Consider the following 106958-nt stretch of genomic DNA (forward strand, 5'->3'; position numbering starts at 1 on the left):
GGCAGCTTCCAGTCTAAGGAAGAAGCAGGTGGCAGGACAGGAAGGGGAAATGGGGGGAGGGGGAGCAGCCTGCAGCACCCCAGGGTGGGGAAAAATTCCTTTGTACACCTCCCCCACCACACAGGAGCCAGGGCAAAAGGACTCCATTTCCCAGAAGGACCCTGTCATGCCATCATGCAAGTTTGGGACTCTCCTATGGAGGACTCCATTTCCCAGAATGCCTCTATCATGCCATCATGCAAGTTTTGGCCTCTCCAGTGGAGGACTGCATTTCCCAGAATGCCTGTTCCCTGACTCCTCCCTAGTCTTGGCTTCTCCCCACTGTGGCAGCCGCGGGGCATGCTGGGAACCTCTTGTGCGGTGGTCTCAGCTCTTGGAAAAGTCTCCAATAATCTTCTTGGACCTTTGCCTGGGTGAGAGGGGGAGAGGAGGGAGTCATTGGCCGCGGGCGGGCCGGGGCTCCCTGCTCTGGCAGCTGAGACTTTCTGCTCGGAACTCTTTGGGGGGGGCAAAGAGATCTGGGGGGGGCGGGGCGCGTGCGCACGTGACAGGAGAGGCTGGAGGTGAGCCCCGGCCCCCTGTAAATGTACGTGGGGGAGGGGCTGCCTCCGGGTCTGTCTGTCATTTTAAAGGACCCCAGAAAAGGGACAAACGCAGAAGTGCCCGACTCAGGCCGGAGCCATGGCGAGGCTTTGTCCCTTCCCCGGAGGAGAGAGAAGGGGTCGCCAGCCCAGAGCCATGAGGCAGCTGGGGGAGGGGTGGTGGTGTACGGACAGGATGGGGGAGGGGCTGGCCCGGGCCCCTCCCCCAGGGGTACATCCTCTTCAGAACCCGCTAATAGGAGAAGCTGCCAACATGAAGCTCAGTGTCCAGCGGAGCTGGGTGGTTCTTGTGCCCACATGCCAGGAAAAGAGCCCGATCCTGGGCACTGAGGAAATGTTAGCACGCTCTCCCTCTCCCCCACCTGATGCCTGTCTCCCCTCCAGCCCTCCCCCCCTTTTCCCAGTAACCCCTCCCCCCAGCAGGCTCCCCCAATGCACCCAGTGCCATTTCTGAGTGGAATGAAGCCAGAGATAGCGGCAGAGGGGGAGGGGAGGCTTCTTCCTGGGCAGGCCAAGGTCCTACCCAGCCTGAGGCTCCCTGTGCCCCGCTGTGGGGGAGAGTCTGCCCTAAGGCCTGGGAGCCCCTCTGACCCTCCCCCTCACTCCTCCCCCCAGGCGCACACAGAGGAAGTCTCTCCCCCTCAGGGCTGCCACCTCCTGAAGGACCCCAAGGTGTCCCCGCAGAGACCCCGCAGCCAGAGGAATGGCCCCCGGGACCCCGAGGCCCCCCTCCCAGGTGAGTGCAGTCCCTCCCCAGGCTAGGCTGGGATCCAGTAGAACTCAGAGCTGGGTCCCTGCCAGGCCTCCAGGGCCCCCCTCACTGCTTGTCCTCAGGGGGAGCTCCAGGGTCCATCCTGGCTCACCCTTTGGAGGTATCAGTTTACAGGGTCGGGTCACAAATCTCAGATAAATACAGGGGAGGATCAGCTTTATGGGAATGACTTGAACCCTGGCCAGCCCTCTTCCAAGGCACAGACAGTGTGGAGGATGTTGGGCTCCACTCAATGGGCAGCAGATGCTGTGGGACAGCAGCAGCCACTCAGGCTGGGCTGAGCAGGGATGCTGTGGCTGTTGGTGGCCCAGAGTAGCCTGCAGAGGTTCTGGCTCAGCACCCTTGATTAGCTTATTGATTAGGCATCAGAGTGATCCTTTGGGGGAGGGTAAAGGGAATGGTAGAGCTCAATAGAGAAATGATTCCGGTGCAGTTTAGGGAGGGATCTTAATCCAAGTTCCAAAGGGGGACTAAAGGGTTTAGAGAGTCATTTAAGTATATAGATATGAGAGGAATGAAGAAAGTTTTTTAGCAGTTTAATAGCCTATTTCCATTAATTGAGTGAACAGAGTAGTTGGATGTAAAAGGTGTTGTTGTGGTAAGGAATTTATGGAGCTCCAGTAAGAGCAGAGTTTAGATCAGAGAAAGGATTTTCCCACTGTTCTGCTGTCCCTTTTAAGAAAGAGAACAGATATCTGGCAGGGGTCACTGTAAGGGGCCTAGGCTAGGAGATAGGCAGCTGGAAGTTGTGGAGGGAGTCTCTCTTACTTTAACTTGAAGACAGCTGGTGGCTGGGTCATTCTCTAACAGAAGGAAGATTTGTTTGTTCTTTGAGATAGTTGACTTTGAGATTAGAGATTCATACTGAGCTGAGAGATAGTGTGTTTCCTGAGGATTTTCCCCTGTGAACCAGAGGGGGAAGGAAGAACAATTGTTAATGGAGTGACAGTTTGACCATTGGAGTGAAGGGACCAGAACCTGTGAGAGGCCTGCTGAAGGGAGAGAGAAACTGCTTCACCTTCTCTTTCAAGATGATTCATGAGAGGGAAGTTAAGTTTTAGTCAGTGAGTGTAGTTGAGTGGAGTGTCTACTTTGGTGGAGAAAGAAGAATCTCCTCGAGGAGCCAGTTTCAGGGTTGTGTTATTTAGACAATTTTAGTTTTAGGGATTTATCGATTTCCTACCTTATTCCCAAGTCCTGTTTCTACCTCCTGTTTTCCTTTTCTACATTTCCTCCATAATAAATTCTGGTTGTACTAGACTGCATCCGGCCTTCAATCTACCACCTGAAACCAGCTTGACCCTGACAGCTTTAGTTTAGTTATAACAGCTTTTAAATAATAGTTTGGTTATTAAAGCACCAGCTATTATTTACCCATAACAGTGTGACTGTTTTAGTGCTCATAAGATCAAACAGTTCTTGTGTTTTGAAGCAATGAAGAGCATCAATATTTGATCTCTGAGGTCAGTATCAAATTAGGTAGGTCCAGTTATACCAGTGAATCCATAAGTTCAAAAAATTTAGAAGCTGAACCCTTTAAAATAATCTTTTGACAAGTATAATTTTATACTTAATATTTATCCAAACTATGATACTTACATGACATGACATTTGAAATTTGTATAATAACAGCAATCCAGACACCATCTTATGAAATCTGATGGACAATTTGCAAATATTGAATTCTGATTTCATATTTAGAATCTGGAAATTGGTTAAGTTCAACATAATTAAGATTTAAGATGTCACATCAAAACAACAAAAACACATTCTAATTTTCCTCATTGATTACTGGTAATATTTTCCCTCTAGAAAACACAGAATGTGTTATCTTCTCAGAAACTCTTCAAGAATATATTCTTACCAGATCAACTCTTGACTCCTTGATGAGGAGGAATTTCAGATCACTTTCTCTTTTTCTCCTCCACAGAATCTCATACTTCACTCAGAGAGCACTTCCCATCTCTCTCATTCTAAGAGGGAAAAGCATTTCAGAGTAACAACACACTTCTCCCAGTTTTACGGTTCACAACATGATTCTCAGTTCAGACTAAAATGCTTTTGTCAATATTCCATTGGACTCTGAATGACTGGTCTGCATTGCTGACTCTGCCAGTCTTCAAGGTTAGCAGTTTAGGTAAATTAAATTCCCTTGTCTGCTTCAGTTTCCTTCAGTGAGTGGATGAGGGTTGTACCGGATGTATTCTGAGCTCTAAATGTTGTGCCTTTTGCTGTTTTAGGGGTCAATAGCATTCAAGGATGTGGTTGTGGACTTCACCCAGGAAGAGTGGTGCCTATTGGATCATTCTCAGAAAGAGCTGTACCTGGAGGTCATGCTGGAGAATGTGCAAAGTCTACTCTCTGTGGGTAAGGACCATTTTCTGTGTTAATCTGAATCTGTCATTAAGAGAATTACTTTATTCTAAGCCAGATATATAGGATTTTGAGCCTTTATCAATGATTAAAAAAGCAAAATTGCTGATCTCTGCCCAGGGTTCTACTTGTGCCTGCTTTTCATTTAAGAAAAAAAAGAAAGAAAAAAAGTTTTAATTATGTGATGGGAAGCTGAGACTTTCCTTTTTTACCCCTAAAATTGTTTCTCCTCTGTTTTGGTTAGCTGCAGGTGAAAACATAAAACCTGTGTTATAGATTTCCATTCCTGAAACTAATCCCTGTGGTCATCTAGTCGAACCCCTAATTAGACTTGAATATGTTGTGCAAATGCTCTGTTTATACCCAAGCAACTTTTTCTCAAAGATGGACATGGAAGGGAACACTCTACCTGCCAAGGCAACCTCTTCCCCTTTGGGCTGGGTCTGGTCTTTAGAAAGGATTTCTTGTTATTAAATATTAGAGAGGTGAAGCCAAGAAGGCAGCATAGCAGAAGCAAAAGCTGGACCTGCCCTGAGAATGGCAAAGCAACCTTAAAATGTGCTTTTTTTAATGACTAGAGTCACAGAACAAACATGGGTAAGAGTGAGGTGACTCTCCTGAGGAAAACAACTTAATAGTCAGAAAGGATGTGTTTTGAGGGATAAGGAGGGAACTGGAAGTAAAACTGCACAGAACAGTGGTATGAACAAGGGGTTGGTCAGCAACACCCTGCTGTTATCTGGGGTCCTACAAGGGTCCTGAGAAGTTCCATTGGGGTAAGGAGGTGGAGAGGGTCATAAGAAGAGCCGCCAAATGTATAAGAAACTACATCAATTGTGCAAAAAATCAAGCCATTCCCAAATTCATAAATGGGCAAGGAATATGAATAGGCAATTTTCAGATAAAGAAATCAAAACTATTAATAACCACATGAAAAGTGTTCTAAACCTCTTATAATTAGAGAAAAGCAAATCAAAACAATTCTGAAGTACCACTTCCCTCCTAGCAGATTGGCTAACATGATAGCAATGGAAAGTAATGATTGCTGAACGGGATGGGTCAAAATTGGGACATTAATAAATTGCTGGTGGAGCCATAGCACTGCTGGGTCTGTACCCCAAAGAGATAATGGACACAAAGACTTGTACAAAAATATTCATAGCTGCGCTCTTTGTGGTGGCCCAAAACTGGAAAACGAGGGGATGCCCATCAATTGGGGAATGGCTGAACAAACTGTGGTATATGTTGGTGATGGAGTACTATTGTGCTAAAAGGAATAATAAAGTGGAGAAGTTCCATGGAGACTGGAACAACCTCCAGGAAGTGATGCAGAGCGAGAGGAGCAGAACCAGGAGAACATTGTACACAGAGACTAATACACTGTGGTATAATCGAACGTAATGGACTTCTCCATTAGTGGCGGTGTAATGTCCCTGAACAACTTACAGGGATCCAGGAGAAAAAAACACCATTCATAAGCAAAGGATAAACTATGGGAGTGGAAACACCGAGAAAAAGCAACTGCCTGAATACAGAGGTTGAGGGGACATGACAGAGGATAGACTCTAAATGAACACTCTAATGCAAATACTATCAACAAAGCAATGGGTTCAAATCAAGAAAACATCTAATGCCCAGTGGACTTACGCGTCGGCTATGGGGGGTGGGGGGAGCGGAAAAGAAAATGATCTATGTCTTTAACGAATAATGCTTGGAAATGATCAAATAAAATATATTAAAAAAAAAAAATAAATTGCTGGTGGAGTTGTGAATGGAACCAGCCATTCTGGATGGCAATTTGGAACTATGTCCAAAGGGCTTTAAAAGACTACCTGCCCTTGATGCAGCCATACCAGTCCTGCGTTTGTATCCCAAAGAAATAATAAGGAAAAAGACATGTACAAGAATATTCATAGCTGCACTCTTTGTGGTGGCCAAAAATTGGGAAATGAGGGGATGCGCTTCAATTGGGGAATGATTGAACAAATTGTGGTATATGTTGGCGATGGAATACTATTGTGCTCAAAGGAATAATAAAGTGGAGAAGTTCCATGGAGACTGGAACAACCTCCAGGAAGTGATGCAGAGCGAGAGGAGCAGAACCAGGAGAACATTGTACACAGAGACTAATACACTGTGGTATAATCGAACGTAATGGACTTCTCCATTAGTGGCGGTGTAATGTCCCTGAACAACTTACAGGGATCCAGGAGAAAAAAACACCATTCATAAGCAAAGGATAAACTATGGGAGTGGAAACACCGAGAAAAAGCAACTGCCTGAATACAGAGGTTGAGGGGACATGACAGAGGATAGACTCTAAATGAACACTCTAATGCAAATACTATCAACAAAGCAATGGGTTCAAATCAAGAAAACATCTAATGCCCAGTGGACTTACGCGTCGGCTATGGGGGGTGGGGGGAGCGGAAAAGAAAATGATCTATGTCTTTAACGAATAATGCTTGGAAATGATCAAATAAAATATATTAAAAAAAAAAAATAAATTGCTGGTGGAGTTGTGAATGGAACCAGCCATTCTGGATGGCAATTTGGAACTATGTCCAAAGGGCTTTAAAAGACTACCTGCCCTTGATGCAGCCATACCAGTCCTGCATTTGTATCCCAAAGAAATAATAAGGAAAAAGACCTGTACAAAAATATTCATAGCTGCACTCTTTGTGGTGGCAAAAAATTAGAAAATGAGGTTTTGTCCCTCCATTAGGGAATGGCTAAACAAATTTTGGTATCTGTTGGTGATGGAATACTATTGTGCTAAAAGGAATAATGAACTGAAGGAATTTTATGGGAACTGGAATGACCTCCAGGAATTGATGCAGAGTGAAAGGTGTGAATTTTAAAAGTCTCCATCTTGGTATAGCACCCAAAAATTGTGCACACCCACACTACACGGGCATGTGCTAGTCAATGACAAATCAGAAATAACTAACTGCCAGCCAAGCTAGAGCCAACCATTGGATTTGTCATTGACTAGCACATGCCCGTGTAGTGTGGGTGTGCACAATTTTTGGGTGCTAGACCAAGATGGAGACTTTTAAAATTCACAATGGAGCAGAACCAGGAGAACTTTATATACAGAGAAAGATACACTGTGGTAGAATCAAATGTAGTGGAATTCTCTACTAGCAGCAATGCAATGATCAGGACAATTCTGAGGGACTTATGAGAAAGAATGCTATCTATATTCAGAGAAAGAACTGGGAGCAGAAACACAGAAGAAATACAATTGCTTGACCACATGGATCAGATCAATAGGGATAAGATTGGGGTTGTAAACTATAAATGATCACCCTAGTGCAAATATGAATAATATGGAAATACTTCTTGACCAAACACATGTAAAACCCAATGGAACTGCTTGTTGGCTTTGGGAGGATGTGGGAGGAGTGAAAGAAAGAACATGAATCATGTAACCATGGGGAAAAAAAAGAAGCGCTACTGAATGAAAAGGATCACTGACAGAGATAGTAACTCATGGCATCAATGGCAATTTTATTGAAGTAGGGCATGATTCTTCTAGGAAACTGAATTGTTACTATATTTAGCAACCAATCATACTGAGTGGTTACCCCAAACATACACATCCATATGGTTATAAGCAATGTTTACATGGCAGCAGATAACCAAGGGTATCCATAAGATACATGAACACAAACTCAAGGTGGTGTCTCTTCTATTAGGGTCTCCAGGACAGTTCTAGGTTCATACCTAGGTCACTCAGGCTTATTCGGTGTATTCCTTTACCTAAGGGTCCAACAACTCAGGGGCTATCAGAGGAGTGCTGACAATCCATCCCCCAACTACTGCTCTAGTTTCTGCACCTGGGCACAAGCTAAAATGGAGACTCTGTTAACTTTCTTTAGTCTACATTATTAGTGCCTCTTATGCCCAACCCTTGGAATACAAAGGCCTGGCACAAGCCCCAAAGTCACTTGAGCAGGTCAAGGCTGTCATAAAGCCTGTTGCCCCAGGGCAAAGTAGGCTCAGGCAGCAAACCAGAACTATAGCTGAGAGGAGCAACAAGGAAAAACTGAAACTTAAGAAAATGTTTATTTGTAACTAATAAAATTGCTCTCCTTATCATAGTGGTTTGAAGAAGTTTAGGTAGACAAGAGGGTGTGGTATTAATGTCTTAAGGAAGATAGGTCAAAAAGAAAATCAAAGTATGAAAAAGAGGATACCATGTAGAGAAAAAAGAAGAGAGAAGTAACATGGGATAAATTATATGAAATAAAGAGGCCTGGGAAGAAAAATTTTTATAGTGGAGAGGACATTGAGAGTGGTGACAGGCAATCAGTAAAACATTCTCATGGGGAATAACAGACTCATTTGTGTATAGAATCTTATCTTACTCTATAGAGCTGAAGAAGGAGTATAAGAAAAGTGGTGGAGGGAGGGGAATAATATAAGGGAGGTGCAATAAGGGGAGTGATTAAAAGGCCCAATAGAGAAGTAGGAGAATATAAAGTGTGGTGGTAGGGAGGGGAAATGGGGGGAGTGATTAAAGGGGAGCCATGTGGACAGACAGTGAAAGGAGAAGATATAGGATCAAAAGAGGAAAACAGAGGGGAATACAGACATGGTCATCATAACTGCAGTTATAAAAGAGATGGACTCACCTATAAACCAGAAGTAGATAGCAGAGTACATTAAAAATATGAATCCTATGAGATTTTTTTTACAAGAAACATATTGGACATACACAAGTAGATATATAGAGAGTAAGATAAGGGGATTCTTTAAAAAAATTTTTTTTAAATATAAAACTAGCCCAGAGCCCCTCATTCTGCCTAGTCTCACGGGTTTATTCTTATTCCTCTTTCATACTTCCCTCAGATTTCAGATGATAGGAACGGAAAGGAAGGGAATAAGCATTTCAAAATACCTGCTCTTTGTCCTCTACTGGGTAAATGAGTTCATAATTATAATTTATTTCACATCTCTGTGAGTTTGATAGTCTTCTTGTCTTGAATTTATAGTTGAGGCAAACTGAGGTAAAATTACTAGCCCTGGGGTACCCATGTACCATATCTTTGAGGCTGGGTTAAATTTGCTTTTCTAACTCCCAAGTTCTGATCACTTACCCCTTCATTTCCAGCTGCCTCTAATTTCTACATAATGGAGGTTGTTAACTCTGCCTTTCCTTCTTTTAGTAGAGGTAAAAGAGGTAAAATAAAGATGGAATTTTCTCATTACAGATGGTATCCAAGTTCTCTGCCCTCCTGCAGATTTCCCAAACAGTGAATATAACAGGAACCATTCTGAAGGCCTTACCCTTTCCTTTAAGAGGACCATATTTTTTATTTTTCTCTCCTGATCCCTTCCTTCATTCTTATGCCCAGGGCTTCCAGTAACCAGAGAACATTTAATCTCCTGTTTTCAGCAAGGGAAAGCACCATGGCTGCTAGAGCAAAAGGGTCCAAGGAGCTCTTCTCCAGGTGAGTGAGTTGAAATCAGGTATATAAGGGCTTTTATCCTAAAGGCATTTTATCTGTTGTGGTGATGGGAGTGTTACACTTTGGGGCCTACATAACAATTCTGAAGCATGCTGTTCATTTCTTGAGAAATGGATGTTAAAATTCAGTATAGAGCATGAGACATAATTTTTGTTAGATTTTAAAATAAGATGAATATTTAGTATGTTTGCACTTGAAGGCATACATTCTTTTTATCTATAGAGAAAAGAAAACTTCTATTCCATTTTGAAAATGGTTGCATGTGAGTTAAAATGAAGTTTTTCTTTTTAGCCTACAAAATTTTCCAAGAATAACCATGTGATAGTGTATCCAAAATGATGAGAACAGAATATCTGGTAGCTAACCTGAGATTCACAAAATTTAAGAATAAGACAGAAATGACTTTTTATAAAAGAAAAGGCAATGGAGAAAAGTTGTCCAATACGTCCAGTGAAGCATGCTCAAACACAGGGATTGAGTTATAGGCTAGCTGCAAGAAAGTTGGTCAGGTCATTCCTCCATTCTTTTCTCATTATATAAATTCCAAAGTATGATGAGAATATTGGACATGCCTGTGTCTTATATCCATTTTGAGTTTTCATTGTTATTGTATGTGAACATCTTTCTAAAATTATCAATCTTGGGGGCAGCTGGGTAGCTCAGTGGATTGAGAACCAGGCCTAGAGATGGAGGTCCTAAGTTAAAATCTGGCCTCAGACACTTCCCAGCTGTTTGACCCTGGGCAAGTCACTTGACCCCCATTGCCTAGCCCTTACCACTCATTTGCCTTGGAGCTAATACACAGTATTGAGTCCAAGATGGAAGGTAAGGGTTTAAAAAAAAAATTATCCATCTTGCATATATGACCAAATGGTGTATCCGAAGACTGGTGCTACTTGTTTCATTTTGAAAACTCCTTTTTGCCTGAGGAAATAGAATAAAAATTAGTTTACTTTCTGCCATCAGAGGAAAGCACTTATATTTCTTTGCGTCTGTGTGTGTGTCCTCCTTCCTTCTGTGTTTATATCATTATTTGTTTTTTTCAGTGGTAGGTTTTGAAGTGAAGGTGAAATGTACAAAGCTAAGCCTTTTTGTGGAAGGATCTGGCCCCCAAAGATGCATGAATGAGGGTCCTCATGACTTCATTTTGAGAGAAATCTGTGATTCTACTATGAAAGTAACTAAAAATCCAAAGAGTCACTGTGAAATTGACAAAACTGCAGAGAAATTCAGCCAATATTCAGTTCTAACTCAGTACATGAAATTGACCTTAGGAAATGAGTGTTGTCAGGATAGCAAATCTAGGAAATGCTTTCCTAAAGAAGTGGGATTTGTTCAGTCACCTGAGAAACCTGAAATTCCCATGTATCAAGGTAACGTAGGAGGAATGGCCTTTGGCTGGAGTTTAGACTCCATTAGACATCCAAAAAATAAACCTTTCAAGATGGTTTCTCTGAATAATAAAAGTGGGAGACCTTTCAGTCAGAAATCCAAGCTTGCTGCATATCAGAGAATCCACACTAGAGAGAAACCGTATCAATGTAAACATTGTGGAAAGACTTTCACACAGAGGGGCTCTCTTGTTCAACATGAGAGAATCCACACTGGAGAGAAACCTTATGAATGTAAACATTGTAGAAAGGCTTTCACACAGAGGGGCCATCTTATTGCACATCAGAGCATCCATACTGGAGGCAAGCCTTATGAATGTAAACACTGTGGAAAGGCTTTTACACAGCGGAGCAGTCTTGATACACACCAGAGAATCCACACTGGAGAGAAACCTTATCAATGTAAACATTGTGGAAAGGCTTTCACACAGAGGAGCAGTCTTGCTACACATCAGAGAATCCACACTGGAGAGAAACCTTATGATTGTCAACACTGTGGAAAGGCTTTTACACAGAGGGACCATCTTATTGCACATCAGAGCATCCACACTGGAGAGAAACCTTATGAATGTCAACACTGTGGAAAGGCTTTTACACAGAGGAGCAGCCTTGCTACACATCAGAGAATCCACACTGGAGAGAAACCTTATGAATGTAAACATTGTGGAAAGGCTTTCACACAGAGGGGCAGCCTTGCTATGCATCAGAGAATCCACACTGGAGAGAAACCTTATGAATGTAAACATTGTGGAAAGTCTTTCACACAGAGGGGCCCTCTTATTGCACATCAGAGCATCCACACTGGTGAGAAACCTTATAAATATTAACACTGTGGTAAGGCTTTTTCACAGAGGTGCAACCTTATTGCACATCAGAGCATCCACACTAGAGAGAAACCTGATGAATGTCAACACTGTGGAAAGACTTTCACCCGGAAGACCTCTCTGACTAAGCATCAGAGCATACACACTGGAGAGAAATCTTATAAACTTTATAAATGTAAGCTGTGGAAAGGATTTTACATGGAGAGGCTATCTTGTTAAACATAAAAGAAACCACTCTGGAGAGAAATTTTATGAATGTAAACACTGTGGAAAAGCTTTTACATGTAGTGGATCTCTTGCTAAGCATCAGAGCATCCACGCTGGAGAGAAACCTTATGAATGTCAAACAGTGTGTAAAGGCTTTCACACTAAGGAACAATTTTGCCGGACATCAGACAATCCACACTAGAGACAAATGTCATAAATGTAAACATAGAAAGACTTTTACATGGAAGGAATCTCTTTCCAGAGATCAGACAATCCAGTCGGGAGAGAAACCTTATTGTATAGAATAAAATCATGCTTCATTCTCCAGTATGTATTAATTAGTATTAGTGATCTTTGATTGGCAACTTCCTATGGAAAAGTTGTGAAAGTCTGGTGACTGTCAGAGGGGAGATACTAAACTCTCGTTATGAAGAGGAGAGAAATTTCCCTTGCCAGCATCTTTTTATCTACATAAATATATACTTTCAATTCACTGTTTTCTTTATGTGGCTAAAACCTTGTCTTTTTAAAAATTCAGATTCAGAATATGTGATGGGCATCATGGAATGAATTGGGTCATGAACATAGAATGGCAGCAGGAAAAAAGCAATAGAGTCAAGAAATCAGGAGACTGGGGGAAGCTGGGTGGCTCAGTGGATTGAGAGTCAGGTCTAGAGATGGGAGGTCCTAGGTTCAAATCTGACCTCAGACACTTCCCAGCTGTGTGACCCCGGGCAAGTCACTTGACCCCTTTTGCCTAGTCCTTACCACTCTTCTTCCTTGGAGGCAATACACAGTATTGACTCCAAGATGGAAGGTAAGGTTTAAAAAAAAATCAGGAGACAGGGGTCAAGGTGGATTTCCCTTGCACTGCCCCCTGGGGTGCCCCTCTGAGAGGCCCAAATGAAATTGAAAGCCACATGTGCCTCCTGATAGTTGATATGTAAGAGTTAATGGGAGGGGGAAAAGTTTGATAAACTGAGGCAAGAGCAGATTTTTCTCTCTTCTCCTATGGTTTTGTTGCTTGCTGGAGTTTCCTGTGAGCATGCCTATGGGTCCCTAATGGCAGAGACAGAATAGCAAGCTAAATGTATCAACCAGGAAAGTGACATATCTCTCCTCTTTTTCTCTTTTTTCTGAGGCCTCAGGACACAAGGGGCAACCATGAAACCACTGCTTGCCTGCCACCCTGGCATCTCCAGTATAGGCTTTTCTCCCCAGTACCACCCCTTTTTTTGGGATAGCCTGCTTCCTTCCTTAGGATCCCACAAGCCAGTGCACCACCACCTGCTGGCTTACAGTAAACATGCAGACAATTTAAAAACAAGGTAAAAATGAAATACTAACACATAATTAAAATAAAAATTCATAAAATTAGATGAAATCTAACAAAATAAAGTAATGGATATGCAAAATTAAGTAATTTGGTACTCTGGTAGTTCATCATTTCAAAATTTATTGCCTTGCATTGATTTCTTATTGAACCTTAACACCAAAGTCTAGCTTTGTTGACTTTTAAAATAAACTTGAAGTTGTGTCTACATTTTTTATTAGTGTTGGAAATGTTTTGGAATTCTTTAATTCTTTGATTTTGTATATTTCACTGCTTTACCCTAGGCAAATAGAGTCCTCCTGTCTGGGCTCCGGGGTTGTGGGGGAGGGGTATAAAGGAATTGTTCCCCACTCTGGGGGGCTGCAGCCTTCTGCCCCTCCCCAAGTCTGCTTTCTTTTCACCTGGGGAAACTGAGGCACACTGAGGGCAGATGACTTGCCCAAAAGGCTGGGTGAGCTCCCCCTTTTCCTCTAGCTTTTGTTTCCTTTTGCTTTCAGTTAAATATTCATAAATAGTATTAAATATAATACTTGGAGTATTGAATATTAATTTTTAAATTCTACAGAAGGGACCTCGTGTCCAGGGGAGCCAAAGGAACCCTGGAGGAGGAGACGGTGCCCAAAGAAAACTGAGCAAGGCCAAGTTCTCTAGCTGGCCTGTGGACATGTGCTGAGGGACATTGGATGGACAATGTAAGAGAGGGAAAGAGGGCACTTGGCCATGTTTGGAGCCTTCTGAGACTTGGTGAAGTCCTTCCCATCTGGCTGCAGAGCATCAGGGTACAGGCTTCTTTTCCGGTAGACTCAATCTCCAGTTGTAGGCGAGCCTGGTCTGGGGGGTGGCTCCCTGGGCAATCAAAGAGAAGTGTAAGAGAATGCCCCCTTTACCTGAAAAGAGAAATAGAAGGCAAAGTAGGGGGGAAAAGTTTGGAAAAATGAGCAAACAGTAAAACAAACATCTACCCAGAGAAAGTGTCTAAGGAACTGTTAACTTGGAAATAACACAGAACTATTAAATAGTCAGAAAACAAAAAACAAAAAACAAGTTTTTAATCAGGAGAGGGATGAGTCCAATTTGGCCCTTTCCTCAGAGTCAGCGCCACAACCTTTTCGGGATGCAAACCCTGGACTCTGGGGATGTTATCCCTGGGAGCACCACAAAGCTAGATGACAACTCTGAGGAAAAAAAGAACTTGGGGAACCTCTATACCCTTTGGGAAAACGAGGGGCAGGGAAAGATGATTGACATCACTATGGCTACAAGGAAAATGGGAGTGTTCAAACTACACTGACAAGATACAATCAAGCTAGAAGCTAGGGTGCAAGAGAAGGGGGATGCTTACAATGGTTACTAAAGGATGGTTCATGCCCAGGTCTGACCTTCCTGAGAAAGGTTTTAATACAATAGGGGAGGCTACCTAAAACAAAGAATGTCCTTAGCATATGCTTATCTCACCCAACCATGGTCATCATGTCCCTTCAGGGTAGATTCTCATGGGAACAGGGAACAAGGATAAGCTTTTGGGGTCTCCAATCTACAAGCTAAATCTAAAATTGGGGTTCATCAGATCCCACTAGGCCACAAGCTTGGGATTCCTAAATTCCATGTTGACAGAGGCAAAGAAGAATGTAATTTAAAAAATACTCTTTTTCCTTTTGAACTTAATAGACTTTAATTGGAGTGAGAAAGAAAAGGGTTTTAGTTGAATTAGCAAAGGAAAAGCCCAGAGCCTCCTGGTCCACCGATCAAAGTCCAATCAAAAGTCCCTCTCTAGTGGGATTGATCCCTTTATAGACCAATCCCACACCAGGATGTAAGGGGGTTGTAACACTGAGAGGTGCAGTGAAGTCCCCCAGCATATATAGTTCATCTGCTAAAGGTGCAGGGAATGCTGGGGGATGTAGTTCCCTGGCATGCAGTTTGTTAAAAACACACAAGAACAAGGCTCAGACTGAGATGGGGATTGGGATACAAAAGCCTCCACATACAAAATTTCAAATAATAATGGGAATTGCTCTCAGGTGCTGGAAGAGTTTAAAAAGGAATTAAAAAATCAAATGAGAGAAGTGAAATGAAAATGGGAAGATAAGTGAACGTAATGCAAAAAGAAAATTGAACCTGAGAAAGGAAAATTGGTCAAGTAGCCAAAGGAGTGCAAAAATCCAATGAAGAAAACAGTTCCAGGAAAAGTAAAATGGGCCAAATGGAAAAACGAGAATCAAAAGGTCATAGAAGTGTAAAATTGAGATTTGAACTCTGGACTCCATTCCCCAGGAGTCCTTGCTAGCTCCCAGAGTGCTTTGTAATCTCACTGAATTCTCAAATGGGCCTAGAGCAAAATGATTATTTAGAGGGTCTCTGCCCACGGTGGGCTGTCTTCTCTTCCTGGCTCTGCTGGCAAACAGATGCGTCTCATGATGTGAGTGAAATTTGGGTGGGCCTCATGGCCCACCTAGCATGTGCTTCTCTTGCTTGTATTTTCTTTAATCCTCAACCTTTAATAAACCTCAAAAAAATATAATACTCCTTGCAGAGAGAAACTAATTTCTACCTGCCTCAGTTTCCCTAAATTTTAATCTTTACAGAAGAAAATTATTCCTTGAAAATTATAATGGGGCATTATAGGAGCTAATGAATTCATGAGCTATTGAGTAACAATGAAACAAAATCAAAAGAATTAAAAAAGAAGAAACTATGAAATATCTGACTGAAAAGCAATTCACCTGGAAAATAGGTCCAGGAAAGATAATCTAAGATTCATTAGACTATATTTAAAAAAGCCTAGATGTCATTACAAGAACTTATTGTAGAAAACTGCCTTGATATTCTTTGAATCCTAGGTTAAAAGAGAAATGGAAAGATTCCACAGATAACCTCTTGCAATAAATCCCTAAATGACAACTTCCAGGAATTCTATAGTCAAATTGAAGCAATGCCATGCTAAGGAGAAAGTACTGCACTATGCCAGAAAGAAACGATTGCTATATCATGGAGACCCAGTGTTGATTAAACATGATTTGGGAGCTTCTACATTAAAGGATCTAAATGTCTAAAATATGATACTCTGGAAGGCAAGGAAAGGGGTTTACAACCAGGAATCATCCACACATCAAGGCTGACTATATTCTTTCAGGGAAAAAACCATGATTTAATAACAAAGGGAATGTTCAAGCATTCCTAATGAAAAGAGCAGAACAAAGCAGAAAAGATATCCCAAACCAAGTTCAAGAGAAGCATAAAAAGGTAAATAAGAAAGAGAAAATCTACAAGACTCAGGAAGCTCAAATTTCTATATGCTTAGTGGAAAGAGGATATTTGTAACTCTTAAAATTGGTCTTCTTTGCACAGTAGTTAGAAGAAGTATACATAGACAGAGGGTGTGGCACTAAACTGTTCAGGAAGATATAAAAAATAAGAAGGTGAAAAACAGTCCAGCACTGAGAGAAAGGGAAGAGAGAAGTAACATGGAGTCAATTAACTCAAATAAAGAGGCCTGGGAAGGAAAACTTACAGTGGAAGGGATGATGAGGGGGGTGACAGGTGTCAACATGGAATCTAGGAATCCCAAACTTGGGGCCTGGTGGGATCTGATGAACCCCAAGTTTCAGGGCTAGCTTGTAGGATGGAGACACCAAAATTTATACGTGCTCCCTGTTCCCCTGGGAATCTACCCTGAAAGGAATCCCAGGCTGGCAGTTTCAGACTAAGTGGGGGACCCTCAGGGGAATAACAATCCAGTCTAAGGAAGAAGCAGCTGGCAGGGCAGGAATAGGATGTGGGGGGAGGGGGAGAAAGCTGCAGCCCCCCAGGGTGGGGAACAATTCCTTTAGACCCCTCCCCCACCACCCAGGAGACCAGTCAGGAGGACTCCATTTCCCAGAATGCCCCTGTCATGCCGTCATGCAAGTTTTGGCCTTCCCTGTGGAGGACTCCATTTCCCAGAATGCCGGTTCCCTGACTTCTCCCTAGTCTTGGCTCCTCCCCACTGTGGCAGCCGCGGGGCATGCTGGGAACCTCATTTACCGTCTCAGCTCTTGGAAAAGTCTCGGGTGATCTTGTTATACCTTTGCTTGGGTCAGAGGGGGAGCGGAGCGAGCCATTGGCCGGGGGTGGGCCGGGGCTCCCTACTCGCCCTGCTCTAGAAGCTGAGACTTTCTGTTCGGAAGTCTTTGGGGGGGGGTGAAGAGACGCGGGGGGGGGGGGGCGGGGCGAGTGCGCACGTGACAGGAGAGGCTGGACGGGAGCCCCGCGCCCTGGGTAAATGCTTGTGCTGGGGGAGGGGCTGCCTTCGCGTCTGTCCGTCATTTTAAAGGACCCCGGAAAAGGGACAAACGCAGAAGTGCCCGACTCAGTCCGGAGCCCGGGCAGGGCTTTGTCCCTCCCTGGGAGGAGAGAGAAGGGGTCGCCAGCCCCGGAGCCTTGAGGCAGCTGGGGGAGGGGTGGCGGTGCAGGTACAGGATGGGGGAGGGGCTGGCCCGGGCCCCTCACCCAGGAGTACGTCCTCCTCCGAACTCGCTGAGGGGAGAAGCTGCCAACATGAAGCTGGTCAGGTGCCAGCGGGGGTCGGTGGTTCCTGCGGCCACATGCCAGGAAAAGAGCCCGATCCTGGGCACTGAGGAAATGCCAGCACGCTCTCCCTCTCCCGCACCTGATGCCCGTCTCCCCTCCAGGCCCCCCCATTCCCCAGTAACCCCTCCCCCAGCACACCCAGTGCCGTTTCTGAGTGGAATGAAGCCAGAGATGGCGGCAGAGGGGGAGGGGAGGCTTCTTCCTGGGCAGTCCAAGGCCCTTCCCAGCCTGAGGCTCCCTGTGCCCCCCTGTGGGGGAGAGGCTGCCGTGAGGCCAAGGAAGGCCTGGGAGCCCCTCTGAGCCCTCCCCCTCTCTCCTCCTCCCCAGGCACACACACAGGAAGTCTCCCCCCCCTCGGGTCTGCCACCCCTGAAGGACCTCAGGGTGGCCCCAGCAAAGAGCCCGAAGCCAGAGGGATGTCCCCCTCCCAGGTGAGTGCAGCCCCTCCCAGGCCAGGGTGGAATCCTCTAGAACTCAGAGCTGTGTCTCTGCCAGGCCTCCAGGGGCACTGTCACTGCTCGTGCCCAGGGGAAGCTCCAGGTTCAGCCCTGGCTGCCCCCCATCCACTGTGTTCTGGGATTTCCTGGCCTCGGTAGCCCCTGCCTGGATGAGCCGCCCAAGTTCCACCAGACAGGCCCAGGCTCTGCCATTCCTTCATCCACCCCCCAGTGCAACATCTCTAGTTATCAGAATGCTCATAAGAGGATATTTTGGGTGCTTTCACTGACTTCAGGAGCCCTCACAGAAGCTGGTTAGGGAGGACAGAAAGCTGCCGGGACAGTGAAAACGTTCACAACAGGAGGCTCCGGGAGGATGAGGAAGCTGCCCTGGGTCGGGTCACAAATATCAGATAAATACAGGAGTATCAGCTTTACGGGAATGAATTGAACCCTGGCCAGCCCTCTTCCAGGGCACAGACAGTGTGGAGGATGTTGGGCTCCCCTCAATGGGCAGCAGATGCTGTGGGACAGCAGCAGCCACTTAGGCTGAGCTGAGCAGGGATGCTGTGGCTGTTGGTGGCCCCGAGTAGCCTGCAGAGGTTCTGGCTCAGCACCCTTGATTAGCTTATTGATTAGGCATCAGAGTGATCCTTTGGGGGGGGTAAAGGGAATGGTAGAGCTCAATAGAGAAATGATTCTGGTGCAGTTTAGGGAGGGATTTTAATCCAGGTTCCAAGGGGGGACTAAAGGATTTAGAGAGTCATTTAAGTATGTAGCTATGAGAGGAGTGAAGAAAGTTTTTTAACAGTTTATAGACTATTTCCATTAATTGAGTAAACAGAGTAGTTGGATGTAAAAGGTGTTCTTGTGATGAGGAATTTATGGAGCTTCTGTAAGAGCAGAGTTTAGATCAGAGAGAGGATTTTCCTACTGTTCTGCTGTCCCCTTTAAGAAAAAGAACAGAGAGGGGGCAGCTGGGTAGCTCAGTGGATTGAGAGCCAGTTCTAGAGATGGGAGGTCCTAGGTTCAAATCTGGCCTCAGACACTTCCCAGCTGTGTGACCCTGGGCAAGTCACTTGACCCCCATTGCCTAGCCCTTACCACTCTTCTGCCTTGGAGCCAATACACAGTATTGACTCCAAGACGGAAGGTAAGGGTTTTTTAAAAAAAAAAAGAAAGAAAGAAAAAGAACAGATATCTGGAAGGGGTCACTGTAAGGGGCCTAGGCTAGGAGATAGGCAGCTGGAAGTTGTGGAGGGAGTCTCTCTTACTTCACTTGAAGACAGCTGGTGGCTGGGTCATTCTCTAACAGAAGGAAGATTTGTTTGTTCTTTGAGATAGTTGACTTTGAGATTTGAGATTCATACTGAGCTGAGAGAAAGTGTGTTTCCTGAGGATTTTTCCCTGTGAACCACAGGGGGAAGGAAGAACAGTTGTTAATGGAGAGACACTTTGACCATTGGAGTGAAGGGAGCAAAACCTGTGAGAGGTCTGCTGAAGGGAGAGAGAAACTGCTTCACCTTCTCTTTCAAGATGATTCATGAGAGGGAAGTTAAGTTTTAGTCAGTGTGTGTAGTTGAGTGGAGTGTCTACTTTGGTGGAGAAAGAAGAATCTCCTTGAGGAGCCAGTTTGGGGGTTGTGTTCTTTAGACAATTTTAGTTTCTATTAATTCAGTCTATTTTTTTCCTTCTTTTTCCATTAGTTTTGGGTAGCTATGTTGAAAACATTTTATTCCACCATCTTCTCAAGCACATGAATCCCCCTCCTTCTGAAACTTTAGTCCTCTTTTGGCTTTTATTACAGCATTCACTTCTTTCTTATTCTGCTACCTATATGAACACTCCACCAACTTTCCTTTACTAGATTATCATACATGTCCCATTTATAATAGTCACATAAAAAATACCCTGTGTGGTCCAGGTCGTCATTTCTGTATATCTTTTTTTCCATTTGAATACGTTTATTTAGTCAATTTAGAACATTATTTCTTGGTTACAGTAATCACATTATTTCTCTCCTTCCCTTCCACCCACTCTTCCTACAGCCAGCACTCAATTTCATTGGGTATTACATGTGTCCTTGATCAGAACCCATTTCCATGTTGTTGTTTACACTAGGATGTTCATTTAGAGTCTACATCCCCAACAATATGCCTTCAACCCATGTATTCAAGCAGTTGTTTTTCTTTGGTGTTTTTACTTCCACATTGTTTCCTCTGGATGTGGATAGTGGTTTTTCTCCTAGGTTCCTCTGAGTTGTTCAGGGTCATTGCATTGCCTCTAATGGAGAAGTCCATTACATTTGATTGTACCACACTGTATCAGTCTTTGTGTACAATGTTCCCATGGAATTCCTCCACTTTATTATTCCTTTGAGCACAATAGTATTCTATCACCAACATATACCACAATTTATTCAGCCATTCCTCAGCAGGACAGTCTATGATAAACCCAAAGATCCCAGTTTTGGGGACCAAAACCCACTTTTTGATAAAAACTGCTGGGAAAATTGGAAAACAGTATGGGAGAGATTAGGTTTGGATCAATATCTCACACCCTACACCAAGATAAACTCAGAATGGGTGAATGACCTGAATATAAAAAAGGAAATTATAAGCAAATTAGGCGAACACAGAATAGTATACTTGTCAGGTCTTTGGGAAAGGAAAGACTTTAAAAGCAAACAAGAGCTTGAAAAAAATCACAAAATTTTGATTACATCAAATAAATAAGTTTTTGTGCAAATAAAACGAATGCATCCAAAATTAGAAGGGAAGCAACAAATTGGGAAACAATCTTCATTACAAAAATGTCTGACAAAGGTCTAATTACTCAAATTTATAAAGAGCTAAACCAATTGTACAAAAAATAAAGCCATTCTCCAATTGAAAAATGGGCAAGGGACATGAATAGGCAATTTTCAGTTGAAGAAATCAAAACTATTAATAAGCACATGAAAAAGTGTTCTAAATCTCTTATAATCAGAGAAATGCAAATCAAAACAACTCTGAGGGATCACCTCACACCTAGCAGATTGGCCAACATGACAGCTATGGAAAGCAGTGAATGCTGGAGGGGATGTGGCAAAATTGGGACACTAATTCATTGCTGGTGGAGTTGTGAATTGATCCAACCATTCTGGAGGGCAATTTGGAACTATGCCCAAAGGGAGCTAAAAGACTGTCTGCCCTTTGATCGAGCCATAGCACTGCTGGGTTTGTACCTCAAAGAGATAATAAGGAAAAAGACTTGTACAAGAATATTCATAGCTGCGCTCTTTGTGGTGGCCAAAAATTGGAAAAGGAGGGGATGCCCATCAAGTGGGGAATGGCTGAACAAATTGTGGTATATGTTGGTGATGGAATACTATTGTGCAAAAAGGAATAATAAAGTGGAGGAATTCCATGGAGACTGGAACGACCTCCAGGAAGTGATGTAGAGTGAAAGGAGCAGAACCAGGAAAACATTGTACACAAAGACTAATACACTGTGGTACAATCGAAAGTAATGGACTTCTCCATTAGTGACAAGTGCAGAGATCCTGAACAACTGAACAACCTGGGGGTTGTTCTATCCAAATCCAAAGGAAACACTGTGGGAGTAAAAACACCAAAGAAAAACAACTGCTTGAATACATAGGTCTAAAGGATATGGTTGGGGAGGTAGACTATAAATAAACATCCTAATGTAAACAACAACATAGAAATAGCTTCCGATCAAGGACACAAGTAATATCCAATGAAATTGGGTATTGGCTGCCCTAAGAGTGGGTGGAGGGGAGGGAGGAAATAATGTGATTTTTGTAACCAAGGAATAATGTTTGAAATTGACTAAATAAACTTAAGCAAGTGGGGGGGGGGGGATGAAGCAATTCTTGTGTTTTGAAGCAATAAATATCAAAATTTGATCTCTGAGGTCAGTATCAAACTAGGTAGCTCCAGTTATACCAGTGAATCCATAAGTTAAAATAATTGGTACCAAAAAAATTTAGAAGCAGAATCCTTTAAAAGAATCATTTAGCCAGTTTAATTTTATACTTAATATTTACCCAAACTACGATCCTTACATGACACGACATTATTGAAACTTGTATAATAACAGCAATACAGAGGGCATCTTATGAAATCTGATGGACAATTTGCAAATATAGAATCCTGATTTGAAATTTAGAATCTGGAAATTTGTTAAGTTTAACATAATTTATATTTAAGATGTTGCTTCAAAACAACAAAATCACATTCTAATTCTCCTCATTGATCACTGGTAATATTTTCCTCCTAGAATACACAGTACATGCTATCTTCTCAGAAACCCTTCAAAAAAATATCCTTACCAGATCAACTCTTGACTCTTGTGATGAGGAGGAGTTTCAGATCACCTTCTCTTTTTCTCCTCCACAGAATCTCATACTGCATTCATAGAGCACTTCCCATCTCTCTCATTCCAAGAGGGAAAAACATTTCAGAGTAACAACACACTTCTCCAGGTTTTACTCTTCATGACATGATTCTCAGTTGGGACACAAAATGCTTTTGTCAATATTCCATTGGGCTCTGAATGACCGGTCTGCAGTTCTGACTGTCAGTCTTGAAGGTTAGAAGTTTAGGTGAATTCCCTTGTGTGCTTCAGTTTCCTTCAGTGAGTGGATGAGGGTTGTACCAGATGAATTCTGAGCTCTAAATCTTGTGCCTTTTACTGGTTTAGGGAACAATAGCATTCAAGGATGTGGCTGTGGACTTCACCCAGGAAGAGTGGTGTCTATTGGACCATTCTCAGAAAGAACTGTACCTGGAGGTCTTGCTGGAGAATGTGCAGAATCTATTCTCTGTGGGTAAGGACCATTTTCTTTGTTAACTCTGAATCTGTCATTAAGAGAATGACTTTATTCTAAGCCAGATGTACAGGATTTCGAGCGTTTATCAATGATTAAAAAAGCAAAAGTGCTGATCTCTGCCCAGGGTTCTACTTGTGCCTGCTTTTCAATTAAAAAAAAGAAAGAAAGAAAGATAAAAAGTCTTTGAATTATTTGATGGGAAGCTCAGACTTTCCTTTCTTACCCCTAAAATTGTTTCTCCTCTGTTTTGGATAGCTTCAGGTGAAAACTGAAACCAGTGTTACATATTTACATTCCTGAAACTAATCTCAGAAGTCATCTAGTCCAGCCCCTAATTAGACTTGAATATTGTGTGTAAATGCTCTGTTTATACGCATGCAGCTTTTTCTCAAAGATGGACATTGAAGGGAACACTCTACCTGCCAAGGCAACCTCTTCCCCTTTGGGCTGGGTCTGGTCTTTAGAAAGGATTTCTTGTAATTAAATATTAGAGAGTTGAAGCCAAATAGGCAGCAGAGCAGAAGCAAAAGCTGGACCTGCCCTGAGAATGGCAAAGCAACCTTAAAATGTGCTTTTTTATCTTTTTAAAAAACCCTTAACTTCTGTCGTGGAATCAATACTATGTATTGGTTCCAAGGCAGAATACTGGTAAAGGCTAGGCAATGGGGGTTAAGTGACTTGCACAGGGTCACACAGCTGGAAAGTGTCTGAGGTCAGATTTGAACCTAGGACCTCCCATCTGTAGACCTGGCTCTCAATCCACTGAGCTACCCAGTTGCCCCCTACAATGTGCTTTTTTAAATGACTTGAGTCACAGAACAAATATGGGTAAGAGTGAGGTGACTGTCCAGAGGAAAACAACTTAAATGTCAGAAAGTGTGAGTATTGAGGGATAAGGAGGGAGATGGAAGTTAAACTGCACACAGAGGAGTGATATGAACAGGGGGTTGGTCAGCAACACCCTGCTGTTATCTGGGGTCCTACAAGGGTGCTTTGAAGTCCCATTGGGGGAAGGAGGTGGAGTGGATCATAAGGAGAACAGCAGAATTTATAAGAAACTAAATTAATTGTACAAAAAATCAAGCCATTCCCAAATTGATAAATGGGCAAGGAATAGGAATAGGCAATTTTCAGATAAAGAAATCAAAACTATTAATAACCACATGAAAAGTGTTCTAAATCTCTATAATTAGAGAAATGCAAATCAAAACAATTCTGATGTACCACTTCACGCCTAGCAGATTGGCTAACATGACAGTATTGGAAAGTAATGAATGCTGAAGGGGGTGTGGCAAAATTGGGACATTAATCCATTGCTGGTGGAGTTGTGAAATGAACCAGCCATTCTGGATGGCAATTTGGAACTATGTCCAAAGGGCTTTAAAAGTCTACCTGCCCTTTGATCCCACAGCTGGGTTTATACCTCAAACAGATAATAAGGAAAAAAGAACTGTACAAAAATATTTATAGCTACGCTCATTGTGGTAGCAAAAATTTAGAAAATGAGGGGGTGTCCCTCGATTAGGGAATGGCTAAACAAATATTGATATCTGTTGGTGATGGAATACTATTGTGCTGAAAGGAATAATGAACTGGAAGAATTCCATGGGAACTGGAATGACCTCCAGGAACTGGTGCAGAGTGAAAGGAGCAGAACCAGGAGAACCTTATATGCAAAGACTCTGTGGTCCAATCAAATGTAATGGGCTTCTCTCCTAGCAGCAATGCAATGATCAGGACAATTCTGAGGGACTTATGAGAAAGAACGATATCCATATCCAGAGAAAGAACTGTGGGAGCAGTAACACAGAATACCCTAGTGCAAATATCAATAATATGGAAATAGGTCTTGATCAAACACATGTAAAACCCAATGGAACTGCTTGTTGGCTATGGGAGGATGTGGGAGGAGGTGAGGGAAAGTACATGAATCATGTAGCCATGGAAAATTTTTCTTAATTAATAAAAAATTTTTAAAAAAGGCCGCTGGATCAAAGGGATCACTGACACAGATAGTAACTCACAGCTTCAATGGCAACTTTTTTGAGGGAGAGCATGATTCTTATAGGAAACTGAGTTGTTACTATATTTAGCAACCAATCATACTGAGTGGTTACCCCAAACATACACATCCATATGGTTATAAGCAATGTTTACATGGCAGCAGATAACCAAGGGTATCCATAAGATACATGAACACAAACTCAAGGTGGTGTCTCTTCTATTAGGGTCTCCAGGGATATGATAGACAAACCTAGATTTTTCAGGGCAAGCTGACCTAGGTTCATACCTAGGTCACTCAGGCTCATTCTATTCCTTTACCTAAGGGTCCAACAAATCAGGGCCCTATCAGAGGAGTGCTGACAATCCATCCCCCAACTACTGCTCTAGTTTCTGCACCTGGGCACAAGCTAACTTTATGTAGTCTATATTATTAGAGCCTCCTATGCCCAACCCTTGGAATACAAAGGCCTGGCACAAGGCTTTGTAAGGCCCCAAAGTCACTTGGCCAGTTCAAGCCTGCATTGAAGCCTACGCCCCAGGGCAAAGTAGGTCCCAGTTCTCTGAGCCCTGCAAGCCATCAGCAGTCTCTTAGAGGTGAATAAATCATTAGCTTTCAGAGTACCTAGCCCACAGGCCATTGTACCACCTTGGAAGAAATGAAAGTGGTTGAAAACCAGAACTACAGCTGAGAGGAGCTGCAAGGAAAAACTGAAGTTTAAGAAAAATTTTTTTGTAATTATTAAAATTGCTCTCCTTATCATAGTAGTTTGAAGAAATATAGATAAACAAGAGGGTGTGGTACTAACGTCTTAAGGAAGATAGGCAAAGAAAAAATGAAATGATGAGGATAAAAAGAGGATAGCATGTAGAGAAAAAAGAAGAGCGAAGTAACATGGGGTAAATTATATGAAATAAGGAGGCCTGGGAAGAAAAACTTTTATAGTGGAGAGGGCATTGAGAGTGGTGACAGGCAATCAGTAAAAGATTCTCTTGGGGAATAACAGACTCATTTGGGTATAGAATCTCATCTTACTCTATAGAGCTGTAGAAGGAGAATAAGAAAGGTTGTGGAGGAAGGAAAATAATACAAGGGAGGTGGAATAGGGGGAGGGATTAAAAGGCCCTATAAAGAAGTAGGAGGAGAATCAAAAGTGTGTTGGTAGGGAGCAGAAATGGGGGGAGTGATTAAGGGGAGCCATGTGGACAGACAGTGAAAGGAGAAAGTGTTGGATCAAAAGAGAAAAACAAGGGGGTATACAGAGATGGTCATCATAACTGCAGTTGTAAAAGAGATGGACTCACCTATAAAACAAGTAGATAGCAGAGTACATAAAAATATGAATCCTATGAGATGTTTTTTACAAGAAACATATTGGACATACACAAGTAGATATGTAGAATGAGATAAGGGGATTCTTGTTTACAAATTTTTTTCATTCTTCCCTCAAATCTCAGACCAGATGATAGGAGTGGAAAGGAAGGGAATAAGTATTTCAAAATGCCTGCTCTACTGGGCAAATGAGTTCATAATTATCATTTATTTCACAACATCCCTGTGAGTTTGATAGTCTTCTTGTGTTGAATTTATAGTTGAGGCAAACTGAGGTAAAATTACTAGCCCAGGGGTACCCATGTACCATATCTTTGAGGCTGGATTAAATTTGCTTTTCTAACTCCCAAGTTCTAATCACTTACCCCTTCATTACCAGCTGCCTTTAATTTCTAGATAATGGAGGTTATGGACTGTGCCTTTCCTTCTTTTACCAGAGGTAAAAGAAGTAAGTTAAAGATGGAATTTTCTGATTACAGATGGTTTCCAAGATCTCTGTCCTCCTACAGATGTCCCAACAGTGAATATAACAGAAACCATTCTGTAGGCCTTACTCTTTCCATTAAGAGGACCATATTTTTTATTTTTCTCTCTTGATTCCTTCCTTCTTTCTTATGCCCAGGGCTTCCGGTAACTAGAGAACAGTTAATCTCCTGTTTTCAGCAAGGGAAAGCACCATGGCTGCTAGAGCAAAAGGGTCCAAGGAGCTCCTCTCTAGGTGAGTGAGTTGAAAGCAGGTGTATAAGAGCTGTTATCCCAAAAGACTTTTATCTGTTGTGGTGATGGGAGTGTTGCACTTTGGGGCCTACACACCAATGCTGAAGCATGCTGTTCATTTCCTGAGAAATGGATGTGAAACTCAGTATAGGGCATGAGACATAATTTATGTTAGATTTTAAAATAAGATGCTCCATGTTTTGGGGGCAGCTGGGTGGCTTAGTGGATTGAGAGCCAGGCCTAGAGATGGGAGGTCCTAGGTTCAAATCTGGCCTCAGACACTTCCCAGCTGTGTGACCTTGGGCAAGTCACTTGACTCCCATTGCCTAGCCCTTACCACTCTTCTGCCTTGGAGGCAATACACAGTATTGACTCCAAGACGGAAGGTAAGAGTTTAAAAAAAAAATAAGATGAATATTTAGTATGTTTGCTCTTGAAGGCATACAATCTTTTTACCTGTAGAGAAAAGAAAACTTCTATTCCATTTTGAAAATCATTGCATGCGCGTTAAAAAGTGAAGTTTTTCTTTTTATCATACAAAATTTACCATGAATGACCATGTAATAGTGTATCCAAAATGATATGATGAGAATGGAATATCTGGAAGCTTACCTGAGATTCACAAAATTATAAGAATAAGACAGAAATGACTTGAGAAGAGAAAAGGCAATGCAGAAAGATTCTCCAATACTTCAGATGAAGCATGCTCAGGCACAGGGTTTGAGTTATGGGCTAGCTGCAAGGAAGTTGGTCAGGTTATTCTTCCATTCTTTGGTCATTATATTATTTCTGAAGTATGATGAGAATATTGGACCTGCCTGTGTCACATATCCATTTTGAGGTTTCATTGTTATTGTATGTGAAAGTCTTTCTAAAATTATCCATCTTGCACATATGACCAAATGGTTTATCCAAAGACTGGTGCTACTTGTTTCACTTTGAAAACTCCTTTTTGTCTGGGGAAATGGAATAAAAATCAGTTTACTTTCTCCCATCAGAGGAAAGCAGTTATATTCCTGTTTGTGTGTGTGTCCTCCTTCCTTCAGTGTTTATATCATCATTTGTTTTTTTCAATGGTAGATTTTGAATTGAAGGTGATGTGTACAAAACTGAGCCTTTTTGTGGAAGGATCTGGCCCCCAAAGATGCATGAATGAGGGTCCTTTTGACTTCATTTTGAGAGAAATCTGTGATTCTACTGTCAAGGTAAATAAAAATCCAAAGAGTGACTGTGAAATTGATGAACCTGCAGCTAAATTCAGCCAATATTCAGTCCTAACTCAGTACATGAAAATGACCTCAGGAAATGACTCTTATCAGGATGGCAAATATAGGAAATGCTTTCCTGGAGAAGTAGGATTTGTTCAGTCACCCAAGAAACCTGTAATGCCCATGGATCAAGATAATGTAGGAGGAATGGCCTTTGGCTGGAGTTTAGACTCCATTACACATCCAAAAAGTAAATCTGTCAAGATGGTTTCTGTGAATAATGAAGGTGGGAGACCTTTCAGTCAGAAATCTAAACTTGCTGCACATCAGAGAATCCATACTAGAGAGAAACCTTCTGAATGTAAACAATATGGAAAAGCTTTTACAGAGAGTGGATCTCTTGCTAAGCATCAAATCATCCACACAGTAGGGAAACCTTATAAATGTCAACATTGTGGAAAGGCTTTCACACAGAGGAGCAATCTTGCTACACATAAGAGAATCCACACTGGAGAGAAACCGTATGAATGTAGACATTGTGGAAAGGCTTTCACACAGAAGGGCAATCTTATTGCACATCAGAGAATACACACTGGAGAGAAACCTTATGAATGTAAACAATGTGGAAAGTCTTTTACTAAGAAGGGATCTCTTGCTACTCATCAGAGTATCCACACTGGAGGGAAACCTTCTGAATGTAAGTACTGTGGAAAGGGTTTTACACTGAGGCACCATCTTGCTACACATCAGAGAATCCATACTGGAGAGAAACCTTATGAATGTAGACATTGTGGAAAGACTTTCACACAGAAGGGCCATCTTATTGCACATCAGAGCATCCACACTGGAGAGAAACCTTATGAATGTCAACACTGTAGAAAGGCTTTCTCACAGAGGCGCTACCTTGTTGCACATCAGCGCATCCACACTGGAGTTAAACCTTTTGAATGTCAACACTGTGGAATGGCTTTCACACAGAGGCGCAGCCTTATTGCACATCAGAGCATCCACACTGGAGTGAAACCGTATGAATGTCAACACTGTGGAAAGACTTTCACCCGGAAGAGCTCTCTGACTACACATCAGAGTGTCCACACTGGAGAGATACCTTATAAACCTTATAAATGTAAACTGTGGAAAGGCTTTTACAGAGTGGAGCTATGTTAAACATGAGAGAAACCACACTGGAGAGAAAATTTATGAATGTAAATACTGTGGAAAGGCTTTTACATGTAGGGGATCTTTTGTTAAGCTCTAGATGATCCAAGCTGAAGAGAAACCTTATGATTGTAAAACAGTGTGTAAAGGCTTTCACACTAAGGAGCAATATTTCCAGACATTAGAGAATTGTTATAATTAAAGTAGTGGTTGAGCATAAACTGTTACGATAAAAAAGAGTGGTTGGCTTAAATTGTGACCGTAGAAATATGGGTTCAAGACCGTGTTTTGATTTTAATCAAAATATAAAGTGGTCGCCAGGGAAAAATTCCCAAATATGAAATATACCCAAGTCAGCTGGGTTTTATAGTATAGTAGTAGTCTCTCGGTAACCGAGGATGACGATTGTCTTTGTGCGTTTTCATCTATGGTGTATAGATGAGTGTGCACAAAGACACTTGTGTGTGAAGGAGATTTAAGTGGAAAAGTCGATGCACAGAGACAGTCCCACTCTCTTGGCATTGGCAGCCTGGGTCCAGTGGCACGAAAAATCGTTACACCTGGAGACTTCCTCAGCTGCATTGGATGGCCATGTTGTCTTTTGTGCTCCAACACGCCCTAAGCACTCCACAGTGCTTTGCTGCGTTGCCCTCTCAGCTGTTGAACCTTCTTATTGGTTTCTTCCGTCTGTTCAGCCAAAGCAGTCTTCACATGCTGGGTGAGCAAAGCCCTGGTTCACCGGGGTTGATGACCCAATGGCTACCCTCACAAGGTTTGGCCAGCCAGTCGAAGCTGTTGCTTGTGGTGTGGCCGCTGCCACATGCTAGCAGCTACTAGGAGCCACAAGTGAGAGCTGGGTGTCAGGTGGGAGTCAGAGGTTGGAGAGCTGCCCTAGGAGGGCAAGACAAGCCCTCCATACCAGAGATACTACCCCTCCTTGAGCACCCCATTAATTAATACAAATGAGGAATTAACGAAAGGGAGAGAGAGAGAGTAAGAGGAAATAATGAGAAAAAATGATAGGCCAGCCTAGGCTTTTAAGCCTTAAGAGAGATCAGTCAGTCTTTCATCCACTCACCACAAGATTTGTCCCAAGCAAGATTCTAGTGTTCAGAGGGACACCAGGTCAGCTTTTGTCAGCCCCATCTTAGCTGAATCTACCAGCTGAATGATCCCAGAGCCCCTTCTGAGCTCCTTTTTAAAGCGAATTTTCTCCTATGTCATCTCCCCTAAGTTCTTACATCTACCAATCACAGTAGATGTTTTCCAAAGGACAGACCATTCTTAATTCACACCTGAGTAGACAAAACTTTTGAGTAATTCACAGCTGAGTAGACAAAAACCTCTGAGTAAGTTCTCATCTCTTTGCCACTTGCAAGTTTACAAGTTGCCTGACCTTTATAGGTACTTAGCACCCTTTTGTATTAGATCTAAAAATAGGCACAGCTTAAAGGTTTTTTGCCTTAATATAAGTATGGGTTAAGTACTTTTCATTGTTCAGCAAGGAGTTTACAACTTTATCTTCCCCTAAGGCATGCTTAAGTATGGGTGAAGTAGAGTTCCCACATTCCTGACTAAGTCCCTTCATTGTTTAAATGGGGAATGGTCTTAACACAACCTTATGAAGTAGGGTCTGAGAATTTTTAAGATTCACAGAATCCACATTGGAGACAAACCTTATAAATGTAAACATGAAAAAATGTTTACATGGAAGGATTCTCTTTCCAGACATCAGACAATCCAGATGGGAGAGAAACCTTATTGTATGGAATAAAATCATGTTTTATTCTCCAGCATGTATTAATTAGTATTAATAATCTTTGATTGGCAACTTCCTATAGAAAAGTTGTAAAAGTCTGGTGACTGTCAGAAGGGAGATACTAATCTCTCCTTATGAAGAGGAGAGAAATACCCCTCCCCAGCATCTTTTTATATACATAAATATATACCTACAATTCACTCTTTTCATGTGGCTAAAACCTCTTTATAAAAATTCAGATTCAGAATATGTGAAGGGTGTCATGTAATGTATTGTGTCATGAGGATAGAATGGTAGCAGGAAAAAAGCAGCAGAGTCAAGAAATCAGGATACAGGAGTCAAGGTGGATGTCCCTTTTACTGCCCTCCGGAATGCCCCTCTGGGCGGCTCAAATGAAATTGAAAGCCACATTTGACTCCTTAGATTTGATGTGTAAGAGTTGGTGGCAGGGGAAAAATCTTGATAAACTGAGGCAAGAGCAGATTTTGGTCTCTTATGGTTTTTTTGCTTGCTGGACTTTCATGTTATCATGCTTATGGGGCCCTAATGGCAGATGCAGAACAGTAAGCTAAATGGAGCAACCAGAAAAGTAACATATATCTCTCCTCTTTTCCCCTTTTTTCTGAGGCCCCAAGACACAACAGGCAGCCATGAGACCACTGCTTGCCTGCCACCCTGGCATCCCCAGTATAGGCTATTCTCCCCTGTACTGCCCCTGTTCCTTGGACGGCCTATTTCCTTCTTTAGGATCCCACAAGCCAGTGCATCACCACCTGCTGGCTTACAGTAAACATGCAGAGAATTTAAAAACAAGCAAGGTAAAAATAAAATACTAAAATTAAACATAATTAAAATAAAAAAAATTTTAAATTAGATAAAATCAAACAAAATAAAGTAATAAATACAGAAAATAAATTTGGTACAACAGTTCAGTAGTTCATCATTTCAGAATTTATTGCCTTGCATTGATTTCTTATTGAATCCTGATACCAAAGTCTAGCTTTATTGACTTTTAAAATAAACTTAAAGGAAGTTGTGTGTACATTTTATATTAGTGTTGGAAATGTTTTGGAATTCTTTAATTATTTGATATCATATATTTCACTGCTTGACCCTATGCACAATACCATATACCTCCTGTAGGGGCCATAGCCTATTTCCCCCTCCCCCTCCTAAGTGAGGATTTCTCTTCCACAGCCCCGGAAGCCATAGCATGACCCCAAACAGAAGAAAGACTTCGGATTTTTTGAAATTTGGGGAACAAAATTAGTAGCTTCTGATCAGATAATCAACTAATAATCCCCCATTATGATGAATATGACTAAAGAAATCCAGTTGAGTCTCCCAGAGTTTGCCATTGTATAAACTACTATTTCATTTGGATGAATCAGGATTTCCCAGGGACCACTGGATGTCAGCAAGAAGGCAGGCTGTATGAAGCCTGGACATGAAGTCTCCTACCTGGCCCCACTTTGGCTCTTTTCACATTAAAATTCTAAAGGAATTGAAACCAGCCATCTGCAGCAAGGATTCCAGAGAATATTCCAGCTTGTTGCTCTGGGCTTATCACCTTGATGCTTCAACCAAACTGATTACTACCAATATCCTTTCTGTTAAATCTGAAAAACAAAACAAAACAAAACACCTGACTCCCTGACTTCTTCCCACCTCACCTCCTATGATGTTACTCCTCTCCATCCAGGCCACCCTGACTCCTTTGGTACCTTCCCCTAACATGCCTCTTTCATTTCTGTGATAGAGACATGAAGAGAGAGAGGTTTTGCAGGATTTGTGGACCAAGATGCAAGAACCAGGGTTCCAATGGAATGTCCCCAGTTGGTGGCAGTTTAAGCTGACAGATGGGAGGGGACTTTGTCTCTGACGGGAAGTCACTTTTTTTCCCTGGAGGTTTGAAGCCAGCTGAAAGGACTCTGGAGGGGCTTGACTTGGCTTTTGGTCTCTGTGTCTCTGACTGGAAGTCACACTCTCTCTCTTTGGAGGTTTGAACCTGGCTGAAAGACCTGTGTGAGGCTGATTTGATTTTGGGGGTTTCTCTGGTTCTGAGCAGTTGAAGTTGACACTGAGAAGCTTTTGAATAGGTGATCTATTTGAGAGTTGAGCTGGCCAGGAGAAAACTTAGAAACTTTGAACTTTGTTTTTCTTTCTGGCTTTAAGCTGAGAGACCTTACTGATTTCTTGTGAAGAAGAAGAAAGAAGATCTTGAAAGGGCTTCTGTCCTCCATCTTCCTAACTGTCTAAGAGTCACACTTATGACTCCCCAAACCCTCAATTTTATCTCATTTTAGATTAGGGAAATCCTTTTCCTTCTTACCTCAGTTTACCATCCTGTTATCCCAATAAACCCTTTGACTGAGAAAGCAACTGTAGTATCTTTATAGTTCACTCAGGAGGGAGGGAAGAAGCAAAGGCTTCAAGAAGATTTGGGAGGTGAGGGAGGCAAAAAGGGAGAGGTTGGTTAAGGGAGGGAGTGAGGGAGGAAGGAGGTTAGGAAATAAATTGATCAATCAGCAATCAGTAGGAAGACCCCCAGACCAAACCCCAGAGCAATCTTTGTGTACCAGTATCCCTGTGTGGCATCTCAGCATTTCTGTTCTATCTCCATTACCAATAAGCAGGTTCAGGTCCCATGAGCAACCCTCTCTAGTCAAAGCCAGAGAACAGCAGCCATTGCAGAAGAAAGTTTCCCCTCAGTTTACCTCTCTATTTCAAAAAGAAATAGTTTCCTTCAGTTACTTATTTTATTACATTTCACAGCCCACCTTTGATACCAACTCCCTGTCTCCCTTCACAGGCTAACTTGTGCCTTGCCCAGATTTTCCCTCCCTATTGCCTAGCCTCCGCCTCTAGCTCCTTCTCCTTCCATCTGCCCCCCCCTTTCTCCTCCTACTCTCCCTCCCTGCCTTTCTTCTTTTCATCCCCATATTTTTTGTCCCTTTCCCTCCCCTGCCCAACCCCTCCTCCCCCTGAAACTCTCTCACTACCTCTCCTCCCCTTTCCTCCACCACACCCCAACATTGCACTCAGTCACCGCTAAAACAATGAGCTAAGCACTAGGAACCACAGACAAGTCCAATACAGTCCTTCCCCCCCACCCCCCAGGGGTGTTCTCGTTTATTATAAATGAGGTCATTAGTCAATACTAGACATCCTACACCTTTTTCTCCACAAGATATTGAGAGATTCATTGAGAAAACTGCCTTTGGTGAGGCTCCTATGGTGGTGATTAAAAAGTTTGAAAGTCTATTCAGCACATATAATACAAATTGGGCAGATGTTACAGAATTGACTCATACTCTTGTTAATGGAGGGGAGAGGAACATGGTCCTTTCCATTGTGAATGGATCCTAATATCTTCCCAATACCATGAATTTTCCCATTTTTGTTCGATTAAAATGTTGACCAACTGAGTTAATTTGACCTAACATCTTGATTTATCTGTTTGTTTTGTTTCAGTACCCTTACCTTCCATGTTAGAATCAATTTAATGTCGTGGTTGCAAGGGAGAAGAATGATGATTAAACAATGGGATTTCAGTACCTTGCCCAGAATAACCCAACTAGGAAGTGTCTGAGGGCATATTTGAACCCAGGACCTCCAACTTGTAAACCTGACTCAAACCCTGAGCCTCTTAACTGCCTTCCTAACATCCTGTTTCCATTCCAAATAAAAGGGGAACTAGTTACCTCAGTACATACTGAAACTTGTATTCAGAATTTCCAGCTATTAAGAACTTTCTATCTCTCTGCCCCAACCTCCCAATGTCTCTATTTCTGGACTTTCTCTTTCTTTCTCTTTTTCCTGCCTCTGACCTTTCTCTTTCTCTGTCTCTTGACTTTTTGTCTGTCTTTGTGTCTCTCCCTCCTCCCTTCCCCAATGGGTTTTAGCTAGAGAGCAAAATATCTTAATTTAATCAGAACTAGGCAGATAAGTACCCCAGAAAAGTCCTACCCACAGCCTTGGCTCCCTGAGACTGCAGTGCTCCCTAGTGTCCACATCTCTGAAGTCACTGGTGCAGGAAAGTCTGAAATACCTGAAATACCAGAGTTGTCTTTTCTATATAAGCTGACAAAGCGTGTCCCGTGCCGACATACTCTATTCAAGGGGGTTGTTCCCCCCAAAACCATCTCTTTATTACGGTAGCTGTACTTAAATTCTGGAACAGAAGCAGACGAGGCAGCATCTTATGGAGATGTTGTCGAGTCTCCTTGCGAGGCTTCCTGTGTCCTCTCCTCATCCTTCTCTTTAGGGTCGATTTCTCGAACTCGGTGGGAGGCAGCCGAACTCTGTCTTTACCTGTGGAGACGCCAACACAGCCTCGGCCTGCAGGACCCCTGGGTGGGGTCCTTGCCTAGATTGATGATCATCTTTCCACATGACAAATTTTTGTTCTGAGGCAGGCAGGGAGCATCGGAGTGGTGGTACCTGAATTTCGTTCATAAGAAAATGCAGAGAAAAATTTTTCAGCTCAGGATACATTATTAGAGTAAAGATCAAATTATTGATAGTATATACAGCTATTGCCAATTGTCAACGTGGGGTGCTTTCTCCCCCTTTTTGTTTAAAAAGAAATGCTTTTAATGTTTGGTTACTGCGCTCAAAAATAGCTTGTCCTTGACAATTGTACGGGATACCTATGAGGTGTTGAATACCCCAAGTTTGACAAAAGAGAAAAAATTGTTTAGAAGCCCAAGTAGGTCCATTATCTGTTTTAAATGTTGGGGGGGGGCAGCTATCTGAAAAGTCATTAAGCAGTGATTAATAGCATGAGAACTTCTCTCTCCTGACAAGCAGGAAGCCCATAAAATCCCTGAATAATCTCATCATTCTGGACATGGAATGTTTGCATTAAGATTCCACAGCTTCAAACAAGCTACTTGGTCAGACAGGGCGGGCAAAGTTTGTTTGTTTGAGCATCTTAAACCTCCATTTCTACAATTAAAATATACTCCTCTTTAAGTTCTCTCACACAGTGGTTGTCACCTCTTTGAGGTCCCCATTTCAGTCCCTAAGTATCAGTGTGGAACAATTATAAGCATTTATTTCTCCTTCCTGTGTGCAAGGAAGGGGTTAATAGCTTCTGAGAAATTTATCCTAAGGCTCCTTGGCTCAATTTATGTTTTATTACTTCACAGCCTTGTCCCATCCTTCTTTAACAAGTGAGCTCACTACAATTTAAAATTCTGAATGCCTCAAACTCCCTTCATAATCATTTACTCTCAGCGGATTTTAGTTTGAACTCCACAACTTCCAAATAACTTTGATTCAGTCCTTTAGCGATGTTTCAGTGTAACCAAACTGAAGTTCAAAGCATTGACCTGCACTCTTCTCAAACCTCTGTCTAAAGTAGAATAAAACCTCCAGGTTAGTTTTCTTTTAGCACAAAATATTGCTACATACCTGATTAATTCCATCAACAGTATTCCAATTTATAATTTGTTGTATCTATTTCACACTAGAATTCAGAGTATCAACTAGTATCTCTATCCATTACTCTAATTTCTTCTGGCTTCTCCTCTTTACCATTATTGTAAGTAGAGGAAAGGTACTGTACTGAATTGTATGTAATCCTCATGACAAGCCTTATTGATTTCAGGACTGCAGTTTGCATATCATATACCCTTAAATTCCTTCCTATACATTATACACATTTTTTTTTTAAACCCTTACCTTCCGTCTTGGACTCAATACTGTGTATTGGCTCAAAGGCAGAAGAGTGGTAAGGGCTAGGCAATGGGGGTCAAGTGACTTGCACAGGGTCACACAGCTGGGAAGTGGCTGAGGCCAGATTTGAACCTAGGACCTCCTGTCTCTAGGCCTGGCTCTCAATCCACTGAGCTACCCAGGTGCCCCTGTACACATTTTAAAAACAATTCACATAACCTTAATTCATATAACACTGTTTAGAAGTTCCCTCTTTTGCAAAATACCAAATTCTTAGTACTTGTATTATTAAATCCCATGCACAGATTAAACACTTTAAAAACTTCTGTGTTATATAATTTCTTGTTACTAGTTCTGACAGCACATGCATTAAAATAAATCTGATTTGAAAAATCTGAAATTTAAACTCTAGAATAAGTTCTTCTCAACAACATGACAACTTTTTCTGGATGACTTTTACATCTATAAAGTAGCCAGTACAAATTGTGTCCTTATAGAATAAAACATTCCCTCTCTGTGTCAGGCTGGCTATCAGTCACATTTAGAGAATTCTCACATTCACTGAAACCATTATGCCGAGCACGATCTAACAAAACAAACTTGTAACCATGAGTGTTGTTGTGCTCAATAAAATCTGGTTAACATTTCACATTTAACTGACAGCTACCACTATACATGAAATTATATTTGTACCATATCAAAATCATTAGCAATCCTCCCAAACTGCATACATCAAACCTTAGTGAAAAGTAGCGTCTAACTGTGGAGTAAAAATCTCCCATTTCTGCTCTGAATTTTTCTCTTTTTCGCTCCTTCGGGGGCCCATCCAAAGGAAGAAAGAGGAAAAAATCATTGAACAGGTATTTGCTTTTGTCCTCTGCTGAGGATTTTTGACAGACAAGGTCAATCTTGCCACTATCCCATTTTATTTTCTTTCTTTTTGTGAGTGTCCAATTTAAGAATACATAGAGACAAGACAATGATAAACAGAAACATACAACATTGTGACAAGCATGCTTTGAAAGGAAAAATTCAGTGTTTTAGGATCCATCCTTAAGAAGAAATATTTGCAGGGAGAAAAAGCATTAAAACAGTTTTAGTGTACTGCCTTTAACTGAAGAAGCTGTGCTGAACTAAGCTACTGAGATTAGCCACCTGAGTGGCTGAGCTGACTTTCTGGTTTCCTAACTTTCCCTGAACTCTGGATGCTGATCTGTCTAAACTGTCTCTCTTTTTTACTATGATTTCTTTTTTTTTAATTTTATCTTTTTAAACCCTTACCTTCCCTCTTGGAGGCAATACTGTGTATTGGCTCCAAGGCAGAAGAGTGGTAAGGGCTGGGCAATGGGGGTCAAGTGACTTGCCCAGGGTCACACAGCTTGGACATGTCTGAGGCTAGATTTGAACCTAGGATCTCCCGTCTCTAAGCCTGGCTCTCAATCCACTGAGCTACCCAGCTGAACCCTTTGACTATGATTTCTAACAAAAGGCTCTTGTAGTATCTAGACAAAACTACCATCTGCTCCCAGTTGGGGTTAGAGGTGAGCTGTTCATGGGGCTGACTGGGTTTCTCAAGGAAGGAACTTTTAAATCCCCTCAAATTCAGATTCTCTCTCCTGCTTGGAAACATGCTGCTGGAGCAGGCATGGCCTCTCCTTCCTAGCCTGCCCAGTTGGAATGTAGGTGGAGGGAGTGGGGAACAGCCACCACAAAAGAAATTCCCCTTTGTGACACTGCATCTTAAACTCTTCCTGCCTCTTCCTTTCTTTAATCTAGCCACACAAAGACTCAACAGAATTTTCTTTTCTGTCTCTTTATCCTCTAAACATAACTCAACAACATTGTGAATTAGCGCAGATTCAGGATGTGGTTCTTCATTGCCCTTAAATTTGGATCCAATCCATTCCCAATCCTCTATAGTGACTCTATTTTGGTCCGGGAACCACGAGGCTAATCTCCGGACATATCGGACAAAATCTTTCAACTGCTTCCCTTTGACTTTAACTCCATGTAATCCTAGGACTGTTCTGAGTAGCTTTCCTGCAATGTGATCTTCATCTGCAATGAATACCGGAATATTACCCATCTCGTTTTATACCAAACAAATGCAATTATCAGGGGGGAAATAGGAAGAACAAAAAAATAATACTAGCAAAAGACCAAGACCTCCTGCAACTAAAAGACAAATTAAAAGAATTGATATTCCCTCTCACATTTAGAGTATCCCATATACTCGTCACCAAGGGGATCTCCGTAGTGTTGGAACTCTGCATGACCAGCACACAGGTTCGGGGGCTCACAGAAGAACGGGACAAGTTGGGGGTTCTCCAAAAAGAACTGAGGGGCTTTACCAAAAAGAACCAAGGGGGGTTCATGGAAGAACTGGGGGTTCCAATAAAAGAACCCGAGGGGGTCCCTGTTCTGGGCACCACTTGCCAGGACATCTATGAAGTTGCAAGAATTAAAGAGTGGAACATTATCAAAGCAGGGATAATGAACTTCTATTGTATGCAGATACACAAGAGTTAAAGCTCTCCACCAGAGAAACAACCTACCCTCCCCAGGTATGTGAACAGGGGAGTTGCCCAGTTCTAAGGAGTTTGGGGGAATTTTGGTTTCTGCACATTTGATATCATTGAGGGAATTTCCACAAAGTATAAACTTTCAGTAAACTCGGTTGTATTCAAAGGATGGTGGTGGATTTAAGAATTTCCTACTTTTCTTTACAAGGATATCTAATTTATTTGTTCAGTATCAAACTGCCAAAAGAATTCCTTCACATATGTAGGAAAACAATAATTAAATGGACCTGGAAAAAATGTTAACAATCTCAAGGGAAATTATGAAAATAATTAGGAATGGCAGGTCTCTAACTTTGGTATAGAGTAGTAATCACTGAAACTATTTGGTATTGTCTAAGAAACACAGGTTAGTTGATGGAACAGATGAGCCATCCAATATATTGAAGCAAATGAATCACAGTATCCTAAGTCTGATAAACCCCAGCTACTAGAGGTAAGAACTTCCTATTAATAAAGCTTCCAGGAAAACTGGAAAATCGTCTTGTACATTCAAGGTATAGGACAAAATTTTATATGAAAAGCTAATAAAATCTAAAAATAAGTATAGATATTTGAGTAGCAATGTAATGATAAAATGTGGTTGCCAAAACTGTGAATGCTAAAAATCGTATATGCCAAAATGTAAAGGGTTAGGTCAAAACTGTAAAGATAATTTTTAGAGTTTTGACTTAAAAATCTAAAATAAGTGGTCACCATGGGAAATTCCCAAATATGAAAATACCCAGAGAGAGAGAGAGAGAGAGAGAGAGAGAAAGAGAGAGAGAGAGAGAGAGAAAGAGAGAGAAGAGAGAGAGAAAGAGAGAGAGAAGAGAGAGAGAAAGAGAAAGAAGAGAGAAAGAGAGAGAAGAGAGAGAGAGAAGAGAGAGAGAAAGAGAGAGAGAGAAAGAGAAAGAAGAGAGAAAGAGAGAGAAGAGAGAAAGAGAGAGAGAAGAGAGAGAAAGAGAGAGAAGAGAGAGAGAGAAAGAGAGAGGAGAGAGAGAAGAGAGAGAGAAAGAGAGAGAGAAAGAGAGAGAGAGAGAGAAAGAGAGAGAAGAGAGAGAGAGAAGAGAGAAGAAAGAGAGAGAAAGAGAAAGAAGAGAGAGAGAGAAGAGAGAAAGAGAGAGAGAGAAGAGAGAGAGAAAGAGAGAGAAAGAGAAGAGAGAGAAAGAGAGAGAAAGAGAGAGGAGAGAGAGAAGAGAGAGAAAGAGAGAGAGAGAGAAAGAGAGAAGAGAGAGAGAGAAGAGAGAGAAAGAGAGAGAGAGAAGAGAGAGAGAAAGAGAGAGAGAGAAGAGAGAGAGAGAGAGAAGAGAGAGAGAAAGAGAGAGAAGAGAGAGAGAGAGAGAAAGAGAGAGAGAATAGCTAAACAGTAGAAAAGGGCCTAGGCCAAAATGGCCTAGGCCTGAGCTTAAGGGAGAGTGAGTCAGTCTTTATCACTCACCACAAGGTCTTCTCCAAGCAAGCTCCAGGCCTCACTTCAACTCTGAACTCTAACTATCCCCAAACTGACTTCCAATCCAAAAAACCGGAATTACCTGAACTGATTTTTCCTTTTAAAGAAATTTTCTCCTATGTCACCTCCCCTAAATTTTCACATCTTCCAATCACAATAGATGCTTTTTCCCAGGACTGCACATTCTTAGTACTCATCTTCTTTTGTTCTCACCTTCTCTGCTTAGATAAAATCTACTGAGTACATCACACCTCTTTTGTTAAGCTTGCCTTTTGTAAGTTGCTTGACCTTTTAGGTACTAATTTAACCTTTATTGGTACTTAGCACCCTTTTGTATTAGATCTAAAAATAGACCTAGCTTAAGGTTCTCTGTTTCCCCCCAGACCCTCTCTGGACCACCTACCCCACAGTCACTGGCTCAGGCTCTTATTCTCTTGATTCCACAGTGGGGAAACTGAGGCAAAGGCTGGAGAAGGGCCGTGGCTAGGCTCCCCCATCTGGTCAGTATCTGAGGCTATGTTTGAGCCCAGATCTTGGGGTTCCAGGCAGGAGGGAAGCCCCCATGTCACCTGATTCCTCCACCTGGGGAGAAGGTTGGCCCCTCCTTTGGGGAGCCTCTGGAGTCCCCCCAAAGCAGGAGCAGCAGGATGTTCAGAGAGAGCCCTGGAGGAGGGGAACCTGGGAAGGGGGGCCTGGGCTGTCAGCTGCTGACCTCTGCCTTAGTTTCCTTTTGTGTCAGAAGGGGGATCCCAGTGCCACCTCCACAGGCCCTGAGGAGCAGAGATCCCTGGACTGCTCAGTCAGTCAGTCAGTCAGTCAGGTCAATAGACACCTATTAGGCACCTGCTCTGTGCCAAGCCCCATCCTGAAGCAGCTTCCAGACTAAGGAAGAAGCAGCTGGCAGGGCAGGAAGGGGAAATGGGGAGAGGGGGAGCAGCGGGCAGCCCTCCAGGGCGGGAACAATTCCTTTGTACCCCTCCCCCACCACCCAGGAGGCCAGGCAGGAGGACTCCCTTTCCCAGAAGAACCTAGTCATGCCATCATGCAAGTTTGGGCCTCCCCTGTGGAGGACTCCATTTCCCAGAATGCCGGTTCCCTGACTTCTCCCAAGTCTTGGCTCCTCCCCACCGTGGTAGCCGCGGGGCATGCTGGGAACCTCATGTGCGGCAGTCTCAGCTCTTGGAAAAGTCGCTGGTGATTTTCTTGGAACTTTGCCTGGGTGAGAGGGGGAGCGGAGGGAGTCATTGGCCGGAGGCGGGCCGGGGTTCCCTCCTCAACCTGCTCTGGCAGCTGAGACTTTCTGCTCCGAACTCCTGGGGGTGGGGTGGGGTGAAGAGACCTGGGGGGCGGGGCGTGTGCGCACGTGACCGGAGAGGTTGGAAGGGAGCCCGGGTCCAGTGTAAATGCTTGCGGTGGGGGAGGGGCTGCCTCCGCGTCTGTCCGTCATTTTAAAGGACCCCAGAAAAGGGACAAACGCAGAAGTGCCCGACTCAGGCCGGAGCCCGGGAGGGGCTTTGTCCCTCTTCCGGAAGAGAGAGAAAGGGTCGCCAGCCCAGAGCCAAGAGGCAGCTGGGGGAGGGGTGGTGGTGCAGGAACACGATGCAGTTTCTGAATGGAATGAAGGCAATGATGGCGGCAGAGGGGGAGGGGAGGCTTCTTCCTGTCCAGCACAAGGCCCTTCCCAGCCTGAGGCTCCCTGTGCTCCCCTGTGGGGGAGAGTTTGCTGTGAGGATGGGGAAGGGCCTGGGAGCCCCTCTGACCCCCCCCCCTCTCTCCTCCCCCCAGGTGCACACAGAGGAAGTCTCCCCCCCTCGGGGCTGCCACCCCCTGAAGGACCCCAGGGTGGCCCCGCAGAGAGCCGGCAGCCAGAGGAATGGCCCCCGGGACCCCGAGGCCCCCCTCCCAGGTGAGTGCAGCCCCTCCCCCGGCCAGGCTGGAATCCAGCAGAACTCAGAGCTGTGTCTCTGCCAGGCCTCCAGGACCCCCTCACTGCTTGCTCAGGGGGAGCTCCAGGGTCCGCCCTGGCTCACCCTTTGAAGGTATCAGTTTACAGGGTCGGATCACAAATCTCAGATAAATACAGCTGATGATCAGCTTTACAGGAATGAATTGAACCCTGGCCAACCCTCTTCCAGGGCACAGCCAGTGTGGAGGATGTTGGGCTCCCCTCAATGGGCAGCAGATGCTGTGGGACAGCAGCAGCCACTTAGGCTGATATGAGCGGGGATGCTGTGGCTGTTGGTGGCCCAGAGTAGCCTGCAGAGGTTCTGGCTCAGCACCCTTGATTAGCTTATTGATTAGGCACTATAGTGATCCTTTGAGGGAGGGTAAAGGGAATGGTAGAGCTCAAAAGAGAAATGATTCAGGTGCAGTTTAGGGAGGGATCTTAATCCGAGTTCCAAAGGGGGACTAAAGGGTTTAGAGAATCATTTAAGTATGTAGATATGAGAGGAGTGAAGAAAGTTTTTTAACAGTTTATAGACTATTTCCAGTAATTGAGTAAACAGAGTAGTTGGATGTAAAAGGTGTTGTTGTGATGAGGAATTTATGGAGCTTCTGTAAGAGCAGAGTTTAGATCAGAGAAAGGATTTTCCCACTGTTCTGCTGTCCCTTTTAAGAAAGAGAACAGATATCTGGTAGGGGTCACTGTAAGGGGCCTTGGCTAGGAGATAGGCAGCTGGAAGTTGTGGAGGGAGTCTCTCTTACTTCACTTGAAGACAGCTGGTGGCTGGGTCATTCTCAAACAGAAGGAAGATTCGTTTGTTCTTTGAGATAGTTGACTTTGAGATTTGAGATTCATACTGAGCTGAGAGATAGTGTGTTTCCTTAGGATTTTCCCTGTGAACCACAGGGGAAAGGAAGAACAGTTTTGTTAATGGAGAGACACTTTGACCATTGGAGTGATGGGACCAGAACCTGTGAGAGGCCTGCTGAAGGGAGAGAGAAACTGCTTCACCTTCTCTCTCAAGATGATTCATGTTACTTTATGAGTTTATCATCTGTATACAGTTCATCATTGTAGCATCACTTACTGAGAGGGAAGTTAAGTTTTAGTCAGTGTGTGTAGTTGAGTGGAGTGTCTACTTTGGTGGAGAAAGAAGAATCTCCTCGAGGAGCCAGTTTCAGGGTTGTGTTATTTTGACAATTTTAGTTTTAGGGATTTATCGATTTCCTACCTTATTCCTAAGTCCTGTTTCTACCTCCTGTTTTCCTTTTCTACTTCTCCTCCATAATAAATTCTGTGTGTACTAGACTGCATCCTGACTTCACCTGAAACTAGCTTGGCCCTGATAGCTTTAGTTTAGTTATAACAGCTTTTAAATAATAGTTTGGTTATTAAAGCACCAGCTATTATTTACCCATAACAGAGTGAATGTTTTAGTGCTCATAAGATCAAACAATTCTTGTGTTTTGAAGCAATGAAGAGCATCAATATTTGATCTCTGAGGTCAGTATCAAATTAGGTAGGTCCAGTTATACCAGTGAATCCTTAACTTAAAATAATTTGTACCAAAAAATTTGGAAGCCGAACCTTTTAAAAGACTCATTTGACAAGTATAATTTTATACTTAATATTTACCCAAACTATAATCAGTATGTGACATGACTGAAACTTGTATACTAACAGCAATACAGAGGGCATCTTATGAAATCTGATGGACAATTTGCAAATATAGAATCCTGATTTGAAATTTAGAATCTGGAAATTTGTTAAGTTTAACATGATTTAGATTTAAGATGTTACTTCAAAACAACAAAATCACATTCTAATTCTCATTGATCACTGGTAATACTTTCCTCCTAGAATACACAGTACATGCTATCTTCTCAGAAATTCTTCAAAAAAATATTCTTACCAGATCAACTCTTGTGATGAGGAGGAGTTTCAGATCACCTTCTCTTTTTCTCCTCCACAGAATCTCATACTTCACTCAGAGAGCACTTCCCATCTCTCTCATTCCAAGAGGGTAAAGCATTTCAGAGTAACAACACACTTCTCCAGGTTTTACTCTTCACAACATGATTCTCACTTCAGACACAAAATGCTTTTGTCAGTATTCCATTGGGCTCTGAATGACCAGTGTGCAGTGCTGACTGCCAGTCTTCAAGGTTAGCAGTTTAGGTAAATTAAATTCCCTTGTCTGCTTCAGTTTCCTTCAGTGAGTGGATGAGGGTTGTACCGGATGTATTCTGAGCTCTAAATGTTGTGCCTTTTACTGGTTTAGGGGTCAATAGCATTCAAGGATGTGGCTGTGGACTTCACCCAAGAAGAGTGGTGCCTATTGGACCATTCTCAGAAAGAGTTGTACCTGGAGGTCATGTTGGAGAATGTGCAAAATCTACTCTCTGTGGGTAAGGACCATTTTCTTTGTTAACTCTGAATCTGTCATTAAGAGAATGTGTTTATTCTAAGCCAGATGTATAGGATTTTGAGCCTTTATCGATGATTAAAAAAGCAAAAGTGCTGATCTCTGCCCAGGGTTCTACTTGTGCCTGCTTTTCATTAAAAAAAAAGAGAGAGAAAAAATAGTCTTTGAAATATGTGATGGGAAGCTCAGACTTTCCTTTCTTAACCCTTAAATTGTTTCTCCTCTGTTTTGGATACCTTCAGGTGAAAACTGAAACCAGTGTTACAGCTTTACATTCCTGAAACTAATTTCAGAAGTCATCTAGTCCAGCCCCAAATTAGACTTGAATATAGTGTGTAAATGCTCTGTTTATACCCAAGCAGCTTTTTCTCAAAGATGGACATTGAAGGGAACACTCTACCTGCCAAGGCAACCTCTTCCCCTTTGGGCTGGGTCTGGTCTTTAGAAAGGATTTCTTGTTATTAAATATTAGAGAGGTGAAGCCAAGAAGGCAGCATAGCAGAAGCAAAAGCTGGACCTGCCCTGAGAATGGCAAAGCAACATTAAAATGTGCTTTTTTTAATGACTAGAGTCACAGAACAAACCTGGGTAAGAGTGAGGTGACTCTCCTGAGGAAAACAACTTAATAGTCAGAAAGGGTGTGTTTTGAGGGATAAGGAGGGAACTGGAAGTAAAACTACACAGAACAGTGGTATGAACGAGGGGTTGGTCAGCAACACCCTGCTGTTATCTGGGGTCCTACAATGGTCCTGAGAAGTTTCATTGGGGTAAGGAGGTGGAGAGGGTCATAAGAAGAGCCGCCAAATGTATAAGAAACTACATCAATTTTAGAAAAAAATCAAGCCATTCCCAAATCGATAAATGGGCAAAGAAATCAAAACTATTAATAACCACATGGAATGTGTTCTAAATATTTTATCATTAGAGAATTGCAAATCAAAACAATTCAGAACTACCAGTTCACACCTAGCAGATTGTGTAACGTGACAGCAATGTAAAGTAATGAATGCTGGAGGGGATGTGGCAAAATTGGGTCATTAATTCATTGCTGGCGGAGTTGTGAATTGAACCAGTTATTCTGGATGGCAATTTGGAACTATGTCCAAAGGACTTTAAAACACTACCTGCCCATTAATCCAGCCATACCACTGCTGGGTTTATACCTAAAAGAGATAATAAGGAAAAAAGACCTGTACAAAAATATTTATAGCCATGCTCTTTGTGGTAGCAAAAAATTTAGAAAATGAGGGGGTGTCCCTTGATTGGGGAATGGCTAAACAAATTTGGTATCTGTTGGTGATGGGATACTATTGTGCTAAAAGGAATAATGAACTGGAGGAATTCCATGGGAACTGGAATGACCTCTAGGAATTGATGCAGAGTGAAAGGAGCAGAACCAGGAGAACCTTATATACAGAGACAGTGGTCCAATCAAATGTAATGGACTTCTCTACTAGCAGCAATGCAATGATCAGGACAATTCTGAGGGACTTATGAGAAAGAACACTATCCACATCCAGGGAAAGAACTGTGGGAAGAGAAACACAGAAGAGAAACAACTGCTTGACCACATGGATTGGATCGATGGGGATAAGATTGGGGTTGAAGACTATATAAACAATCACCCTAGTGCAAATATCAATATCAGGTGCCTATCTGAGTAGTGCTGACAATCCATCCCCCAACTACTGCTCTAGGTTCTGCACTTGGGCACAAGCTAAAAGGGAGACTCTGTTAACTTTCTTTAGTCTAAGTTATTAGAGCCTCCTATGCCCAACCCTTGGAATACAAAGGCCTGCCACAAGGCTATAGTAAGGCCCCAAAGTCACTTGGCCAGTTCAAGCCTGTTATAAAGCCTGTAGCCCCTGGGAAATGTAGGTCCCAGTTCTCTGAGCCCTTCAAGCCATCAGCAGTCTCTCAGAGGTGAAGAAATCAGCAGCTTTCAAGTGCCTAGCCCACTGGCCATGGTACCACCTTGGAAGAAATGAAAGTAGCAAAAAACCAGAACTATAGCTAAGAGGAGCAGCTCAGAGAAACTGATGTTTAAGAAAATGTTTATTTGAAAGTACTAAAATTGTTCTACTTATCATAGTAGTTTGAAGAAGTTTAGGTACACAAGAGGGGGTGGTACTAAAGTATTAAGGAAGATAGGCAAAAAAAAATCAAAGGATGAAAAAGGATAGCATGTAGAGAAAAATGAAGAGAGAAGTAACACGGTGTAAATTATATCTACAAAAGAGGCCTGGGAAGAAAAACTTTTGTATTGGAGAGGACATTGAGTGTGGTGACAGGCAATCAGTAAAAGATTCTCATGGGGAATAACAGACTCATTTGGGTATAGAATCTCATCTTACTCTATAGAGCTGTAGAAGGAGAATAAGAAAGGTTGTGGAGGAAGGGAAATAATACAAGGGAGGTGGAATAGGGGGAGTGATTAAAAGGCTCTATAGAGAAGTAGGAGGAGAATAAAAGGATGGTGGTAGAGAGGGGAAATGGGGGAGTGATTAAAGGGGAGCCATGTGGACAGACTGTGAAAGGAGAAAGCATGGCATCAAAAGAGGAAAACAAAGGGCAATACAGAGATGGTCATCATAACTGCAGTCATAAAAGAGATGGACCCATGTATAAAAGAAATAGATAGCAGAGTATATTAAAAATATGAATCCTATGAGATGTTTTTTTACAAGAAATATTTTGGACATAAATGAGTAGATATAGAGTAAGATAAGGCGATTCTTGTTTAAATTTTTTTTAAAAATATGAAACTAACTCAGAGCCCCTCATTCTGCCTAGTCTCATGGGTTTATTCTTATTCTTTCATTCTTCCCTCAAATCTCAGACCAGATTTTAGGAATGGAAAGGAAGGGAATAAGTATTTCAAAATATCTGCTCTTTGTCCTCTACTGTGTAAATGAGTTCATAATTATCATTTATTTCACAATATCCCTGTGAGCTTGATAGTCTTCTTGTCTTGAATTTATAGTTGAGGCAAACTGAGGTAAAATTACTAGCCCAGGGGCACCCATGTACCTTATCTTTGAGGCTGGATTAAATTTGCTTTTCTAACTCCCTAGTTCTGATCACTTACCCCTTCATTACCAGCTGCCTTTAATTTCTAGAAAATGGAGATTGTGGACTGTGATTAAAGATGGAATTTTCTTATTACAGATGGTTTCCAAGATCTCTGCCCTCCTGCAGATATCCTAACACTGAATATAACAGAAACTATTCTGTAGGCCTTACCCTTTCCTTTAAGAGGACCATATTTTTTATTTTTCTCTCCTGATACCGTCCTTGTTTCTTATTCCCAGGGCTTCCCGTAACTAGAGAACATTTAATCTCCTGTTTTCAGCAAGGGAAAGCACCATGGCTGCTAGAGCAAAAAGACCCAAGGAGCTCCTCTCCAGGTGAGTGAGTTGAAAGCCGGTATATAAGGACTATTATCCCCAAAGACTTTTATCTGTTGTGGTGATGGGAGTGTTACACTTTGGGGCCTACACACCAATGCTGAAGCATGCTGTTCATTTCCTGAGAAATGGATGTTAAACTCAGTATAGGGCATGAGACATAATTTATGTTAGATTGTAAAATAAGATGAATATGTAGTATGTTTGCACTTGAAGGCATACAATCTTTTCATCTGTAGAGAAAAGAAAACTTCTATTCCATTTTGAAAATGATTACATGTGAGTTACAAAGTGAAGTTTTTCTTTTTAGCATATAAAATTTACCAAGAATGACCACGTGATAGTGTATCCAAAATGATGAGAACAGAATATCTGGAAGCTTCCATGAGATTCACAAAATTATAAGAATAATGCACAAATGGCTTTTTAGAAAAGAAAAGACAATGGAGAAAGACTATCTAATACTTCAGACCAAGCATTCTCAGGCACAGGGTTTGAGTTATAGGCTATCTGCAAGAAAATTGGTTAGGTCATTCCTCCATCCTTTACTCATTATATGAAGTATGAAGTATGATGAGAATATTGGACCTGCCTGTGTCATATATCCATTTTGAGGTTTCATTGTTATTGTATGTGAATGTGTTCCTAAAATTATCAATCCTGGGGGAAGCTGGGTAGCTCAGTGGATTGAGAACTAGGCCTAGAGACAGGCCGTCCTAGGATTAAATCTGGCCTTAGACACTTCCCAGCTGTGTGACCCTGGGCAAGTCACTTGACGTGCATTGGCTAGCCCTTCCCACTCTTTTTGCCTTGGAGCCAGTAGACAGTATTGACTCTAAGATGGAAGATAAGGGTTTAAAAAAAAAGTTATCCATCTTGCACATATGACCAAATGGTGTATCCAAAGACTGGTGCTACTTGTTTCACTTTGAAAACTCCTTTTTGCCTGGGGAAATAGAATAAAAATCAGTTTACTTTGTGCCATCAGAGGAAAGCACTTATATTTCTGTGTGTCTGTGTGTGTGTCCTCCTTCCTTCTGTGTTTATATCATTATTTATTTTTTTCGGTGGTAGATTTTGAAGTGAAGGTGATGTGTACAAAGCTGAGCCTTTTTGTGGAAGGATCTGGCCCCCAAAGATGCATGAATGAGGGTCCTCATGACTTCATTTTGAGAGAAATCTGTGATTCAACTATCAAAATAAAGAAAAATCTAAAGAGTGACTGTGAAATTGATGAAATTGCAGAGAAATTCAACCAATATTCAGTCCTAACTCAGTACATGACAATGACTTCAGAAAATGACTGTTGTCAGGATAGCAAATATAGGAAATGCTTTTTTGAAGATGTAGGATTTGTTCAGTCACCTGAGAAACCTGAAATGCCCATGTATCAAGGTATGATAGGAGGAATGTCCATTGGCTGGGGTTTAGATTCCATTAGACATCCAAAAAGTAACCCTTTCAAGATATTTTCTGTGAATAATAAAGTTGGGAGACCTTTCAGTCAGAAACCTAAGCTTCATGCACATCAGAGAATCCACACTAGAGAGAAACCTCATGAATGTAAACATTGTGGAAAGGCTTTCACAAATAGAGCCTCTGTTGTTCACCATGAGAGAATTCACACAGGAGAGAAACCTTATGAATGTCAACACTGTGGAAAGGCTTTCACACAGAGGAGTAATCTTGCTACACATCAGAGCATCCACACTGGAGAGAAACCTTATGAATGTCAACACTGTGGAAAGGCTTTCAGACAGAGGAGCAGTCTTGCTACACATCAGAGAATCCACACTGGAGAGAAATCCTATGCATGTAAACATTTTGGAAAGACTTTCATAAAGAGGGGCCATCTTATTGCAAATCTGAGCATCCACACTGGAGAGAAACCTTATAAATGTCAACAGTGTGGAAAGGCTTTCACACAGAGGCACAGTCTTGTTGTACATCAGATCATCCACACTGGAGAGAAACCTTATGAATGTCAACACTGTGGAAAGGCTTTCACACAGACGAGTAATCTTGCTAAGCATCAGATCATCCACACTGGAGAGAAACCTTATGAATGTCAACAGTGTGGAAAGGCTTTCACACAGAGGCACAGTCTTATTGCACATCAGAGAATCCACACTGGAGAGAAACCTTATGAATGTCAACAATGTGGAAAGGCTTTCACAAAGAGGCACAGTCTTATTGAACATCAGAGCATCCACACTGGAGAGAAACCTTATAAATGTCAACAGTGTGGAAAGGCTTTCACACGGAGGCACAGTCTTATTGTACATCAGAGCATCCACAGTGGAGAGAAACCTTATGAATGTCAACAATGTGGAAAACCTTTCGCACAGAAGGGCAATCTTATTGCACATCAGAGAATCCACACTGGAGAGAGACCTTATGAATGTCAACAATGTGGAAAGGCTTTCACAAATAGTGGCCATCTTATTGCACATCAGAGCATCCACACTGGAGAGAAACCCTATGAATGTCAACACTGTGGAAAGACTTTTACGGAGAAGGGATCTCTTGTTAAGCATCAGATCATCCACACTGGAGAGAAACCTTATGAATGTCAACACTGTGGAAAACCTTTCACACAGAAGGGCAGTCTTATTGCACATCAGAGAATCCACACAGGAGAGAAACCTTATGAATGTCAACAATGTGGAAAGGCTTTCACACAGCGGGGCAATCTTATTGCACATGAGAGAATCCACACTGGAGAGAAACCTTATGAATGTCAACAATGTGGAAAGGCTTTTACAGAGAAGGGATCCCTTGCTAAGCATCAGATCATCCACACAGGAGGGAAATCTCATAAATGTAAACATTGTGGAAAGACCTTCACAAATGGTAGCAGACTTATTGCCCATCAGAGAATCCACACTGGAGAGAAACCTTATGAATGAAAAACTGTGTAAAGGCTTTTACACTAAGGAGCAATTTTGCCAGACATCAGAAAATCCCCACTGGAGCCAATCCTTATAAATGTAAACATGGAAAGACTTTTACATGGAAGGAATCTCTTTCCAGACATAAGACGATTCAGATGGGAGAGAAACCTTATTGTATGGAATAAAATCATGTTTTATTCTTCAGCATGTATTAATTAGTATTAATAATCTTTCATTGGCAACTCCCTATAGATGAGTTGTGAAAGTCTGGTGACTGTCAGAAGGGAGATACATAAATATATACCTTCAATTCATTCTATTCTTTTGTGGTTAAAAACTTTTTAAAAATTCATATTCAGGGGGGCAGCGGATTGAGAGCTAGGCCTAGAGATTGGAGGTCCTAGGTTCAAATCTGGCCTCAGACACTTCACAGCTGTGTGACCCTGGGCAAGTCACTTGACCCCCGTTGCCTAGCCCTTGCCACTCTTCTGCCTTGGAGCCAATAGACAATATTGACTCCAAGATGGAAGGCAAGGGTTTAAAAAATAATTCAGATTCAGAATATATGATGGGCATCATTGAATGGATTGGGGCATGAGGATAGGCAGCAGGATAAAAGCAACAGTCAAGAAATCAGAAGGCAGGGGTCAAGGTGGATGTCCCTTGCACTGCTCCCTGGACTGACCCTCTGGGAGGTCCAAATGAAGTTGAAAGCCACACTTGGCTCCTGTACTTGATGTGTAAGAGGTAGTGGGAGGGGAAAAAGTTTGATAAACTGAGGCAAGAGCAAGTTTTGATCATGGTTTTGTTGCTACCTGGACTTTCCTGTAAGCATGCCTATGGAGCCCTAATGGCAGAGACAGAAGAGCAAGCTAAATGGAGGGCCTCCTAAGGCTGCTAGCTTTGCAGCAGCATCTGCTCTGTCATTTCCCTTAGGTACAGGGCCAGTGCCACCTGTATAGGCAGGGCAATGAACTACAACTAGGGCTTCAGGCAGCTGGAGAGCAGAACTTCATTAATAATTTCTGTATTATCTATGGAATTTCCAGCTGAGGTTAAAAATTCTTTCTGGTGTTATAGCATCCCACCTGAGTGACAAATGCCAAAATCATATCTGGAATCCATATAAATTGTTGCCCTTTTACCCTTGGCAATTATATAGGCATGTTTCATAGCTATGGGTTCTGCCCCTTGAGTGCTAATGTTAGGGGGCAGTGAAGCTGACCACTCAGTGGCAAATTCTGTGACTACAGCAGCTCTGCTGTATTGTATGCCATCCCTCATAAAAGAAGAGCCATTAGTAAATAAGATCAGGTTTGAGTTTTTAAAGGGAGTTTCCAAGAGATCATCCCGAGGCTTTTCTGCCATGGACACTAATGTTTCACAACTGTGTCATGGTTCTCCTGAAGTTGATAAATCTGGAAGCAAGGTGGCAGGGTTAAGGGTTGTACAGCATTTTAGAGTAATATTTTCATTGTTTAACAAGGTTATTTCATACCTTGTAATTTGCTGAACAGAAAATTCCTGTGTTCTCTGTCTTAGCAACAATGCTTCTATGTCATATGGGCACAATTGTTAATGGGCATCCTAATACTAGATCAACAGTTTTTGTCACTAATAAAGCTGTAGCAGTCAGGCCTCTAAGACATGGTGGTGCTTCTGAAGCCATTGGGTCCAGATGGGCTGAATAATAAGCAACTGGGCACTGAGAAGGCCCCAAAGAGTGAGTTAAAACACCTGAAGCTATTCATCGCTCATGTACATACAAAGTAAATGGCTTGTTGTTATCTGGAATGTCTAGAGCAGGGGCAGACAGGATAGACTGTTTTAGGTCTGACAGAGCTGACAGGTGTTCTGGCTGTAGTCTAAGTGTTTCAGGGACTGAATCTCTTGTAAGTGCTATACGGGGCTTGGTAGTTTCCCCATAGCAAAAGATCCATTGTCTGCAAAACCCTGTTGCTCCCCGAATTGCTCTTAACTGGTTGTTAAGAGCACTCAATTTTTGAATATTTTCAATTTGCTTGGGAGAAATAGAATGGGCACCAGCTGTCAGAATGGACCCCAAATATTCTACTTTAGGGAGACACCACTGAACTTTATCCTTCTAGATCTTATGCCTTCTTTTGTGCAATTCCAAAAGAAGGTGTTTACTATCTTCCTGACATGCTTCTGCTTCTGTGGAAGCCAAGAGTAGATCATCTACATATTTTATTAATTTGCTGTTTTTAAATTTTATATTATCTGTATCTTGGCTCAAAATTTGTGCAAATAAGCTCAAGGTTTCTATATAACCTTGTGGCAAATGACTCCACGAATATTTGGAGCCCTTCCAGGTGAAAGCAAAAATATGGCAGGAATTCTCATGTATGGGTATGAAAAAAAAGGTCGAGTCCACTACTGTAAAGTATGCAGCTGTGCTAGGAATAGAGGAAATAACAGTATCGATGTTGGAAACTACAGAGTGTCTCTATAATGTGATTGTTCACAGCCCTCAAGTCCTGTACGAATCTATAGAGGTGCTTGCCATCGGGCTCCCTTTTTGGTTTTCTAATGGGCAGGATGGGCGTGTTGTATTCAGATTTACAAGGCATTATTATTCCCTGGTCAATTAATGAGTTTATTATTGGGGTAATGCCCTCTGTTGCCTCCTTTGAGAGAGGATCTTGAGAAATGGAAGGAGGTGGGCTGGGTTTAGTTTTTATTTGCACAGGAACAGCTGATTTAAGTAAGCCTACATCAGTAGAAGATGTGCTCCAAAGAGACTCCGGTATATCTGTAGGTATTTCAAAGGTGGGAGGCTCTTTTGCCTCCTGGCTCTCTTTGAGAAGTACAGGGAGTAAATTTAATGATTCCTCAGGCACTTTTAAGGAGAGAGAGCCATCTGGGGGGGACATTATTGTGACTTGTAATTTGCATAGTAAATCTCTCCACAGCAAGTTTGTGGGAGGTCCAGGCATTAAAAGAAAAGAATGTTCAACAGTTAGGGATCTCAGTCATACCATGCAAGGAGAAAGTTTTGGGTGTTTAATGGTGTTCTTGATACACCTGCTATATTTAGGGAGCCAGTTGAGTCATATTTTCCATCTGGTTTGCTTAGCAAAACTAACCTAGATGCTCCAGTGTCAAAAAGACAATCATAATATGAATTTCCCACCTTTAAAGTGACATGAGGTTCCTTAACTATTTTGGGGGAATGTATAGGGATTATTGGCATTTAAATATCAGGGTCTGGAAAATCAAAGGTTTCATTCTTTGATTCCAAGGCCCTCCCCCTCTACCCCCTTCATGCCTTCATAAAGCTACTTGGGCAGTTTTTTGGTATCCTCCGTGCTTTTGGGGGTATTCACTCTGAGTATAGTGTGGTCAAGCTCCATTTTTTATATATTGTTCTTGGACATTTTGTTGGGTATTATCATTTTCTGCATTTGGAGCACTGTCATTATTTTGATTGGCATTACTGTTCCTATAGTTATTATTCCTAAAGTTATTTCTTTTTTCCCGTAGCCAGCTCCTACAGAACATCATTGCATAGCCTCTTTTCCCACAGAAAGAGCATATTAAAGAGCATGTTAATGATTTGTCTGTGGATTCCTGCAAAGGGGCTAAGGTCTCTCCCTTATTTTTCAATTGTTTCTCTATCCTTTCAATTTCTTTCATTAAGTCATTCACTGACTTGTTGTGAGTCTCAGGTCTTTTTGCATGACCATAGACGTAGGTTGCTACTTTCCTCAGTTCTTTGAGGTCCATAGATTCCCAATTAAGACAGCTAGTTTTAAAGTAGTCCTTTACCACTGTACAACAATTCTTAACAAATTGCCTGCGTATATTTTAATGTCCCTTTCTCTGGTGAAATCAAGGTTCATATATGTATTTCCTAAGTCAATAAGTCTGTCCATAAATTGGGAGGGGGTCTCATCAATTTCCTGTCGGGACAGTTCAAATTTCTCCCATATTTCAGGTTTATCAGAGCAATCTTTCATGGCTTTCAATAATGCTTCTCTGGCCAGGGCTAGTTTTGTGTGATGTTGTGCAACGTTGGGCTTCCAATGTGGATCTACAGTTGGCCAATGGTGTGCTCCTTTACCTTTTTTCTGATTAGCCAGAGAGATGACATTATTTTTTTATGTCTTTGTCAGAAAGTTATCTAACAAATTTTCAACATCCAACTAAGAGGGGTCAAAGGTTCTGAATATATTCTCTAATTTTTCTATAATTAATATTGGTTCTGCCTCAAATGATGGAACATTTTGCTTGAATTTTTCCAAATCGTCAGGTTTAAAAGGTGTATAGTGTCTTACAGACACCAAGTTCCCATCTTTATTAAAGGTTGGTACTTCCCTCAATGGAAATAAACTTCTATATAAATTATCCAGTGTTCCTGTTTCTAGGCTTCTTGCTCCATTTTCAATGGGGTACGTAAGAGAAGGGAAATGGTTGGGGGGGGGGTCTGGGGCTAAAGGGGTGGGATAGGCAGCAGGAATGGTGGGCAGGGCTAGGGTTGAGGGGGAAGGAATGGTGGGCAGGGCTAGGTTTGAGGGGGCAGGGCAGGAGGCATGGGGTGGAGGGCCTGGGGCTAAGGAGGTGGAATAGGCAGCAGGAATGGTGGACGGGCCTAGGGTTGAGGGGGCAGGGCAGGGGCAGGAGCCGGTTGGTTAGGAGTGGGAGCAGAGAGGAAGGAGGGGGGATGGGGGAAGGGTCCAAGGGGAGCTGAGGGAGAAGAGGGTTGGTTAGGAGTGAGGGGTGCTATTTGAGAACTAGGAGCCAAATTTTGTAGGGCAGGGTGGGACAGAGAATCTGATAATGATGGAGAATTGAGAGATAAATCACTCTTATTACGGAATGCCCTTAGGTCTTTTCTAATGCTTTGTATAGAAGGTACCATATTCCCCCATATTTCCTCCATAAGCTCCTTGTGTTCCGCAAAACGTTGATTAATAAAAGAAATAATCACTTGGTTTTTTTGGGAAACCTGGTCTTGAGGGGGAGACTGACATAATCCTATTTGTTTCTCTATCTTATGCATGGCATTTTCCAGGGCTCTCTTAGAGGAAATTAGATATAATATTGCAGCTCCAATCATTACAATCCCAAGGAAGAGGAGTGCAGCTATCAGGTATAGCCAGAAATCCTCTGGGATGAGTCATCTTAGAGAGACAAAGACTAGTAAATTCATAAATTTAGTTATGGAGCTCACAAGCCATTCCTTAAGTATATCACGTATGGGCTGTATCCACATTTTTTTTAATGTCAATCATTAAGTTGCCTGTAACCTTTTCCTCTTGCCAGTAGGTGGCTCTCCTTACTGCCTACTGCCAAGGTTCTTAGAATGCAGACAGACACCTGGGGAACTATCCTTGGTTAACTCAGCCTTCTGTCTCAAAAACTTGTCCTTTTCTCTGAGATAATATTCCTGCCTGACCTCACTCAAGGATGCTAGAGGGGAGGGGAACAAGGCAAAGAGGACTTACCTCTTTGTGTTCTCTACATCTCCCCCTTTTTTAATTTTAAAAGCTCCACACATGGCACTCTGGGAAGAGAGAAGGGAACGTGTCAAAAAAGGGATGATTACCTTTTTGAGTTTTCATTCCCTTCTTTCTTGTGCTGTAAGTCTTGTATATGGCAGGCTATTATAAGGAGGGCTTGGGATACAGAGTGAATCAGAACAGGGAAGCCAACACAGAGAAAGAAGCCCATTACAACTAAAAGACTCAGTCAGGAGGTTTTACATTGCTCCAGGTATCAGTCCACATGCCTGCTGAACCCAATCATTTATATCAGTAGTGTTAGATTTAAAATAGTTTTGAGTGTTAAATAGTTGTAGATAAGAGAGTAGGAGCCATAAAATGTGATAATTAAAATGTTTGGGAGCAAGGGAAATATATAACAATTATGACTGTTGAAATGTTTTCTACTGTGTCTTGGTTTTATATAAATATAAGATGGTCACCAGGGAATATATTCCCAATTTATGAATATGCCCAAGCCAACTGGGTTTTATAGAAAAATTTAATTTATAATACACTGATTAATCAATAGAAAAAGAGAGAAAGTAAGAAAGGAATAAGAATGAAGGGCCTCAAGCCAATAAGGCCTAGACCTCAGTCCTAAGAGATAAATCAGTCAGTTGGTTTTATCACTCACCCAAGATCTCTCTAGGTAAGGCTTCTCATGCCAACCTCAGGCTCCACCTTCAAGAGAGCCTCCTTTTAAGAAATGTTTCCAGAGAATCCTCCTCCTGACTCCTCCTGAGTTCTCCTTCCACAACCTCCTTCAAGACCTCTCCAGGAGCTCTCCCTCCAGGACCTCTCTCCTCTCAGACCTCCTTCAGAGCATCAACCTCCCTGCAGTCCTCAGACCCCGCTATCTTTAAGCAAACAATCTAAGTTCCCTCCCCTCAGTTCTCCCATCTACCAATCACTGTCGATGTCTTCCCTGTGCCAATGGTGGCTCTAGCTTAACCCAGGACTACCCAGAGGTCTGCCCCCTTTGCACATGTCTGTTGAAGGTCATATTCTCAAATAATTAAATCTTGATCTTTGCTGCAGCCCTTCCTAAATCCTGTTACTCTGAGTAGGGTGGAGATTGTAGTTTCCAAGACCTGGTTCTGTCATTCCAAGTATCTCTATTGTATCAATTCTAAAATCAATCATGACTCAAAGAACTTCCTGTTCTATGCTTAAGCATAGGTCAAAGCCCTTTCCATTATTTAGCAAAAGGTTTCTGTCCTAAAATAGTCTTAAGTAGGGAGGAGAAGGATCCTCCCATGCCAAGGAGTTTCATATTCCAATAGAGTTCTTACTATCAGTAGGAAAATTTTTCAAGTATGAAATTTCCCAATGGGGAAATTTCCAACATTCATAAGTCTAAGAAATTTTAAGATTTACAGTAGCAATGAGTGAGGGTGACAAATCTTGATGAATACTTTCATCTCTATGATTACCAATGTTCTGCACATCTTCCAAATTCACTGATATATTGGTTAATCCCCACAAACCCTGTAGGTGAGCTTGAATCCTGGTAAATTTTATATCACTAGCATTATATGGAACAGGTAACAAGCAAAATTGAGTATATCAATAATCACATCGCAGCTTTCCTGCAATTCAGAAGTCAGTTCTAGTGCATCATCTCTAAGAGCAGATATAGTGTTATAAAAGTCCTGATTAATTCTATCCTGTGCTGGAAAAGCCATGATTACATATGTATGCTAATGCCTGAAAGTAAGCAGCTTGATGTATTTGATTCTACACTGTTTGCACTGTAAAGGATTAAATTTTGGGGTGGGAGTTTGAGCAAAAGTTAGGAGAGCACATTGGTAAAACACAAAACACTTAGTTTATTTATTTTGAGGAAAGTTTGGATAGGAACTAGAAAGGAGGAAAATGAATGAACTCTTATAACTCTACCTAAGATCCCAATCCTAACTAAACTTTCTAAAAAAAACCTAAAACTTTCTGCTTTTGAAGGCAGTCTCTTCAGCCAGGCCAGGTCCAGGCTACTCTCCTACTCTGACTAAGAATTACCCACTATCTATTGTAAACCTTAAAATTTCTTAGACTTATAAATGTTGGAAATTTCACCATTGGGAAATTTCATACTTGAAAAATTTCCTATTGATAGTGGGAACTCTATTGGAATGTGAACCCCATTGGCATGGGAGGTTCCTCCTCCTCCCTTCTTAAGATTACTTTAGGACAGAAACCTTTTGCTGAACAATGGAAAGGGCTTTAACCTATGCTTAAGCATAGAACAGGAATTTCTTTGAGTCATGATTGATTTTAGAATTGATACAATAGAGATACTTGGAATGACAGAGCCAGGTCTTGGAAAATACAATTTCCACCCCACTCAGTCCTAACTTTTTTTTAGGAAGGGCTACAGCAAAGATCAAGATTTAATTATTTGAGAATATGACCTTAAACAGACATGTGCAAAGCCACAGACCTCTGGGCGGTCCTGGGTTAAGCTAGAGCCACCATTGGCACAGGGAAGACATGGACAGTGATTGGTAGATGTGAGAACTGAGGGGAGGGAACTTGGATGTTTTCCTTAAAGATAGAGGGGTCTGAGGCCTGAGGAGGGTTGGTTGGAGGAGGTTTTGCTCTGAGCGAGGTGGCTCTGAAGGAGGACTGAGGAGGTTGCTCTGTGGGAGGACCAGGAGAGAAGCCTGGCTCTGAAGGAGGAGAATTCTCTGGAAACATTTCTTGAAAGGAGGCTCTCTTGAAGGTGGAGCCTGAGGTTGGCATGAGAAGCCTTACCTAGAGAGATCTTGGATGAGTGATAAAACCAACTGACTGATTTATTCATTCTTATTCCTTTCTTACTTTCTCTCTTTTTCTATTGATTAATCAGTGTATTATAAATTAAATTTCTCTATAAAACCCAGTTGGCTTAGGCAAATTCATAAATTGGAAATATATTCCCTGACAACCATCTTATATTTATATAAAACCAAGACACAGTAGAAAACATATTTCAGTGGTCATAATTGATATATATATTTCCCTTGCTCCCAAACATTTTAATTACCACACTACCTACCTACCTAAATTGATCAATAGTTCATAATCAATAAGGTTGTTAAGGCCTTACATCCATTTTCTCTATCCATAACTGTTAGTCAAAAATTGCTAGTCTCAGAGAGAGAGAGTCAGAAACTGCTGCTCCTCTCCCCAGAAGCCTCTTTCCTCTGCCTGCCAGTCACCACTGCTACTCTCTTGACCGTCACCAACTGCCAGCCTGCACAGCACGGGGCTCTTACTCAGAAATCCTTTTGCTCCCTTGCCACTTAAAGAGAAAAAGGGAGACAGTAAGAAAAACTGTCTTAACAACACCTATTGACCCAGGGCAGCAGAAGTACCTGATAGAGCTACGAAGGCTATAACAGCAATTTACAACACAAGATACACAACATTTACTTCTTGGCTTGATTAGGTCATGCAATGACTCAATGACCTGACTCCCAGGTGACCCACACCAAAGTTCTACCTTCCCCACCATATTGCGAATTACAAATATAATCACAGTCTTTCCATTCTGGCTGTCAAGACAGCTCTGAACGGAACAATTCTTCCTGCTCACAATCCAATAGCCATCTGTATTTAAGGTAATTTTAACATTATTTGAAGCACAGAGCATAAAAGCACAATGATTTTCTATACAAGCTACAACAGATGCATTCTATGTTACACTGTGCTCATGACCATAATAATGATAATAATAATTATTATTATAAGCAGTCTGCACCAGGCCAGTGGCAGCCACCATTTTCTGTATCTGAGCATTCTCACTCTGATTTCCAGTCCGCCATGGCTCAGGAGAACCGCTTAGTTGGCAACATGATTCCATGCTCCTCTAGCAGGTGGTGTCATTATGCCAATACACTAGCTGCTGGCCTTGAATGTAGATACACTGAGCTGAGGTGTAAGACAGGGCAGCAATGGTGGGTCAATGCCATGAGCCCATGGCCCATTTGGCTGGCAGAGTGATGAAGATCTGCATCCTTGGGTAATGGCACAATCTGTCCTGAGGAACCCATCATGGTAACCGTGTTGTTCCCATTGGCATGGGTCATGCCTCCGTCCTATAGTCCTTTTCAACTGCTCGGGGGCCCTGGTGCGATTGTTCTCTTTCACAAAGTTGATAATAAGAGTATGAGGAGACGAACTATAATGATAATGTTGAAAGGTAACATTCTGTATCTGGACACATTCTGAGACATTATACAATAATGAAAAACAAAGTGGAGGTGTCTCCACGGCTCCTTGGAAGGTAAAATTTCTGATGATCTCATTTATCCTTCCATTCTCCTTATGGGCCTCAAATTTCTGCGCCAGTAAATCAAGAAAATCAAGAACGCAGGACCCATTGCCATATAATACGGGCTTCAGTATGAATTGATCCCAATCCATCACTTCAGGAATGGAGGATCTTTCCAGAGAATCCAGCCCTCCACCCCACTAGCCACATTCAACTGCTGACCTCCCACAACTACTGCCATCAGCAGCTTCTGGAATGAGCATCGTTCTTTGTTCTTCTACTCCTCTGCCTCAGCATCCCCATCCGAAAGGTGGCTACCTTCTAGCTCAGGGACTGGGATCTTTTCTGTCAAGGCCAGACAAATGTCATGCCTGACTATGTCTCATCTTAAGTCCAGAAGAATTCTTCACCTCTCATAACATCTGTGGTCACCAGACCTACCATGTCCATTCTGATTGGACCATTAATTGGCTCATGCCATGGTACAGAGATGAGTCTCTGTGGGCCAGCTGGTAGAGAGAAGGAAACTGTGCCTTGTCACTCAGAATGGAATCAAAAGGTCCATGGCAGATCTGGATGGGAAGGAAAAATGAGGGATGTTGGTTTCTGCACATTTGATATCATTGAGGGAATTTCCACAAAGTATAAACTTTCAGTAAACTCGGTTGTATTCAAAGGATGGTGGTGGATTTAAGAATTTCCTGCTTTTCTTTACAAGGATATCTAATTTATTTGTTCAGTATCAAACTGCCAAAAGAATTCCTTCACATATGTAGGAAAACAATAATTAAATGGACCTGGAAAAATGTTAACAACCTCAAGGGAAATTATGAAAACAATTAAGAATGGCAGGTCTCTACCTTTAATAGAGAGTAGTAATCACTGAAACTATTTGGTATTGTCTATATAACGTGCTGCCCAGCAGCCGCTATGATAAAAGGAAAGATTAGCAGATTGTACCTTGAGGAAAGAGCTGGAGCCAGGGGGATGGATAAGAATAGAGCCAGATACCTACGCAGTTGAGACAATTGAGAGAGCCACACAGATAGCCCCGGTTATCTTTCTTTGCAGGGAGATGTAAACCTTAAAATTTCTTAGACTTATAAATGTTGGAAATTTCACCATTGGGAAATTTCATACTTGAAGAATTTCCTACTGATAGCGGAAACTCTATTGGAATGTGAACCCCATTGGCATGGGAGGTTCCTTCTCCTCCCTACTTAAGATTACTTTAGGACAGAAACCTTTTGCTGAACAATGGAAAGGGCTTTGACCTATGCTTAAGCATAGAACAGGAACTTCTTTGAGTCATGATTGATTTTAGAATTGATACAATAGAGATACTTGGAATGACAGAACCAGGTCTTGGAACTTCCAATCTGCACCCTGCTCAGGGTAACAGGATTTAGGAAGGGCTGCAGCAAAGGATCAAGATTTAATTATTTGAGAATATGACCTTCAACAGATATGTGCAAAGGGGGCAGACCTCTGGGTGGTCCTGGGTTAAGCTAGAGCCACCATTGGCACAGGGAAGACATGGATAGTGATTGGTAGATGTGAGAACTGAGGGGAGGGAACTTGGATGGTTTCCTTAAAGATAGTGGGGTCTGAGGACTGAAGGTGGTGGGAGAGGTTTTGCTCTGAGAAGCTTGCTCTGAAGGAAGCTGAAGGTGGAGGCCCCTGAGACTGTTTCTCCATTTTGGTCATGTGAGTGATAGGGACTGATGTCTTTTCTTTGCCTCAGCTATCTAAGGGCTTGGACCTTTTGGCCCAGCCTAAACAGAGGGGGTATTTAAGCCCTATTCCCTTCTCTCCCCTTTCTCTCTCTCTCTCTCTCTCTCTCTCTCTCTCTCTCTCTCTCTCTCTCTCTCTCTCTCTCTCTCTCTCATACCTTTCCTCCTCCTGTTTGTAAATAAAAACTCCATAAAAGGTTGACTACTGACTTGAGTTTCATTAGGAATTACATTGCTGAATTCCTTGGCGACCTTAAATTAATATATATCAGTCTTTTAAAGTGATTTCCTTGTCACATTGACCCGCTGACCACACGGGAGTCTAAAGAATTCTCTCAATAAACTTCTGAAATTCCTTGCCTTTTTACTCTACCGTCTCACCACTTAGTCCCTTTTAACAGCAAACTTGGGTTAAAGACACAGCTGCTAGAACATGTGAGTATAAAAAACTTTTTCTCTCTTCTCTTTTCTCCTTAAGTTAAATTGGAATCAGCAGTTTTTCTTTTTCTTCCCTTTACTCTTAAGAGACAGCTGGGTAGCTCAGTGGATTAAGAGCCAGGTGTAGAGACAGAAGGTCCTGGATTCAAATTGGACCTTGGATACTTCCCAGCTGTGTGACTCTGATAGTTAGATAGAAAACAGCTGTTTTAAATCTCAGCAACAGGACCCTAAAGTCCTGGCTGGAAGAGCTGTTTCTAAATATCCTTTCCCTTAAGGAACAACTTCCTAGATTAAAAAAAAAACCCTGTGGAAAGTTGGTTGCTTTGCCCTGCTCCCCACGTGTTTTGTGAAGACTGTTAGAGAAATAATTACAATATATATATATATATATATATAAATGAGTACTACATTCTTTGATATTTATATGGCAGCTGAAGAATTAGGGGCATTGAGAAATGCAGGATACTTCCACATTTTTATATTAATAGGCACTGTCATTTTTGTACTCCTCAATACTATATTTAGAGATGCTAAAATAAAAAATATTGAGGATAAAATAGAAAAAATTGAGGATAAAATGCAAGCCCAATTAGAAGATCTAAAATGTTTCTTACAGGATCAATGGGCAAACACCCACTCTACCAGAAACAGACCTGTTTCTGAACCTTTGAATGAGGAAATTTCCTTCCCTAAAATAGAGATGGAAAACACCTTCCCTATAGCCCAGTTAACAGACTGCTTCTCTTGTGCAGTGCAAATCTTGACTGAATTTAATCCCCAAAACCCTTCCCCTACAATCCCAGTTTCTCAGGTTCCCTCTCCCACAGAAAACCAAATTCCAATGCAAAGGAGATCTTGTCCTCCTAGAGAAACCTGTCCTTGTCAAACTGACCCACAGGTACAAAATTCAACTAGAGGCCTGTTTCCTCTAAGAGAAGTACCTGAAATAGGACGGAATGGGGATGTGGTGACTTTAAGACATAGGATATTGTTTACTCCCCAAGAAATAAATGAATTTACACAAAATATCCCCACATATGAACAAGATCATTTTCTAGTAACAAAAAAGATAGGAGACATATTTTTTTCAGTATAATCTGTCTTACAAGGACGTTGAGAACTTACTACAGGCTTTTTTAAGTGAACGTGAAAAAAATAAAATAATTGCTCATGTCAACAAAACCCGGGGGTGTAATGCAGCACATTGGCCATCTCAGGATCCCAAATGGGACTATAACAATCCTGAGGATTATCTACAACTATATCGTTGTAGAAAGGCCATCCTCAAGGCAATGAAGGAATGTGCAGACAGTACAGATAAGTGGATGGAACTTGAAAAAATTAAGCAAAAGGAAGAAGAAACACCTTCCAGATTTATGGATAGAATAATCGAGTTTGGGGACAGATACTTAGATTGGGACCTAACTAAAGAGAGTAGTTTAAGACAAGTTAGAAGGATCTTTGTAAATAACTCTTGCAAAGCAATTAAGAATTATTTTAGAACACAATGCCCAAGATGGTCAGATATGGACCTTGAAGAATTGCAAAAAACAGCTATATATGTTTTAAAGGGAAACAAAGAAAAGGAGGAAGAAAATAATGATGACATGGAGGAAATGAAGAAAAAATGAGATATTTAATAGATAGGATAACTAAATTAGAAAGTGGGCATGATAATGAACCAACGACAATTGCCCCTCTACAGAAATCCAATTATCAATCCATTACTTGCCACTTCTGTGAGAAGAAGAGCCACAAAATGATGGAATGTAGAACCTTTCTTAAGATGATTGTATGGAATACACAGTTTAATAATAGCTTCAGAAATAATAACTATAGAAATGGTTATAAAGATAATGGTTATAGAAACCAGAATTCTAGAAATTATAATAATGACTATGGAAATAACTATAGTGAATATAGAAATAAGAACTTTAGAAACCAGAATTATAGAAATAGGAATTGGGAAATTAATGACAATGTTCCAATTAAAGAAAATTATAATGATAATGAACAACAACAATGTATGAGAAATGGAGCTCGTCCAAAAAATACTCGAGGTACTAATGACCCTCAGAGAGGTACCCTTCAGGGGGGTGCCCAAGGAATATCCAAAACATAATGATGGCATCCGGGGGGGGGGCTGGGGCACAGGAATCGGAGGATACAACCTTTGATTTCCCGGACCCTGATGTCCTACTACCCGTTATCCCTATCCACTGCCTCCCCCATACTAATGAACCCCATGTTACCTTAAAGGTGGGTAACACCTATTATGATTGTCTATTAGACACCGGAGCTTCCTGGTCTGTATTAAAGAGAACACCTGATTTACAATGTTATTCTGTTGGCTCAGAGAATGTAATGGGAGTATCAGGAATAACCCAAAGAGTTAAAAGACTTCCTCCTAGAATGGTGTCTGTAGGACCCCTAGAGGTACAACACTCCTTCCTTTTGATGCCTGACTCCCCTTTAAATTTGCTGGGGAGGGACCTTCTATGCAAACTCAGAGCCACAATAACCTGCTCCCCAGATGGCTCATTATCATTAGAAGTACCAGAGGAATCTTTAAATTTACTCCCTGTAATTCTCTCAGAGAGTCAGGAGAAAAAAGAGCATCCTGTCTTTGCAATACCTAAGGATATACCGGAGTCTCTTTGGGCCACATCTTCTTCCGATGTAGTTTTACTTAAGTTGGCTGTTCCTGAGCAGATAAAAACTAAATCTAGCCCACCTCCTTCTATCCCTCAGTATCCCCTCTCAAAGGAGGCAATTGAGGGTATTACACCAGTTATTAACTCATTAATAGAACAGGGAATAATAATCCCTTGCAAATCTGAATACAACACACCCATCCTGCCAATTAAAATACCAAAAAGAGGGCCTGATGGCAAGCACCTCTATAGATTCATACAGGATCTAAGGGCAGTAAATAATCACGTTATAAAGAGACACTCCATTCCTAGCACAGCTACATACTTTACAGTAGTAGACTTGTGTTCAGCTTTCTTCTCCATACCTATACATGAGAACTCCAGGCATATTTTTGCTTTCACCAGGAAGGGCTCACAATATACCTGGTGTTGGCTGCCACAGGGTTATGTTGAAAGTCCGAGCTAATTTGAGCAAATTTTGAGCCAAGACACAGACAATATAACATTTAAAAATAGCAAATTAATCAAATATGTAGATGATCTACTCTTGGCTTCAACAGATGCAAAAACATGTCAAGAAGATAGCAAACACCTTCTTTTGGAATTGCACAAAAGAGGACATAAAACCTCTAAGGATAAAGTTCAGTGGTGTCTCCAAAAAGTAGAATATTTGGGATTCATCTTGACTGCGGGTGCTCGTTATATTTCTCCAAAACGAATTGAGAATATTCAAAAATTGAGTGTTCCTACCACTAAGACACAGCTGAGAGCAATTTTAGGAGCAACAGGGTTTTGCAGACAATGGATTCCTTGCTATGGGGAAATTACTAAACCCCTTATAGCATTAACAAAGGATTCGGTTCCTGAACCCCTCAAATTAGAGCCTGAACACCCGTCAGCTCTATCAGATCTAAAAAAGGCTATCATGTCTTCCCCTGCTCTAGGCATCCCAGATTACAACAAGCCATTTACTTTATATGTGCATGAGCAAAAAGGAGTAGCCTCTGGCGTGTTAACTCAGACTTTGGGACCTTCTCAGCGCCCAATTGCTTATTATTCTGCCCAACTAGACCCTGTAGCAGCAGGAGCACCACCATGCCTTAGAGGAGTAGCTGCTACAGCCTTACTAGTAACAAAAACCATTGATTTAATATTGGGATGTCCATTAACAATAATGTGCCCACATGAGATAGAAGCATTATTGATAAAACATAGAACACAGGCATTCTCGGATCAGAGAATTACAAGGTATGAAATAATCTTATTAAATAGTGAAAATATTACCTTGAAATGCTGTTCAACTCTTAACCCTGCCACCTTGCTTCCAGATTTACCTACTTCAGGAGAACCATTACATAACTGTGAAACATTAGTGTCCATGGCAGAAAAGCCTTGAGATAATCTCTTGGACACTCCCTTAGACAACGCAGATCTGATTTTATTTACCAATGGTTCCTCTTTTATGAGGGATGGCATACGTTACACTGGAGCTGCCATAGTCTCAGAATTTGCCACTGAATGGTCAGCTTCACTACCTTCTAACATTAGTGCTCAAGGAGCAGAACTCATAGATCTAAAACAAGCTTGTATAATTGCCAAGGATAAAAAGGCAACAATTTATATGGATTCTAGATATGCTTTTAGCATTTGTCACTCAGTCAGGATGCTATGGCTCCAGAGAGGATTTTTAACCTCAGCTGGAAAATCCATAGCTAATGCAGAAATTATTAATGAAGTTCTTTCTGCTCTCAAACTGCCTAAAGCCCTAGCTGTAGTTCATTGCTCTGCCCATACAGGTGGCTCTGACCCTGTCTCTAGAGGAAATGACTGTGCAGATGCCGTTGCAAAACTAGCAGCCATAGAAGGACTTGGATTAATTTTAACATTAACAACCACTGATAATTTAAATTTATCGCTTTCCTATAATGAAAAGGAAGTGGAAAAATGGAAACAAAAATTTAAAGCAAAACAAATTAATGGAGTATGGGTGTCATCTGAAGGAAAACCCCTGCTCCCTAGAAGTTTCTATAAACAAATTTGCCAATCTATTCATAAAAATGGTCATTTTGGCACCCAGGGCATCGTGGACTCTGTCAAGAGAGTATGGATAGCCCCTGGTATAACTACTATAGCCTCTAAAGTATGTTCAGCCTGCCCTATCTGCCAGGCATATAACCAACATGCATATCGTGGAAAAGCCTTTGGGGGATGTCCTCTGGCTTACACACCTTTTGAACATCTACAGATAGATTTCATAACGATGCCAAAGGCTGGACGTTATAAATTTTGTCTAGTAATTGTAGATCAACTAACCAGATGGCCAGAAGCATTTCCTACGACCCGAGCCACAGCAGATTTTGTTGCAAAGATACTTTTAAAGGAAATTATTCCTCGTTTTGGCCTGCCAGCACGTATTGACTCCGATAGAGGGAGTCATTTTACTGATTCTGTCTTAAACCAAATATATTCTTGCTTGGGGATAACTCCAAAATTCCATGTTCCATATCACCCCCCAGAGCTCAGGCCAAGTGGAGAGGATGAATAAAGAACTTAAGACTATGATTGGCAAATTATGCACTGAGACCCATTTAAAATGGCCTGAAATTCTCCCTCTGGCCCTATTTTATCTTAGAAGCAGGCCTAGAGAAGACTTACATATTTCACCATTTGAGATGCTTTTTGGACATCCGCCTATACAGGCTAAGCCTTTCTCCCCGGCTTATACATCGCTATTAGGGGGAGATATTACTATTGCTTCCTATATACAGGAGTTACAGCACAAACTACGTGAACTTCATGAATCCGGAGCTGCAGTACAAGCCAGACCATTAGACTTTTCTCTGCATGACCTGAACCCAGGAGATAAAGTTTATATCAAGAATTTCAAGTGAACTGGAGCAACTCAACCTTCATGGGAAGGACCATTCCAAATATTAATAACTACTCCAACATCTATAAAGATTGGAGAAAGGGACTCTTGGATTCACTGCTCACATGTGAAGAAAGCATCTTCTGCTGAGACTGATTGACTCTATCCTATCATATGAATTATGACTCTATCTTATCATATGAATTGGAGATAATAATCCATAGACAAATGAATGCATATAGTTCTTGTGTTTGTCTCGGGAGGTAGATTCCTAGGTATTTTATTTTGTCTAAGGTGATTTTGAATGGGATTTCCCTTTCTAGTTTTTGCTACTGAACTGTGTTGGAGATATATAGAAGAGCTGATGACTTATGTGGGTTTATTTTGTATCCTGCAACTTTGCTAAAGTGGTTGATTATTTCAATTAGCTTTTTGGTTGAATCTCTAGGATTCTTTAAGTAGACCATCATGTCATCTGCAAAGAGTGATAACTTGGTCTCCTCCTTGCCTATTTTGATGCCTTCAATTTATTTTTCTTCTCTAATTGCTACTGCTAGTGTTTCTAGTACAATGTCATAGAGGTGATAATGGGCATCCTTGTTTCACTCCTGATCTTATTGGGAATGCATCTAGTTTATCCCCATTGCAGATGATATTAGCTGATGGTTTTAGATATATATTGTTTATTATTTTTAGGAATGACCCTTCTATTCCTATGCTTTCTAGTGTTTTTAATAGGAATGGGTGTTGTATTTTATCAATGGCTTTTTCTGTGTCTATAGAGATAATCATGTGATTCTTGTTGGTTTGTTTGTTGATGTGGTCAATTATGTGGATGGTTTCCCTAATATTGAACCAGCCCTGCATCCCTGGTATAAATCCTACTTGATCATGGTGGATGACCCTTCTGATCACTTGCTGGAATCTTTTTGCTAGTATCCTATTTAAGATTTTTGCATCTATATTCATTAGGGAGATTGGTCTATAGTTTTCTTTCTCTGTTTTTGACCTGCCTGGTTTTGGAATCAATACCATGTTTGTGTCATAAAAGGAGTTTGGTAGAACTCCCTCATTGCTTATTATGTCAAATAGTTTGTATAGTATTGGGATTAACTGTTCTCTGAATGTTTGATAGAATTCACTGGTGAATCAATCAGGCCCTGGGGATTTTTTCTTAGGAAGTTCTTTGATGGCTTGTTGGATTTCATTTTCTGATATGGGATTATTTAAGAATTATATCTCCTCTTCTGTTAGTCTAGGCAGTTTGTATTTTTGTATATATTCATCCATATCACCTAAATTGGTGTATTTATTGCCGTATAACTGGGCAAAGTAATTTCTAATGATTGCCTTAATTTCCTCTTCATCAGAGGTGATGTCCCCCTTTTCATCTTTGATGCTGTTAATTTGCTTTTCTTCCTTCCTTTTTTAAATTAGATTGACCAGTACTTTGTCTATTTTGTTTGTTTTTTTCAAAGTACCAGCTTCATGTCTTATTTATTAAATCAATAGTTCTATCACTTTCGATTTTATTAATTTCTCCCTTAATTTTTAGGATTTCTAGTTTGGTTTTCTGCTGAGGTTTTTAAATTTGATTACTTTTGAGTTTTTTTATTTGCATTTCCAATTGATTGATCTCTGCTCTCCCTAGTTTGTTGATATATGCACTCAGGGATATGAATTTACCTCTGATTACCGCTTTGGCTGCATCCCAAAAGGTTTGAAAGAATGTCTCGCCATTGTCATTTTCCTCAATAAAATTATTAATTGTTTCTATGATTTCTTCTCTAACTAAATGATTTTGGAGTATCATATTGTTTAATTTCCAATTCGTTTTTGATTTGGTTTTCCATGTACCTTTACTGATCATTATTTTTATTGCCTTGTGATCTGAGAAGGCTGCATTTATTATTTCTGCTTTTCTGCATTTGTGTGCTATGCTTCTGTGACCTAATGTATGGTCAATTTTTTGAATGTGCCATGTGGTGCTGAGAAGAAGGTGTATTCCTTTTTATCCCTATTTATTTTTCTCCATATGTCTATTAATTTTAATTTTTCTAAGATTTCATTCACTTCTTTCACCTCTTTCTTATTTATTTTTTGGTTTGATTTATCTAAATTTGATAATGGTTGGTTTAAGTCTCCCATTATTATGGTTTTACTGTCTATTTCTTCCTTCAATTCTAGTTTCTCCATTAGAAATTTGGGTGCTATATTATTTGGTACATACATGTTGATTAGTGATATTTCCTCATTATCTAAAGTCCCTTTTAACAAAATATAATTACCTTCCCTATCCCTTTTGATCAGGTGCATTTTTGCTTTGGCTTTATCATATATCATGATTACCACTCCTGCCTTCTTTCTGTCAGTTGAGGCCCAGACGGTCTTACTCCATCCTTTAATTCTGACCTTGTGGGTGTCAACCCGCCTCATGTGTGTTTCTTGAAAGCAACATATGGTAGGGTTTTGGATTCTAATCCATTCTGTTATTCGTCTACATTTTATGGGTGAGTTCATCCCATTCACTTTCAAAGTTATGACTGTCATTTGTGGACTCCCTGCCATTTTGATATCCTTCCCTGGTTCTAACCTTTTCTTCTTTGGCTCTACCTTTTAGTCCAGTAATTTACTTTAATTTGGTCCCTCTTGTCCCCTCCCTTGATATGTTTCCCTTTTTAGTCCCTCCCTTTTTGTTCCCACCCCTTCCCCCCCTCTCTTTCCCTCCCCTTTTGTTTTCCCTCTCCCCCTCCCCCTCTTGGTTTTCCCTTCTCCCTACCCTTGTTGCGTAAGATAGAATTCAAGATCCCAATGGATCTGGATGTTCTTCCCTCTCAGAGTTGATTTCCCTGAGAGTAAGGTTTAAGTAAAAACTCTCTTCCTCTCCTTCTTATAGGAGTTTTCTTCCCCTCCCCTTCCCATGTGAATCTTTGTGTGAGAATGATTATTCTATTTGGTCTTTCTTTTCCCCTATTTACAGATTACATTTTCCCCACATGTTAGTATACATAGATTGATATATATGTAGTCCTTATAAAGAGAGTTTGAGTAAAAGGAGAAGATAACATTTTTCTCCTTTTCCCTTTCCTTCATATTTACCTTTTCAGGTATTCCATGCTCTTTGATTTTCGATATCGAACTTTCCACAGAGCTCTGGTCTTTTCATTGCAAAAAGTTGGAAATCTTCTATTTTGTTGAATGCCCATACTTTCCCTTGGAAGTATATAGTCACTTTTGCTGGATAGCTGATTCTTGGTTGAAGACCCAGCTCTCTTGCCTTTCTGAAGATCGTGTTCCATGCCTTATGATCATTTAGAGTAGAACTTGCAAGGTCTTGTGTGACCCTGATTGGCATTCCTTTTTATCTAAATTGTCTTTTTCTGGCTTCTTGTAGGATTTTTTCTTTTGTTTGAGAGTTTTGGAATTTGGCGATTACATTCCTGGGAGTTGTCTTTTGGGGGTTTAGTGTAGAGGGTGTTCTGTGAGCTCTGTCAGTGGCTGTATTACCCCCTTGTTCTAGAATCTCTGGGCAATTTTCTTTGATTATCTCTTGTATTACGATATTGAGTTTGCTGTTTATTTCTGGCTTTTCTGGAAGTCCAATTATTCTTAAATTATCTCTTCTTCCTCTATTTTCCAAATCTGTCACTTTGTTAGTGAGATATTTTATGATCTCTTCTAATTTCTTGGTCTTTTGGCTTTGCTTTATTAGTTCTTGCTTTAAAGCCTGGTTTTCTTTTTCAGTTTGGTCAAACTGGTTTTGTAGATGCGTGAATTTCTTTTGCATTATTTCCCACTTTTCCTCCCAGAAGGCTTCCATCTTTTTGATCATTTTAGATTCAAATTCTTCATGGGTTTGTGGAGAGTTTCCCTTTCCTTTGGAAGGTATTGGAGCATTTGCTTGTGTTTCCTCTTCTATCTCCTCTGTGTTTTGTATTTTTGCTCCATAAAATGTGTCCAAAGTCACCCCCTTCTTCTTGTTTTTTTTTGAGTTTTGGGACTTTTGTGCTTCTGTGGAGTTTGCCATCTCTATCTGAGTTGGGGGGGGGTACTAGCTTTTCTTATCTCTGTCTGGCGTTCAGAGGTTTTAGCCCTAGGTAGATTGTCCATTCTATGCAGTTGTTGTCCCGTCTTCCCGGGAAACCAGGAGTTTCTGGTGTGTCCCTGTTACTGCCCTCCTCTCCTCGTCACCCTCCTGATGCTTCTCCGTTGCCTTACTTCCACGCTCTAAGCCTAGCTTGGCTTTCGTTCCTGTGCCTTAGCCGGCCAGCTCCTGCACTCTGCGGGGGGAGGAGCTGTGGCTTCCCAGAGCTCCAGGGCTCCTAATGAGATTAGCTTTCCCTGGGTTGAATTTAGTATGCCTTGAGGCAGGGACTTTTTTTGTGAGACTCCGATGGAAGGATCCAGCCAGGGGGTTACAAGCTCCCTCCTCTCTCTCTGTTTCCCTGCTGTCTGGGTGCCCCCTCGATTGGGTCAGGTTGTTTTCAGGATGTGGCCTTCAGAATATCCAGCTCCTGAGGCCCTTTTGCCAGCCCTGAGGGTTGCTGTTGTTTCAGAAGACCCTGCTCTCTGAGGGGGAGGGGCCGCGGCTTCCAGGAGCTCCGAGGGTTCCTCCCAGGGGGTTACGAGCTCCCCGGTCTCTCTCTGTTTCCCTGCTGTCTGGGTGCCCCTTCGACTGGGTTAGGTTGTTTTCAGGAAGCGGCCTTCAGAATAGCAGGCCGTGGGGCTCTGAGGATGCCTCTGCTGCCTTGGACTCGGACTCGGCGCTCTGGGTTGGGGGGGATGGGTCCTAGGACCTTCGTTCTGCCTACCCCTTCGGTCTGAATGGTCTCTGGTTCTGGATTTTGGGGGGGGGCGTACCTTTTGATCCAGGTCCAGGTCCAGGAGGAGGACTCCCGGTCTATGCTGTTGATTGTTTTGAATTTCGGTGCCCTAGGAAGCATTCGGTTTGAGATTGGTAAGGAAGGGTTTCAGGAGATCTGAACTTTAAGCTTTCTCTAAGCCGCCATCTTGACTGGAAGTCTCCTCCCGCCAGAATCTTAAGAATGCTGGAATCAAAGTCAATGCCTTTACTGCCATGCGCAGGACTGACCATGCCTTTCTCACTGCAATTCTACAGATCAAACATCTACCTTATACATACACCTGGGTGGACTGTTACAGTCTTAAGAAACCCAGGTTAGTTAATGGAACAGATGAGCCATCCAATATATTGAAACAAATGAATCACAGTATCCTAAGTTTGATAAACCCCAGCTACTAGAGGTAAGAACTTACTATTAATAAAGCTTCCAGGAAAACTGGAAAATAGTCTTGGACAATCAAGGTATAGGAAAAAATTTTATATGAAAAGCTAATAAAATCTAAAAATAAGTACATACCTTAGACATAAAGGATGATATAAAAAAGACATTTGAGTAGCAAATAGAAAAATGCTTTTCAAATTAGTTAGGAAAAGAATTCATAACCAACCAGAGGATCAATAGGATCATAGAAAATAAATGGACACTTTGATAACATAAAAGTATAAAATTCTCAGAAATAATGACATTTAAGATAAAACGAGAAGGGAAATAGGTAATTGGTTCAGAAATCTTTGACATAAACTTCTTGGATAAAAGCTTCATTTTCAAAATATTTGAGGAATGGCTTCAACTTTTTAGGAAGAATATTTATTACCCAATTGATAAAGAATTAAAGGATGCAAATTAAGGATGCGAACACACAGTTTTCAAAGGAAGCCATGGGGGGGGGGGGAATCATTAAAATCACAAACAATGAGAGAAATGTAAGGGAATGCAAAGTCAACATTCTACCTTATGTTTATCTGATTGGCAAAATTGTCAGTGAATAAAATGACTGATGTTGGAGGGGCTATTGGAAAGTGACACATTACTCTGGCACGGAGGAAGGGTTTAGCTGTTCTGGAAAGCAATTTGGAACCATTCCTCAAAAGTTACTAAATCATGCATGTCCTTTGAAAAAAAATGACAATACTACTCAGCGATATCCAAAAAAGGAAAAAGATCCATGTGTAGCAAACTGTATATAGCAGTTCTTTTTCTCTTGAACAAGAACAACTAAGGAGAGCCCCATCAATATGAGAATGACTGATTCAGTTATGCTTTATGAATGTGATGGAATATTATTGTTTTGAAAGAAATGTTGAATAATGTAGTTTCAGAAAAACATAGGAAGTCTTGTATGAACTGACACAAAATGAAGCACAGAAAACCAGAAGAACAATATATAGTAGCAGTGATATTGTAATGATAATGAACTGTGAGAACATTTTATCAACACGATGACCAACCACAACTCTGAAGGACTCATGAGGAAATATACTTGTCCATTTCCAGAAAGCAACACGATGAAATCAGATACAGATTGAAGCATATTTTGTTCTATAGCTTTGTTTTTCTTAAAGCACTTAAATTTGATGCTTAAATTTGTTTTGCATTTCCATATATATTTTTAATAAATGTTTTCATTCTCAAACAGTAGTGGAGGCAGTGGAGAGAGGGTGACAATCAGAAATTAAAATAAAGAAAAATTAAATTTAAAAATAAAATAAAACCAGTGGTTCAAGTAGTATAGTTTTCAAAAATGGAGAGGGAACGACAAAGACCTGGTTAATCAACAGTTCATTTGAACTAGCTTGGGGGCTCTACCACAAATTCCATATCTTGAAATATTATCCTGACACAGTTTTTATGTTTAATGTTATTTAACATACAGAAAACCTTTTTTATATTCTAAACGGATACATTCTAAATGTATCTAATTGAATTCTGGCCTGGAAGAAGCAACTAGTTTCATTTTTGAGGACAAATTGGGAAGCTGGCCAGAAAGGTTTATTTTCCTAGGATGAGAGTGTGACATGGTGCAACACAGATTATGCCCCTGTCAAGCCAGCAGAAAGCCATGGGGACAAGGGCAGCTTCCAGAGCCCTCAGCCCAGTGGTAGAAAGAGGCTGGACAACTGGTCCCACTATTGGAACCTTTCCTATTATGGAGCAAAGGACTTAGTTTTATCCCCTAAACACATCTTAGTCAGAGACTCACATCAAGGAGGATCCCTAGTCCTCTAGGAATGCTGCCATAGTAGAGCATGGACCTTTATCTCAATTCCAGGGTAGAAAGAAGTGCTTTTGGTCATTCATAATTGAAATCAATGGTCAGGAGAATAATAGCCACACCTATCCTTTGTAAAAATGGAGACTTCCCTATAATATCACCAGAGTCCTCAGCTGGGCCAAGAACAAAATGGGTATTTAAACTGACTCTACGGCTACTTGCTCTCTCTCTGCTTCTGCTTCTAGCACATGCGTCTCTACCTAGCAAGCAGGATGTTGTGAATAGGTTACACATGTTTTTCTTATTCTGTCTTTTAAAAATTCTAATAATCTTTAAGAAATCTCATAAAATGTAATACTTTTATTGCAACATGTATATATTGCAATTTTATTTTAATCACACAAATGAAAAGTTAGCATGTAGGAAATTTAAATGACAGAGTATGGTAAAAATAGCAGAGAACAAACTGAAAAATAAAATCTAAAAAGGAGGTACACCTAAAGCATGAAAATTCAATATTCATAAGTGTTTCATCTTCAGTTTTGATTGACACTTGATGCGGGGAAAAATTTTTTTAAACAACAATCTTTTAAATCATGATGACTCTAATTTATGATGATGATGAAACTAATTTAATTTTACTTAGATCATATTGCCTGGGAAGAAGGAAAGATGTACACATCCCCAGATATAGTTCTAAAAACAAGAAATTAATAATCTGGTGCTTGAGACAGTGACCCCTTCATCCCAGAGGCAGAGTCCAATGTTAACCTGAAATTAAAAATCAAGATAAAGACTAGAAAAACAAGTAAACAAATAAAAAAACCTGACCATAGAAAATTACTATGATGATAGGGAAAACAAGTCAGCAACTTAGAATAAGACAATAAACTCAAAATAACTGGAGCCCTGTTGGCATGGCCATCCACAGGGGACTAGATGGCTGCCATACTGATGGGGAGGAAAGCTATTGTGTTTCAATTGGTAGAACTACCAGGAGAAAAAAACGCAAAAATTTGGGAGGCAGTTAGGTGGCTCAGTGGGTTGAGAGTTAGGCTCAGTGAGAGAGGGTTGTGAGTTCAAATCTGGTTTCAGATACTTCCTAGCTCTGACTGTGGGCAAGTCACTTAATCCCCATTGCCTAGCCCTTACCACACTTCTTGCTTGGAACCAATATACAGTATTGATTTTGAGACAGAAGATAAGGGTTAAAAAAAAAAAGAACTAGGGGGGGTGTTCTAGTTGAAGTACCTAGGATTAAACACTGATTGGAGATTGAGCCAGGGTAACAGGGATTACACCTTTCCCTGAATTATAGAAACTGGAAAAACTAAGCCCAGGAAATAAAATGATGAAATCTGGGGGCATTATCACCCACACCCCAGGACAAAGTCAAACTCTAGCAATGAGTTAACAATTATTTCTATTGGTTTGGCCATTGATTTTATTTTTAAACAAATAAGCCAAAGAGAAAGAATCCAACTCTAAATAGCTATTATGTGGACAGAAAAGGCCTAGGCTCAAATTCAAAGGGCAGTGAAATTAGAGTACCTACATCTAAATCAGCAAAGAAAAACACCAAGTGGTCACAAGCCCAAAAACTGGTTTGGGGAGATTTTATAAAACACCCCAAAAGCCAAATTACAGAAGTTAGATTTCAATCAATAACTCCAAGTTCTTATTTTCCATAGAGTTTATTATCACTTGCAATAAAGAAAGATAGATATAGGTTTAAAGCCTATTTTTCTACTCTACATCTAACCACATATTGATCTGTCTCATTCAGGGAAATAGAAAGGGCGCAGGTCCCACAGCATGCCCTGTTATTGTCCCTCACTTCCCCTTGTGCATTCATGTCCATGGATGCAGTGCCAGCATGCAAAATGGGATGCAGGAAGTAGTTAGACAATCCAGGATGGGGAGGGGATGGAAATTCCCATTATACATGTAAAGATTAAATTTAATTCTCCCCTGATTGTGAAAATGAAATTAACTCTCCCCTGATTGTGAAGGTTAAGTTAACTACCCTGCCAATTTTTAGATGTATTCACCAAAGTATAAACATCCCACTTAATCATTAAGTGGGAAAGATCTGTGTCCCATGTGTGCAATGGTGGTTGATGAATCAGAATCAAACTGACTGCCCCTGGGCAGTCCTAAGCAAAGCTTTAGCTGTAATTGGTAGGCATAAATGTAGGGGAAGGCACAGGAAGTGATGCAAAAGAAGTGTCTTTAAAAAAAGTCACAACTTCCTGTGTGACTGTTCAACTTCTTTTGTTGTTCTCAGTTCAAGTTGGAGACTGGTAAATAATCTGCTAACTGGACCTGAGATCTTTCCTGGTGAGACTGTTCTTAAATCTTTCCCATTGGACTGACATGTGTTGAGTGAAAAGAGCTGACTCCTTTCCTGGATTTTCTGAAGAGACTAGCCTCAGGAGAGACCCATCCTCTTGAGAGAGGCTCCCTGCATCCCCAGGTCCTTGGCTCAAATGTCAAGGCAAATCTGGCTAAGGACTAAACTCCCCTCCCTGGATTGAGCCAGGGGTCAGCACAAAATACTTAGAGTTTAGACTAGATATCATACCCTATCCTCTCTCTGATTTCCTACTTCACTCTTTCTATATTTCATAAACAAATTGTAAATAAAATCTTTTTGGATTTCATAAAATTCCTGGTGACTGTATTTATGAATAATCCAGCCCAACCTTATTATAAAAACCCATTCCTTCCCACCCCCCTTACACACAGGGGGAAAGTAGTTTTTTAAAAAGAGCAATGCAAGAAAATTAAGAAAGATCACCCAGTTGAAAAAAAGAGTTCTAGAAACTCAAGGAAGAAAATAACATTAAACATTAGAATTGGACAAGGGGAAGCTAATGATGTCCTAAGGAAGCAAGAATAACAAAGCAAAATTAAAAGAATGAAAAAATAGAAGAGTACATGAAACATTAGAAAAATCACTAGCTAGGAAAATATATCAAGGAGGGGCAATAAAAATTTTTTCATGGAACCTGAACATTATGATTTTTAAAAGGGTATTTATACAATACTCCAAGAAGTCATTAAAGAAATTAAGCCTGGAAACTCTAGAAATGAATGGTAAAATATAAATTGAAATAATTCATTCATCATTCCTACAAAAGGAGACCAAGGTGAACATAAATGGACAGAGATATCATTGCTATGTATCATAGTCCCCAAGGTAAGGAGAAAATACTACAAACAACAAGAAAACAACAATTTAAATACTGTGGAGTGAAAGTAAACACAAGACAATAATTTCAGCATTAAAAGGATGATAAGCATTGGAAAACAGTACTTTCAAGAACAAAGGAGCTAGGTTTGTAACTAAAAATACCTTACCTAGAAAAGCTGAGCATTATTACAAAAGGGGAAAAACTGCTTATTTAAAGGAAGTATAGTGCCATGGGCAAAGTCCACCCTTGCCCACAACTTCAGGGTTTCCTGAACAGTGGCAAACAATCAGTCGACAAAAATAACAAATGGAAGATAGCTTAATCATAACAGCTATGGGAATGCTCTTCATCTAACAGCTGCTCTGCCATCCCGATGTCTGATCTTTATTTTTATACCCATTTTCTTGGCGTGCAGATACACAAAATCAAAGAGATAATTGGAAAGGTGATACATTAACTTTTAACAAATCACTTCATTAACGTTCTATATTTTTGTATTGTGATTAAAGACAGAATAAAGGTTGCACACAAGAAAAATGATTTCGTCACAAGTGGCTTAATTTTCTCATTACCCTGTGAGAAGTTTTGAGCTTATAAATAATCAAGGAAAATTATGTATCACTTTTAATGAAATGGAATAATTAATCAGCAGTTCTTAAAAGACAATTCAACAATCATATCATTGAGACTGGGGGTACTGGGAACTAATTCAAATTTAGACTGGTGGCTTCTAGGGAGTTCCTGAGTTAATGATTTGTAGAATCGAGTCACTGAGGCATACAGAAGCTTGATGTACTTGTACTTATCGCTTGGGCCTCTATGATTGATTTGTGTGCTGACTTCATGAGAATAGGCTTCTGTGAGTGGGAAGGTTTTGGGCTTGACCTGTAGCTCTGGTTTTGCTGGGAATTCTGTGCCTAAGTAAAAGTTAACCCATGATAGTCTTTTTGGGATTGGGTTTAAGGGTCTGATCTTTTGGAGAAGCTTTGGGGAATAAGGTACAGGTGTTTTGCTCTTGCATTATTTCTTTTGAGACTAGGGGGGAAATAATCATGTCAATTCATAGGTAAGGGGCATTGATGAAAGAGGTCATGTAAAGGGGGACTGGGTGGAGAATCACATCTTGCCAAGAACCACTCTATGGCCTTCCCAGCTACCACGGGTGTCTCTGTCAAGGTGTTCTGGTCTGATGGCTCCCAGCAGGAAAGCAGTGTCAATTATTATAGGGGGGAATTCAGAGCTCAGAAGAAAATGTGATCTAGAAGAACATGAAATTCCAATTACAAGGGATTCAACAGGACAAATTATTTGCTTCTAATACAGGAAATCATTATGTATAAGCCCTTAAAATAACATCATTGCTTGGGTAGTTTGAAAGAGCTTCTTTAGAGAAAAGCTTCAAGGTCAAGTTGAATATAATGAAATGGAGCTAAAAATAACAATAAAATAGGGGAAGAAGTGGTAAATTGAACAATCATGACATATAAAAGAGACATGAATGGGAGAACTATCAGAGAGAAGGGGAGGAAAGGGTGGAGGATGGTAGTAGTAGAATCTGTAAAATGGAGATTTGAACCCTAGACTTTAATTGCCAGAGGTCCTTCGTATTTCCCCCAATTTCCTATAATCTCACCTGAGTCTTGTAAACCTTAAAATTTCTTAGACTTATAAACGTTGGAAATTTCACCATTGGGAAATTTCATACTTGAAAAATTTCCTACTGATAGTCTATTGGAATGTGAACCCCTTTGGCATGGGAGGGTCCTTCTCCTCCCTACTTAAGATTACTTTAGGACAGAAACCTTTTGCTGAACAATGGAAAGGGCTTTGACCTATGCTTAAGCATACAACAGGAAGTTCTTTGAGTCATGATTGATTTTAGAATTGATACAATAGAGATACTTGGAATGACCGAACCAGGTCTTTGAACTTACAATCTCCACCCTACTCAGTCCTAACAGGATTTAGGAAGGGCTGCAGCATAGATGAAAATTTAATAATTTGAGAATATGACCTTCAACAGACATGTGCAAAGGGGGCAGACCTCTGGGTGGTCCTGCGTTAAGCTAGAGCCACCATTGGCCCAGGGAAGACATGGACAGTGATTGGTAGATGTGAGAACTGAGGGGAGGGAACTGAGATGGTTTCCTTAAAGATGGAGGGGTCTGAGGACTGAGTGGGGTTGGAGAGGTTTTGCTCTGAGAGGTTGTGCTCTGAGAAGCTTGCTCTGAAGGAAGCTGGAGGTGGAGGCCCCTGAGACTGTTTCTCCATTTTGGTCACTTGAGTGATAGGGACTGATCTCTTTGCTTTGCCTCAGCTATCTAAGGGCTTGGGCCTTTTGGCCCAGCCTAAACAGAGGGGGTATTTAAGCCCTATTCCCTTCTCTCCCCTTTCTCTCTCTCTCTCTCTCTGTCTCTGTCTCTGTCTCTGTCTCTCTCTCTGTCTCTCTCTCTCTCTCTAATTCCTTTCTTCCTCCTGTTTGTAATTAAAAACTCCATAAAAGGTTGACTGCTGACTTGAGTTTCATTTAGGAATTACATAGCTGAATTCCTTGGTGACCTCAAATTAATATATATCAGTCTTTTAAAGTGATTTCCTTGTCACAGTCTCCAACTGGGCAAGATGACAATTAGTATTTCAACTGGCAGTAATGCCTATCTTGGCCTCTTCTCCTGCTCAGCCATTTGTAAGATGTATTAAGTAAGCTTTGAATGGGCTAATAAACCCTAGGCACGTGGTATTCTTATTTTGTATTTCTTTATTCCTTCATATTTCAATTACTAGAAACTAAATTAATTTTTACAAATCTTATCCTCATCAGTTCTGGATTAAAGAGATAACAACATACCATATAAGTGACCTCTGGACCTCCCAGCTCAGCCTGGACAGGCCCAAAGCCTGGAAGGAGAGGCTGGAGTCCAGGGAAAGACCTGGGGGACCCCAACATCCCCATCCCAGGGGAAGGAAGGCCATGCCCAGCCTAGGCCTGTATATTCTCCCCTTCTGAGCCCCAGAGACAGCAGAGAGGAATTCAGAACAGCAGCCCCGGGCCTAAGGCCAGCAAAGGAAGAATGGTCCAGGCAGAGAAGCACTTTCAGGGCCTTTAGCCCCTCAATGCCTGGTAAAGCTCAAGGCTTGGAGTCAGGGAGGTTTGAGATCTCCCCCTGCAGGACCCTGTACAAGTCACTTTAATCTATTTGCCTCAGTTTCCACCCCTGTCCAATGGGCTGCAGGGGGAGAGGGCAAAGCCTCCCAGCCTCTGCCCAGAAAGCCCCAAAAGGGTTGGGTGAGGAAGAGGCAGTCAGAACCTAGCAGCCCTGCACACAGACACACAGACACCCCCAGACTCTCCTCTGTCCATCAGGGCTCAGAGCCTAGGCTCAGAAGTTGCTGCTGCCTTCTGTGGCCTCCCAAAGGGCAGGAGGGGGTTACTCGGCCTCCCCCAGGCCTCTGAAGGGTCTTTGGGCCTTTTGGGCTGGGGAAGATGGTGAGGGAGACCCTCCACAGCTGACCCAGAGCCCAGGAGACCCAGAGGAAGCAGCTCTGTTTCCCCCACAGACCCTCCCTGGACCACTTTCCCCACAGCCGCCAGGGTTAGGCTCTTATTCTCTGGATTCCACAGTGGGGAAACTGAGGGAAAGGCTGGGAAGGCCTTGGTGAGGCTCCCCCCTTTGGGTAATATCTGAGGCCATGTTTGAGCCCAGTCCTTGGGGGTTCCAGGCAGGAGGGCAGCCACCATGTCACCTGATTCCTCCACCTGGGGAGAGGACTGGCCCCACCTTGGGGAGCTTCTAGGGTCCCCCCAAAGCAGGAGTATCAGGATGTTCAGAGAGAATCCTGGAGGAAAGGATTGTGGGGGTGGGGGGGGCTGGGCCTGGGCTGTGAGCTGCTGCCCTCTGCCTCAGTTTCCTTTTGTGTCAGAAGGGGGATCCCAGTGCCACCTCCATAGGCCCTAAAGAGCAGAGATCCATAGACTGCTCAGTCAGTCAGTCAGTCAAATCAATAGACACTTATTAGGCACCTACACTGTGCCAGGCCCCATCCTGAGGCAGCTTCCAGTCTAAGGAAGAAGCAGCTGGTAGGGCAGGAAGGGGAAATGGGGGGAGGGGGAGCAGGCTGCAGCCCCCCAGGGTGGGGAACAATTCCTTTATTCCCCTCCCCCACCACCCAGGTGCCCAGGCAGGAGGACTCCATTTCTCAGAAGGCCGCGGTCATATCATCATGCAAGTTTTGGCCTCTCCTGTAGAGGACTACATTTCCCAGAAAGCCTGTGTCATGCCATCATGCACGTTTGGTCCTCTCCTGTGGAGGACTCCATTTCCCAGAATGCCGGTTCCCTGACTTCTCCCTAGTCTTGGCTCCTTCCCACTGTGGCAGGCGCGGGGCATGCTGGGAGCTTCATGTGCGCGGTCTCAGCTCTTGGAAAAGTCTCCGATAATCTTCTTGGACCTTTGCCTGGGTAAGAGGGGGAGCGGAGCGAGTCATTGGCCGGGGCGGGCCGGGGCTCCCTACTCGCCCTGCTCCGGCAGCTGAGACTTTCTGCTCTGAACTCCTTGGGGGGTGAAGAGACCTGGGGGACGGGGCGCGTGCGCACGTAACAGGAGAGGCTGGAGGTGAGCCCCGGCCCCCTGTAAATGTACGTGGGGGAGGGGCTGCCTCCGCGCCTATCCGTCATTTTAAAGGACCCCAGAAAAGGGACAAACGCAGAAGTGCCCGACTCAGGCCGGAGCCCGGGCGGGGCTTTGTTCCTCCCCTGAGGAGAGAGAAGGGGTCGCCAGCCCAGAGCCAAGAGGCAGCTGGGGGAGGGGTGGTGGTGTACTGACAGGATGGGGGAGGGGCTGGCCCGGGCCCCTCCCCCAGGGGTACGTCCTCCTCAGAACCCGCTAAGGGGAGAAGCTGCCAACATGAAGTTGGTCAGTGGCCAGCGGAGCTCTGTGGTTCCTGTGCCCACAAGCCAGGAAAAGAGCCCGATCCTGGGCACTGAGGAAATGCCAGCACGCTCTCCCGCACCTGATGCCCGGCTCCCCTCCAGCCCGCCTTTTCCCAGTAACCCCTCCCCCCAGCAGACTCCTCCAATGCACCCAGTGCAGTTTCTGTGTGGAATGAAGCCAGAGATGGCGGCAGAGGGGGAGGGGAGGCTTCTTCCTGTCCTGCACTAGGCCCTTCCCAACCTGAGGCTCCTTGTGGGGGAGAGTCTGCTGTGAGGCCGGGGAAGGGCCTGGGAGCCCCTCTGAGCCTTTCCCCTCTCTCCTCCCCCCAGGTACACACAGAGGAAGTCTCCCCCCCTCGGGGCTACCACCCCCTTGAAGGACCTCAGAGTGGCCCCGCAGAGACCCCACAGCCAGAGGAATGGCCCCCAGGACCCCGAGGCCCCCCTCCCAGGTGAGTGCAGCCCCTGCCCGGGCCAGCCTGGAATCCAGCAGAACTCAGAGATGGGTCCCTGCCAGGCCTCCAGGGGCTCCCTCACTGCTTGTCCTCAGGGGGAGCTCCAGGGTCAGCCCTGGCTCACTCTTTGGAGGTATCAGTTTACAGGGTTGGGTCACAAATCTCATAAATACAGCCGAGGATCAGCCTTAGGGGAATGACTTGAACCCTGGCCAGCCCTCTTCCAAGGCACAGACAGTGTGGAGGATTTGGGCTCCCCTCAATGGGCAGCAGATGCTGTGGGACAGCAGCAGCCACTCAGGCTGGGCTGAGCAGGGATGCTGTGGCTGTTGGTGGCCCAGAGTAGCCTGCAGAGGTTCTGGCTCAGCACGCTTGATTAGCTTATTGATTAGGCATCAGAGTGATCCTTTGGGGGAGGGTAAAGGGAATGGTAGAGCTCAATAGAGAAATGATTCCGGTGCAGTTTAGGGAGGGATCTTAATCCAAGTTCCAAAGGGGGACTAAAGGGTTTAGAGAGTCATTTAAGTATATAGATATGAGAGGAATGAAGAAAGTTTTTTAGCAGTTTAATAGCCTATTTCTATTAATTGAGTAAAGAGTAGTTGGATGTAAAAGGTGTTGTTGTGATGAATTTATGGAACTTCAGTAAGAGCAGAGTTTAGATCAGAGAAAGGATTTTCCCACTGTTCTGCTCTCCCCTTTAAGAAAGAGAACAAATATCTGGCAGGGGTCACTGTAAGGGGCCTTGGCTAGGAGATAGGCAGCTGGAAGTTGTGGAGGGAGTCTCTCAAACACAAGGAAGATTCGTTTGTTCTTTGAGATAGTTGACTTTGAGATTTGAGATTCATACTGAGCTGAGAGATAGTGTGTTTCCTGAGGATTTTCCCCTGTGAACCACAGGGGAAAGGAAGAACAGTTTTGTTAATGGAGAGACACTTTGACCGTTGGAGTGATGGGACCAGAACCTGTGAGAGGCCTGCTGAAGGGAGAGAGAAACTGCTTCTCCTTCTCTCTCAAGATGATTCATGTTACTTTAAGAGTTTATCATCTGTTTACGGTTCATCATTGTAGCATCACTTACTGAGAGGGAAGTTAAGTTTTAGTCAGTGTGTGTAGTTGAGTGGAGTGTCTACTTTGGTAGAGAAAGAAGAATCTCCTCGAGGAGCCAGTTTCAGGGTTGTGTTATTTAGACAATTTTAGTTTTAGGGATTTATCGATTTCCTACCTTATTCCTAAGTCCTGTTTCTACCTCCTGTTTTTCTTTTCTACATTTCCTCCATAATAAATTATAGTTTTATTAGACTGCATCTGGCCTTCAATCTACCACCTGAAACCAGCTTGGCCCTAATAGCTTTATTTTAGTTATAACAACTTTTAAATATTAGTTTGGTTATTAAAGCACCAGCTATTATTTACCCATAACAGTGTGACTGTTTTAGTGCTCATAATACCAAACAATTTCTGTGTTTTGAAACAATGAAGAGCATCAATATTTGATCTCTGAGGTCAGTATCAAATTAGGTAGGTCCAGTTATACCAGTGAATCCTTAAGTTAGAATAATTTGTACCAAAAAATTTAGAAGCCGAACCCTTTAAAGGAATCATTTGACAAGTATAATTTTATACTTAATATTTATCCAAACTATGATCCTTACATGACATGACATTATTGAAACTTGTATAATAACAGCAATCCAGAGGTCATCTTATGAAACCTGATGGACAATTTGCAAATATAGAATCCTGATTTGAAATTTAGAATCTGGAAATTTGTTAAGTTTAACATAATTTAGATTTAAGATGTTACTTCAAAACAACAAAATCACAATCTAATTCTCCTCATTGATCACTGGTAATATTTTCCTCCTAGAACACACAGTACATGCTGTCTTCTCAGAAATCCTCAAAAAAATATTCTTACCAGATCAACTCTTGACTCTTGTGATGAGGAGGAATTTCAGATCACCTTCTCTTTTTCTCCTCCACAGAATCTCATACTTCACTCAGAGAGCACTTCCCATCTCTCTCATTCCAAGAGGGAAAAGCATTTCAGAGTAATAACATTCTCCAGGTTTTACTGTTCACAACATGATTCTCATTTCAGACAAAAATGCTTTTGTCAATATTCCATTCGGCTCTGAAAGACTGGTCTGCAGCGCTGACTCTGCCAGTCTTCAAGGTTAGCAGTTTAGGAAAATTCCCTTGTCTGCTTCAGTTTCCTTCAGTGAGTGGATGAGGGTTGTACCAGGCGAATTCTGAACTCTGAATCTTGTGCCTTTTACTGGTTTAGGGGTCAATAACATTCAAGGATGTGGCTGTGGACTTCACCCAGGAAGAATGGTGTCTACTGGACCATTCTCAGAAAGAGCTGTATCTGGAGGTCTTGCTGGAGAATGTGCAGAATCTACTCTCTGTGGGTAAGGACCATTTCCTGTGTTAATCTGAATCTGTCATTAAGAGAATGTGTTTATTCTAAGCCAGATGTATAGGATTTTGAGCCTTTGTCAATGATTAAAAAAGCAAAAGTGCTGATCTTTGCCCAGGGTTCTACTTGTGCCTGCTTTTCATTTAAGAAAAAAAAACCAAGAAACAAAAAAGTTTGAATTATGTGATGGGAAGCTCAGACTTTCCATTTTTACCCCTAAAATTGTTTCTCCTCTGTTTTGGATAGGTTTAGGTCAAAACTGAAACCAGTGTTACAGCTTTACATTCCTGAAAGTAATCTCAGAAGTCATCTAGTCCAGCCCCTAATTAGACTTGAATATTGTGTGCAAATGCCCTGTTTATACCCAAGCAGCTTTTCCTCAAAGATGGACATTGAAGGGAACACTCTACCTGCCAAGGCAACCTCTTCCCCTTTGGGCTGGGTCTGGTCTTTAGAAAGGATTTCTTGTTATTAAATATTAGAGAGGTGAAGCCAAGAAGAGAGCATAGCAGAAGCAAAAGCTGGACCTGCTCTGAGAATGGCAAAGCAACCTTAAAATGTGCTTTTTTTAATGACTAGAGTCACAGAACAAACCTGGGTAAGAGTGAGGTGACTCTACTGAGGAAAACAACTTAATAGTTAGAAAGGGTGTGTTTTGAGGGATAAGGAGGGAAGTGGAAGTAAAACTGCACACAGAACAGTGGTATGAACAATGGGGTGGTCAGCAACACCCTGCTGTTATCTGGGGTCCTACAAGGGTCCTGCAATAGAAAGTAATGATTGCTGCCAGGAATGTGGCAAAATTGGGACATTAATCCATTGCTGGTGAAGTTGTGAATTGAACCAGCCATTCTTGATGGCAATTTGGAACTACGTCCAAAGGGCTTTAAAAGACTACCTGCCCTTTGATCCAGCCATAGCACTGCTGGGTTTATACCTCAAAGAGATAATAAGGAAGAAAGACCTGTACAAAAATATTTATAGCTATGCTCATTGTTGTGGCAAAAAATTAGAAAATGAGGGGGTGTCCCTCGATTGGGGAATGGCTAAACAAATTTGGTATCTGTTGGTGATGGAATACTATTGTGCTAAAAGGAATAATGAACTGGAGGAATTCCATGGGAACTGGAATGACCTCAGGAATTGATGCAGAGTGAAAGGAGCAGAACCAGGAGAACCTCATATACAGAGGCTGATACACTGTGGTCCAGTCAAATGTAATGGACTTCTCTACTCGCAGCAATGCAATGATCAGGACAATTCTGAGGGACTTGTGAGAAAGAACACTATCCACATCCAGGGAAAGAACTGTGGGAGCAGAAACACAGAAGAAAAACAACTGATTGACCACATGGATTGGATCGATGGGGATAAGATTGGGGTTGTAGACTATATAAACGACCACCTTGGTTCAAATATCAATAATATGGAAATAGGTCTTGATGAAACACATGTAAAACCCAATGGAACTGCTTGTTGGCTATGGGAGGGGGTGGGAGGAGGTGAGGGGAAGAACATCAATAATGAAACCATGGAAAATTTGTCTTAATCCATTAAAAAGAAGGGCATCTAAATCAAAAGGATCACTGACAGATAGTAACTCATGGCATCAATGGCAACTTTATTTTTTTTAGCTTAAACATTATTTTATTTGGTCATTTTCAAACATTATTCATTGGAAACAAAAGTCATTTTCTCCCCCCCCCCCCTCCTGGTACCCCTCCACTAACTGACACGCGATTCCACTGGGTATCACATGTGTCCTTGATTCAAATCCATTTCCATGTTGTTGTTATTTGCATCAGGGTATTCATTTAGAGTCTCTCCTCAATCATGTCCCCTCAACCCCTGCAGTCAAGCAGTTGCTTTTCTTCATTGTTTTTATTTCCACAGTTTGTCCTCTGCTTGTAGGTAGTGTTTTTTCTCCTAGATCCCTGCAGAATGTTTAGGGACATTGCATTAACACTAATGGATAAGTCTATTATATTCAATTGTACCACAGTGTATCAGTCTCTGTGTACTATGTTTTCCTGGTTCTGCTTCTTTTACTCTGCATCACTTCCTGAAGGTTGTTCTAGTCTCCATGGAATTCCTCCACTTTATTATTCCTTTGAGCACAATAGTATTCCATCACCAACATATACCACAATTTGTTCAGCCATTCTCCATTTGAAGGGCAACCCCTCATTTTCCAATTTTTGGCCACCACAAAGAGCGCAGCTATGAATATTCTTGTACAAGTCTTTTTCCTTGTTATCTCTTTGGGGTACAAACCCAGCAGTGCTATGGCTGGATCAAAGGGCAGAATGTCTTTTATCACCCTATGGGCATAGTTCCAGATTGTCCTCCAGAATGGTTAGATCATTTCACAACTCCACCAGCAATGAATTAGCGTACCAACTTTGCCTAAGGGTCCAACAACTCAGGGGCCTATCAGAGGAGTGCTGACAATCCATCCCCCAGCTACTGCTCTAGGGTCTGCACTTGGGCACAAGTTAAAATCGAGTCTCTTGTTAACTTTATTTAGTCTACGTTATTAGAGCCTCCTATGCCCAACCCTTGGAATACAAAGACCTGGCACAAGGCTGTAGTCAGGCCCCAAAGTCACTTGGCCAGTTCAAGCCTGTCATAAAGCCTGTAGCCCCAGGGCAAAATAGGTCCCAGTTCTCTGAGCCCTACAAGCCATCAGCAGTCTCTCAGGTCTGAGAGGTAAATAAATCAGCAGCTTTCAACGTGCCTAGCCCACTGGCCATGGTACCACCTTGGAAGAAAGGAAAGTGGCAGAAAACCTAAACTATAGCTTAGAGGAGCAGCTAGGAAAAACTGAAGTTTAGGAAAATGTTTATTTGTAAGTATTAAAATTGCTCTCCTTTGAAGAAGTATAGGTCCACCAGAGAGGGTGGTACTAAAGTCTTAAGGAAGATAGGCCAAAAAAAAAATTAAAGGATAAAAAAGAGGATAGCATGTAGAGAAAAAAGAGGTATATTGTATGAAATACAGAGGCCTGGGAAGAAAAACTTTTATAGTGGAGAGGACATTGAGTGTGGTGACAGGCAATCAGTAAAAGATTCTCATGGGGAATAACAGACTTATTTGGGTATAGAATCTTATCTTACTCTATAGAGCTGTAGAAGCAGAATAAGAAAGGTGATGGAGGGAGGGAAATGATATAAGGGAGGTGGAATAGGGGTAGTGATTAAAAGGCCCTATAGAGAAGTAGGAGGAGAATAAAAAGGGTGGTGGTAGGGAGGGTAATTGGGGGGAGTGATTAAAGGGGATCCATGTGGACAGACAGTGAAAGGCTAAAGTGTAGGATCAAGAGAGGAAAACAAAGGGCAATACAGAGATGGTCATCATAACTGCAATTATAAAAGAGATGGACTCACCTATAAATGAAGTAGATAGCAGAATACATTAATGTTTTTTACAAGAAACATATTGAACATACTGTTAGATTTAAAATAGTTTTGAGCGTCAAATAGTTGTAGATAAGAGAGTGGGAGCCATAAAATGTGATAATTAAAATGTTTGGGAGCAAGGGAAATATATATATCAATTATGACCGCTGAAATATGTTTTCTACTGTGTCTTGGTTTTATATAAATATAAGATGGTCGCCAGGGAATATATTCCCAATTTATGAATATGCCCAAGCCAACTGGGTTTTATAGAGAAATTTAATTTATAATACACTGATTAATCAATAGAAAAAGAGAGAAAGTAAGAAAGGAATAAGAATGAAGGGCCTCAAGCCAATAAGGCCTAGACCTCAGTCCTAAGAGATAAATCAGTCAGTTGGTTTTATCACTCACCCAAGATCTCTCTAGGTAAGGCTTCTCATGCCAACCTCAGGCTCCACCTTCAAGAGAGCCTCCTTTCAAGAAATGTTTCCAGAGAATCCTCCTTACTCCTCCTGAGTTCTCCTTCCACAACTTCCTTCAAGACCTCTCCAGGAGCTCTCCCTCCAGGACCTCTCTCCTCTCAGACCTCCTTCAGAGCATCAACCTCCCTGCAGTCCTCAGACCCCGCTATCTTTAAGCAAACAATCTAAGTTCCCTCCCCTCAGTTCTCCCATCTACCAATCACTGTCGATGTCTTCCCTGTGCCAATGGTGGCTCTAGCTTAACCCAGGACTGCCCAGAGGTCTGCCCCCTTTGCATATGTCTGTTGAAGGTCATATTCTCAAATAATTAAATCTTGATCTTTGCTGCAGCCCTTCCTAAATCCTGTTACTCTGAGTAGGGTGGAGATTGTAGTTTCCAAGACCTGGTTCTGTCATTCCAAGTATCTCTATTGTATCAATTCTAAATCAATCATGACTCAAAGAACTTCCTGTTCTATGCTTAAGCATAGGTCAAAGCCCTTTCCATTATTTAGCAAAAGGTTTCTGTCCTAAAGTAGTCTTAAGTAGGGAGAAGGATCCTCCCATGCCAAGGAGTTCTTTTTCTATTCCAATTTCTATTCCAATAGAGTTCTTACTATCAGTAGGAGATTTTTTCAAGTATGAAATTTCCCAATGGGGAAAGTTCTAACATTCATAAGTCTAAGAAATTTTATGGTTTACAATACACAAGTAGATATATAGAGAGTAAAATAAGGCGATTCTTGTTTAAAACTTTTTTTTTAAAATATGAAACTAATTCAGAGCCCCTCTTTCTGCCTAGTCTCACTGATTTATTCTTATTCCTCTTTCATTCTTCCCTCATATCTCAGACCAGATTTTAGGAATGGAAAGGAAGGGAATAAGTATTTCAAAATACCTGCTCTTTGTCCTCTACTGGGTAAATGAGTTCATAATTACATTTATTTCACAACATCCCTGTGAGTTTGATAGTCTTCTTGTCTTGAATTTATAGTTGAGGCAAACTGAGGTAAAATTACTAGCCCAGGGGCACCCATGTACCATATCTTTGAGGCTGGATTAAATTTGCTTTTCTAACTCCCAAATTCTGATCACTTACCCTTTCATTACCAGCTTTAATTTCTAGAAAATGAAGATTGAGGACTGTAATTAAAGATGGAATTTTCTTATTACAGATGGTTTCCAAGATCTCTGCCTTCCTGCAAATTCCCTAACAGTGAATAAAACAAAGTATTTTGTAGGCCTTACCCTTTCCTTTAAGAGGACCACATTTTTTATTTTTCTCTCCTTATACCATCCTTGTTTCTTATGCCTAGGGCTTCCAGTAACTAGAGAACATTTAATCTCCTGTTTTCAGCAAGGGAAAGCACCATGGCTGCTAGAGCACAAGGGCGGAAAGAGCTCCTCTCCAGGTGAGTGAGTTGAAAGCAGTTATATAAGGACTGTTATCCCCAAAGACTTTTATCTGTTGTGGTGATGGGAGTGTTACACTTTGGGGCCTACACACCAATGCTGAAGCATGCTGTTTATTTCCTGTGAAATAGATGTTAAACTCAGTATAGGGGATGAGACATAATTTATGTTAGATTGTAAAATAAGATGAATATGTAGTATGTTTGCACTTGAAGGCATACAATCTTTTCATCTGTAGAGAAAAGAAAACTTCTATTCCATTTTGAAAATGATTACATGTGAGTTACAAAGTGAAGTTTTTCTTTTTAGCATATAAAATTTACCAAGAATGACCATGTGATAGTGTATCCAAAATGATGAGAACAGAATATCTGGAAGCTTCCATGAGATTCACAAAATTATAAGAGTAATGCACAAATGGGTCTTTAGAAAAGAAAAGGCAATGGAGAAAGACTATCTAATACTTCAGACCAAGCATTCTCAGGCACAGGGCTTGAGTTATAGGCTAGCTGCAATAAAGTTGGTCAGGTTATTCCTCCATCCTTTACTCATTATATGAATTCAGAAGTATGAAGTATGATGAGAATATTGGATCTGCCTGTGTCATATATCCATTTTGAGGTTTCATTGTTATTGTATATGAATGTGTTCCTAAAGTTATCAATCTTGGGGGCAGTTGGGTAGCTCAGTGGATTGAGAACTAGGCCTAGAGACGGGAGGTCCCAGGTTTAAATCTGGCCTCAGACACTTCCCAGCTGTGTGACCCTGGGAAGTCACTTGACCCCCCACTGCCTAGCTCTTCCCACCTTTTTTGCCTTGGAGCCAATAGATAGTATTGACTCCAAATGGAAGGTAAGTGTTTAAAAAAAAAATTATCCATCTTGCACATATGACCAAATGGTGCATCCAAAGACTGGTGCTATTTGTTTCACTTTGAAAACTTCTTGTTGCCTGGGGAAATAGAATAAAAATCAATTTACTTTCTGCCATCATAGGAAAGCACTTATATTTCTGTGTGTCTGTGTGTGTGCCCTCCTTCCTTCTGTGTTTATATCAGTATTTGTTTTTTTCAGTGGTAGATTTTGAAGTGAAGGTGATGTGTACAAAGCTGAGCCTTTTTGTGGAAGGATCTGGCCCCCAAAGATGCATGAATGAGGATCCTCATGACTTCATTTTGAAAGAAATGTGTGATTCTACTATCAATGTAAATAAAAATCTAAAGAGTGACTATGAAATTGATGAAATTGCAGGGAAATTCAACCAATATTCAGTCCTAACTCAGTACACGACAATGACCTCAGGAAATAACTGTTATCAGGATAGCAAATATAGGAAATCCTTTTCTGAAGTGGGATTTGTTCAGTCACCTGAGAAACCTGAAATGCCCGTGTATCAAGGTAAGATAGGAGGAATGGACTTTGGTTGGAGTTTAGACTCCATTAGACATCCAAAAAGTAAACCTGTAGAGATGTTTTCTGTGAATAATAAAGTTGGGAGACCTTTCAGTCAGAAACCTAAGCTTCCTGCACATCAGAGAATCCATACTGCAGAGAAACCTTATGAATGTAAACATTGTGGAAAGGCTTTCTCTCACAGAGGCTCTCTTGTTCACCATGAGAGAATACACACAGGAGAGAAACCTTATGAATGTCAACACTGTGGAAAAGTTTTCAGACAGAGGGGCAATCTTATTGCACATCAGAGAATCCACACTGGAGAAAAACCTTATGAATGTCAACAGTGTGGAAAGGCTTTCAGACAGAGTACCCACCTTATTACACATCAGAGCATCCACACTGGAGAGAAACCTTATGAATGTAAACACTGTGGAAAGGCTTTTACAGAGAAGAGATCTCTTGCTAGTCATCAGAGCATCCACACTGGAGAGAAACCATATGAATGTCAACACTGTGGAAAGGCTTTCAGACAGAGGAGAAGTCTTGCTCCACATCAGAGAATCCACACTGGGGAGAAACCTTATGAATGTAAACACTGTGGAAAGGCTTTTACAGAGAAGAGATCTCTTGCTAATCATCAGAGGATCCACACTGGAGAGAAACCTTATAAATGTAAACACTGTGGAAAGGCTTTCTCACAGGGGAGCAATTTTATTATACATCAGAACATCCACACTGGAAAGAAACCTTATGAATGTAAACAATGTGGAAAGGCTTTTACAGAGAAGGGATCTCTTGCTAAGCATCAGAGAATCCACACTGGAGAGAAACCTTATGAATGTAAACAATGTGGAAAGGCTTTTACAGAGAAGGGATCTCTTGCTTCCCATCACAGAATCCACACTGGAGAGAAACCTTATGAATGTCAGCACTGTGGAAAAGCTTTCACACATAGGGGCAATCTTATTGCACATCAGAAAATCCACACTGGAGAGAAACCTTATGAATGTCTACAGTGTGGAAAGGCTTTCACACTGAGGCACAGTCTTATTGCACATCAGAGAATCCACACTGGAGAGAAACTTTATGAATGTCAACAATGTGGAAAAGCTTTCACACATAGGGGCAATCTTATTGCACATCAGAGTATCCACACTGCAGAGAAATCTTATGAATGTAAACAGTGTGGAAAGTCTTTCACACTGAGGCACAGTCTTATTGCACATCAGAGAATCCACACTGGAGAGAAACTTTATGAATGTCAACAATGTGGAAAGACTTTTACAGAAAAGGGATCTCTTGCTAAGCATCAGATCATCCACACAGGAGCGAAACCGCATAAATGTAAACACTGTGGAAAGACTTTCACAAATAGGAGCAGTCTTATTGCACATAAGGGCATCCACACTACAGAGAAAACTCATGTATGTAAACATTGTGGAAAGGCTTTCACAAAGAGGGCCTTTCTTGTTCAACATGAGAGAATCCACACTGGGGAGAAACCTTATGAATGTAAACACTGTGGAAAGGCTTTCAGCCAGAGGGGTAATCTTATTGCACATCAGAGAATCCACACTGGAGAGAAACCTTATAAATGTCAACAGTGTGGAAAGGCTTTTACAGAGAAGGGATCTCTTTGTAAGCATCAGAGAACCCACACTGGAGAGAAACCTTACGAATGTCAACACTGTGGGAAAGCTTTCAGACAGAGGGGCAATCTTATTGCACATCAGAGCATCCACACTGGAGATTAACCATATAAATGTAAATTGTGGAAAGGCTTTTACAGAGAGAGGCTATCTTGTTAAATATGAGAGAATCCACACTGCAGAGTAACTTTATGAATGTAAACTTTATGGAAAGGCTTTTACATGTAGGGGATCTCTTGCTAAGTATCAGAGCATCAAAGCTAAAGAGAAAACTTATGAATGTAAAATAGTGTTTAAAGTTTCTTCACTCTAAGGAGCAATATTGCCAGGCATCAGAAAATCCCCACTGCAGACAAACCTTATAAATGTAAACATGGAAAGAGTTTTACATGGAAGGAATCTCTTTCCAGACATCAGACGATCCAGACGGGAAAGAAACCTTATTGTATGGAATAAAATTGTGTTGTATTCGCCAGCATGTATTAATTAGTATTAATAATCTTTGGTTGGCAACTTCCTAAAGAAGAGTTGTGAAAGTCTGGTGACTGTCAGAAGGGAGATACTAATCTCTCCTTACAAAGAGTAGAGAAATCCCCCTCCCCAGCATCTTTTTACCTACATAAATATATACCTTCAATTCATTCTTATGTGGTTAAAACCTCTTTTTAAAAATTCAGATTGAGGGTGGCAGTTGGGTAGCTCAGTGGATTGAGAGCCAGGCCTATAGATGGGAGGTCCGAGGTTCAAATCTGGCCTCAGACACTTCCCAGCTGTGTGACCCTGGGCAAGTCACTTAACCCCCATTACCTAGCCCTTGCCACTCTTCTGCCTTGGAGCCAATAGGCAGTATTGACTCCCAAGACAAAAGGTAAAGTGTTTTTAAAAAAATTCAGATTCAGAATATGTGAAGGATATCATGGAATCGATTGTGTCATGAGGATAGAATGGCAGCAGGAAAAAAGCAACAGAGTCAAAAAATCAGGAGATAGGAGTCAAGGTGGATGTCCTTTGCACTGCCCCCTAGAGTGCCCCTCGGGAGGACCAAATGCAATGAAAAGGGACATTCGACTCCTGAAACTTGATGTGTAAGGGTTAGTGGGAGGGGGAAAAGTTTTATAGAATGAGACAAGAGCAGATTTTGCTCTCTTATGGCTTTGTTGCTTGCTGGACTTTCCTGTGAGCATGCCATAATGTCAGAGGCAGAATAGCAAGTTAAATGGAGCAACCAGGAAAGTAACATATCTCTCCTCTTTTCTCCTTTTTCTGATGCCCCAAAGCATAAGAGGCAGCCATCAGACTACTGGTTGCCTGCCACCCTGGTATCCCCAGTATAGGCTGTTCTCCCCAGTACTGCCCCTGTTCCTGGGATAGCCTGTTTTCTTTCTTAGGATCCCACAAGCCAGTGCACCACCACCTCCTGGCTTACAGTAAACATGCAGAGAATTTAAAAACAAAAAAGGTAAAAATAAAATCCTAAAATTAAACATAATTAAAATAAAAATTCATGAAATTAGATAAAATCTAACAAAATAAAGTTATAAATACATAAAATTAATTAATTTGGTACACAAATTACTTAGTTCATTTCAGAATTTATTGCCCTGTATTGATTTCTTATTGAACCCTAACACCAATGTCTAGCTTTGTTAATTTTTAAAATAAACTTAAAGGAAGTTGTGTCAACATTTTTTATTAGTGTTGGAAATGTTTTGGAATTCTTTAATTATTTGATGTATATTTCACTGCTTGACCTTAGGCCCAATACCACATACCTCCTGTAGCAGCCATCGTCAACTTCCCCCTTCCCCCTCCTATGTGAATCTTAAAACTGCTCAGACTCTACCTTAGAAGATTTGGTTAAGCTATTCCCCATTTCTAACAATGGAAGTACTTGATCAGGAATGTATTGAGAACTTTAAAATTACTCCACCCTGCTCAGACAAGTGCCTTAGGGGAAGATAAAGTTGTAAACTCCCGATTGAACAATGAAAAGTCCCCAACTCATACTTATAGTTAGTAGTAGTCTCTCCGTGACCGAGAATGACATTGTCTTTGTGTGTTTTCATCTACGGTGTACCCTCATATGGCTTTGGAGTCCAAAGACTGAGGTGCAAAGTTTGTGACACATGGGGCATGGAACACCAGTTGTTACGGAAGGTGCAGTTGTGGCCTGGTGTTGGCGTTCATGTGCAGCGGCAAGAAGTCGACGTCACTCATCTTCAAAGGTGGTGGCGGCATGGTTAGTGTGGGTACGCCAACTGCTTCTGTCAGAGGCAGCGAGTTCTAGTTGCTTTGGTGTAATGCCAGCCCACTTCAAGTTTGACTTTAACTGATCTGTGTACCTTTTCTTTGGTCGGCCTTGTTTCCTGAGTCCAGCTGACAGTTCACCATAGAATACCTGTCTTGGTATTCGCTGTGGGTCCATGCGGATGACGTGTCCAGACCATCGTAGCTGGGTTTTGAGGACCATTACTTTGATGCTGGTGGAGTTGGCTCTGTCAAGGACTTCCTGGTTGGTGATTCTCTCCTGCCATCGGATCCTCATGATTGACAGGAGAGAGCATTGGTGGAATTGCTCCAGCTGTTTCATGTGCTTTTGGTACAGTGTCCATGTCTCGCAACCGTACAGGAGTGAGCTGAGGACCACTGCGTTGTACACTTTGAGCTTCGTTGCAGTGCTTCACTTTTTTTTTTCACTTATTGTGAAGCAAAAACTCTTAGCTAGGTGGTGTATTTTTCGATCTAATACAAAAGGGTGCTAAGTACCTATAAACGTCAAATTAATCACTAAAAGGTCAAGCAACTTACAAAGGGCAGGCTTAGCAAAGAGATGTGAAATACTGAGAAGATATAATCTAATCAGAGAAAGTGATAACAAAAAAAGATGTGAACTAAGAATGGACAGTCCAGGGAAAAAGGGTCTACTTTGATTGGTAGATGTGAAAATTTAGGGGAGGTGAGATAAGAGAAAATTCTCTTTTAAAGGAGGTCAGGAGTTCAGAAGAGGGTCTCTGAACTTATTTGGAGTTTGGAGGAGCTGGCTCTCTAAACTGAGTTCAGCAGTTGAGGATTTCAGTGAAGGACTGGAATTTTGCTTTAGGACCATCTTATGGTAAGTGATAAAAGACTGACTAGTCTTTCTTAAGGCTCAGGCCTAGGCCATTTGACCTAGACCCTTCCTACTATTTCCTCTTTCTCTCTCTCCCTTCCCTTAAATACCTTCATTTGTATTAATTAAAATCTCCATAAAACCTAGCTGACTTGGGTATTTTCATATTTGGGAATTTTTCCCATGGCAACCACTTATTTTTAATTTATATCAAGACACTAAAAATTATCTTTACAGTTTTGGCAATTCAGTCTTGAAACTCACATTTTTGTGATCACACCTGTCCTTGCCCTTTCTCCCCTCACCCCCTGATAACCCAAAACACAAGGGGCAGCCATGAGACCACTGGTTGCCTGCCACCATGTCATCCCCAATATAGGCTATTCTTCCCAGTATTGCCCCTCTTCCAGGGATAGTAAACAGTACAGTAAACATGCAAACAATTTAAAAACAAATAAGGTAAAAATAAAATACTAAAGGAATTAAAATAAAAATTTATAAAATTAGATAAAATCTAACAAAGTAATAAATACACAAAATTAATTTGGTACACCAATTCAGTAGTTCATCTTTCAGAATTTATTGCCTTGCATTGATTTCTTATTGAACCCTAACAACAAAGCCTAGCTTTGTTGACTATTTAAAGGAAGTGTGTCTACATATTTAATTAGTGTTGGAAATGTTTTGGAATTCCTTAATGATTTGATTTTGTATATTTCACTGCTTGACCCTAGGCACAATACCACATACCTCCGGTAGGGGCCATAGCCAACTTTCCCCTTCAACCTCCTAAGTTAGGATTTCTCTTCCACAGCCCCAGCAGCTATACCATGACCCCAAACGGAAGAAAGACTATTGATTTTTTGAAATTTGGGGAACAAAAATAGTAGCTTCTGATCAGATAACCAACTAATAATCCCCCATTATGATGAATATGACTGAAGAAATCCAGTTGAGTCTCCCAGAGTTTGCCATTATATGAACTACCATTTGATTTGGATGAACCAGGATTTCCCAGGGAGCATTGGATGTCAAGCAAGACAGAGGCTGTATGAAGCCTGGACATGAAGTCTTCTACCTGGCCCCACTTTGGCTCTTTTCATATTGAAATTCTAAAAGAATTGAAACCAGCCATATATAGCAAGGATTCCAGGGAATATTCCAGCTTGTTGCTCTGGGTTTATCACCTTGATGCTTCAACCAAATTGATTACTACCAATAACCTCTCTGTTAAATCTGAAAAACAAAAACAAACAAAAAAAGCCACCTGACACCCTGACTTCTCATCTCACCTGCCATGATGCTACTCCTCTTGGTCCAGGGCAGCTGGCTCCTTTGGCACCTCCTTCTAACATGCCCCTCTCATCTCCCAGCCCATCTTTGATACCATCTCTCTGTCTCCCTTCACAGGCTAATTTGTGCCTTGCCCAGCTTTTCCCTCCCTACTGCCCAGCCTCCCCCTCTAGCTTCCTCTCCTTCCATCTGGGATCCCCCTTTTCTCCTGCCCATTTTTTCTCTTCCTCCTCTCTCTCCCTTTCCCTCCCCATCTTTTTTCTCCCTCCCTCCCCTGCCCAGCCCCTCCCCCTGAAACTCTCACTACCTCTCCTCCCCCTTCCCCCACCACACCCCAACATTGTGCTCAGGCTCCACCAAAATAATGAGCCAAGCACTAGGAACCACAGACAAGTCCAATAGAGTCCCTTTCCCCCTCCCCGCAAAATATCTTAATTTAATCAGAACTGGGCAGATAAGTACTCCAGAGAAGTCCTACCCACAGTCTTGGCTTCCTGAGATTCTGCAGTACTCCCTAGTTTCCACATCTCTGAAGTCACTGGTGCAGAAAAGTCTCAGGAACCATCACTTCATTCACCAGTCTCAGGACCTTTCTGCCAACCATCCTCCCCAGCCCAGTACTGGTTTGGGCTTCCTTTGCCCTCCAGCCCTTTCTCTCTTTTCTCCAGTTCAGCTCACAACTAAGAACAAACCACCTTGATCCTGGCCCTGATGAGAGATGTCAGTCTCTGCTTTGAGGCCCCCTCCCCCATCTCTTGACCAAGAACTTTTCCCACCCAAAGCTCCCTCTCATCTCTGGAAGCTCAGCTGCTGAGCACAGGGAATGTCTTACTTTGGGATGGATGTAGCTGTGTTGTTTGTATTTTCCTTTGCTCTGGCCTGGGCATGAGGAAGAATCTCCTCAGTGATTTCTAGGCAGAAAAGGTCCAGACCCCTTCCCCATCCTCTCCTGTCTGCCTCCTCATTCCCTCCTCTCTCAGCCCTCCCAGTCCAGCCTCCTGGGTGGGATCCTCAGACACAGTTACACAGGAAGTGGCTGATCCTGGATCCCCTCTGGTGTCCCCTGCTGAGGCAGTAAAGGAGGTGGCTGGTCATCCTGAAGGCCAGGCATTCCCCTCCCTGATTTTCACCATGAGGGATTCTTTCAGAGGTCATGGGTTCAGATTCTGCCTCTGACACGTGTCTTTCTCTTCTGGGGCCTCAGTGTGTTCTGTGAAACACAGGAGTCAGCCCAGGTGACATCCAACATCTCTTCCAGGTGAAACTCCATGACCCCAGGCGATGGCCAGAGTCTCAACACACACACACACGTCCCCTGTTACATGTGTACTATATGTTTGAAAACCAGCATGATTCAACAGGAATCAAGCCCACTGGACTAGGCTTCCTCAGTACCTGGTTCAAATCCTGTCTCTGCCACTAATTGTCCCAGTTGGGGTGTGCACAATGGCCCTTCTGGGACCCACACATAGGCCAAACTAGTCTAGTTTAATAGTGTTTTACTCACATTTCAGTCTTATTCACATAAAATGAAGGCTAACCTGCTGCACTACAAAGAGTGGGTAGAAGACCTTGGAGCCTGCATCTGAACCCCTGGAAGGGACACACAGATGGAATCAAGAAGATCTGAGGTGGAATAACTCCCGAGATACTTGGTGACTGTGTGACCCTGGTGCAGTCACTTCATGTTATCTCTGCCTCACTTTCCTCATCTGTAAAATGGAGCATCTACCCAGCAAGGTGCTAATGACAAATCCCTGAGGGCCCTAGAAATGCTGGCTATGATGATTTCCTATCCTGTGGAATAAGGGATACAAAATTGCTACTTGAAGTGGGGGGGGGGGAGGGAGAGGCAGAATGAAGTTGAGTTCTAAAAGAAGGGTGTGGACAGAGAACCAAGCTGGGCAGGGCTGCTCAGGACCAGGAAGGACCAGACACCAAGACAGTGACCAGCAGCCTGGGGTCAGGGGCTGAGCCAGAGGAGGGGAGGGTTTGGGGTGACCTGCTGGCCCTCTGCCTGATACCTCTGCTTTTCTTACCTCCTCATGGTCCCCTCACCAGACTCCCTGTCCTTGCCCTTTCTCCCCTTACCCCCTGCAATGTGTCCCACTCTCTCCTCTACCCTGGAACCCCTCTGAGTGGATCCCCAGACCCCCTTTGCCCCCTAATCCCTCCTCCCTCTGCACTGTCCCTCCTCCCCAGGCAGGTCCTTCCTCCACTCCCCCACCTTCAGAGGGGGTCACTCTTCTTCCAGACCAAGGAGGGGGGTTGGACTCCATCTCCAAGAAGAGTGAACATTTAGAGAAGGCTTCCTGGGTGCCAGGCACCATGCTAAGGGCTTCCCAAAGGCCATGTCAATGGCCCTGGACCAGTCATTTAACCTGCTTCTCTGCTGTTCCCTGTCTGTATGATGGGGTGTTAATAGGCCTTTAATTATATTGTCTTTGACTACTGATTCTGGGCTTGTTGTTTAGATTGCAGCAGTGTGTGGAGGGAAGCAGACTGGATAGGTTTAGATGTTAAGCAGGGGTAGTCTTGAGATTAATAAAGCTCTCATTCTGTTGTTTTTCTTTGGGCTGTGATAAAGGATGGGAAGGTTTGCACTTTGCAAACTGTGCCAGAACTTAAAAGTGTAAACCTAGGTATGATAGACAGTGTCATGTGACCAAGGGTCACATGGGAGACTGAGCATCAGAATCTGGGAAGACTCCATCTTGGCCCAACAGACTTTTCTTCTGATCTCCTGAGGAAGTCAAGAGGAAGCTCTGAAGAGGATTTCCCTGTGTTGACCTGAGGAAGGTTCCTGTATGGAGCTGCTGGCAGCATTCAGTCTCCCGTGGACATCAGGACTTGCTCAGACATCTGACAACAGCAGATCCTGACTCTGGTTTTTGGGCCCTGCTGAGTGTGAATTGGGAAATTGGTTCAGTTTTAGTACCTACATCAGTTAAAGTACCTACATCTAAATCAGCAAAGAAAAACACCAAGTGGTCAGAAGCCCAAAAACTGGTTTGGGGAGATCTTATAAAACACCCCAGGACTTCCAGGCAATCATGGCTGCAATCTAGACGCCACACGCTTCCTCTCTCCGGCACTGAACGAAATAGACTACATCAAAGGAGCATAAAAATCACCTTTGGAGGAACAGAAGGACATCCCAGTACTCCCAGTACTCCACAGAGGTGAAGGTACGTGGGGCTTGAACATTTCCACACTATAATAAGAAGGAGGAAAAGCTTGCACAGAAAAGTGAACTGAGCCTCCCCTCCCCCACCCCACCTCCCCCACCAAACCAGAGTGAGCTACCTGAGTGCTCACTGGGGCAGAGAGTGAGTGGGGAACATCTCTGTCTGGGGGGCGGGGCACTTCAGGGTCCTTGGGATCTGGGGACTGCCAGGAAAAAAACGTCTCAGGGAGGTTTCATTGGCAAACCCAGCACTGAGCACAGGGAGCTGTACTTGGGGCCGCTGCGCTGAACATCTCTGCGGAGCTAAACACCAGGGGCAGACCACGTGCTGATTATCTGGGCGGAGCTGAACACCTGGGCAGTGTGGCTGTGATCAGGGACCCAGCGCTCTAAGAAACCTCGGAGACTGGGAAGAACTAGTCTGAAGCAACCTAAATTCACAGAAAAACCACCTATATAACCCAAACCCCAGACCAAAAAAGAAAGGGGAATAAAACCACCAAAGGGATGGCTCACATGGCCCAAAATCAAGCCTCCAGGAAGGAAGGGAAAAAAGTGACTATTGAAAACTTTTATGGTGGAAGTAAGCAAGGAAAAGAGGAGAATGAGGAGGAAATCCAAAAAAAAATCAGAACATGCCTCCCAAAATGGAAACTATCAACAAGCTCTGGAAGATCTCAAACTGGAACTTATCCAAAAGATGGAAACCTGGAAAGAAAAATGGGAGAAAGAGATCAACAGTCTGACAGATAAGACTGCTCAATTGGAAAAAGAACTCGAAGCATCCAATAGAAGGGCAGACAAAGCTGAAAAGCAAAACCAGTCCCTAATGACCAGAATCAAGCAACTCGAAGAAAGTGAGATGATAAAACAGCAAGAATCAATAAAGCAAACCCAAAAAATTAATGAATTAGAAGAAAACATAAAATATCTCACTGAGAAGGTCACCGATCTCGAAAACAGAGGGAGAAGAGAAAACCTCCGAATTATCGGTCTCCCAGAAAAACCAGAGATAAACAAACTCGATATTATTCTACAGGAGATTATAAAAGAAAATTGCCCCCACGTTCTGGAGCAAGGGGGCAAAATAGAAATAGAAAGGATTCATAGAACACTTTCTATACTAAATCCCCAAAAGACAACCCCCAGGAATGTAATTGCCAAATTCAGGAGCTTCCAAGAAAAGGAGAAAATCCTACAAGAAGCCAAGAAGAGGAGCTTCAGATATAAGGGGGCTCCCATAAGGATCACACAGGACTTAGCGGCTAACACACTAAGAGACTGCAAAGCATGGAACACGATATTTAGAAAGGCAAGAGAGCTGGGTCTCCAACCAAGAATCAACTACCCAGCAAAACTGACTATATACTTCCAGGGGAAAGTATGGGTATTCAACAAAATAGAAGATTTCCAAGCATTTGCTAAGAAAAGACCAGAGCTCTGTGGAAAGTTCGATATCCAAGCACAGAAAGCAAGAGAAACATGAAAAGGTAAATATGAAAGAAAGGGAAAAGGAGATAAATCTTATCTTTTTCTTTAAGTCAAACTCTCTTCTATAAGGACTACATTTACATCAAATTATATATATTAATATGTGGGGAAAATGTTTTGTGTAACTCTCATAAATTGTAGCATCATAAGAGTAGTTAGAAGAAACATGCATAGGGAAATATTGGGGCATTAAGAAGATTTGGGGAAAGTGGGGGCAAAGAAAGGAAAAGGGAGGGGGGAACTGTCAATAATACTAAGATTAACTTCAAGAAATAGGGGGGGACTCAATAGAAAAATCTTTCCCATATAAAGGTACACATGGGAAGGGGAGGGGAAGAACTCTCACATGAGAAGGAGAGGAAGAGAGCATGAAGTGGTATTATTTAAACCTTACTCTCAGTGAAATCAAATCTGAGAGGGAAGAACATCTAGATCCAGTGGGATCCTGAATTCTATCTCACCCATTAGGGCAAGAAAGAAAGGAAAATTAAGGAGGGGGTGAGGGGAAGGGAGCATAAAAAGGGAGGGGCTAGAAAGGGAAGCATCTCAAGGGAGGGGACTAGGGGGACTGACCTAAAGTAAATCATTGGTTCAAAAGGAGAAAGCTAAAGAAGAAAGGTCAGAACTAGGGGAAGATATCAAAATGCCAGCAAATCCACAAATGACAATCATAACTTTGAACGTGAATGGGATGAACTCACCCATAAAACGTAGACAAATAGCAGATTGGATTAGAACCCAAAACCCTACCATATGTTGTCTTCAAGAAACACATATGAGGCGGGTTGACACTCACAAGGTTAGAATTAAAGGTTGGAGTAAGACCTTTTGGGCCTCAACTGATAGAAAGAAGGCAGGAGTTGCAATCATGATATCTGACAAAGCCAAAGCACAAATAGACCTGATCAAAATGGATAGGGAAGGTAAATATATTCTGCTAAAAGGGAGTATAGACAATGAGGAAATATCACTAATCAACATATATGCACCAAATGGTATAGCATCCAAATTTTTAATAGAGAAACTAGGAGAATTGAAGGAGGAAATAGACAGTAAAACCATATTAGTGGGAGACTTGAACCAACCACTATCAAATTTAGATAAATCAAACCAAAAAATAAACAAGAAAGAGGTAAAGAGGTGAATGAAATCTTAGAAAAATTAGAGTTAATAGACATATGGAGAAAAAAATAGGGACAAAAAGGAATATACCTTCTTTTCAGCACCACATGGCACATTCACAAAAATAGATCATACACTAGGTCATAGAAACATGGCACTCAAATGCAGAAAAGCAGAAATAATAACTGCAGCCTTTTCCGATCACAAGGCAATAAAAATATTGATCGACAAGGGTACATGGAGAGCCAAATCAAAAATTAATTGGAAATTAAATAATATGATACTTCAAAATCAGATAGTTAGAGAAGAAATCATAGAAATAATTAATAATTTCATTGAAGAAAATGACAATGGCGAAACATCCTTTCAAACCTTATGGGATGCAGCCAAGGCAGTACTTAGAGGAAAATTCATATCCCTGAGTGCATATATTAACAAATTAGGGAGGACAGAGATCAAGGAATTGGAAATGCAAATCAAAAAACTTGAGAACGAACAAATTAAAAACCCCCAGAAGAAAACCATACTAGAGATCCTAGAAATTAAGGGAGAAATTAATAAAATCGAAAGTGACAGAACTATTGAGCTAATAAACAAGACTAGAAGCTGGTACTTTGAAAAAACAGACAAAATAGACAAATTACTGGTTAATCTAATTAAAAAAAGGAAAGAAGAAAGGCAAATTAACAGCATCAAGGATGAAAAGGGGGACCTCACCTCCAATGAAGATGAAATTAAGGCAATCATTAAAAACTACTTTGCCCAACTATATGGCAATAAATATACCAACCTAGGTGATATGGATGAATATTTACAAAAATATAAATTGCCTAGACTAACAGAAGAAGAAATAGTTTTCTTAAATAATCCCATATAAGAAAAAGAAATGCAACAGGCCATCAAAGAACTTCCTAAGAAAAAATCCCCAGGGCCTGACGGATTCACCAGTGAATTCTATCAAACATTCAGAGAACAGTTAATCCCAATACTATACAAACTATTTGACATAATAAGCAAAGAGGGAGTTCTACCAAACTCCTTTTATGACACAAACATGGTACTAATTCCAAAGCCAGGCAGGCCAAAAACAGAGAAAGAAAATTATAGACCAATCTCCCTAATGAATATAGATGCAAAAATCTTAAATAGGATACTAGCAAAAAGACTCTAGCAAGTGATCAGAAGGGTCATCCACCATGATCAAGTAGGATTTATACCAGGGATGCAGGGCTGGTTCAACATTAGGAAAACTATCCACATAATTGACAACATCAACAAGCAAACCAACAAGAACCACATGATTATCTCAATAGATGCAGAAAAAGCCTTTGATAAAATACAACACCCATTCCTATTAAAAACACTAGAAAGCATAGGAATAGAAGGGTCATTCCTAAAAATAATAAACAGTATATATCTAAAACCATCAACTAATATCATCTGCAATGGGGATAAACTAAATCCATTCCCATTAAGATCAGGAGTGAAACAAGGATGCCCATTATCACCTCTATTATTTGACATTGTATTAGA

At 41.8% G+C, this 106958-nt stretch overlaps 2 protein-coding genes across 17 annotated transcripts; both read left to right on the forward strand.

Moving 5' to 3' along the window:
* The first annotated feature begins 312 nt into the window (after positions 1–312).
* LOC103102894 (zinc finger protein OZF-like) lies at positions 313–33376 on the forward strand. 11 transcript variants are annotated; one of them, XR_008917130.1, is made up of 10 exons: positions 313–413; positions 1218–1338; positions 3615–3741; positions 9111–9206; positions 10271–12974; positions 13545–17430; positions 17876–17979; positions 22693–22819; positions 26779–26874; positions 27954–33376. XR_008917130.1 is itself a non-coding variant. In XM_056820362.1 (5 exons), the coding sequence occupies exons 2-5, from the start codon at positions 1306–1308 to the stop codon at positions 11440–11442; spliced, it is 1428 nt and encodes a 475-aa protein (XP_056676340.1). In that variant the 5' UTR covers positions 313–413; positions 1218–1305; the 3' UTR covers positions 11443–13189. The 11 variants fall into 11 exon arrangements, 9 of the variants coding, with proteins under 9 accessions (XP_056676340.1, XP_056676343.1, XP_056676344.1 ...); XR_008917131.1 differs by having other exon boundaries at positions 13545–17053; positions 32390–33376; XM_056820362.1 differs by lacking the exons at positions 13545–17430; positions 17876–17979; positions 22693–22819; positions 26779–26874; positions 27954–33376 and having other exon boundaries at positions 10271–13189.
* Positions 33377–40590: 7214 nt separating this feature from the next.
* Positions 40591–98478, forward strand: LOC100619370 (zinc finger protein 260-like). Of its 6 annotated transcripts, none has more exons than XM_056820358.1 (5): positions 40591–41910; positions 42477–42597; positions 86768–86894; positions 92081–92176; positions 93251–98478. In XM_056820358.1, exons 2-5 carry the CDS (start codon positions 42565–42567, stop codon positions 95326–95328), a joined length of 2334 nt encoding a protein of 777 aa, XP_056676336.1. In that variant the 5' UTR covers positions 40591–41910; positions 42477–42564; the 3' UTR covers positions 95329–98478. The 6 variants fall into 6 exon arrangements, with proteins under 6 accessions (XP_056676336.1, XP_056676338.1, XP_056676335.1 ...); XM_056820360.1 differs by lacking the exons at positions 86768–86894; positions 92081–92176; positions 93251–98478 and adding exons at positions 44918–45044; positions 48373–48468; positions 49543–55730 and having other exon boundaries at positions 41793–41910; XM_056820357.1 differs by lacking the exon at positions 40591–41910 and adding an exon at positions 42046–42314.
* The last annotated feature ends 8480 nt before the right edge of the window (positions 98479–106958 follow it).

The sequence above is a fragment of the Monodelphis domestica genome, chromosome 3 (assembly GCF_027887165.1).
Source record: "Monodelphis domestica isolate mMonDom1 chromosome 3, mMonDom1.pri, whole genome shotgun sequence".
Classification (NCBI taxonomy): domain Eukaryota; kingdom Metazoa; phylum Chordata; class Mammalia; order Didelphimorphia; family Didelphidae; genus Monodelphis; species Monodelphis domestica.

Bases quoted from the DNA above. Each gene is read 5' to 3' on its own strand.
- LOC103102894 (XM_056820361.1), top strand. From the start codon at position 16,861: ATGCCCCTGTCATGCCGTCATGCAAGTTTTGGCCTTCCCTGTGGAGGA. The intron at 17,980-22,692 runs GTGAGTGCAGCC...TTACTGGTTTAG, and splicing joins GAGGGATGTCCCCCTCCCAG to GGAACAATAGCATTCAAGGA. The intron at 26,875-27,953 runs GTGAGTGAGTTG...TTTCAATGGTAG, and splicing joins TCCAAGGAGCTCCTCTCTAG to ATTTTGAATTGAAGGTGATG.
- LOC100619370 (XM_056820358.1), top strand. From the start codon at position 42,565: ATGGCCCCCGGGACCCCGAGGCCCCCCTCCCAG. The intron at 86,895-92,080 runs GTAAGGACCATT...TCTTATGCCTAG, and splicing joins GCAGAATCTACTCTCTGTGG to GGCTTCCAGTAACTAGAGAA. The intron at 92,177-93,250 runs GTGAGTGAGTTG...TGTTTTTTTCAG, and splicing joins CGGAAAGAGCTCCTCTCCAG to TGGTAGATTTTGAAGTGAAG.